The sequence below is a fragment of the Cottoperca gobio genome, chromosome 8, assembly GCF_900634415.1.
Source record: "Cottoperca gobio chromosome 8, fCotGob3.1, whole genome shotgun sequence".
Classification (NCBI taxonomy): domain Eukaryota; kingdom Metazoa; phylum Chordata; class Actinopteri; order Perciformes; family Bovichtidae; genus Cottoperca; species Cottoperca gobio.
This window is the reverse complement of record NC_041362.1, coordinates 8,323,241-8,451,174: the sequence shown is the minus strand read 5'-3', so window position 1 is coordinate 8,451,174 and position 127,934 is coordinate 8,323,241. Positions and strand designations below refer to the sequence as shown.

Below are 127,934 nucleotides of genomic sequence, written 5' to 3'. Positions count from 1 at the left end.
ACCATTTCTATCATTTTTTGTGCTGTTCACCCAAATTTAAACAATATACTCGAAGGTGGGGTGAAGAGCCTGACGTCTTAGAGAGGGATATGTGGGGATACATTGGACGATATTTCCTAAATGGTATTTATCGGGTCACATTGGTTTGAAGATACAAAAAGTGAATAAAAACTTTGAGAAAGGAGATCGTAGGTTCACTATCTCCATCGTACATATAGTACATACAAAATATAGTTTTGGGCACTGTTTATGATTTAAAATCAATAAAAGTGGCAAAATGGCAGAATCACACTTTTCAAACTTGATCAAACATTGGTTAGTCTGCTCTCATGTGCCTTGTATTGTGATTTAAAAAGCCTATTACCCCTCAACACATCATATTACACAAATACAGTGTACATTATTTGTATGTGTTTTCACCCTGTGCTCACTGGGTGGCAGCATTGCCTTGTACTAGTTCACAATATTGGTTTACTATGACGGATGACGTGTTACCATTAATAGAGGTCTAAATGAATGTGTCATGTTTCTTGTATTTATTGGTATTGCAGTTTCAGAAATACATTTTAGGGTATTCTTATTTGGGAGGATCCTGAACCTATTTATCCATCTATCTATAATCACCGCTGTTTGTTCTCGTAATGAGATGGTGAGCATGGAGGTATTGATAATTATGTCAAATAGTATTGTGCATCTTTGAAATGTATGTTATGGCAGTCAATATTAATTGGATTACTTGCAAATACTAACTGAGCTGCTTGATGTACTAGAGGAAATGCAATTGTAGACTTTCTTGAAGGGGCACTACACGATTGTACATGCCACAGTCAATTAACTGGTCATGCACTAATAATATTACACAATGTGTGAATGCAGTTGCATGATGGATGCTGTGGCTCTACATGAGCTTTGTCAAGGCTTTGGAAACCAGTTACTTCACTTCAGTATTCTTGGTTTGGGCTTAGAGGCTACAAATTAGAATTTGAAAGGTTTTCCGGTCAGGGAGAGTCTAAAGGACACTATTGAGTTGCAGCAAGGAGGTTTAGGCTCTGTCTGTTAAGCTGGACCCATATTAGGAAATAAAGTCAGGATATATCAGCATCTGCTGCATTGACTTTGACTGATCTTTTTAAAAAGTCCACTTCTTCTGTGAGAGTGCAATACCAATTTGACAGAGTACCCCTTTATTTGCCAACCATGATCATGTTGGTACCTAAATGGCATCACTAGCTTGAGAAGGTTTAAAGATGTGTTGCTATTGTAATACCAAAGTAGATTGAAAAATACCATTCTCTAGTGACGTCACAATCAATACTGTAATTAATTTGTACAGACGCATTATGACACACTGGGTCCCTATATGGATGATATTTGTTTTTGGATGACATATATAATCAATATATTTATTTTGGGACACGGCCCAGCTTTCAATTAACATTGCAATTCTGTGCATACACATAGCAGTGCTTCTGTGGTTGCTATAATTAATTAATGTCCAATAGATGGCAGTGCTGACTATAAATTGTAACTAGTTTGTTTTCTCTCATGAATTCACTCACTCATTTTCTAAGCTTCCTCGCAGAAAGCTTGGCTGGTTCAACACAAAGCAGAAGCTGTAATAATTGATGACTCAGCGTAGGAAATTGATTTCTGAGATTGTTTTCTCTACCTGGATAGGACTGAGTCAATCCATGTACTTACATTCTGAAGTCACCTGAGCAAAGTTGTTAGTTTATTGATTAACGATAGACTATTAGTGCCAAATATAAGTGGTAATATTATAACATTTCACAAATTACTAATTAAATGTCATTTATATTTTAGATAAAATAATTTTAAATGGTTGCAAAATCCATTCAAAATAGGAAAGATGACAAGGCAACAATGAGTTGTGGCACTGTAGAAGATATTAGTGCCATTACATGTGTCAGCTGATGTAATGATACAGAAGGGAAGTGTAACATGAATCTAAAGAAAATTAGGATGTGTATGTTGCAGGTGTGAGCTGAGCTGGTATTGAGATCTTTTAATCAGCTCTACATTCCCGTTTCTTCTTGCAAACACAAAACGGAAAGGATCTCAGGAACTGTTGACGAGGACGTCCTGTCACTGATATGCCACGTCTCTGATGATGCAAATAAAATTCAACAAATGAGAACGGCAGTCCAGGAACCTTATGAGCAATAACTGCACGTCATTTAAACTGTAGTGGTCCAGTGGTCATGCCAAATTGCAAATTGTGACTTAAATGTCTTTAATTTCTCTCCCTCTGTCTTTCTTGGTTGTCCTCCTGTCTGTTTCTCTTTTTTATACTATTTCTTACTCCTCCCTCTCTTAACCTGAACCTTATCCCCTGCTGGAGTTCCTGGTTCGAAGCAAGTCAGAAAGAATAATGAAACCTTTGCTGTTAGCTCTAAAAGAAAATGATTGAAGGAGGGGGGGGAAGAGTAAAAAGGGCTGGTTGCACACAAATACACAGAGACATGCATGTGCACACATACGCAGACTGTATACATGCACTCACACACAGATCAAATGGTGAGCGGAGGTCTCCCCCTAGGGCATGAACATGGATTAATGTGCCCAGCGCGATTATTTCATTTATAACTGTCCTGGACCTTTTCAGATAAGACCATTTTTCAGGTTGCCATCCACTAGCACCTTTAGACTGCATCTATTAGCCTGCCAAGCACTCAGAGCTCCATTTAAAGGGCCAGCACCCTCACTGTTTAGCTTGCATTTTAAAGCACTTTCAAAGAGGAGTCAAGGTTGTCAGGTGGCAAATTGAGCCCAACTAACTCCCAAAGGACATGCCAATGTTTTAAGTAATCAGAAAAAAGACACCCCAGAAAAGGATATGGATGTGAAGACGGTACATCTCTTCACAATGAAATGTCATCCGAAAGGTGCATTTATCAATTCAGATGAGCTCGGTACCTGACTTATTCAATAACATAACATTTTCTTTACAGTTGTAGAAATGATTGTACATCAGCTTAAACCTATGGGGTCGTGTCCTTGAAATGCATGAGGGTTCATAAAATCATAACTGTATAAAAAGCACCCCCACTGCTCATGTCCTCTATACAGTACAGTACACAGGTCCCAAAATGTCCTTTCTTTGCTCCCTTTGTGCCCCTGTGGGACCCTCCTGCTGCCCCCTCTAAAACCAGCAGAGGAAAACGGTCCATGAGACATGCAGTAAAAGTAAAATGTAAAATGGCTGCCTTGGCTGGGATTCCCCTTCCTCAGCAGCTTGGTGCTCACTGACCCCATTAATCCAGGTGTTCATTCATCTACAGGACGATCCTTCCACAGGCCGTTAACGGCTCACCCCACTGTGTTTGCCCAGCCCAGCCCCGGCCTTCTCACTCCTGCTCTACGCAGTGTAATGGGGGCTGCCAATGAGCTAAGTATGGGCAGCCATATAAATGAGCCTTGGTAAATGTCAAGCCTTTTAATACTCCGTTGTAATGCCACATTTGTTTTGTAGGCTGTCATTTGTTTTTAGAGTGAGCCAAACTTGTTAAACCAACCACCCACCCCCCCACCCCCCCATCCTCATTCTCCAAGGAGTGAAGACAAAAAAAACGGGTCATGCACACAAGAGAGAAGGTGGTATAACTTAATTGGAGGTTACATTGCTGTCGGTGCAATGCATTATTGACAAAGATACCTATACTCTGAAAGCAGCCCGTAAATAGGTAAGCAATAAAAACAGTTTCTCATTGATTAAACACTGCTTACAGTCGTGCACTGACTGGGCTCTTGTTTCGATGCAGACAGGGTGAGCTTTAAGGGACAGGAGCGCTCATGTTAATGTCATCCGTTGCTCACCGGCTCTGACAGCAGGGCTAATATGAGGCCTCAGCTTCTGCCATTCTGACAATTCCCTGTCTCTTTCATATAAAGAAAATGATCCTGTGAATTACAAAGACAGGTATGTGTGTCTGTCTGTACCACTGTGCTTGTTTGTGTGTTTGAGTCTAAGTGGATGTGAGCTTGCATTCGTAGCTAATGCTCACCATCCTTGTGTGTTTTTTTGTTTGTTGCCTGTACGTGCATGTGCATGCATACATGCTAATTTATGTGCAAACACATGTGTCTTAGCGTCTCCACATGTTGGTCTGTTCACTCAGAGGTTCATATTCAAGCTCTGCCATGCTGCAAGAGCCAGACATACTGCATTTCTGCTCCCTCACATTTTACTGCATTCCCACACGCAGAGACTGTAAAAGAGAGTGATTTACACACAAGTGAATAAATACTGTTAGCTGGTGATACAGTCTATGCACTATACCCCTCCCAAGGCTGATTCAAAAGCTGCAGTTAGTCTCAGGTTCCTTTTTAAGAGGGTCAGAGGAGCATATTTAGCATCCCAGAAAAATCTGTCAGTGGACATGTTAGTACAATATCCAGGGGGTAAGAAAAGAGAAATTATCCAAAACAAGTGCAAAACCTTTCGGGATAATCACAGACAATTACAAATGTGGATCAAAGTCAACATGACTGCTTCTCATGGCGACGTGTGAGGTCAATATTGGCGCTGACATCTAATGAAACTAAGGCAGCAGCTTTGGCCAGCAGTTGGAAATAAAGGGGACAATATTTGGGAGGAGAGAGTGATGAAGAAAGGAGAGAGAGCCCTTATCATGTAGTGTGAACTCAGCCAAGCTGTATATCCAACGTCTGTCTTCATAAGCCCTGAGCACTTTATGTGTTCATCTACACAGAGATGCCATTTGTCCTAACACACACACACACACACACACACACACACACACACACACACACACACACACACACACACACACACACACACACACATTCCCCTCAAACAGACTACGGTAGCTTGTCTGACAAATTGAGCACATTTGTTCACTAGAGAAATTTTCATTGAGCAACTGGGTCTTCCCTTCGTCTCCTGTTGTTTCTCATTCAGAGGTTTCCTCCCCTCTTTCTCCATCTGTGGGTAGATTGTTTACAGCAGGAAGTGCCTGGCATCCTCTCACTTGGCATTGGGAGACAGTGACTTGGCTGGTGGTGGTAGCCCAACATCATTCACAGTCCCAGCGCCTGCTTCAATGTAATTCATGTGCTTTTGGGAGACATCCTTACCGTAATAGAGAGCATTTTTGTTGATTATTCCGTCTGTTTTTGATTACATCCTGGCTGGCCTCTGAGAGCTAGCGGACAATTGAGCTATCATTCCTAGATGGGTTAATGGGGCCCGAGCTGGAGGTTTATATTGGGGTTCAAAACAGTAGGTTGGCTGAGATGTTCAGTTGTTAGAGCAATGATTACTGCACATAAATGTTTGTGTGGTATTTCTTTTCCATGTATGTGTGGGAGCATGCTTGCACAAAGAGGTTGACATGACACTTGAGTGAAAAGTCTCAACAATTGGATGGACTGCAATGAAATTTGGTAGGCCTACACGCTTCCACGGCCCCCACGTGAAGAATTGTAATGATTTAACGTCTTGTGCCATCATCAGGTCAAAAATGTCAATGTGTCCAATTATTTAGTCTTTAAGCAGATGGGCGAAACTGAACAGTCTCGGCTGTACTTTGTTTTTACGCTAATAAGCAAATGTTAGCATGCTAAACTAAGATGATGATCATGGCAAACATTATACCTGCATAGCGTCAGCATGTTAGCACTGTCACTGTAATCATGTTAGCATGCTGACGTTTAAGTTAGCCTCACAGAGCCTCTAGCGTAGCTTTAGCCTCGTAGTCTTGTTTTGACAAAGCTGTAAATCATCAGATGTTTAATCCATCTCATCTCATGAATGTTTGACCAAACAAGTCCCTGTTGTTTGCCCAGCGGTGATGCCGGACACACTGTCTTCTATTCTATTGGTGTCTTCGAGGTGTAAACCGAATGTGTGCCCTTTGACCCTTGAGATGGATGTTGCATGGTCTGAATAGTGCTAGCTTCTGCATAAGTACTCCAATTGCTCTCTGCTGACGTGCTAAGCCTACTGGGGCTGTTTGTGCTGGGTAAGCTTGTATTTCCTTGAGCATGCACCACCTGTCAGCAAGCAACACAACTGTGTGTGGATGTGCGTTTGTGTGTGTGTGTTTATATGTCCGTGCATGGACCTTACAAGCGTGTCACAAGCCTTGACTAGTGACACAAGCCAAACCCATATATTGTTTTTTTGACTGTATAACAATAAGAGGTCGGCACTCTTATTGAGGAGCTTTTAGACTGCGTATTTGTATTCCTAAAGCGTTTGTGCTAGTGTACGCTTATGTTAGTGCACGCAACTTTCCCAGGGGGCTACCTGATCCTATTACATTATCCAACGCACATCAAAGGGTTAAGAGCTGTCTGCCTCTATAGTCATTAAGCCCTCTCTTAGCCACAGTAAATCAACGCTTTGCCGGCAACAGCTGCTCTGAACACCTATTAAAACTTCCATAATGTGCCGGCTGTACAGAGTGGGGACTGTAAGCTGACACTGACCAACAGACCCCATATAAAGGCCATCTTCAGCCTCTAATCTGGTTCCTATGGTCAGGATAGTAGGGGGAAGTGGATCTGAGAGAGCAATGACAGAAAAGCCTTGTCATTAAGGACAACTGCCTCAGGGCTTGAAACCATGCAGGGTGCAAAACGGATATGCCCTGTACTGTAGATATATTAATATCTCAAGGCACCAGACTGTAAGATGTTATCAAGCCTTTAGCCCAGTTGGTTGAAGTCTTTAAAACTTAATATATTCAAAGCCGGAGATTTCCCCGACAAATGCTTAGGAGCAGCTGAAAAAATACTTTATCTGATGGGAGCCATACATTAGAGCTCAGTAGAGGAATGCATCATGCATATTTGAAATGTCTTAAAATAGCCATTGAAGGACAATGATCAACTGTGAAAATGGAAAGAAATTAATCTAAACATTGACAAGAATAGACAGCAGCTTCTGCAGTCGTCCACACCATTTTGGTTTGCAGCAGAGGATTTGACCACAGGCTAGTTTATTCCACTGAACTGTCGGGGAAATTGTGTGGAAATCAATAGCATGACTAGCTAGCTGGACTACTGTCAGTGTGTACAGAAGCGCACACTCAGGAGGCCCGTCTCCATGGAGACACAAACAGGGCATGATACTGCCCTCAGGTGAATTCTCTGTGTGGCTCCGCCAGCTGAATTGGTCCATTTAGGTTTCATTTTCTTTCTTGTCTACATCTTTCTCTTTCTCTTTTCCTTTCACTTTCTCCCCTACTGTTCAGCAGCAGGCCCATGGCCCGACTTTTCTATCTCTTTCTTTTACTCACTCACTTTCAGTTTGTCTCCCACCGACGGGTAGCAGGGCAAGAAATTCAGCAGAAGATATAAGGTGAAATTGGGTCTCTGTACATAACAACTGTCACAGGCCATTCAGAGGGTGGGTGCTGATTTGCCTCTGCCAAGGTTACAGGGATGTTTGTCAGTTGATCTCATAGCACAGCCCTGCATGCTGTGCTCATCCCTCTTCTCTCTCTAACTGGATTTCTTTCACCTTTTTCTTGTCCTCACCAACTTTTTCTCTCCTTTTCTTCCTCACTCAAACAAGCAGATTGTTCTTCAGCCCTCTCGCCTCTTTATTAGGCAGACCGTATATGGCTGTGTCTGTTTTCTGCTATCATAAGGTACATTCAGTGCTTTGAGTTTGTTTCGAATTTAGCACACCAACCCCAATGGATTTGTTTGAAGAAAATGAGAGATGTCTCCAAAATGTCTGATCAAAGCCTGGCTTACTTGCCCAGGGGCTTCAACTCATGTTGATAAGATGTCCAAATGCCAGTCATGGAGCTTATGACTGCCTAGTATCTAAGCAGATTGTATATTTTTAAAGCGCTAGATGTATTCGTGAGGAGAGGAGAGCAGTGCCATCGAGTAACGGACATGGATGTGTTTAAGGGCTCTGGCAACCGGCACTGGGGGCCTGGCAGCTGGGCAGAATTCTTTTATATCCTGCTATGACTGGCACTTTTATACATACACACAGGCATGCATGCATGAGTTCATGCTCTGTCTCTCCCTCTTTATGTTTCTCTCTTTAATACGCTCACCACTCATGCCATTATACATGCTGATATCCCTTTTCATCATGGGACAGGCTACTGCAGAGTGAGGCTAGATAGGAGAAAGAGGTTCTGTGTGCATGCGTGTCTTCATCACCCCGAGAGGTCTTCAGAGAATATGCGACAGAGTATCAGTTGTTTTAACCACCTGCATCCCAGGATATGGGAGAATTTCCTCTTTTTCCCCCCTATTTTCTTCTCTTTTTTTTTTTTATATCTGCCAGCTTTCACAAGAGAGCACAATAGATCAGCCCTACCTTTTAATCAAATGTACCATGAGTTCGTTCTTCAGTCTGGATGCTTGACTAGGGTCCTGGTCACTTTTCTGCACAGATATCCACTATAGCGTAAATTCTAGGGATCTACAATTTATATTGGGCACGATAAATTAATGGCCGATAATGGGAAATTTATATTTTTATGTATTTCAGAAAATGATTGATAAATTATCGGCCGTTTATACAAAACCAAATTGATTTCATTAACCTAACAAACGCAGCATCTACATACTCCGACACAAACAACAATACTGTATTGTTTTGATGTAGTTTACTAGGAAACAAATGAACATTTGAGGATTCAGAACTGTTCTTTGTTTATGTTGCATTAACAGTAGTGATTTAAATAAGATTTAGTTAGGTCAGAGCTATGGGATATTAAATAATTCATCTTTGCTCAGTACATCTTTGCCTTTCTTACCCCTCCGGTTATGAACTTCTTTTTAAAATGTGTCTAAATGTGCATACATAAACCCAACTTGAGAGAAAGAGACAAAACACACTGATGCGTGTTCACATATTAGCACTTGTATACACAAGTAACACGTAGACACAGACAGGCCCATATTCCACTGGTCCCAAACAGTAGGTAGTATTGTGATAAATGGAGTGTCTCCTGTCCCTGAAGCCACCGGGCCCTGCAGCGGTCCACTGAGAGCCTGGTGATGTTTGGTGGCCTTTCTCCCAGGTTTCCTCTCTCCTGACTCAGCACCAGCTGTGCACACCAGCAGGAAAAAGAACATGCAAAGGGTAAAAATAATTCACTGGAGATTCATGGTATAGTATGACCCTAAGGCAGTAAGTTAGACAATAGTCTTTCTTTTACCTGACAGCGAGTCAGGAAAAAGCCTTTTGGAGGAAGGCTCATCATGCTCTGTGGGATAATGGCCCTATGGATGATGTCATGTAGAAGCAGGATATATAGGCTACTTACAGAATATGTGCCAAAATGATGAAAATGCAGAATGATTTGTAATAAACTATAAAAGCCCTGTTTCAGTGTAAAGATGTTTGTGGCAGTTTATTCTAGATCATCTGGATATAATTGCTGCTTGTTTAAATCACCGCAGAACTGCATCCTGTACAGAGACACTTAATCAAAAGCTGAACTCGACAAATTTGTCTTGCGGTTTGAAGACAATCTCTGACAGTTGCCCTGGCTGACTTTATGCCCAGAAGCCACTCTGGCATTGAAAGAGACTGAGCTTTATGGCAACAATAGCCTGCGTGCCAGCGGAGCCAGGCAGTCATCATGGTAGCGCCCATGGTGGGCTGTCAGAGAGAGCTGTGTGGTAGCACTGTGTGGTTGAAGCGCCTGCTCTCCCCATAATGGAACAGCTGTTTGGAGCGTGGTGCGCCAGGGCGCTGGAGCACAGAGTAAATAGAGGAGAAGAGCAATGTAAACAGAGATGGGATGGCGGGAGCTGCTTCCCTGCTACCGTGAAAGGGGGTAAACACCCAAGAGAACTAGACAGAGGGGTTGTCGACACAGGAATGCACAAACACCACTACACAGAAGGGTGTGGAAAGAAAGGGGGGGTGTAATGTGAAAGAAGGAAACAGCAATGCTTTTCTCCAGCCTCAGGTTCCCTGGCATGAATGTTTTTATTTTGATGAGACGGATAATTACAAGAGATGAGACTCGAATCATACCTGCTACTTTAGGAACCAATCCCGGTTTCTCACATTTGAAATCTTAACACTAACCTATTGGTTAATTTCCAGCCACATGCCTTAATTTGACTGTATTTTGGTTGCAACTGATTAATTGAGCTCACAGCTGATCTCCCTCCTAAGAGGGCCAAAGGCCTTTCTTTGTTATTTATGAGATAAAGAGCGTTTCCAGCTGTCCTGCACTTAAAATGGGATAGAACGAGAAGGCGCCTGACCCCTTTTATGACAGGCTGTAACTTTTCCTGCTGTCGGGTCAGTAGAGTACTGTGGACAGTGAGAGAACAACTGCGGCTGTTGGCACAGTTTCGTTTTGGACACAGGAAGACATCCATACATGTGAGATCAAACCAGACTCATGTAGGTGTTGAGGTGACAACCAGCCCCTTTGACTGTGCAGATGGGCTCAATTGACTTCGTTCTCCTCATCTTTTGTGTTTTCTTTACAGCTAGGAAAGATGAGCTCTTTTGGATTCTCTTTTACAAACCGCATCGATCCCCTGACTACGCAGTATTCTGTGCTTGCTAAGTTATGATTAAGCTGTTTAGGTATTGTATACTCATGTGAGCATGCTGACTTCTCCTTTCTGGACATCTTCTTTCTTTTCAATTTCTATGTTTATTCCTTCATGGACACACTACAGCTATATCACAATACAGAAGGAAATATTATGGAAAAGTGTTATAGTGATGATTTATGGATAAAAGATGACGTGACACAGTTTAACCCGCAAACAAAAGGAGCAAAAAGACTGACATCGAGTCCTGCGTTTATTTTGTCAGCGCCATGTAAACAGGGAGGCAATATTACATCAGAGTTTGTGAGCAACATATGTAGCGAGGAGCAACCGTAATCCCATGTAATACTGTGAAAAGCTCTTTCAGCATAGCTGATACAGAATCTTTACAAGCCACCAATAATGAGCAATAGAGATTTGGATTAGGGGTGGCATGGCTGGATCTGGGCCACGGCAAGCAACATACAGCACAGTTAGTGAGTTGGCTGTGGGTTGGCAGATGCACCACAGGAGTATGTATTAGTCCAGTGTATCCCTATGAGGAAGTGCAGGTATTTGAAAACAGCAGGCAGATCAGCATTTAAGTCACCCCTGAAAGCCTCCCATTATGCATGCTGTAAACATGCACACAGTTTTAGCTTTTGGAAGCCTTATGCACTTAATGTTGTTTAAAGACTCAAATGTGTCCCTAAACAAAATGATAGGGGTCTTGTTTAACATCAGATCTACTAAAATACTTTCAAACTTGCCTGTAATTTTCCTTTTTTGCATTTACACATTTTTTTACCACGTTTCTCTCATCTGCAAGCCTCACTCTTCAATATTTGTATGAATCCAAATGTCGACATCAAAGATGTTTTTCACGCCGAGGCTGCACTTTTGCTTCCCTCCATAGAGGAGTTGCTTGAAAGCTTCTTTGTTACTTTTGCATACAGTATGGTTGAGGTTATTATACATCAGCTGTAACTGCTCCATAATTGATATTCTTAAAAACGAACAATCGGGGCTTTAGTGCCCTTTTAAGAAGAAGCAGTCAGCGTCTGAATGATCTGTTTGTCCTGCTCTCTTCTCCCAGCACCTTGTTAAGATCCAAGGCTTCACCTCAACCCTCTTGCCACACACACACACACACACACACACACACGCACACGCACGCACGCACGCACACACACACACACACACACACACACACACACACACACACACACACACGCACACACTCCAGGCTGTCTGTCCCCTGTTCAACCCCCTCACAGTCAGAGGCCAGACGGGGTCGAGCAGAGGGCGAGACATTTATGAGGTGTAGATATTTGTGCAGGAAAGCATTCCTCCTGTTGACACTGAGCAACACAGTCTGGATGCTGAGTGAGTTGAACCAGACAGGCACTGAAAAGTAAGGCAGGCCGACCCGTCTGTCGAGTGAAAGGTAACAGAATCCAGGATCTAGACAGTAAAATGTGGTTCAAATCAGAAAAGCTATAGACAACTATGGACATCTTAAGTACAACCTAAATTGTCCTTCTTAGATACTTGATGAATATTATCTTGGCTCTGTGTCTCTTAGCACAGAGGAGTAATGAAGCAAAACCTTCTCAAAACATATTAACCTTAAGACCCCCACACACCCATTCTTTACCCTATCTTCAGCTCCAGTGGTGAGTAGAGTACCTCCTACCCCCATGCTGATGGTGCAGGAAGGGCCATGGCTCAGACACGGGGCAGTGGCCATCGTCAACACAAAAGGTTGTGGTGGTAAACAGAGCTGTTTGCGTTCACTGGATTGCTGTTGGAGATGACTGATGTGCCCATTAGCCCCTGTCTGGGCATTAGGGGGAGGGGAGGGGAGGTGGCACTCACGCTCTATGCAGGACAAAAAGACCCCGGGGCCTCCAGAGAAAGGTCACTGACCCATATTGTGTCTCCTTCAGGCCCAGCCAGTGGTTATTTCCCTGATTCAGGTTACAGAAATTGGCTTCGTCAGAGCTGATGAGCATGTAAACAAATGTACAAATGCTGTAGGTTAGGGATGATGTTGCGTGATAGAGGCATATACCTGCTGCTCCAGGCTGTGAACGGAGAATGTTTCATATTACTACTGACATTTTGTGCACTACTGTAGACAAAGCAATCACATTACTACATTGTCTCATTGAATCAAACAAAAAATGAAAGGCGTTTCAGTCTACAAGCTTATTGTATGTGATGTAGTGTGCTTTGTCTTCCACTAGAGAGCGCCCTCCTTTACATCTATTCTTCATTTAAGAGATGTGAAAAATGCACATATATAAATCCCTTTATTTTTGATCAGAAACAAACATTTAATTTGAATAAAATCGTACATTTTTTGTTATGGTATTTATTTATACGTCTATAAAAATTCTTGATTCTATACCACAAATTCGTTTAAAAAAGAATGCAGCACAAATACAGAAAGTACACATTTACAAATCTTAAAAAACATTAACATACTCAATGCCAACAGACTTGATCAGGGGCTTGGGACAAAACTGTCATTTTAGTTAGCTTTTGGGTGCCTATCTCACGGTTTTCTACCACCCCACCGATACACCAACAAAGAACCAATTCATTTAAAAAGAAAACAGGCAAATGTACTTTATCATGAATCACGAAAATTCACATCTATCTCCGAATCAGTCAACATCATATTTACACAGCTTGGCAGCTAAACCCAGTAGGCTTTATTTGATGCTGTGACAGATCTGTCTCTATTTACTAAGGAACTCAAAGCTCACATAAACTTAGTTCAGCCAGAGACACTTACATCAAAGGATTTATCGCAACAAATAAAATAATTTGGCAGAAAAAGAGCCTTGTGCTTGATGATGCTTTACAAATGAATCCAAGTAGCCTCAAAATTCTAAGGGGAGCACATTAAAACTCCCTGAGGGGTATAAAGAACAGAGCCCAGCACATGCTGTACATATAAATGAGGTATGTGATGTACATAAAGCACAACGAAGGAAGAGCTGCTATTACCACGTCTCGTAATAAGAAACCAGAACAGGTGGAGGTTGGGGGATGGTTAACGGAGAAATCAGCCGTGTGATAAAGGTAGGAAGAAACAGTATAACCAGTAACAGCAAAGGCAGCACAAATTATCAAGAGTAAGTGCAAGTTTGTCATAAAGACACCTTATTACTCATCTTCCTGAAGATAGTTATAGTCAAATGTTCCTGATCAGCTGATGGCATGCACGATTTAAGGGCTCTGTCTGAAATAGTTACTCAATTTGTGTTAATGGGTAAACTATTCCACTTCCTGCTTTATTCTTCCTTTTATAACACCAATAAATCTACCTGTTTAGACATTTGTAGAAAAACATACCAGGTACTAGGTTAGTCAGTTGTTAAAACATTGTCTCTTTGGTATAATTTTGTGTCGATTTGTCCCATTTGGATGAAAAAATTACATTTATTCTGTCTTTCAAAGGCAATATCTTAGTCATTACAAAACTGTTTAACATAAATGTGTTGATGGGAAATGGCAGGTGCAGTGAGATGAAGAGGACACAGCCAGAATAATAGAATTAATTCACAGAAGTTTGCGGATGAGAATAATCCAGTGTTGCTTTATTTCTTTTCACTAGATGGCCTCTACAAGACCAGCTTTATTTAAGAAATGCAAATGCGACATCACACCAAGAAAAACAATGTCACATTCTTATAAAGCGCTCTTGGCATGAACAAACAGCAACATTGACAATAAATAAAATGTTGGCGAACAAAATAAAACTTTGCGAACAAAGAATACTCAGGATTGCATATCAAACGAGACAAAAAATAGACAAAATGAACTTGGCACAAATTAAATAAACGTAAGTAATTTTCAGATTGAGTGAACCTACTCTATGTCCATTGCTTTGTGAATCTGATTGTCCTTCACAGTTAGCATTGAGTATGTGCGTGTACTGTACAAAATAGACACAGATGGCTGATAAAACTAAAATAAACTAATTCCAACAAATCGTCAATACTCAACATCTTACTTTGTCAGTACCTTGACCTTCAGTCACACTCCCAGGTGGCATTTTGCTGCATATGTTTGCACTAAACAAAACTGCAGGTACATGTGCAAGAAACCATTGTCGCAATGCAAAGCCAATATATACGCACATAGTGGAGGACAAGTATTCTATAATTTACCAGTGATTTCTGATTCGAGTTCAGTACAGGTGCTTGACATATGTTCAATTTAAATAAAAGAAATAAAAGATAATAATAGACACTTTGGTATTTTATAGGTCATAATGTGCTGAACTATGCATTCATTTAACACATTTTCACTAAAAGACCCGGTCTTGTACTAAATTGATTTATGTGGACATGATTATAGTGATGCCATCACACACAAACATTGTGTCAAAATATTATACTCATATCATTGATCTTAAATCATTTTTGACCCGTGACTGCAGTCCAGTGGGATCTGCTTTGTGATGATGACCAACTGAGAGGTACATAAATAAAAAGGTGTTTTTAAAAAAGGATAACAAAAAATGCAAAGTAACAGAACACTTTTACAAAATAGCCACTTGACCTATTTTTTTTTAAACAGGATGACCCCTCTCTCTCAGAAAGTGAGTCTTGTCCTGTTATAGACTAAATCCTTCTGTCTTTGTTTGTGCTCTGTCTGTCTCAGCAGGGCATATGCAGTGCAACACTAACATCTCCAATCTTGACTTCCCAAAGCAAAGGAAAAACAACGTAATGTATTCTACACCCATATAAAAATAAATCAATCGCAAACATGGAAAGATACATCTCATATATACAATAAACTCCTATATAAAATAGCTTTTATGTACATATAGACAACAGACAACAATACAATAATTGACCTATACAATGTACACCTGAACAGTTAAGACAGGCGAGAGGTACTGAAGTGTATGGCTTGATTGGGAAAAATTCAAAAATATTTACAGACATCAACTTTACATCCTTTACATGTTTTTAACTTCCCTGGAATGAAGAGGTCTAGGTAGAAGCCCCGTGCCTCATTTTCGTTTCCATTCCCTTAGGTAAGACTACCTTTTTAAGAATTGGTCCACAGAGACTATTCATAGATACTTTTGCACAGTCAAATGCACTTTCAGCTCTCCTTTGGTGACATATGATAAGAGCTATACGCATGAGTCCTAAAAACCATTTATGAAGCCTTCTATCACATGGATCCATTAAAAAGAGATTAGGTAGATGTTTAAAACGTCACTTATTAAATTTTGTGATGCCCAGGAAGACCCAAACTTTCTTCTTTACTTCTTGAAAGGATCAACCCGTTATGGACATCCCCTTCACTTCCACAAAGGTTAGATGCCAATAGACTCCAGTGTGTAACCTCAGACAGCCCTGCTTTGGTGCTGACATTGATTCCATGGGTGCTTGAGGCATACCCAAGGAACACTTGTTGTTTTCCCAGACTGGAGGATCTTGTAGGTAAAGTCATAGACTTTTATCCTTCCTCCAAAGGAGTCCTTCAGTAGTGTCCTCATGGAGGTTCAGCACAGGATTGAAACCCCTTCAGTAGTGACCAATTGACCAGCGGTGGGGTCATACGTCCCAGCCAGGTAGTATAGGTCTGGGGAGGTACTGTTCGGCTTCTGATTGTGAGTCAGACACTCATACTCCTCCCTGCTCACTACCTGGCACTTATGAGAGATTGTCTGGACATCATTCTCATCCTCATGACACGACTGGTACAGGGCATGCTGTATGGGGAAAAGACCACGGTAAGTTGCATTGTTATATTTATGAACCAACAAAGAAAGAATGCCATTTGAAAGTTCCATATACTACAAATGACTAAAAGTCTCCATAATTGTAATAAGTGTAACCTCTATCACGGCTCACCTTGCCATCTCGATGCCTCTTGCCGAGTTTCGTTTCTTCAGGGTGGTAGAACCACTTGACTTTGACCACCATGCTGGAGGTCCAGGATTCCCAGAAGTTCTCAATTCGCCCTACGTATGGGAGGTTAGGACGTCCAGCTGAGAGGAACACAGCACAATCTCCCACTTTCACTGTGTCTCTGCCTCGCACAATGGCCTTATAAAAAAGCTTCCTTGCCTTGCCCTTTAGACCTCGCCGCTGTGGAAAATCAGACACATTGACAAATCTTGTTTGGTAAAAATTTATATTTCTCTTGACCTCTAATGATTTAGTATTCTAGGATAACTGAACTGATATTATGAAAGAAAAGAAGGGCAAATCTTTGCTACAATGATGCAGTAGAAACATGGACAAACTATTCTCACCTGTGTAGGGTTTCCTGACCACCTCCACATTTGTCGTCCTGCAAGGAAAGCAGACATCTTGGGCCTTGGAATAAATGAGGTATCATCTGGAAGCATCCTAGGTTTCTTCACAAAATCCTTTGATGGTTTAGAGGTGGAGCTGGTGCATTCTTTCCTCTTTAGGGACTTGCTGTTGGAGACCTGGTCAGGGGGGCCTCCTTTGGAATTGGAAACAGCCACAGCTTTGGCCACAAAGGAGTGCTGGTGCGGCCTTGAAGAAGTTGAGGGTTCAGAGGGTTGCAAGAGCCCCCGGTGGGAAGATAGACAACTCTGAAGCATCAGTGTAGAACTGTCCTCATCCTCTGAGCTGTAGGAAGAATCATTGTCAGAGGAACACAGGCTGGAACTAGAGAGAGACCCAGAAGAAGAGGAGCTTGAAGAACCAGAAGATGAGGAGGAGACAGACAGACGTGACAGGAAGCGGCCAGCCGTCCTTAGTCCTCCTGAGGTTGCAGCCACTGCAGCCCTCCTCCTCTCTTCATCATCTTCATCATCATCATCATCATCAAGCTCAGAGTAGGAGCTGTGACAGTCTCTGTGGGAGCTGAAGCCCAAGTCACCATATTCATCCAGACGCAGAGAATAAGAGGGCTTTCTTTGAGGTGTGGTTCCTTTCAGGAGAAGTTCTACTTTGGAGGCACCACCCTTTTTGTTGTCTTTAACCAGCAGCACTGGGTGAGAGTAAGCCTCTGTCCTGGGCATACCACTCACACTGGAAGATCCACCTCGCAACAGTAGAGCCTTGCTGTTCTTTGTCTTGGGGGAGGTCACTCCTTCATGATCTAATTTGACTAAGAACTCTTGTCCAGACTTCCTGCTCCTTGGTACCACAAGCTCATCTTGCCTGCGCCTCTGAGGATACGGCCCACTTCTTGGGCCTAGAGATAAACCTGAACTTGACCCTGTAGACTGAGTACAGAAAGAAGAGTAGCCATTTGCAATGCTGCTGAAGGAGTCCACCTCAAAGGAGCTACTGCTAAAAAGGCCTTTGGCTGGGGCGGAGGCCAGTGTCTGGGTCCTAGGCAGGGGGAACAAGTCATCCTCCGTCCCTTTTAAGGCCTTCCTGGGTGCTCCATTGAGCTGAAATAGGTTGTCGGACGACCTCTTCCTGGTGTTTCCTAACGAAGGCCAACTCAGGAAAGGTGAAGGATTTTTATTGGCATGCTCAGCCTGCTGTTGCTGCTTTTGTTTTTTCCCAGAACCCTTTGGTCTCCCTAGAATGAACAAAATGTCACATTTTAGCAATACATTGCACATTTAAATGTCTCTTGAACAGTGACCAGTTTATTCAGTACACCTGTTCAATCTAACACAGTCCAGCACAATATCGCCACAATAAGTCCTGTTGTTATAAAGCATCTGCTACTTAGTAAATGTTGACATTGTGTCAAAGATGTATAGTTTATATATACATTTATGATGTTGATGCAATATTAGAAATATCTCAATATATGTCCAAAACAACACCAACAATAACTAAATACAATCACAAGAGTTGAAATAAACTTCTCTCTGACAGTGTAAACCAATACTTAACATTGATAACTCCACAAAGATAATGTCTTTTGCAAAATGTAATTTGAATTTTAGTCAAGAACCCATGATTTTTGAACATGGATACATTTAAATAGATACTTTTTATACAAAATGACATGAAACATTTGGGATATTTCCATTCGATGTACTGTAATGGTGCAGCTACAACAACATGCCATTCAATGTAATAATTATAGTTCAAATGATTTGTTGAGACAAACAGATAAGTAATACTGTAACACATTGGGGAAATCATAACTTCACAGCTTCTAATTTAAGCTCAAACTAAGAGTTTCAGGGGACAATTCTTACCCGGTCTTCTTTTGTGAACAGTTAGAGTTTGGCTGTTGGTTAAGGTATTGATAATGTTGAATCTGTTAGGTCTGTCACTGAGAGGGGCCTGCTCCAGACTCGAACTTCTCTTGACTGTGGTTTCACGGGGTATCAGCAACGCTGGAGATAACTCCCGACCTAATAAGCAAGGGCAAGAAGATTATTTACATTTACAGGTAGACAATGCAGTGCAACATGAAAGGGAAACTTCCCAGTAACACAGAAAGGAGACCCACAGTGAATCTGGTATCCGGGAGGCAGGAAGCGGATATTTGGGAGAGAAATCTTTCCTCGGTCTCCATCATCAAACTCTACCATCACTCCTCCTTGCTTCCCTTCATCAGATGAACCACCTGCAAGAGACAACAATGCACTTTCTCAGGTAAGCAGGAACATTAACAAATGCAAAGAAAGTGTTGAACACACATACAACTAAATATATAGTTGAAGATACAGAGGATACACAGGGAAACAGATATAGTAGAAGCTGTAGTCTCACCTCTGCGAACATAGCCTGGGTATAAGCAGCGTGAGCGTTCGCTCCAGAAAGTGCACACCCTGGTTCCTTCACTGAGCACAGTCTCCGACTCTGGCCGTACATCGAGGACCTGAAGGCCAGACCAAAACATAATTAAGATTCATTACAGGCCGCACACACACACAGACATGCATGCACAACACACTCACGTACAAACAGTGTAAGAGCCATAGAGCATTGTGCATGGGCAGCCACTGTGCCACATTTCCAAGCGGCACTTATCTCATGCCAATGTGCCAGTCAGGGCTGAAAAGAACGGAAGCCATGATGCAGTAAATCCTGACTTGCTGAGTAATACTAAAGAGGGCCTGAATAGAGGGCTTGTGATTGCAGGTTGCCAGATCCTCCCTCCAACAATGCAGGCAGCCCCAGCATCCGCCACTCACTGGGGGCTCTTTCAGGTTGCTTTCATTTACTGTTGCCATGGCGAGGGACCCTTTGACTGATGAGGTGTGGATGTGGGTGGGTGTGTGTGTGTGTGTGTGTGTGTGTGCATGTGCGTGCATGGGGGAGGGAGAACGAGTACGGTGAAAATCGGGACATTGGTGTCAGAGTCAAATAAATGGCTTTGGGACTAATTTAAAGACAAGAAAGTGGAAGTGTGGCATAATTAGGACCAGCTGCTATCTGATGAGTGTTTAAATAAGTTGCCAGCAGTGCTTTGTGTGGAACTGCTGGGAGAATTGGTATGAGCGAGCTTGCGTGGATGAGAGAAAGAGGAGACAAGTGGTCAATACTAAATGGACTATTAAATATGTGATCTTCCACTGCAGAACACTGATCTTGTGGATAGTTAAGGTAATGCTTTGCCAATAGGGAGATATGAACATAAATAACATGTTGGACTGTTGGATTTATACCTAAAACAAACAAAAACCTAATACTGTACAGAAATATAAAGCAGTTTGTTTGAGTAGGTAATTGAAACCATTGCACCTGTGATGCATTAATCTCAGTTAACTTTTAACACATGTTTCCCAAGAGGTGAAAAAAAAAAATGCATGGTTTCAAATTTCCTCACAATATTTACTTAATATGTTATCCTGCTTTAATTGGAAACATTAAGGGTATGGCTTGTAATTCCTCGTGACTTTTTAAGAGAAAAAGTATGGCAGTTAACTTTTTCCAAAAATAAGCAAACAGCTCGTTTCCATACATGCTGCACTTCCACAAAACCAACAGGGAATTAAATTACATCTAGTCTATAATTTGTGCAGTTTCTTTATAGAGAATGTTTTACATCACCACTTTATCACTCATAACTTTGGATGAAATATGATCACAAAACCATTTTAATGTCCCAGCACAGTTATCATGCCCTCTTTGCATTTTATCCTATCCCCCCCCCCATTAGAACAATCTTGCCAGTTAAACTCTGCTCTACTCCTCCAGGTTCATCATCTCTGGACACTTCATTGTGTGCAAACATGACGTCATTTGCCCAGTTTGGTAATAGTGAAGACTTATGTCCACAGAGAAGATGTGGGTATGACGGCTTTGCTTTGGGTGACCCAGCTGTTATTAGTGCATAAAGACCAGCATCCTCTCAAGGAAAATAAAATGGGACAAAGGTCACCTGCTGCAGTGAACACTAAAACTCCATTTTGGATGCAAAGCACACCAGCAAGCACATGTTACGAAAATGCAAATGAACACCAGCCAAGAATGTGCTGCGGTTTCTACAATGTATAATTATGTCTCATTACATGGATGACTTGCCTAAACTGTAATTGTATTTTAACTTGAGTGAGGATTACAAATCTAAACGATCTTGTGGTTTAGGTAAAAGAAAAATCTAAACCACCCCAGGTGCAACTGAAAAAACTAAAGCGGTGAACAATTGTATTGTGAAATGTAGATATATTTTTAATAACAGCTGGATAGCCCTATACTTTTGGATCATTCCCAGTCATCATTAGCTAGCTTCTCTTCATACGCCATTGTGTTTTTATCAAACTGATCCTCTAAAACAACTCTCTTACTTGAGCAGCGCTAGGATGCAAAGTTCACGTCATCTTCCACTTAAACTCCAAAACGTGAATGGATCCAGGTGTTAGTGGGATTATCCCACCCACACACACTCACAAACGCGAACCCAAAGATCCTGCCTCCCATATGTTCATATGCATTTAATAGGTTTAAATGACCTCAATGACCCTGAGAGACTGTCAAGGGAGGTTTAAAGAGAGAAAACGAAGGGACTGGCAGAGCTACAGAGAGTCGGGAAGGCTATGGAGAATTGCGGAGGGTGAGAAGGATGTTTAGAAATGGAAGAAATGGAAGTGTTGAGTGACCCAGAAGACCAAACAAGTGATGGTTTTTCCTGTACCAAAGAGTGTTTTAGTGCAGCGGGGTGAACTTACTGCTTCCTGTAGCAGCTGCGCCAATGAATAGATTCTTGGGCGGTTTCCTCTTTCACCGTAGATAACAATGCTAAAGCTAGAGAAAAAAGCAGAGCAGAGAGAGAGAAAATTATATTTTCAGATGTTTGTATTATGCTTGCCTGGCTCCCATGTCATACGTTACTCCTATACTACTATACTATGTGTATATATATATATGTATATATGTATATATATATATATATGTATGTATATATAATATTTCTTCTCTTACCTGTAATGATATTTATAAAATCGATTGTTTGTGTGAGTTGCCGAGTGTTGGACATGTCAGCCGTAGAGATGTCTGCGTTCTCTCAATTATAATGGAACTAGATGGCACTCGGCTTGTGGTGCTCAAAGCGCCCAAAAACTTTAATTTTAAAAACTCCCCAGCAATACCTCTTTGCAACTAACACTAGAACATCTAGATTGATAAATGGTATGACAGGTAAGAGGTAAAATATGTATTTTTGATTTTGAGGTGAACTGCCCCTTTTAATTGTATCATCCTTACTGTGATTTCAACCTTAATAACCTAACCTCCTTAATAAATAAAACAATCTGAATATGGTATTTAAATCACGTTTGTTAAAAAACACCCCGCCTAATCACTTTCACTTGAACCACCGCACGTGTGCTTACATGTCTGGAAGCTCAAGTGTGTGTATCCTGGCAGCGTATAGAAGCTCATCCTCCTTGCAGATCAGCACCTTCAGTCCATCAGTCAAGAGTTCTTTGGTCAGGACACAGTTGGGAACTGCATTAGGAAGAAGCAAACATTGCATTTAATATCTCACAACATCACTGAAACTATCTGCTGCTTGAAACACTGTTGCAAGATATCCAGCGTTATCTCTTGCCTTCAGGGCCTTTGTTGCTGTATGAGCGGCTGCTTTCCTCCTCTTCTTCTGAGAAGCTGCTGCCATCCATCTGAAAGCCCTCATCGGCCGCAAAGCTCTCCAGCAGCCGACTCACTGCTCGTCCCTTTGGCTGTAAAATATAACAGAAGGGACGCACAGAAGAATAAATGGATGCAGGAATGGATAAAAAAAATAAACGTGGCGATGGAAAGTGTGATAGAAGAAAGATGAAATTGTTTAGCAATTAACCGCAGGGGATTTCACAGTGCCTGTACTATCTCCTATCAGCCATTTCTATACTCTGTCACAGCAGAAGGTGTGAGCCACCCCGCTTCCCACATCTCCTCCCCCGCCCTCTTCTCCCCTAAGATAACTCAGCAGGAGGTTGGGCTATGTGTGATGTTCTAACTACTTTTAATAGTTCTACAGTAGCGTTCCTCAGGGTGAGAAATCTAGGACAGTAAGACATCACCAGAATTGTTAATAGAATGTATGAAGACATTTTTGGGAGAATTGGATTCTATTCGGCGGTTTGCGTGTTCCTTGTGAGTGAGGATTGAGTGCTTTTTGTATTCACTGCGTCTTATACCTGCTGGTCCTTGCTCCTTCGTCCCCTGCTGCCCTCCTCAGTCTGTGACGATGGGGCCCCAACAGACCAGCAACTTCTCCTCTGTTGACATGAGGATGGACAAGATGAGTGGTGAGAGTGTGTTATATCTCCATAAGCACTCGGGTTATAGTAAAATAAAAATATGTGTGAAGTCCTGTGAGGGTATGAATTAATACGAGGGAACGTATTTATGTTAAAACATTTATATATCCAAATACTTTCTGCTAACCTTATTGATGGCTCCTCTCAACATGGTGCTCTTGCGGGTCGCCCTCTTTAGCCTCTCACTAGTGGTCGGGAAGGTGGCCAGTCCCATGCCCCTTCGGTAGCGGTTGCCTCTGGCGCCAAGGCTGCCCCACCGAGGCTCCTTAGACCTGGATCCACATGGCCTCCTAACCCCTTCGGGCCGGTGATCTTCGTGCCTGCTTTTGACTGCAGTGGCCAGGCCGATCCTACGAGGCGGCTTCTTCCTGACTTTAACCTCGCCTTCTGCTCCAGACAGACTCTGGGAGCCTGTGCAGTTCAATTAGAGAAACCGATTTAGACCGAGCTAACAAGCCAGCAGGAGAAACACAAAACAGATGCTTTCCATGAAGATGTGGGGCAGCTTTGTTGACTTATGAATCAGTTTCAAAGGACAGGCTTACCATAAAGCTCCTGTCTTTGTTTTTTGTTCCTGGCTTTCTGGTTGGCCTCTAGTTTTACAACAGATGAGGGACTCGGCCCCGTCACGGAGGAGCTAGAAGTGATGTCTCTGGGGGGTTGGAGTCTGTAGTCTTGACCTTCATCAGTATCATAACTGCCTTCCTCTTCATCATCATCTAATGGAGATAGCAAACAATACAGCTTTGAGATGCTATTATTAGGCAGGTTTTATGAACTTACATGGTTATCAAATCCATCTCTTTAAGTCATTACCAGCCAGTGTTTAACTTACTCTCCATCATTTCACTGGCACTTCATTAGCATTTAAGTAAATCGTTTAACTGTTCATAGAAATGATGTATGAAGTGTTTTGCCTCGGTGCTATTTCCGGGTGTGAACCCACATGCTACAGAGCTAATGTGCAGGAGAGTGTAGGAGTGAGTTTGTGTGTGTGTGTGTTTGTCACTGGACTTCCTCAAGCAGCTCTTTGACCGAGTCTGCTAGTCTCTAGGGCTGTCAAAGCCTCTCACAGGCAAGTATCCACAGCTGTGGCTGCACATCTAGCCCAGACCTAGCCAACGAGGCTGATCGCAGAGGTGTTAGAATGTCAATGGACACCCCTGTCCGCTACAAGACATTCATCAACACCTATTTACTTACTCGGATTGCCTTTTAACGAGATTTACAAATTAACAAAAGGTACACTGGACTTAAGAAGATACCTGTTTCAATGTGTCGAGGGTTATTTATTTATTTTTAACTTGTCAAATGTGCTTTACACACTGCAGCCCTTGCTCATTTGTTTACTGTAGCATTTTAACTTCTGTGTAGGGTGAATGCTTATAGGGTGTTTTCATCAACCAAAAATACCCTCGACACATGGCTGTTCCGTCATACTCTTTTAAAGCCAGCCAATCAGAAGTCTCAGTTCACTTCACTTGTCGGTCTTTGTGGTGGAGAGAACCCAGATGTGTGTGTGAACACAGGAAAACATGCAAACTGAAAAGGGTTAAGACCAGGAATCTCACCCAGGTCTTTCTTGACACTGCTGTTTTTTTATTTTTTTCACTGAGCCGTATTGGGTTGCTGTGGTCAGTTTCATTAACCATCACTGTATATGTCCACAACAAGCTCTCAGTAGTCACTGCCTCACCTTGATCAGAGGAGTCACTCTCTGCAGGGGAGCTCTCCCCTTCCTCCATTGCCTCCTGCCTCTGGCCACGGAGAACCCTTGCTCTGGGACGGGGGGAGCCCTGTGTCAGGGTGGTGGATCCCTTTTTACGTCCGCACCGCACTAATCCAGTCCAGCTCTCTTGGGGGCTACTGTCCACACTGGCTGCTAAGAAGGTTTGCAAAACCAATCACAAATCTAGGTTAAGAATGAGTCTTTAGGGATTCAACTGAGTGAACATAAAAACACTGCAATGTGCTTATTAAAACAAAAACAGCACAAGGCTCAATTAATACTGTACAATGCCAGCATCTACCTGTGTCACTTTGTCCCCCAGACTCTCGCCTGGACTCAGGTTTGCTCGTGCTCTGGCTTCTGTGTCCATGCTTGGGGTTAGAGTTGCAGGGCGAAACCTCCTTGTCCGTGGAGCCTGTCCCTGAGAGAATCTTTTTACCCTGGGCTTTCTGTTTGAGCTGAGTCTCATCACCGGCCAGCTTGGAGCTGAGAATGCTGTGAAGACTGCTTTTTCTGCAGCCCTGTGCTTTTATCTGCTGTAACAGAGAGAGATGAGAGAGCCAGAGAGAGCCAGTTACACTCCCGGTCAAAGCAGCGCAAAAGCATCAGAACGTCAGAGAGCTCTCGTTTGCTCACACACAGAGAAGAAAAAGGAGCAGTAGAAGCACCAATGAAAAAGATATTAATATGGAGAGCAGAGGATTTGACTCCTGAGGGTAGCACCTAATTAGAAATAGTGTGCAACAAAGAAATATATCAAATGCAAAGAAACAAAGAGTGGTCTCTTTCATTTTTAGTTGCATAGAGGACAAAAGGGAGGAGGACAAGGGGACCCTGACCTGTGTGCTGCTGAGTCGCTCAAAGCCTCGACTGGACAGCCTCTTCTTCCTTCTCTGGCTGTCTCCGCCCCCTCCAAGGTCCTCAGGCGACAGGGAAAGCCCCGCCCCCATCGACCTGCCAGTCAAAAGAAGGGAGAAGCATTCATTAGAAAAGAATGGTAGTGGTTGTAAAGAAAAAGAGGGGGTAGGACATCACAGGGGGGAAAACAGAGTTGAGTCACCTCTCTGTGGGATCTAATAAGTCTCCTTTCTCTGTCTGATGAACAGAATGACAAAAAAGGACATGGAGAGCCCAGTGTCTGAACCATACACTTGAAAAATAAATGGGATCTAACAAGGAACCTGGGATTGTTTGAGGGCACTGTGGCATAAGAAGCCTTAACGCTTTATCTAGGGAGTGTCTGTGATGCACTGCATAGCTTTGAAAGATACGCTGAATGGTTGGAAGGCATTGCATTTGTATGCGGCTCTATTGTTCTCGCCGAATATCATAGCGCTCCAGTTGCATTTTCATATCACTGTGGCACACTTTTCCCCCTACACTGAGCAGCATCACAGGCCAACCACTCCAAATGCCCTTGAATTTCCCTCTGGAAGCCTGCCCATAGACCACACACCGACGTAAGCCAGGCCATGCTCAAACAAAAGATTAACTTCCCCTCTCCTAGCGTGCGTGCAGCCGAGGAAATCAGTCACATTTACAAAGTAAGCAGGGTTTAAATGTGAAGAAGATAAATAAAGCACATTCAATATTTCCTGTTAGTTCTTTGTTTGCATTTTGTACCACAAAATTCTGTAACTACACATTGTTTGGAATCAAATGTGTGTGTGCTTATTTGTTAATGCCAACACTATACATAGTCCTCGATTGTGTGTAAATCTCATAATCAAGGGTGTCAGCGTGCATTTGTAACAGAATGGAGGCGATTGTCGGCTAGTGGTACTGTCTGCCCACTGACAGGCGGGAGAGTGACAGAGGTGGCAGTGAAGTGTGAGTTGTCTCTGTGAGGCAGATCCCGCCATGAATTGCCTTCCGCTGCTGACAAACACAATATGACAGAGTCCCTCCCCTCAGTGGGGGGCTGAGTGTACAGTGACTAATTAAACAGAATTGATTAGCGGGGTTTGCTGGATAGCATTAGTTCTCTCAAGCCTTCCCTCCAATCAAAGCAGCACCACAAAGTACCCCAGCGCTCTACAACACAGGAATAACAGGCCCGCACAAAAACAAACCTCTGCATAAATGCTCATAAGCATACAGTTGCATCCATACCTAATTTGCACAGAAGCATAGACTGCACGGGCAGGGAAGCTTGGAGTTATCGCTCAACAAAGCACACACACTCCCTGTGGTTCATGTGAAATAAGGAAAGGGAGGTGATGCTAAAAGACTAGACTGTTACCCACTGACCCACTGCCCTCCATCATAGCACCCAAGCGTCAGCATCTTGTAGTGGCATGAGTGGCATGTGCAGTACATGCTTTTACATAACCCTGCCGTGTAACACAACATGGGGCTAATCAGTCCCCTGTCTGCCTGTTCCTTGTTCAGAGGTGTCATGTCCTTCTCTGCTTCATTGTACACTCACATCCACAGAAACAATAGGGTATACACCCTGGCTGCGTTGCAGAACGGTACCTCTGCTGCGGCTTACTGTACTGTGGACTGCAGAACACACTACCACATCCATGTCCAGGCCCCCACCCTCCCTCCACTGTGCTGTGCTGCAGGGCCCCGGCCCGTTACCCTTTCATTTGGGTGTCATTGTCACCCAGAATCAGTGTCCCCACTCTGATCAGTGCTGGCCTGGCGAGGGGGCAGGGGTTCATGGGCAGAAGGAGAGTGGAGGTGACACCGCAGAGGGGCAGCTGGGAACACGGTGGACCGTTGCCCAGAAACCACAGCAAGAAAAGGAGGGAGAAGGAGGAGAGAGAGAGGGAATACTGCGAGGTGACATTTAGTGCTCTAAGCCTTTCCAAGCCCTGATGACAAGACTAATTGAAGCCTGACAAGAAACCTTTATCCCCAAGAACCTTTTGGTTTATCAGTTCTCCCACCTCAACCAAACAGCACTGGCACCCCTTTTTGGCAAAAGCTAAAGTTTGCATTTTTCAAATAAAAATCAACCAATTGTGAGATAAAAATAGGGTCCTTGTTTCTTGAATAGCATCCAATCCGTATCCTCTTTTATCTTTCTCCCTCTTTATTTTTATTCCGCTGCTCTGCTCACTGTATTTCACTAATTGTTTTTTTCCTCATACACACACACACACACACACACACACACACACAGACATTGTATGAGAGCTCTAAATGTCAGCTTATCTCTGAGTGCCTGGACTGTCTGACCATCATGTTATCCTTTGGACCCCTGGTGACCCAGTGGGGCTGTTATGGCAGTGGTATGTCACATTCCTGCTGCTGGGACAGATTACAGGAGAATTCACAGTACTCTAATTACATCCTCTGCCTGTCATCTCCCCCAGCAGCCAACCCCCCAACCCAGCCCAGCTAAGCTCAACACGCACGACAGTAATGCCACTGAGGTTTAAGATTAGCTGAGTTGAAACCTAATGTGACCTGTGAGCAATCTAGGAATGTGTAGTCCATATATCAAGCATACATAAAATGATATACTAGCAGACAAAAACACAAATGACACAATTAATGCTAGTGTTGATTAGATTAGAAAGGGTTCAAGTGGACTTCCTTGAATGGTTCAGCGTGTGTGTTCTCCCATTTCCTGTTTATGCCAATAAGAAGCAGCCAGTGATACGTAGGGGCTTATCAGGCCAGCCAGCGTAGATGGGCTGAGTGATACTCACTTGACTTTTCTTTGGCCCTCAGATGAGGATACCGGACCTAAATTGAGGGTGGGTTTCCGCTTCCTCGGCCGTCCTGGTCCTCGTCGCGCTGGGCTGCGGGGTGTTTCCTCCTTCCTGCTTGCACACGCAGATATAAACAGTCAAGCAGAGAGAGAGGTAGTCTGAGATTCTACACATATCTAAACTTAAAAAGGATGTCGCAGCAAAGAATACAGAAAGGAATCTTCTGAAAAACTTGAAATCTTTGAATGCAAAGTGTGGAGATGAACTTGAGGGAAAGTTGGATAGGGTCACACTCACTGATGATCGTGCTTTCTCTGAAGTTTGGCCAGCTCCTTTTGCTTCTCTTTGTAGCGACGCTGTAGCTCAGCTAACTTCACACGCATTGTAAGCTCAGGACCCTCCATTGTTTCCATGCTACCTTTGGCCGGGCACACCTGAGGTACACATCATTTGTGGTTATTTTTAATATTAATAACATTCTTTAAATAAAACATTAAAACCCTGTAGGAACATTTTGTTTTGAGGCATTAACGCGGTCCTCTTACTGGTTCATTGCGAGGTGTCCAGCTGCATTTCCTGCGTAAATTGAGGATCCTGCGAGCTGGGAAGTGTTGCCCTGAACCCTTACTGCTGTCGTCCTCAGAGCCCATCTCCAGTGCACGGGCTGTGGCCAGGGTAGCAAGGCTCTGGAGGTCAAACATCAGCAGTTCCTCATCTGTTACAGGAACAAACACATTGTTTGGTTCATATTGGGCCCATGCATGCTTCATTTTAAGAGGAAACAATTAAGCAACTAAGCTAAGGTAAGCTTGAGATTTGTCAAAAGACATTCATGTCAAAGTGAATTCTGTGCATGTTAGTGCACATTCCGCAACAAAACTTGTGGCTTGTTATTTCAGCAGTGATCTCGTGATATAGAAGATCAATGGTGAGGAAGAAAGAAGTTGAGGGAAATTGGGCACATGTATGAGGAAGCAGCAGCGTATCGTTTCAGAGGTCATATCAATGTGGACTCACCAGATGCTGCTATGTCAGTGGCCATCTGGGCCAAGCTCTTCCTATATACTGTAGCTCTATCTGCCTATGGCACTGACTGGACTGTCTGCCATCAATGGACTGAGCTAAACACTGAATATCAGGAGTTGCAGTCTAGTCACAGAGAAGAAACAAGATATTTTGTTTACAAAGTAACACTATCTTGCGTCTTTACATATATAAATATAGAAAATGCTGATTATTTGTACTTGTTTTAGTACTTGTTTTGGTAAAGACTATTGTTGTGACTTGACATGTGCCACTTCGTTGAGCTGTCAAAAGTATCGCATCACAAAGACAACATCACTGACTCTGGAATCAGTTGATGATACCCTTTTTATAGAACCGTCTTTCGGGAGCAGTTAAATGCATTAGGATGCTGTGGTAAACACAAAACATCCTTTTGGATGAATAAAAAAAAAAAACACATGGCGCTTTGAAAAACAAGGAAGCTTTTAAAGGCACTTTAAAACAATGGGGTCTAATTAGCCAGGCAATGCTCCAGGGTGCTGAAAACATCGACTGCTTTTGTGATTACACACTAACTTTCAGTAACGTGTTGTGTGTGGGAGAAGGAGGGAAGCCAATTGGTGTGTCTCTTTTTTTCCCTTTTTGTTAATGTGTGTATTTGCAATTGAGTGTTTTTATGTGTGTTTGAGTGTGTGTGTGCGCGCTTGTGCACTTGTGTGGATCAAACGGCGGCGGGATGGAGAGACAGAGAGACAGCTCCCTGAGGAAAGCTGGAAGGGAAAGAGAGGGAGTGAGAAAGGGAGGTGTGCACCCCTCACTAGTAGTTCAGCCCTGTCCTCCTGCTTCTTCTCCCTCTCCTGAGGCCTCTGCATCGTTAGAACAGCCTTTTAGAAAATAAAAGTGCCTTTAACACACCAAAGAAGAGAAACGGCAAGCAGGCATGCAGACAGCTTCTCTGGGGAGATGTTACAATCCACCAGAGGCTCCCGAGACCAGCAGGAAGAGAGGAGTATCTGGGAGGGAACGCAGAGCGACGGAGGCTAGGCCTGAGGGGGGAGTGGGAGTTTGTCTCAGTGGATGCAAAGGAGAAGGAGGGTAAACTACGAGAAAGATGTGCATTCTGATGATATGAGTGTGTTTCTGTGTGCATGGTGATCAGTGTGAGTAAGGGAAGACCCACTATCCCTTACCCTTGCTTTTCCCACAGGTGCGCTTTTGCTGTTGCAGTTCCAGATCTGCCAGCTCACTGAGAAGCTCCATACCCTGGTGGGGGTTAGGCTTTGATGGTGCAACTGATGGGGTGCTATAAGGGAACAAGGGAAATGGAGGTACATCTGTACAGAAGGCAGCAGCAATCAGCAGCTCCAGACTCCAGTAGCAGGGCACAAGAGGTTTGTGGGGCACAGCAACCGTTGCTTGGTGTGGGCTGAGGGCAGAAGCTGAGACAGGGGAAAGACACACAAAATCCCCTGAGACGTCATCAGGGGCCATCTTGTTCTTCTGCTCCTGCTCGCTGTCCTTTTCTCCCTCAAGGGCCGAGGACTGATGCTCAGGAGCTGCAGGGGAAGCAGGGTCAAGCTCGATGATGGTTGGCAGCTCTGGCTCCAGCTCTTCAGGCATGTTGACCTGGCACTCGTCACCCACTGCCTCTTCATCCTCTTCCTCTTCCAAGGTGATGACAGCTTCTGGCCGTTCAAGCACCTCTGTTGAAAGGGGCACTGGACACAAAGCAGCCTCACACACTGGGCTCTTAGCAGGGAGGCAAACCAGCACCTCTTCCTCATCGGGCCCCTGCTCCTCCACCTCCCTCTCTCCAGGCACATAGTTGGCTGCTGTCACTGCGGCTACTTCCACCTTCTCCCGCTGTTCCAGAACTCTCTCAACCACCCCTTCCTCCTCTGCTTGCTCCACTTCCTCGGATTGGAGTGGCTCTGGGAGGGGCCTGACCACCACTTGGCAGTCGAGCTCCTCCCCCAGACTGGAGAGAGACTGGGGAGCATGCTCAGCAGGCTCCACTTGGACTGCTTCCAGGTCGGCTGGCTCAGCCAGTCGAACATCCTGGGGGGAGGGCCCGCTCCTGTAGCCCATGGCAATTGCAGGGTAGGTGTATCCAGAAGGCAAGTCTATAGAGAGAAAGGAACATAGATAATAATATCATCAAGTGTCAATATTGGCTAAACAATTAATATAGAACCTCCCACAAAAATAACTCATGACATTATTTCATAAGTGATATTTTGGCTGAAATACAAGCAAAAGCACAATGTTATGTAAATCTAAAGTCCTTCCACATCAGGGACACTCTAAAATTAATTCCCTTGCTACCTTTGAGGTCACAAGTGATGAATACCAGGAAAAGGAAATTAACTATGCCTTGTTCTCCGAGCAGTACGAAGGAGAGAGGACCACATGCAACCTTGTGCGAGTGTGTTATTTGAAGTGAGCCAGGCTTGGTTTATCAGAGCACCTGACACAATTCCTCTGGCGTGCGATGGCCGTTAGCCAGGCATTAATGATGATGAAGAGAGTGCAGGGCCTGTGGGGGTTGAGGAGAGGCGAGGGCTGCTATTGAGGTGTTTCTCAGTCATTACCGAGGTAACGGTTGTGGAAAGCTCCAGCTCAGCCGGCAGCCATTTTCTGCAGCTTTGAGCTGTTCAGTCAATCAGGGGCTTGCCAACAGAGCCACCCACACATATTACCACAACACCAGCAGACAAAAAGGATCATTTACAACAGTGGCTATTCCAATTACCACTGGAGTTAATGTACAAGATGATACTATATCCTAGAATTACTGTCCTTTTTCTCTTGCTGTGCCAGCTATCTAAAACTAGCGGCATCTTAAACTGAATACTGAAGCCATTACACGCAGTGCATCAAAGGCAGCTGAACATTTTGAGGCACATTTGTATATTTTTGTTTGCATATAGATACATTTGCTTATGCTTACCAGGCTCCAGAGACTGTGGGTAATCCTGTGGGGGCTGTCCCTCTCCTCGCTTGTCCTGGGATTCGGCCCCCTTGGGCATCTGAGGTGGGGCAGGGCTGATGGCAGGAGAGTGAGGGGCTGCTGCGGCAGGGCTGGGAGCAGGGCAGGGTGTAGAAGGAGTGCTTTTGGGATGTGGCCTTAGTGAAGGGGACTGGCAACAAGGGGACAGGTGAGTGGCGCAGGCCCCAGGGGGAGGGGTGTTCCTCTGAGGTGGGTTGTAAGAGTAGGGCTTGGCAGGTTTAGATGTTCTGGGTTCCGACATTAGTTCCTCTAGTTCAACAGAGGGCTCATCTGGCCTCTTCTGCATCTATGGCATTAAAATAATAATTATTTTCATTTCCACATTTGCTGAAGGGCCCTACAAATCTGGAAGATCTCAAGCATGTACATTTCTATATTAGCACTGTAATAACCAATTCCTTGCAATCTAGTTATTGATATAAAAAGCTACTTGCTTTACAGATCTATATTCAGTAATTTACTCCATCTCCCAGAAGAAGTCGGCATATCCTAAGCAATTTTAGGGGAGTTAAAAATAGACTAAATAGTCATGTGCGAAAAGCTGACTCATGACTCATTCACTCACTCTGCTTGGGACTTATTTGATATGTGTGTGTGTGTAGATAGATAGATAGAAACTACAATCTTAATGTGTCTTGCATACTTTGACTTATAATTACCTGGGAAATGTGAGTGGCATGATGTTGCATGTCCATGCCGTGCGCAGCTCTGTGCTGCTGCTGGGTTTGAGACTGTGGTTGTGGTTGCTGCGACTGGTGGCTCTGGTGCTGATGTTGATGCTGATGCTGGAGCTGTTGGTGCTGTTGAAGAGCGTACAGCTCCTGTTGCCGTAGAAACTGGGATCGGGAGTACACAGCAGGATGCTGCATGTGGGAGGGCGGGCCCCGGGCGCCATACACAGGGGGCCACAGCCCTGGCTGCTCCATCACATCTAATGAGAAAAAGGAGGAGGAATGTAATGGAGGGGGCTACCTTAGAACAAAAGGACACACACACATATATACACACTTAAGCAACCTTTTCCTTTTGGATTCATACAAATCAACACAACATTGTGCTATCCATATCCTTATCCTGTCATTATCTAACTCCCACACACACATTTCAAAACAGTGAAATCATTATGGATCATTTAAAAATCATTGTATTCACATTTTATAGCAACGACATAGACAAATGTCTTCGGAAAAAAGATTTTTAAATTCACAGAACAACATCTCCCCAGGCAGCAGCAATCCCACACTCTCTCCTACTCTGAACAGAAAGCTGTCTTTTAAGAACTGCCTTGAGAATTTGCCGGAATGCTGGAGAAAAAAAAAGTCATGACCATCATGAAATGCGAACAGATGATGATGGCTGTAGTTTGATTAGAGGTCAAAATAATGGGCTGGAATTGTTCGTCTCGCTGGAGCATTCAGTGTGGACTTTCCACCAAAAGGTCCGACATGCCCAGCCAAATCGCAGAAAAGGGTCTGCGAAAGGGCCCAGCAGGAAGCTTAGTTCCCATGTCTGTGGATGGACAATATTTCTCATTGTGGCTTTAAGGACGAGTACAACTTGTGGTGGGCGCTGTGCTCTGTAAGAGGTCCCACTTGGGAAGTAGTGGGGTAACATTGTAGAAACCTCATAAACCAAATGACTCTCCCCTCCACCCCCTTTCTCCTAGACACACCAAAAATCTAGCACAGAAGGAAACATAGCGTCGAAGATTGTGAGCTAATTAAATGTCACAGCCTGCTCGCTGAATATGTATCTACAATGAGTTTTGGGAAGTGATCTTTTCCTCACTTTCACACTTCTTCTTTTTGTGGTGCGGTACTCAGGGTATGCATGTGTGTGGGGGTGCACATACAGTGTAGCTTTGGATGAGTACTCTAACCCGTTGAGAGCCCTATTCCTGCTGGGTCGAGCAGGTGGTGTGCAGGAAATGTTTGAATTGTGGTGTGTGTGTGTGTGTGAGTGTCTGTGAATGAGCCCATTAAAAAGAGTTCATCAGCAGTCTTCACAGGAAGTGAGCCTGTGAAGACTGCTGATAAACTACCAAGTAGTTATTTTAATGTTCATGTTCATGTGTGAGGCTGTACATGCATTCACGTTCAAAGTTCTTTAAAATACACTTTGCTTTACAGAGGAGAAAGTAAGGTTATGCATACCCAGGTGATGCGTCGCAGGATGGGCAGAAGGCTCAGTGGGCAGGACCACCAGCTGGGCAGAGGGGTCCTGAGGCAGAGGCAGGACTGGCTGCAGAGGGCCTGACATGGCTGCAGAGAAGCCTGGGGGTAGATTCTGGTGCAAGGCTGTATGACCTATACCTGCTTTATAGAAAGGATGTTAGCTTAGATTTATATACCCATCACATACTATGTAAACCACTGTTACAATTATATTACAATGACCAACCACAATCACCAAATTATGAAATCAATTCTAAACCCGACTGGGAACCAATGAAAGCATGCTTGAATTGAAATGTGTTCTCTTTAGCATAGTGTAAAATCCTAGCTGCTGAATTATGCACACATTTGAAATGAAACAGAGTTCTCTAGGCACTAAAGGAAAGTCAATATTTTCTGCTGAGCAAGATTATATGAAAGTCCTTATTGACCTGTAGTTCGATGAAGCATATAAACACCTTTGTTTTTACCTATTCTATAAATGGTAAACACAGGACTGTACTGCCTTCTTTACATGATCTGTAACACTGTAAAAAGTCACACCGTTGGTACAGTCTTAATTTCCAAAATTATTAATAATAATTTACCATAAGAGTGTCCTGTCATCCAAAGGGATGGGCTTCCAGTTCTTGGCATCCAATGATGGTGAGCAGAATGTGCAGCAGGATCTCCTAATTGGCCAGACTGGAGGGAAGTCCCGCCTGGGACCATGAGATGAGAAGTGAGGTCTCCGTGACAGCTGTTGGATGGGTGTACTCTTGCAAACTCCACCCTTTCCTTATTATCCCTGGAATCAGGATGAGACAAAAATAAGAGAATGCAAATGAAGACCGCTGAAGGTTTCTAAAAATAACATATTTGAAATGGGTATTGAGCAATGGCTTTAAAGTCGTTTACCTGATATAAGCATCTCTCTCTCTGTCCAAGCAAGTCAAACCTATCTGTTCCCCACTCATCCTCTTCCTCTCCTCTTCGGTGGTGGAATCTGAGGGATACATGGAGCGGGGCGGTCCTGCGAGACAAACATTAGATCAACCATTTGCTCTCACCTGGTGAGGATATGTTCCTCAAGTCTCAATTTCTCAAAACACTAATAATACTCACAAAGGGACATTTACCATTTTAATTATACTCTGAATAACATACCATACAAGACACTTTATGTAATCACCAAAAATGAAGGTTTGTCTCATCACTGTCTCAACAATGCTCAGTGCCACCTATATTTTTCAAAGCTGTTTAACCCTTCAACCTTGTTTTTTCTGTTTTCTGTTTTGTTTTTTTACATGTCATCAACAGGTCACGGATAAGTACAAAACGGGTCTCTGTTTCCTACACCTCTGTTTATGAGGCAGCGACCTTGACTGCTTACCTTTCACTGAGGGATGTACCCTGCCCTGTCGGCTGTTTGGATGACTGTCTGCTGAACGACAAGATGGCTCCCTTTGTCTGGCCACAGCAACTGCAATTCCCACTGGCGGTTGCCGCACCTCACTTTCCCCATGACCTCCGTCCCCCATATCCCGGCCCCGCCCACTGTAATCAGGGCGCTCGCTGTCATTGCCTGGGCCCTTTCTCGAAGGTAGAGTCTGTTTGTTGCCCTGCATGGCACAGCTCCCCCCAGCAGGACCTGATTTGAGGCTTCCCAGTCCCCCAAAGGGGCTCTTCTGGGAGAGCAGCAGTGGCTGTTGCTGGTTGCTATACTTAAGTAAGCTTTTCATAGCACTGCTCTCCCCCTGAGTTGAGCCCTGGGGCTCAGGTTGCTGCTGTGGCTGCTGCTGTTGCTGACTGAGGGGAGGTGCGGTGGGAGGCTGGGGAGGTGGCATTCCCGGCTGCTGTTGTTGCTGCTGCTGCTGGGAGTGTTGCCCACCAGTGCTCCCTAACTCCATGTAAGACTTCCTCTGCTCCTCCTCGGGTTGTGAAATGTGGTGGGGAGGCCTCATGGCCCAGGGTGGCACTGGGGGCTGCTGCTGCTGGTGCTGCCCACTGCTGTTGCTGTAGCCATAAGGAGACATGTCCATCTTTCTTTTCAGGTCCTGACTAGTCCCCTGGTTCAACTCAACAGAAGGAGAAGGAGCATCTGGGCCAGGTCGGCCATGCTGCTGGTGGCGTATCCTGGCTACCTTCTGGCCATCTCTCTGTAAGGAGCAGCTACCTCCAGGACCTGGGCCATGGGCAGTTCCAGCCCCACTGTGTTGACCCATGCTTTTACTTCCAAGTGGGGAGGAGTTAGGTTGGGGTCCTGGATGGGAACAGTCTCTGTAAGGAGAGGTGTTGACAGAATGAGGGACAGAGTGTCCAGCCTTTGGCCCCTGGGGCAGCGAGGGTCTGAACACATCCATGTCCACAACACTGTTGATACACTCGGCGCTGCGTGATCGTACAACCTGGTGCTGCTGTTGGGGATGTGGAGGCTGTTGTAGTTGGGGAGGTGGAGGCTGTTGCAGTTGGGGAGGTGGAGGCTGTTGTAGTTGGGGAGGTGGAGGAAGCTGTGAGGGCTGAAGGTGTTGGTGGTGAGACTGCATCCAATCTGGCGCCTTCTCTGTCTTTCTGTACGGGTGCTGCTGTTGCTGCTGTTGTTGCTGTTGCTGCTGCTGCTGCTGTTGTTGCTGTTGTTTTCTGTGCCAACTACTATGGTGCGTACTGCCTCCATTCTTTTCTATTACCTTATCCTTGGTATTGCCACCTCCACCTCCCACACCATGGCAGTCTGGGTTACCAAGTTGGAATGGCCCACTAGATTTGTCCGCCAGGCCTGCCACAGATGGCACAAATGTAGGCCCTGTAACTTTAGGTTCTCGCCCCACATTGGCTGGCCCCCTGTCATGTGAGGCAGGGTTGGCTAGAGGAGCCGGAGGGGGCGGGCAGAAGAAGTCCGGATGGTGGTGTGTGTGGTGGGAATGATGTGGGTGATGTGGGTGGCTGGGGTGAAGCTGAAGGCAGTGGAAGCCCCCTGGGTGAGGATGTGTGTGGGGGTGAGCATGAGGATGTGGATGGGGGTGTGCCCCTCCAGAACCCATGTGTAAGGGTGGGGGTACAGAGTAGGAAAGAGAGTGGTGGAGTGGGGCCTGACCCCTTTCCAGACAGTCTGAAGGTTGTTCACTGATCCTCATCTCCCCACTTACCCCCTCCTTGGTGCAGCGACTATTGCCGCTGGACACCATATGTCTGCCCTGGCTGCTCCCACCACCCCCCATAGCCCCAATGGCTGTGCCCTCTCCCCCACAGCTGGACATGGAGGCCTTAGCCCCTGCTCCAGTTCCTGCTTCTCCGTTTTGCATCTTGCCATTGTGCAAGCAGGCACTGAGGGGCTTGCCCATACTCTGAGGGTGTTCCTTGCTGTACTCCATCGTGAGGGATGCTTTGTGTCTCTCCAGGGCCCGACTGTTGACCTCCTCCAGGGGTAGTGGGTGCTGTGGATAGTGTGGGTGCTGCTGATGGGAGAGGGAATGGTGGTGGTGTGTGGGCTGGGGTGGCTGGTGGCTGTGGTGCTGCTGCTGTTGCTGCTGTCTCTCCTTTGCCTCCTGTTTGCTACTGGACCTCTCCTTGTCCTTTACAGGTACCACTCCTCGCTCCACAGACCCCTCTTTGAGGCCCTTATGTAGAACCGTCCCTACCCCTGGATCTCTGTCTCTGCTGCAGGACCCCTGAGAGTGTCCTGAACCTGCCCTGGACATCGGTGGCAGACTGTGATTGGCTGAGATGAGAGGTGGCTGGGACGGGAGACCTCGAAGATAAAAATTCTCTAAGAGGAAGGAAAGCCGGCGAGTAAAGACAAATGCATTAGTCAAGAAAGGAAAAGGCAAGGACATAATTAGATTATTCAGCTCTTGTGATAGTGTCCCTAGGCATCCTTATATCAATATCCCACATCAAATTACACCATACTATGTTGTATAAATTGGATTTAAATGTCTTATTTCTGTCTGATTACATTTTAATCATCTCTTGCCTCACCTTTTTGCGTGTCATAGAAACGGTGCTGCCCATAGAGAACTCCACTGTTGGCATGGTGATCCAAGTGGCTCATGGGAAGGAACGTGTGGGCCAGACTCCCTGAGAATCGAGGATACCCTGGAGCTGCTGAGATGGATAGCAAAGAGAGAGAGGGGGGGGGAATTGATAAGACAGGACAATAACCTCCAAGATGCAGTTATCCAGACTAACCCAGCATAATCCTTCAGGTCCAATGCAGCTGGTGGTGTTCATACGCAAATAAGTACTGGCTCTGCCTGTCATGTTTGCCTTTCCTGCCTGAGTTTAGAATGCAAACAATACAAGACAAGATTGGGGATTGCTGTAATGTATTAAATTTGTCTTTGAAATATATGGCTCTTTCTTTATCTCTCTCACAGAGCTGGCAGTGGCACTTCTATCCATCTGAATGGCGTGATAAGGACGGATTTGAAGCTTGTGTCTACAATGAAGAGAGAGCTGACCTTTACTGACCTACATCAGGGGTAAAAGGTCATTTGGATGTTGAGCCTGTAAGCCAGTACACCTGGGCCTATTGCAACGAGTCCATCTGGAGGACATTTACACCACAACCAAACACGTAATTAAAACATCTAAACAAATCAACGTGAATTTAATTAGCCCATTTCTACTACCGTATAATTAATTATTTCCCATGATCGCAAGAAATAGATTAAATAAAATCAAAGTACTGTAACTTTTTTTTGCTGACATCAGTGCTGTGAATACTCTCTACTGAGCACATTATGTAATAGTGATAACTCCAAATCCACTTGTGCCCTCCCCATCTACTCCATGCTTTGCACAGCCTACATAAATATTAATAAGGAAAGAAAAAAACTAACCTATTTGCACGATCACCATGAGAGAAGGAGAAAAATACAGACACAAAAGATGAGACTAGAGACATGGAGTGTTATTTTGTCTAAGTGCTTCTTTTCAGACAGCACATCTTCTGTCCACCAGCACCACATTCAACTATCTCAGTGAACTCTGAGTCATCTAGAGAAGTTCAGGTGTTTCACGTCTCCTTTTCTCCTAATTCTGCACCTGCCTCACCCTCCAGCCTCACTTTCAAACACAACTCACAGACGGAGTAAAGGAAGGAGGAGGGGGATAAAGAGAGGAATACATGGCTCTACAAGCTAAATGAAAGACAGACGTATTTGTGTTGGCAAGCGTACGACCTGATCCCGGATACACAGATGCAGTTCATTTGGCCGTGTGTGTGTGTGTGTGTGTGTGTGTGTGTGTGTGTGTGTGTGTGTGTGTGTGTGTGTGTGTGTGTGTGTAGCGCCGTGGTTTTAACAGGAGCTCCGAGTGTTGAATGTCTCACTTTCTGCCGGTGGAACAATGGGACCGGTGCTGTGAGCCGGCTCTTGCTAGGGAGGAGTGTTGTGGTGGGCTTAATGACCTCATCTCAGAGCGGCCTCCGCATGCTCCCATCTTAATTAATGAAATGCACAGAGATGGTAAACAGTCCTGCAATAACACAGGAGGTACTGCTTTCTGCGGAGGGCAATGGGGTAATAATTACATACCCTCACTTTTTCTTTCTTTCTTTCACTTATTTTTCTATCTCTCCCCCTTTGTCTGTCTCTTTCTTTACTGTCATGATTAATAAGCACACACATGTATGCCAATTCATCTACAGTGGGAGGAGGGGGGATCCTTTGTTTAAGCAAGACGTTTTTCTCTGATTTTGGGAGAGAGAAAAGCAGAGAGCTGTTTGGCAGTCTTTATCCAAGCTGGGAGAGGGGCTTTTTTTTCTGCGGCAGCATGTTGTTTGTGAGCGTGACGATTGACGGCGTAATCCCTTTTCACAGCGTGGTCTGGCTGTGCCCGATAATGCCAGCCTGCTCAGTTTCAGCATGCCCTCCATTGGGGCGGCAAGAGGGGGACTGCTGGGCACGGCAGAGCCCATTCAGCCATTAATCTGGCCAGGACAAGGGAAGCTGCTGCTGCCGCTGCTGCTGCTGCGGCAGGCGACGTGAGCAGGGTCTTAGTGCAGTCTGCTGACTGCACAGCAGCCTCGCTCTCTTTCCCTCTACACACTCACACACCCTAACAAGTCAGCATCAGCAAGTGAATGACAGAGGGGAGTTCACAGCGCTTGCCCTCCTTTCCACGGGCGGAGCAGGGGCGAGCGGCAGAACAATCAGAGCTGCATCCCAGGGAGGGATTTCCAGAAGTTCTGAAGGAATTTCTCACAGCACGGTGGGTTGAGAGAAGCAGGCCGACAGGAAGGACAAAGAAGGGGGCTGAATATAGAACAGCACCTAGAGGCAGTAAAGAATTAAGCCTGCTGAATTAGAAGCAGACGACAGTGTTTCGTTTCTCTCTCCATTCCTACCCACTCCTCAAATACCTATTCTGAAAACACTAGGCCATACAATTGCTAATGAGGGTTTCTTCACTTTTGCTAAAAAGGCTAAATAACATAAATACCAAATTGTATATTGTTTCCGGGGGAAATGGCTGTAACATTGCAGAGATAGAAGGACAGAGAGAGAGCATGGCAGAGGAAGACCAAGAGGAGAGGAAGAGCAGGCTGAGCTGCCTGTCAGGTCTGCTAATTGAGAAAAAGTGACAGAACCATCAAGACACAGAAAGGGAGGAGGAGGGGTTTGGCGGAGGAGGGGCAGTGCTGTGGTGGATCTCTTCAGGTTTGACTAATTGAAAGGAAGGGATGCAGGCTGGCACAAGAGAGAGAGAGAGAGAGAGAGAGAGAGAGAGAGAGAGAGAGAGAGAGAGAGAGAGAGAGAGAGAGAGAGAGAGAAGAGAGAGAGAGAATGAAAGCAGCAGGAGTATGGAAAAGGAGTGGTGGGGGTTCAGCTTAAATCCCACAAAAGGAAAAGCTAGCAACTGCTCGCAGAAGGAAAGATGGACAACTGAAGATAGGCTTGGAAAGGCGTATCAAACAGAAGTGGATTAGACAGGTGTGTGCAGGCAATTGTGTGTGTGTGCATGTATGTGTGTCTATATGTGTTGACAGAGATATGAGACTGCAATTGTTTTTGGCATAACGTAATAAGTCATTTGGACCGCAGCCAGCTGGCCTCAGGCCTGTGAGGAGCCTGAAGGTTTGTTTTGTTTTTTTAGTCCATTTTTTCTTTAATTTTTCCCCTCAGTTGATTCAGGGGGGGGTTATTCATTGTTTATATAACGGTTCCAAACATGAAACTAAATCTTTCAAAAGATTAGAGGGCCTAATCCATTCTACCAGGTGTTATGAAAAACATTTTACATTACATTTATTAAAACGCTCACAACGCTGTTGTTTCCCCCCCCCCCCTCCCGTCTTCTTCCACCCACAATCATACTGTATACTGCCACCGCTCGCTCTATCTCTGTGTCAATGAGTCCACTTCTCTACTCAGCAAATGAACAACAGACAATCCCATGTGTGGTACACACAATGGCTGTTACTGTATTTGGCAATCGATCTGAAGAGAGAATCTGAAACAAAAAAAACTATTTCAATCCGTGCTACTCTGACATCATGAAAGCCACTAATGGTTTAGTTCTTGTCACATTATATAAATACTCCAGCATTTGTAAGACAGTATACTGTACACTTTTCTTTTCCCAACACAATAAATCTTTAAACAAAAGTCAACACAGGACCTCTCTGTCCCACATTCACTGACTTCTTCTGCCAAAACTATCCAGATCCAGAGGACCAACGCTGTTATGTGGGGGTGTTATTTATAGGTTTGCTTAACGTGTCACTCGGCTAATGGTTTGTCGCTCATGCTCCCCATAGAAATGTGGTCTGTGTGCATGACTTAGCTGGCCCCTGCTCAGACCATGTCCACACCAATGTCACACTAATGCGGATTAAGTTGAAAACACATATTTTTCTCTGATGCCTTCCAACCCCAGAAACTGGCTTTCAAAGCCCTTTCAGAATTTGACAAATTTGAACATGATGTTTTGTTGAAGTGTGGACCTTTGAAAAACTAATGTATGATTGTCAGCTTGTTTTTCACAGTAATGGTTTATTATTATTATCTGTCTCCATACATTATTATCATTATTATTGTTATTATCTCCACCAAGGAGCTTATGTTTTGAGGCTTGTTTTTCTGTTAGTCAGCAGAATATTTTACAAACTTGTCAACACATTTCTAATTTAGTGGAAAGTTAGGCCAAGAATCCTGTGATTAGTTTTTTGTGTAAATCCAGATTCAATTTCACATCTAGGAAAAACAATTCATTTTTGAAAATGTTTTGCTATTTTCTCATGCACTTCTGCACTTACTGGACAAAACATATAAGCCGCATGTATCTATTCATTGTCTTTCACTATGTGAATTTATTTGCAGATCTAGATCCAAATGAACAGTTCTACACTTTTTCCACAATATTAATAAAAAAACATTCAGACAGGATTGTTCCCTGTGGTGCTTTATAATTATTTTTACATTTTATTTGACTTCTGTGTATCTCCACTATAATTCCATTTCAAAAGCCTGTGACGATTATTATACAGAAAAGAAACATTTGTTTTAAGAGACTTCACTAATAATAAATAAAATAAAATGTGTGATTCAGCTCCATACTAGTCCACGAGGAAAGTAAGCTATTTATTCACACAAAGTGACTGGTTAGCGAGTGACTAATGAGATCATTGTTATCTATTGCTCGATACATGGTAGATTTTAGCGCTTTAATCTGTGGCAAACGTGTCTGAAGAATAGTAGAGACAAAGACATTCTGCACCATGACAGGTGAGACACGAGACAGGAGGATCATACAGTAATCTTTGAATACAAATTTGAGCTGCTAGGCTTGGATTTGCATGCAAACAGCCACTTTAAAAACACACCTCACACAAAAAAAAGGACAAAATCCAGAGAATATCTTTAAGGTTTCCAGTGACACACACACACACACACACACACACACACACACACACACACACACACACACACACACACACACGCACGAGTCAGTGCCTGCTCTGCTGCTGGTGGGGTTCTGCTGACACCCGGAGAGAGGAGGCGAGAGTCTGGGTAATTGTGCCGCTCATTTTGATGACTTGCTTTTTATGCAAAACAGGAAAAAGACAATATGCAATTATCTTGAGGAGGGAACAGCTGAATGTGGTTGATGAACAGTCTGGATTCAATCATGCTCTTAGTGCGTTATATGCAATTAAACTGCAATAGAGATAATGGCCTCCATTGCCAACTGAGTAATAATCCCAGTCATAATCACCTCCATTACTTTTATTAGGCTTGGCATTATCATCATCACTCTTATTAATATTATTCTACTTTTCCACAAGAAGAAAATCTTTGACAATGAAACCCTGAAACTATAAAGGTAAAAGGAACACTAATGCTTACAAAATGAGATTTGAGGGAAATTGTCTCTGACTGAGCTGAAAGCTAGAGTTCATATCTCATTCAAATGTATTCATCCTGTCGCCATGTTTATTTGAAGAAGTCTAGAGTTTCACCTATTCTCACCAGTGTAGCAGCTGTCTACTGACTCAACCCCTAGTGGCCAGGACATGAGAGGGAGGTGGGGAGGAAGTGGCTGGGAGGCATGCTTTGGCTTAACACACACACACACAAAAAAACCCACAGCATCTCAGCTGCAATGTGCCCAATCAGCCCCACATCACGTAACTGGAGCGCCGCTGATCAGTGACCACAAATAACAAATACTCCCCACTGGCGTTCCCCCATGGACTAACAGCTGGGCTATTCTTAGAAAATAAATAAATACAAGAGAGCTGAAATAGCAAGAGTCCGACAACTTCAGAGACTGCGGTTCACATGATGGAATTGGGCCGCCATCACATCTTGTAATTAGCAAATGATTATGAACGTTAATGTTAATCTGAAAGTGACAGAAGTGAAGTCACAGGAAAGCAGACCTTGTATTAACATATCAGTGGGTGGCACTGGATAGGTCTCACATTTATCTGTCATCATTAGCGTTTCAATTTCCAAAATACCGCGGCAGATTAATCTCTCTACTTTATCCTTTGCTGACTTCATGGCTGTATCTAAGCAGAAATGTGAGGTGTTGAACTGCGTGTGTGTGTGTGTGTGTGTGTGTGTGTGGGGACACAGTTTTGTAATGCTAAGCATCGGGTGGGAACTACCCTATTAAGCTGTGATGGAGACACCAGCTGAAAGCGCTGCAATCGCTGCAACTTTTTACTGGCCTGCGTACAGCGCGTGCTGCTTCAGAGAGTCTTGAGTGACATTCTTGCTGACGTAAATTGAAAACCGCAAGATTCCTTGGCTGAACTTTTGACCCTGTGTCCCAATCCAGAAACCATGGCACTGCACTCCATCCCAAACATGCTGGGCCCAGGCCTATTTTGGTGCACAAATAAAAGGGTGGGAGCCTCGCTCTAGCTAGATGATTACAAGCTGTGCTTTGGTGGAAACCTAACACTCCCTAAAAATACACAATATCAGAGTAACAATACACCCTGCAACGCTCTGTCCCCAATACTGCCAAGACATGAATATCACCTCATGCAGACGATGTGGTCAGATGAGGGGCATGTGTTTGTGTGCATGTGTGATTTGAGGTACCTTCATGCGAATGGGGAAACCAGATTTGCGAGGCGCCGGAGTGGGGTCCGCCCCGGAAGGAGGGTGAGGAGGGCGAGGAGGGCGGCCGGGAAGGGTGAGACGGGTGGGAAGGGGGGGAACCCAGACTACTGGCCAGAAAGGTCCCCATGAAGGAGGCGGAGGAATTGCCCATCAATCCACTGCCTGCATACCCACAAGGACAAATGTAAGGAGAGAAAACATGGTTAGAATCAGAGAAGTGAATGTACACTGTGACCATTGATGTGACCGAAAAAAAAATATGAAATGTAGACGTAAAAGGATGGAGCCCACTGGCCATCTAGGTGGAATCACAAAGCCAGGCAGATTTGGTCACTGCCTTGGAGAGAGGGTGAATGAGTGAGTGTGTGTGTGTGTGTGTGTGTGTGTGTGTGTGTGTGTGTGTGTGTGTGTGTGTGTGTGTGTGTGTGTGTGTGTGTGTGTGTAAGAGAGAAAGAGTGTGAGACTGTCCTCCCCCTCACTGACAGCCCAGGCCTCTCCCCTCGTCTTCTCTCCTCTCACACCGCCTCTCCCCATGGGCAGACAGAGGTCTCATCTCACAGCTGAGTACACACTTTCTCAGGCTCTCTCCCTCTCGCTCTCACACACTTTTGCTCCTGCTCCCCAGTGTCCCTTTCTCAATTTCTCTCCCTCCCTCCATTATCTTATGCTCTCCATCTCTCACTTTCATGCCCCAATCTCTCTTATTGCTCTGCTCCATTTCACCTCCTCTCTGTCTCCCCTTCTTCTTGTCTCTCTTCATGACAATCCTGTACTTTCTTCTTTGTTTCGATTTTGGCATTTTACTGCTTTTTCTTGCGCTCTCTGCTTTACCACAGTGGCCCTTTTCCTCTCTTCCCTTTCCCTCCCCTGTCCCATCACGATGAGCAGAAATACACTATGCACATTCCTCTTCCCGGCCCTCATTTTCTCTTCTATCCCTCCCTCTGTCCTGCTTTGTTTCTGACACATAGCATTTCTTTGCTTTGTTCTTTACCATAATGATGGCACCAGCAGAGCAATCTGTCCCTGGCTGGCTGAACTGTGTGTTTAACAAGACTATGATGAGTAATTGACCATTCGTAGCAACGCCTGTGTGACTGGGGTCTGATTGTCTATTATGCATTGCTGGGCAATCTGGAGAAAACACACTGATTAACCACTGCTTAAATTACATTCCCATTACGCGCCCGCCAGTGCACTTGAGAGAGGGGCCTAGGTGCCCGACTCTTTGCACATTCATTTCCCCCAAGTCACACTGCCGTGAAGTCTCATGCATATGTATGGTGTCTGGATGAGAGCACACATGCACAAACTCACACTGATGTATCATACATTGTGCACGCGGGGCTAGCTATGAAAACATTGGGGAGAGCAACATGGTGAAAATTCATTATCAGCCCCTTATGACGAGATGATCTAACAAGGAACACTGTGTGATTTGATTTTCTTTAAGCATGAATCAGTTCAAACATGAATCGATCCTTTTTCTGGGAGTGTGAGAACAATTGCATGGAAGTCTTAATCAGCCAAGCGGTTAGTGAGCGCATCCTCTGAGCAGACAGCAGGAATAAACCCATCAGTCTAAAGCTTGCTGCTGCACCGATAGCTTACGGCTCATGGGCCAGAGCACAGGAGCATGCAGATACACACACACACACACACACACACACACACACACACACACACACACAGACAGAGAAATAGGCATGGGCTTGTCTTATTGCACACACAGACACACTTCTGTCACACTGTGCACCACAGACCCAGACAGATGGAAATCCCCCACAATCCCTAACCCTTACTCTCGAAAACTACCTTAAAACCTTGTGTGTGTGTGTGTGTGTGTGTGTGTGTGTGTGTGTGCTGTTGATCACAAACTCACGAAAAAACAGTCTAAACAATCTCCTTAGTGTTTAACACTGCAACACAAAATCCTCCAAACTTTCAGTATTGGTAATTATTAATGCTGTTTTTTTTGTTAGATGGATGGATATTTATTAGTCCTTTTGGAAATTCATCATGTGCCAAACAGCCATCGCCAGATAATTAAACAGGCTACTATAATACCCTCGACCACAACAACAGCAGCACCAACAACAGAACACCTCAACATTATTAACCCTAACCCTAACCCTAACCCACTACACATCATTAAACTGCTAAATGTATCATACATTCATCATTTGTGTTATGGATTGTCTTGTACAACAGGAACACCTGCTAAAACATTTTTTTAACTATGAGTTGACCTTTTGAGCCAAAGTCAGCAAAATCAATTTGCTGATGCAATGTTAGGGACACAATACAGAACACATGCAAACGAACAATAGGAGACCGGTACCATTATCAATATTTGCAGGATAAAACGGAAACAATGAGAAATAGCTTTAGGAGGCAGTCACCTAAGAATGGGTGCCATAGCAACATCGTACATGTCGGTGGGAGGTAGCCTGATGACAGTATCCATGCTTTCCTCCTTTTTAGACCCCCACCCCCTTCTCCGCTGCCACCTCCTATCACCCCTGACCCTGCGGAGCGCTCCTGGCAGAGCTCTGCGGAGTGCAGGGTGGGGTTCGGGTGCAGTGGATTATTGCCAGCGTGCTCGCTAGGCACACATCCAGCCCTCATCATCCAGACACCCAGGGCTCCTGTATGGCGCCGCCCTCAACATTGCACACTTCTCTGCCCTCTCTTTCTGCCCGTCGCCCCCAGGACCCTCAGCTTTCCCCAGTGCCCATGGCTCACATAAATCAGCTAATCCTCCTGCATTATTAACAGCCTCGCCCCAGAGAGAGAGAAAGGGTGAGATCGACAATGAGAGTGACAAGAGAGAGGCCATGATGCCCCTCTACACACCAAGAGAGGAGAGATCCTCTGCCAGAAAGACAAGGAGTGGAGATGGACAATACATAAAAAGGGAATGTCTTGATGTCAGGCAAGGGAATCTTTGAAGTTGGTATGTTAGGGGAGATGGGGATTGAAGGAAACCTTAGGAGGGTCTCGGATCAACTCATTCACAAACAGATCAGACCACTCATTGATCCAGTTTGGCTACACCGTCTGCACTGGGAGAAGGGCATTAGTCCAATCTGAACTGTAGTAGTACAGAATAGTAATGCAGTAGCCTTCACCTCTGTCACATTGACACTTGCTGACTCCACATGCAGTCACTCAGTAAATGACCCCTCCCTCTGTGTTTTGTCTGTTATTTGCCTCCTGCTGAGAAATAAACTGTGCATGATGCGCAAAAATGTCTTCCCTTTGCAGTTTGTTTAAGCATTCTCATACCACTGTGGAATCTAAGGACATGAGCAACACTCACACTGTTTTAATATGATACCCTCACTAAACCCATTGAAAGCCTAATGAATCAGAGGTGTCGGTGAGAAAGAACACAGGTTATTAAAGTGGGCTGGTCTGCCTTGGTGTCGGGGCAGTTTCAGTTTGGGTGCCAACCAAAGCAGTGCAGAACAAGTGGAGCAAAGGTCTGAGGCATGACAGCACCGGTGGTGGACTCACCATAACTGTTTGTTTAGCAGCTTATTAAATGGTGACATGGATGCCACCGCTACGCCAGCTCCTTGTAAAAGTTATGTTTGCTCTGCCTGCATTTTTTTTTTTTAAACCCTGTTTATTTATTTCTCCGGTTCTTAAGTGGTGCCAGCAGTGCACTTGTATGGGCTCTTAAGGAAATCGGGTCATGTGCATCCTAATCGGCGCCGATCCCTGACAGCGATGAAGATTAATCCTATTAGAGAATTAAAGGAGAGGGGAACATTGGGATGGGGGAACCCCACCTCCCTCTCTGACATCAAAACATCCCAGCCTGACACCCTCACTAGCGCAGTTGTGTTCAAATGTACAAACACACAAATATCCAAGAACCTCTGGAGGTGGAGGTGTTAAGTGCTACTCCACCCACATTTCTGCTTGGTAGTGTAGGGTGAAGGAGTCCAGTTTGTGCACAACAACCAAAAACACACATGCGTGCACACACGGTAATGTGGGCCCAGGCAGAGGCCCCCGTGCTCGGCGCGGAGCGAGCAGCAGGCGGGGAGGCGGAGCAGGGAGAATGAAGGCCCAGTTGTCATGGGAACGAAAGAGAAACAGCGCTTGAGGCAAGGAGGCTGAATGCTAGCCATTACAACAGCAGTGGGCAGATGCAGTTGGTCACTGTGCTACTCAGCAACAACAGCTCTTCCAACCTACCTTGAAACCCCACCCGAGCTCCTGTGCAGCGCTCACACACACACACACACACACACACACACACACACACACACACACACACACACACACACACACACACACACACACACACACACACAAACACTTCTCCAGAATTTAATCTGGCTTCAATTGTTAGGCTGCGGGGAGGGAGGTGTCATAATATTTGCCCCTACTCATAAATGTAGTTTGTGGGTGATTGGTTGTGTGGTTTCTTAACAAGGAATTATACAATAATAGGATAGAATGGGATTCAAGCAGTGATGGGAAAAAAAAAGCTGAGAAGACAACAAGCACCCACCCACAACACGTTCTTTTGAATGCTGGGAATCAGATCAAAATTTCCTCTTGGAGAAATACAAACTTATTCACACACAGTGGACATGCAAGATCTATGACTATGCCTATTGTCTGAGATAAGATCAAGTACAATTATTTCACTGTGCATCATATTTCTCTGTCTGCTCTTGAAAAATGAGCCAGGTTAGTCTGCAGCTCTCCGTCTTATCTGCAGATGGCAGCCTGAAGGGACGGATGGACGTGTCGTCTAGACAAGGACACCAGACAGACAACGAGAGATGAGAGTGATGGGGTGACAAGAGAAGAAGAGAGTCAGAGAGAAAATTGCAGATGTGACGGCATCAACCTGTTCTCCACAGCTCAGTGATCAGCCAGTACAAGAGAGGGGAGGCTAGAAGAAGAAGAAGAAAAGCAGACACACGCACACACACGCACACACACACACACACACACACACACACACACACACACACACACACACACACACACACACACACACACACACACACACACACACACACACACACACACACACACACACACACACACACACACACATGGCAGCCAGGCTCTGTAGCTATTCACAACACACCCTGAATGACCACAGCTCATATACTCTCCCTCTGTCGTGTCCTAAGTCAAAACACACACCCCCTTCTTTCTTGTCCTAAACAAATTAAATCAATATCGGCAAGAGTTAGGTGGTCAAAGAGAAAAACAAGAAACCTTTTCTTTTCCAAGAGTTCCTTAAAGAAGAATAGCTGTTGCTGAAACTGCTTTAGCTCTGACACAGAAAGACAAGTCACCAGAACATGTATTGGTAACATATTAGAATGGGATTTCTGATTTCCGACGAGTTTGTTATGTGGCCTGGTTTGGCTCTTTAACACTTGAGCAATCCTAAAATAGGAACCCGAAAGCAGGGAGCGGAGACAGAAGTGATGAAGAAATAGACATTTCAAAGTTAACTTACCAAGTGAAAACATATTGAGCAGGATGTGCCTTTCTCATCAGACTTTCCTACCGATGTAGTTCAATGTTCTGTCCAGGAATTCAGACGCCCAAGAAGAAGCCAGTCAGTCTTTCCACACACATATTCACAACTACGTTTTCTGACCCTCTCTGGCAACACGGGAAACCGGATTGGATTGGGCGACTGTACACACCGGCAGCCCCAGACAGACTGCACACGCTACCCTGGAGGGCCGCTGACTAACCCAGCGCCTACTTCCTCACAATAAAACACTGAAGGAATTTCAAATGGCTACTAAAGAGGGGGGATTTCCTTCAAACAGTCAAAGTCATCTTGAAAACATTAGCGCAACTGGTAGCCAAATTCCTCCTCACTTCAGAAACAACTGTAGTAGGAGCTTTTCTTGTGTGTAGTTGCTTGCCCCCCCCTGCTTTACAAACTCCCTCCCTGACTTTATCTTTTTGGGTTGGTGGGTGGTTGAATGGTGGGACTAAGGGAGCGGGCCCCCTCTACTCTCTAGTAGGAGGCTGGTCTGATCAGAAACATACTGAAGTGAGAGAGAGAGAGAGCAGGCGGTCCAGTCCTGGAGCCGGGCCCAGTGCAGGGGTGGGGGAAAGTGCCAGCAGCGCACGCCTCCGACACTCTCCACACTGCGTGCCTGTGGAGTGAGTTTAGTGGATGTGGTCAGTGCGTGGGTTGAAGAAGTGGAAAAGGAGCGAGAAGCAGTTGGAAGAATGGATGGAGGAAGAAAGTGAGAACGTACGAAAGGGCAACATCCAGAGGAGGGGTAAGGGGCGAGAGTTTAGACTAGAAGTGTAGATAAGGGTGTGAGGAACTGTGAGAAAGTTTGAGAGTGAAAGAGCAGCAGAGAGTGTGTGGGAGTGTGTGTCGCTGAGCATATGCAAGCCTCCGTGTGTGTGATTGTGTGTGCGTATGGTGGTCGTCTCGCTGAAAGTTGACAGCCTGTGTTTGCAGAGTGGCTTCGTGGTCAGCCACTTGCTCGAGATTGAAGTGATGGCGGGTTAAAATGGTTTCTGGACTTTGTTTTTTTTGTACTATGCAAATAAAATAGGCTCGGGCAAGGTCAGCCAAGGCACCCCGTGCACTTCACCCAGCTGTTTATACAAATATACAAGTTGACATGATAGGGAAAAGAGATTCTAATCCTAAACAAATTAGTCAAACTGGCTCATCCTGACTTGGCAGGGAGCCTGAACACAACAATGGATCCACACAGGCCACGATGCTGCAGAGAAAATAGATAGGAGAAAAAGTCTCCGAGGGATATTTTGTTCGAGTAGGGGTGGAGCGATGTCAAAGAACATGCACACATCCCACCAATATATGTTTATCTCCATCTATTCTCTTTCTCACCCTCCTTCACTATTTGTACAGCACACCAGCTAGTATCACATGTGTGCCACTACCTGGCCAGTCTCCTCAAGTGGTATTCCACCTCAATTTTACTGAAATTAATCATTCATGTAATCATTGTCAAAAAGGGGGCTCCACCTCTAATCCCATCACTCCTGTGCCAACAGAGGTGTGGAGGGAGGCAGGGGGCACAGATGGGAAGAGATAGCAATGTCTGGAAGAGTTCCTGTTGAAGAGGTGTTTTATGGACACAGTAAATAAAGGCAATAAATAAAAGGCAAAGGGCAATGAAGGGTACAGGGCAAGAAGGGGTATAGGTTAAGAGGTTAAGGGGTAAAGCCCAGTGCAGGACATGTGGCTCAGGGTTGATGCCACTGATAGTCGGAAACTGGACAAAGAGTAACTGGGACATGAATGTTCGGACAAAAGGTAAGGCTAGGGTAAAAGTATTGTCTGTTAGGTTTGGGCTTGTCATTTGGACATGTGGTTAACTGTGCTGTCTGTGATCCGTGTGAAAGTGCAGTAGTGCGCTGAGTCACTGGCCTCATCTGTGCAGAACAAGCAGACATTCCAGGCCGGGACAGGAGGTGGGAGGACAGATTCGAAACAGCAGGACCAGGCCAGGACAAATGAGCTCAAGGCCCATTACCTTCCTTTTACACCTACCCACACATGCACACTCACATTCCCTACTCCCACAACACAGATGTAATAGCACACACAAGAAACTATGTCACAACACAAAAACACCAAACTCTGCTTTCACTATCATTCTATTTTTTTCTGAGAACTTAAATGTTCATGATGTAACAGGAAGTGCATATTACACCAAGATTGTTTTCTCTCCAAGCACCACCTTGTTATTTCAATTAGCATTTTACTTTATTGAATCCCCCTCCACGCTACCTATGAAGTAATTGTTTTTTTTTGTGTCTTGGTTTTGATGAGATGCAAGTGTTTCTTATGGAATGGCTAATAAAGGTCTGACATTTTGCTGAGCTCCTGCAGGGCCAGAAGCATTTTGCTCTTTGTATACAGGGAGCTACACACTCCTCAAGGAGAACCATTTGTTATCTGTCCAAACTTTGGTGAGTGTGCTTGTTAACTGACCCATTGTTACATGAGGGCGTTTCAGGGCCGTTTGCTGCGTTCCGGCTCTTTATTCCTGAGGCATGAAATTGTGATTACCATAGTGGGGCTCATCCATCTCATTCTCTCATCCACACATGCACGCTAAACATTCGCATTTGTATTTTGCTTTCTCTCTTTCTCTTCCCCTCTGTAGTTGTCTCTGTCTTACTCTCTCATGATACACACACACACACACACACACACACACACACACACACACACACACACACACACACACACACACACAGTAACACACCCAAACACAACAAAAAGAGCCGCCCACAGCTGCGTTAGGCCATCTCTCTAACAATCCAATCTGTTTTCTTTCCCATGATGTTTCCCATTGGCACAGGGAGGAGAAAATCAGATTTACTCCCCCACAGGGCCCATGCAGTTGCACTGATATGGAAAATGATTTCAGTGCTGCTTGAGCCCATGAACATTATTTTGGTCTCCCCTGTTAATGACACATTTCTTCCCAGCATTGTAGATCTCACAGAGGAAGAGATGAGTGTAAGGAGGGGGCTGAAGAAGGGAGGAGGAGGAAGAGAGGAAGGGGGGAGGAATCCTCCAGAGCCTCACATACAACAGGGGAGTCCTTCACCCCTCAAACTGCATCCTGACATCCAAGACTTCTCACACCCTCTTTCTCACTCTCACACACACACACACACACACACACACACACACACACACACACACACACACACACACACACACACACACACACACACACACACACACACACACACACACACACACACACACACACACACACACACACACAGCTAATCAACCATGCAGGAACTCAAATGGTCACAGCCTTCAAATAAAGCCTAAAAAATCAGAGCACAAAGATATCCCTGCTGGAATACGAGTAGAGTCAAAGAGGGATTTCTCACTTCTCTCTCTATCTAGCTGTCAGCCTGATTCCAAACACACTGCATTTGGCTCCAGGGCTCAAAGCAACCCCACTACAATTGTGTCATACAGCCCACATATCTTTTATTGGTGGTAGGAGCAAATATGGCAACACCCCCTCCTCCTCTTGAACACAGGGATCAAATTTGTACTTTTAGTGGTAAGTTACAAACACTCTCTGCCTGAGGCATATTGTCAACTAGAGGAGCACGCTGTAGCTTCCAGTCCTATACACAAGTCTTTTAATATGATGGCGTAAAAAGAGACTCCAACAGGCCAATAGCGAGGCACTAAACCTCCCATTTGGCATCCATTAAAACCCATCTGCAGGACCAAATACGGGGGGGGGGGGGGGGAGCAAATAGGACCTAAGTTAGATATGACTCTACTTTTGTACATTCTCTCACAAGTCTTTCATCTCCAGATCCAAAAAGGGGATTTTCATGGTTCTCCTGTTCCACTGGAAACATCACGTGGAATGCTCTGGATCTGGTTTGTTTTACAGCTGATGAGTGATCTGTCTAAATCCATTGGTTTTATGTTCTGGCCAAGGGGAAGGATGGGTGACTAACGGCGGCTTGCGTGCCATGTTTCAGCCAACACAGCCAAAGCTCAGCCAGCCAGGTCACGGACACAGACGTGTCTGGTAGTGGGAACACTGCAGATTAAAACAAGTGCTCAGCACTATTCTCTCTAATTAGTCCCCTGTTAACTTTTGAACTTAATTGGTTAATTGAGATGTGGTTAGACTGGGCAGGTTTCCCCTCCCTCAGGGTGACCATACGGCTCCAGTGTTTCAGCCCGGCACTGCCTGGCACAGGAGGTGGCTGCCTCTCCTCACACTCTCTTTTTCTTTTCTAGCATCCCACCGCTCCAGTGACGAGGAGTAATGATGCCGCACAGGAGGCAGTAAAACAGTGTTTTGCGAGTGTGTTTTACCAGAGATTGTACCCATGCACTGCACATGTGCTTGTGCCACATCAAAGCAGCTCTTTGACTACCCAGTCCTGGGTGGTCTAAACCTTTCTTCTCTCAACCAGCAGTGCTAGATAGATAGGCTTCGGAAAAGTGGAGTGTGGATGTGGGTGGATCTTACCTCACCACAGGCGAGTGTGTTCTGTCGAACTCAGAAGTCAGTTTGCTTTGGAGGAGACATGAACAGTGTGAGGATGGAGAATAAGAGTGTGGTGCAGTACATACACAGATAAACACACACACAACCCCATAGGCGTCACATTGCTCGAGTCTCCCCATCTCCTCTGGCTGATGTATAATGATACCCACAACACCACATAAATCTGCAAGCACCTCGACTCATTGGGGTAGATTTTGCCTGCTGTCTTCCCTTTTTCACTTTCATCCCTCTTCTCCCTTTGCTCCTTCGAGCCCCATCACTCTTTTCCCTTCTCGGTTTTCCTTTTCCGTCCTCACACCCTCTCCATCATCCCTCCATCACTCTCCCTCCTTCCCCCTGCTGCTCTGCTCCATATTTCTGTCCTCCCTCATCACCTCGCTCTCTTCCCTCAGTTGCCGTCATCCGCATGCTTCAAAATGGAAACACTTTCTCTTCATTTTTTGGGGTTTTCAAAAACCACTTCCCCTCCCACTTTCTCGTCCCACTTGCGCTCTGTTTCTCTGTTCTTGTTTGTCCATCAGTTTTCCTGAAGCGAGGGTAATGAACGTCTTGTTTTATGGGGAGTCACAGGTTCAGCCCTCCCTCCGTCAGAACTGCCCATAAATCAGCATTCCCAGCATTCAACTGGCAACCGGGGCTCGTCGGTATGTCCTGTTCTCTTTTGTCCTCCCATCCTCTCTCCCTCTTCAATCTGTGGCCCGGCGCCTCCTTTAGGTCATGGAGAGCAGTGCTGGACATGAGGGGCCTGGTTGAAGTGACTGCTTTGCTGCTGTCCTCTGAGTTCTCTTGGATTGGCCTGTAATATGATAAAGTCCTGGAGTGATGTGTGTGAGAGAAACAGAAGGCAGCTCCCTGCTCTGGCTTCTCTCTGTCTGATGTAGCCTGTCAGAGGCGTGGAGACAGAACAGTGCAGATAACAGGGCCGAGAGCCGCTGCACCAGCAAGCCAGCCCAAGGTCTTTCTTCAGCCCTGAATATAATTTGCTGCTGGTTCACAAGGGGAACAAAGGAGAAATGTTTAATTCTTGTAGCGTTGGCCAAGACAAATGCGAGCATTTTGGTTCTGATAACCTACATACAAGGGGAGGGAAGGCACCTGGGTAGTCAAGGCCAAAGGATATACAGCATTGTAAGGAACACACTGTATAATAAGTGTGTGTCTCCTTGACTTCTGTTGTTGCAAAGCTTCTTAGCCGGAAGGACATAACTCCAGTTGACCCATACAGATAACCGCCTTCAGTCTCACTGTAGAAGCCTACACTTTCAAGTGTCTACGAGGTCAGCCAAATCGGTAAATTCTTTTACGAAATGCATTTGACAAAATGGGCTTTAAAGATGAGTTGTGTCTCCCGACTGCTGACACTGGTCATCCATGGAATGCCGCTGCCGGGGCCTGCTCAACATCTGCAGCAACACACTTGAGCAGAGATGAGTAGAATTAGGAGCATTTCCTGCAATCTGTACAGAGGAGAGAAGGTCATCCTCACCCGAACATGAGCAGATGAAGTGTAACATAGAGCAGGGCCGCCATAAAAAGCCTATCCTCTCCCTTCTCCATCTGGTTAGCTTGATGTAGGCTTTAACAGCTAGGAGTGGGAAAGGCACAATCCAAGGTCAAACCAGGGAGACGGAGAGGAGGGATATCATCTTGATCAACTGCTCATGGCTTGTCTGTCTGGTTGGTTGGCTGCACAGCTACCATTGCAGTCGTCCATCTCCTTTGCGGTGATCACATCTAGTCCGCTGGACAGGTGGGCGGACCAAACGGTCACGTGTCATCCCCCTCACTCTGTATTTGTCTGCTGGTTACATTCAGAAATGGCACAGAGGAGGAGGGGGGCCTTTTGGGGTTACAGGAGGCTTGCAGCATCTGATCGAAGTTAACAGATGTGCTGCAGCTGCTCGTTTTGTTTGCCATAGCACATCCTCATTGAAAAGGCACACACAAAAATACCACACGTTAGTAGGATGGAAATTAAAATCATATATTTTCCAACTGCTCAATAGCACTACTGGCAATGTTTTGGGTCTCAAATAAAAACCTTACATCCCAGAGTAATCATTAAACCGATTTTGAACATTGTGCACATGTTGGCTTTTCTTATTTTTCTTTAATATACACTTAGCTTGTCTGGCCATAAAACATGCCAGCAAATACACGTTGGGCCAGAAAGCCTAAAGCTTCGTGGCAGTCCTGACCGGTGAAATTATTTGGGGAATTTGTGGAAGGAAGACAGCGAGTCATGGTCGTGGCGGTGCAGGGAGGAAGCACGAGCGAGAGGAAGCGCGGAGAGGTAGCACAGCTGGGTGTCCTCATATCCATGGGAGAGCAACAGCTTTCAGCAGGTTATCACAACGCCAGTGTGAGCCAAGCTCAGTCTAGACCTGGCAGGGGCCATAATGGAGAGGAAGGGGGAGGCGGAGGGGGACGGGGAGAGACAGGGAAGGACGATAAAGAAGAGTTATTAGGGTGATGTGAGGCAATGAGGAGAAAAGGGCCTACTGAAATGTTTTGACACAGAAAAATAGCAAATGTGACACAGGTACTTAAACAAGGGTTTGAAAAGCAAACCACTGTCATCTTTCTTTCTATACCACTCTCGCCTTTCTTTCTCTCTGCTCAGTTTGACAAAAACTCACACAAGTGATACCTGCAGCCGCAACTTCCGTAAACTGCTCGTTCACTTAAACCAGACTGTCAGGCTGGCCTTCATTCTTTGCCAGGTTGAGCATCGTCAGGTCCTTTACCCAGATCCTGAAGACCCCATTATTTTTCATGACCACACATGAACACCAGGCAGTCTGGTACCATGAATTAGATTACACTACCACTGTACAGCTCTGCTTTATCAGTTATGCATTGTTTTGTGCCATATCGATGCGGTCATCAGCAGCAGCTTCGACTTGTAGTGCCATGCGATACGTTCCCTCGTGTCCAGTGTGTGTGTGTGCGTGCGTGCATGTGTGTGTGTGTGTGTGTGTGTGTTAGAGAGTGTGGTTTCTATCTCCTTACTGTATTTGTTCTGGCAAAGTGTTCTATTGTGGGGCTGGGCTTTGCACTTCTCAGATAAGAGAGCAGTTATGTCAACACTGGGTGCTGTGAAGGAGCCGCCTGGTCGTGTTGACATTCTACAACACTGCCTATTTACTCTGACCACAAAGTTCAGCCGTCATTTAGCCTCTAATGCACTAATGACCAGAGTCTTCCTGGGGTGGAGCCCCCTCCTGGCTCTGCCCGGTAATGGCTCTCTCAGCTTGTCAGGTGAGAAGAAAGATGAGGGGGTTGGGGATAACTAATGGCTTTGAAAAACCCTGCAGTTTAAAGCAGACTGCCAGGAGATTCTGGAAAAAAAAGGTTGACAAATGCTTCTCACAATACACAAAAGCCCTTGTAGACGCAGGCAGCATGAGTCTGCATATTGAGCCGAGCTGAGCAGCCCTATCAGTAAAGAGCCAGTGGAGCAATCCATGCATAATTATAAAAGGGGGGAGGGGGTTAATTGACTTCTTTGAGAAAGATCCTGATTTCTATCAGCCAGTACCATAATCATGTGAGCCAGGGCTCTCATTAAGCCCCTTCCCTCATTTATCTCTCTTCCCCTCTAACCCTTTACCCTCTCCTCCCCCGCTTTGAAAAAGGGTGAAACCCCCAACTGATCCTGCTGTGTCCTCAGCGGGCCAGGAAAGGGTGAGGCAGATTTATAGCTAGCACCTGAGTGAGTAAGGTGCACACCGGCACAAACACATGATGAGTGCACATTCACTCACACACACTGAGGCTCCAGACTGCAGTTGACCTGACTGTGACCCCAGTCCGGTAATGTAATGGCTAGCAGGTATAAGCAGCAAACCTGTGTGTCCCCATGGCCAGAAACGTTCTTCACACACACACACACACACACACACACACACACACACACACACACCCACACACACACACGATTCAGCCTCCATGTTTTTATTTCCTAGAATAACGCTCAAACCACAGTGCAGTGGGAACAGTACCATAACAAGTGCTTTGAATTATTTACAGCCAGAAAGTATACACTGCCTAATGACATGCATCTTACCACAAACAAAATACATCACGCTGCCATGTCAACACCTATGAATATGTACTAAAACATATCCACTAAGACTTTTATTCAACTTGGTTTTAACCAGATATGGAAAGAAAGCAGCTCCCTCCTGGCTGCTTTCCTTTTCTCCTCTCCTTCCTCTCCGTTGTTTGGAAGCAGTGGAAGATTTGGGGAAAAGCTGAAACTCCACTGAGAGAGAGTGAAAGAGAGAAAAAAAAGGATGACGTGGAGAAAAGAGATGAAAAGTGACAAATGGGAGATTTCCTTCACAAGCTCATAAATCAATAGACGCGGGTAGGGGCAGTATATGGCCTCCCTCAAAAAGCTTAACTTTTTTTTCCCTTTCACAGCCAGCGCTAACCACCCCTCTCCTTTTACATGCACGCAAACACACACCTACACAAACATATGTGCATAATCACATACTCAAGAACGCACACTGTCTCCCAGATGGTGTGTGCTGGAATGGCATCCCCACTGCTCTCCACCAATCTGGTTGTGGCGCAGTGGCCCGCCTGACTGGCACAGAAACACGTCTCATAAAATCACTTATAGTTAGGAGTGGTGCGGGCTTCAAAGCGGCGGCGCGCCTTGTTAAAAGGGTCCGAGTACGCGTGCTGAAATAAATCCAACTCATTCTGTCACATAAAAACACGGAGGTTGGAGGGCTGGGGGTGGTACAGCTGCTGCTACAGGTAAGCGGGACAGACGAGGGAAGACAAGGGAAATGAGTTCATCAGAGCATTTGCTATATGCACACAGTAGCGTGCCACACACTGTGAGAGGATGTGGAAGAGCAGAGCGCAGAGGCACCCCACTGGGTTTGGAGGTATCTGCCGAGTTGCTGGGGAGCAAAAAGGTGCGAGCAAAGGGAGCTACTGTCAGAAGCCCTTGTTCAGCTCCAGTGTCTGTGAGAGTGCATGTGGACCGTTGCTGAGTTGATTAAACAGCACTGCCGTTAAGACTGGACATATGTGCGCCGCTGTGGAGGGAGGGAAGGCGGCGACTATGCCCCGGTTGGAGATCGGAGAGGGCTCAGTCAGTGCTAAGAAACTTGAGCCCCGTGCAGGACGGTCCCAGAGACTGCCGAATTGATGGAGATCCAAAAGGACTTAGGATCTGCTTTCATTCTGAATGTTCACCATCTGCTTGGCTGGAAAGAGAAGCCACGGAGCGGGAGAAAACTCTGTCAACTGACAGATGAGACAGTAAGCGTAAAAGTGTGTGAGTGTGTGTGTGTGTGTGTGTGTGTGTGTGTGTGTGTAGTTGTGCAGACAGTGTGTCAGTGTTGATCCTCAAAGCAGCTCCACTTTCTGAAAGGAGATCTGTCAAATGGGGATACACACATTTACACACACACATTTACACACACACATTTACACACACACAAAAACTCCCCGCCTTCCCGCCCAAAAAAGAAAAAGAAAACACGTTAATACATTGCGGTTAATAAAAAATGTTTCTTCAAATAACAGACATCTGCAGCACCATCACATGTTCCAGTAAGCCCAATGCTCCTCTCCCTCCCACACGGCTGCATAGTTTACTCGAAACTCACCATGCCAGTAGTATTGATCCATCCAGTTTCCATGAGTACAGACGACTCTGGTCCGGTAATGCCTTGTTACCAAGGATGACCACTTCTCTCCTCATACTTAACTGGTCTGTCACACCGAGAATGTACAGACCTTCCACATCACCAAAAATAAACTGAACACATATCCTGGTTTTTTTCCTAACAACCGCACACAAATCCACATGTGCACAACCAACCTCATTATAATCCCTTAGCAGCTATGGTCTATGCTGACCTCCAAAAGCCCACCTGCATGAAAATGCGTCATGTAGGTCTCTCGTGAAATCCTTTGAGCAGTCCTTCAGCCTAGCTGTGACCCATGAATGCACACAACAAAATTCCTGTTACTGTGCGGAAAATTCTCTCTCTGACCTCCTGACCACACACAGAATCCACAATGATGTCTGTATTCCTTCTGTCTAGTTAAAAGAGAGATAACACGGCCCAAAGGGCCTGATGAAGATACAGCAGACACACTCCCATAACCGTCTTCCAATATGCTGGGAAGGTGATGTGATTTACAGCACACGTCTCCAAAAACAGTAAACCGCAGCTTCCTCCAAACGGAAGTTTGCACACCTGAGAACAAGCTGTTCCACAAGCAGAAAATGAGTCATTAAAATTATGAGTTGAAAAATGAACACAGCTTCTTTAAATTCTTACCTGATTACTTATGCAACAGATTTACAGTATAATGCTGTATAAATCCATCTGCGTGTGTTATTATTCTGATACTGTCACAGATATATCGGCTAATCAACGTTGTGATTAAAACAGGTGGATTTACAACACCCCCCACCCCCCCCAACAGCCCCGTGCAGAAGTGGAGAAGAGAGAGATGGATGGAATATAAAATGCCCAGAGCTGAGGTAGAATTAGGCACCTGCATCAGCCCCCCGTCCACCCCCACATGCTGCCCTCTCAGCTGCCTGCCACTCTGTTTCCTCTCTCGCTCCTTTTATACAATCTCTCCACCACACAGCTCCTTTGATTGCTCTTTCCCGTGGGCATACGCGCGCACACACACACACACACACACACACACACACACACACACACACAAATACAACAAATGCGCACACAAAAGCTCAAGCGCACAAAAACACACTTCTTCTGTACTGTTCAGAGACAGTTGCGCCAGCTGAGTTTTGATTTGGAGAGAAAAGTTGCCTCCGCTACAAATAACGACAGGCACTCAAAAAACAAGCAGAGCAGTTATCACACGGAAAACAAACACACAAACCCACACACACACACGTATGCAAGCAAAATGCAGAACACAAAAACATGCAAACAGCACAGGAAATCACTCTTAAAAGCAAGTTTAATCACATATACACACAGACAGCCACTCACACATAGCAAACACACACGCGCATCCACACACCCTCCCATTATGCTGTATAACCAAAAGGCATTCAGCCATTTCAGCAGCGTTCTGAGCGCCAGCCAAGTGAGAGGTCTGTCAGTGCATTAGCCAGCATGTAATCATAGCCCAACCTCACTGCAATTAGAAGTGGTTCTAATTCTTCACTGGAAACACTGCCTTCTCCCACCGCTAAAAGTTTACGTTACTCAAACAGCTGACAGACCCAGCCCTGCCTCCCCGCCTCGGCTTGCTAAACACACACACACATACACCTACACACAAACACACACAGACACACACAGCTGTAGCTTGTCTGTCAGTATGAGGGATCAAAATGGATCCTGGGAATAGTCCCCAGCCATGTCCCACTTGTGCCACATCAATCCCTCGAGTCTTTAGGCTGTGCCACAGTTCACCTTTGCGGCGGAGCTCTGTGAGTAAAGGCCTCCTCTTTGCCTCCCCTCTCCGCTGCCTTCAAAGAAAAAAAGAATCTCCAATTTTACCAAACTTGACAGAGAGAAATGACAGTGAAATCATGAAACAATTGCAAAAATAAAAACCCGAGAGCTCCTAAAGGCTCTCTGTAGATGAGGCGGGCGTGTGAGGGGAGGGTGGCCGGATAGCACTGGGGAAACGTTAGCTAATGAAGACTGAGGAAGAGGGAGCACTCCCTATACTGATGGTATTGCTATTAGCCTGTGTGCCGGTGCACTTGGGTGTCACTTCAAAGCATTCCCCACTATTAATCAGAGACTATGCAGCCCTCCAGCAAGGGCCCCGCTGGCAGTGCCGCTAACTACCCCCCCTCAACATCAACACAATGGAGCCATCATTACGGCCGTTACGCTACGCCTCGGCCAGACAGCACACCTTTATCTCGGCATATACGTTACATACTCACAGCCAATTAATTTACCTGCCATGTCTCAGAATAAAAGGGGGTGGCAGTGGTTGGTGGCAGTGGGGTGTATGCAAGCACATATTTCCATTATGTAGTGGTTTATGTATTTGGGTGGGGGATGGGGAGCACCTGGCTCAGGTTTCATCCAGCGGGCTGTGCATTTGGCCTCGGGTGCTCTTAATGAAAGCACCTGCAAGAGGTTGCAACCTGTCTGGCCCAGACCCTACAGGCCCAACCCTGCCCTGATCTGGCTCTCACCTGGCAACCCCGGGCAGGCCTTCCCCCCCTCCAGGCCCCCCTGGCTGACAACAGCCCCTCAGCTGGATATCAGCCACCAAGCTTGAGGATTAACTACCGCACTGGCCCCGTCTCTTTAATACTAGATACATTTTATACAACGCTAATCCTCAACATCAACTCTTTCTTCCTTTTGTTTGGACTGTCCTGATGGACAGCACTTTCCACCGGGTTGAAGCGAGAGCCTGCAGGGCAGGGGTGAAGAAATTATTCTCTTTTTTCCTTTTCCTACTGTGAACTGAATGCATCAGTGAGGCTAATGGGGAAAATACATTGCCTTGTTTGCTGTCGCTCGTTTCTCGTAAATTTGCACATTCATGTTACATGAGGATGAGAGAATACGATACAAGACACTCTCCCCCTCCCCCTCTGCCTCCTGTTGTACTGTACTCGGAGCCTGCAGACTGTAGCAGCGCTGAGGGGATGAGATAACCGTTCACCATTGTGAGAAAAGGCTGTCAAAGCTTTGTTTTTTTCCCCTCGCTCTCTCTCTCTCTCTCTCTCTCTCTCTCTCTCTCTCTTCTCTCTCTCTCTCTCTCTCTCTCTCTCTCTCTCTCTCTCTCTCTCTCTCTCTCTCTCTCTCTCTCTCTCTCGTAAGAATATAAAAAAGCTGGAGCAGTGGTTGCAGAAATAGTCCTGTTTCTATAATTAGATGTAAACAGACGAACCAGACTCTCAAGCTTGCTCTGTCCCACTGGCCCCACGGCCTCCTGGGAAGCAAGATGTGTGAGTGTGTATGACGTGCCAGTATTTGTGTGAGTGTGTGTGCGCTTTTGTGTGCGTCTGCTTGCAATGCACCAGCAAGTGTATGACAGCATGTGACAGCAAGCCTCTAGTCTTGCTGTCGCTCTCCTCCTCTTTCTCTCTGCCTGTCTGTCTCTTTTCTCGTCCACACACACACACACACAAACTCTCTCCGTCCCCTCCCCCACATTCACTAGAGGGTAGGTCAGTGGCCGTGCATGGCAAGCTGGGAAAGCATGCAGCACCGGCAGACAAACACACATCTGTTGCTGAGGAGCCAGTCATTTGCCCCAGATCCTCAGGACACATACTGTATGATAGAGAGGAGGCAGTGTAGCCTAGTGGTCACACTGGGCAGAGGGGACATGAAAAAACTATAATGGAGGTGGAGGGAAGAGACAGACACTCTTTTAAAAAAAAAAACATGGGGGACAATGAATGTTCAAGAGATGGGGGGGGGGGGCAGCAGGGAGGAGCAGACAGGGTATGGACATGGATCATCAAAGAGAGAACATGTATACATGAATGAATTTCTGGTGTAAAACAAGTGATTTGACAAATAAAACAAAATGGGAGGGAGAACAGGATTTTTGTTCCAATCAATGTCAGAAGGAGCGCAGGAAATCCATGCAAGAGAGAGAGAAGAGCACCAAAAAATGAGAAAGAGAGAGAGCAACAAGTTCCCTTTGGATTGAGGACTAGGCAGCTGGTTGGATTGTCCCAAGAGACTTATTAAAATGGAATTCCTGATGCTAATCTTTGTTTTCTTGCAAAAGGGCTGACACATCCTTGAGAGGCATACTGCATGTATATTTAATGGCAAATCTCTGCATATATTTAGCAGCACACCTCATTGTTTGGTACCGCGTGTCACCATCGCCCGCTGTTCACACTGACAGTCGCCGAATCGTGGCCCATTATTTGATTTTATCTGCACTCAGTCTTGCCCCTCCATCCCATACCATCTTCATTTATGGATCATAGTCTGCTGTTGGAAAGAGGGAAGCCTAATATAGAGAAAATATGACATAAACAGGAACAAAAAGGAAGCGCTGTACAGGAACAACTGCCGAGTTGTATAAATGTTTCCCTTTTAAAACAAATCCCATACATTAACAACTTGTTACTGCTACAACAGAAACGTCAGCCGTTACTTTTTGTAGAATTTCAGGCTTAACTGTGGAGAAATTATGATTTTCAAAACTCCTGTTATGTGCGGAGAAAAAGCGCAATATTAGAAAAATGGGATCACTACAAAAGCTGCATCACAAGCATGAAATCCTGCCATGAACACAAGCGGCAGATTCAGAAGGGACAGACTCAGACGTTAGAGGGTTAACAATGCACCTGTCTGGGCCTCACAGCCAACCACAGGAAGCCTTGGCTCTAGTGGGGGGTGTCTGGAGAACACAGAATAGCACACACACACACACACACACACACACACACACACACACACACAGAGGAAAGAAACCACCCACCCACCCAAACATAACCACACACACACACGCTCATACAGTATTGTCACTGACCACAAACACGCTCACAACAATAGGGCAACGGCCCTTTTTTGTTCTTTTCACTGAACGATTACAATAATAAAATTGAAATTAAAAAACAAGTAATCTGGATTTTCCGCTTGAGCTGTTAATAATGTCTAACAGCTGTCACATGCAATACGGCCATGCGATGAGGTGGGCCTGGGGCTGTCTGATGAGAGGCAGCCTGATACTGGGAAAGGGAGGGAGAATGAGGAGGGGGAAACAGACAGAAAGAGAAAAACAGAGATAGAGAGATCCAAATCACAAACAAAACAGCAGTGGTTGACTTTGGGCGACTGTATCAGTCTATTCAATCTTGCAACAACACATTTTCAGTCCAGTTTTTTTTTGTCTTTTTTTTTTTCACAAGTATTTTGTGTGTGTGTGTGCGTTCGCCATGGGAAGGAAACAAAAGACTTTCATAGCCACGTTGGATTCTTAATGTAACTTCTCACTTCCTTGTGTAAAAATAGATGGAAAGGTTTTGAAATCCAATGCCCTGAAATCTGATACAGGAAGGTATTACCCTGCCCGTCACTCTCACCCGTGGGTCTCCTTTGTGTTTGTCCTATGTACACGCCCCATGCTCGAGGCGAGGGCTCTGTGGCACCATGCCACACGGTGTAGTATGGGTGGCGGTCTGTTTGAAGAGCCCGTCTCTGAGGCAGCATGGCCACTTACTAGCTAAATTCCTCTTGCAAAGCCAGACCCCTGCCTTTTCTTTTTTTTTGCCCCCTTATCAACTAAACCTAAGCCTATATCAGTTCTGCTGATGAGCAAAAGAAAAGAAACTGATCAAATTATTTATCTGACATCAAGTCTGTCACTTAAGTTAATGAATTCCAGATGTTGTTATTTTTTGACCTGCTATAATGGTCTAATAGTGACAAGAATGGCATAGTTTGATATGGATACCTGAGTTCATTCGAAACATGGTGAGTGCAAAGGTATTTGAAAATATTCCTTTCAAAGCAATTGACTGCCCTTGCTGTTCATTTGGGCTTCCAGTGGGAGTGTCAGGGGGAGGTGACAGATGGCAGTGGCACTGGGCTAGGTGCTATTTCAGCCAGGTGTACGACGCCAACCAACACCTGCACCATTCAGGGGGACTCCTGTGACATCGTGTCTGAACCGTGTCATCTCACAACAATCCACAAACGAGCCTGACAACAGGCCAAGGTTCTCACTATGTTTTGCAGAGCCGGAGCGAAAGAGAGACGGAGCGCGCGAGGCCCGAGTCAAACGGAACTTGGCCCATGTTCTGTCACTGTACTTCCACCACAGGGGCTCCCGTATACAAATAACCTTTTAATGTAATGTTTAACATTGGGGATTCAGGATTCTCTTACATTATATGTACAGTAAAATAGTCTGAATATTCAAGCTATTTTTGATACGTTTTGTATATTGCCATGTATTGTATTGTTTTTTGCGCATTATCTTTGTCTCTTTTGCTAAACTGCTGTACTGCTCTATCTATCCATACATCTATATTATTTTCTTAATAGTTAGATTTAGAGAGAAAGGAAAGCCATTGACCTTCAGTGATGCTGGTTGTTGTGCTGCTAAATAATTACATTGAGCATGCAACACACTCCAGCCACCACTCTTGTCTGGTGTCAACAAGGATAGGGGGGGGGGGGGGGGTAAGTAAAGCCAAAGGGAAGCAGGGTACAATCTGTGAGTGCTCACAACACAAGAGATACAAGGCCAAGAAGAAGAAGCCTCCCTTCCCACAAACAACCCACTCACTACTGAGGTTTATTCTTTTAAAAACCCGGGTTGTAACCAGTCCTTTGCTAACTCCACCAAACACCTGTGTTTGCCTTTGAAGCATATTCTCAACAACCACAGACCCATGGGATATTCCAGCAATGAGACGTTCAATAAAAGTCTCAGTAAAGTTATTTATTCCCCTTTAGAAAAAAAAAATGGGAGAAGGCAGACAGCATAGCTAACCTTTGAAGGGGGAAGCTTCTCGGATATCCAGCTAGGACATAAAAACCAAGGGAATGACAGGGACATCCTACCAGAAAACAATAAAGTGGGTGGAAGGGACTGTTTTTTATCTTTAACAGCAGCCGTAAAACGCACACAAAGCTGGGGTCTGCAACAATGGCCCCGGGCAGGGGAGGGTGGCTAAAACAGAGGTGGCAGGAAGACCACCGCTTCCCAGACACAAGGGTCTTCCTGCTGGAAAGAAAGGAGACTGAGAAACAGAGGGGAGGAGAGAGAGGACAGTTCACGGAAAGGGAGACAGGGGAGATGTAAAGGAAGGGGAGGTCGGGCGAGGGAGATGACACAAATATGACCTTTCATTACATGGGGTGTTTAGAGCAGAGCTCAGCCATGGACAGCCCCTGAACCCCTGCTGCTTTCACACAGCCACACCTCAGCCAGAGCACACTGATCAGAACAATATGGCTGAAAGATGAGCCCCCTGCCATAAATGCCAGCAGTAAAGACAGCTTCACTGTGTTTCCTGCTTTGACAGTACCCAACATCTGAATCCAGGCCTCACAGCCAAGTGAAGACTGTCTCCAACTCTGCGCCGGAGCCAGCAGGAGATAAAATTACTGTTTTAAAGTCCTTGTAAATGGACTGGCTGACTTAAACCGCATTAGATGAGTTTACAGGTCTCTGTCCAACTGTATTAGCAAGCACACAAAGAGAAGTTGCTTCAATGTCACATTCCCAGAACACAGTGCAAACTATAAATTGACCACCTGACATGCATTACAAATGACTGGCTTGTAGTAGGTGAAGACGGACACAGGCAAATGCACACTGACAGAATCTCTACCGGTTCTAAGTTAACATGCTTCAGTGAGCAAGAAGGTAGGAGCGTGTGTCTGTTGTTGCCTGATTGCAACAAAACTCACCAGTGTGCGCAGAAAAAAGAAAGGAGATTTCCTCCCAAAATATGTTGAAATTCTGTAACCCGGCAAGGAACAATGCCAAGGGAGGGTGTTGCAACCGCCATCATTCTTTTCAGCAGCGAGGGTGAGGGAGTGCTCACAATAAATACCTCTGCAAAGTCAGAGGAGCCCTTTCAAGGAGCCACATCAGAAACCTGACTCTGAATGCATTTTTACATCAACCCTGAAATATTCATGCTCTTTGTAAAGTATTCATGTGAACCAGTGTGCAAGTTAGTCCCCAGGGGGAAAGTGCAGAGAAAACTGAAGGGATCCAACACACTCAGCAAACAACATGCTCAGTTGTGCTAATGTTGCTAGCATACGGGACACTTGAAGGGACACTAATGACCTGCCCTGTCAAGATAAACAACAATCTGGGAGCAGCTTGGTCAGACAACCTATGAGCATTTGACTGCTCTTACATAGTGTGACTGGCCTTACTTTAACATTAACTGTTGAAAATAAATAAAATTGCAAAAATAAATACTCTATGTATTTAATTATCTGGACATAATAAATGAAAAAATAAATAGGGTTTTTTTCTGGTGTCAAATGGATTATAAATATGCATTGTGTGCCATTTTGATGAATTAACATCTTAAAAATATATGCCATGAATAATTGTGAATTATGCTTCATGTCTCATCCACCTATTTGCATTATGACATGCTTGACATTTTCAAATATTATTAAGATAATAAATCAGAGATCACACATCAGCAGGGCCAACTAACAAAATAATTCTAACGGTGCCTAGGGGGGATTTAGATATAATGTGAACTCAAATTATTCTCCATGTTAATTTAATAAAATACCTGAAATGTAAAGAATTAAGTCATTTTCCTGATCTTGGGGATATTAGATAGACTTTTCTCCAGTCACGCCCATGTGTGACTGACGAGGCTGGGGAGAACAATAACCCACCTGTGCTGCTCATTGAACAGTGATGACATTTCGAGGGTAGGTCTTCGTGTTGGTGCGGCACAATAATACAAAAGAAACACCAAATCTGGTTGGGGGAGCACCTGTACCCTGTAGCCAGCATTACCCTTCATGCTCTCAACAAATATCCATAAGAAGAAAAAAAATATACGGACGCAGGCAAGTGTGTGTGTGTGTGTGTGTGTGTGTGTGTGTGTGTGTGTGTGTGTGTGTGTGTGTCTGTACTGCCAAAAGCAAACGTGAATGGTGCGAGATGAATGGTGAACATTGCCCATGAATTCTCCTGAATAACTAAATAAACCTCATGTTTAGCATGATTTTGCAAATTAATTCGGAATCTTTCCAAAAACACAATGAGTTTGAAAAATATCTTTGATTAGCCGACCACAATGCTACCTATACAGAAGAACCATTTGATGAGATATTAAAAAACATAAATAAACAAATAAAATACAATGCAGAATACCAAAAACATTGGCAGAGGTTACTTTGATGCTGTATTTAAGCGCCTACAACCACCACCTACACTGAGCCCACTTATAATTTTAGCTGATATACGTTACATAAAATATATTTAAAAGGGCATAATATTCCCTGCTTTCCAGTGACCCTAGATTCCTCAGCGGCTGCATCATAAACATGTGTTTTTTTAGAAGCCACATCAACATATTTTCAAAGCAGATTGTTTCAGAATGTGTAACTGTTTGATGCAATCAATATGCCACTGTTGTGACTTTGTTTGTTTTACATGGGTGGAGAAAATAAAAGCAACAACAGTATATTCTGATCCAGTCCATTAAAATACTGTGCGATACATTTATATTTATAGTTTTTTTTTCTTTTCTTTAAAACACAAAATAAGGAAGACGGTTGCATATTTAATAACATCCAATATCACAAAAGCTGGCAGATAAATTGCCTCAAAAATGAAAAATTCAAGGTTTTGTATTTTGGAGGGTTATTGTACAAATGTCCACACCCAAAATACTGTATATCAGCTGTTATAGATTATTCTGTTCAGCAGTCTTTAAGCTGAGTTATAAATTCAAATGGTTCTTTCCGGCGACAAATGGGTGTACTCATGTAAAGGTGGACATTTGGGTATACAAGATACCCATGTCCAAACTCAAACCCAAACCCAACTTGTTAAACCTGATGCATGCACTGTGAACACATTTGCACCCTGACACTTTGAAGCCCAATATGGAAGGAGGATTTTAGTATTGCTCTTCTTCCTCCAACCAGCATACACTGTAAACCCATGCAGACCTGTTCACCCAGCTTCTTCCTTTGCTATAAAGGCTCTAGGTATGGCCCAGGTTGGTTTTTTTTTTGGTTGAGCAGTGGCACTGATGTGACACTTGTCAATTTAACATGAAGTGACAAAATCTAATTTCAGACTCAGCCCCAGAGCCAGTGAGAAACCAGTGCCCAGTGTGGTGTGTCCAACTTCTTAGGTACAAACTAAGACATATCTTAAATGCCATTTTTAAATACAATGGCATTTACATAACTTATCAAATGGCTATTTGTTTAACTAAGATGTCTTTATTACCTTTGAGATATTTGAGCTATAAATGTTGATTCAGCTTAATCAAAATTCCTGATCGTAGGGCTAGTGTAAATCAGATTTCGCCTGATTTATTAGCTGATATTTGAATAGGGAAACTCTGTCAACAGCCACACCTGAACAATCGTTTATTTTAAACGGAAAGCTATTCTTCCCTTTTGTGCCAAAATAATCTGCTTTGTACTACACCACAAATGCAGGCATAGCCTATCACTCACGCTGATAAATGCACAGGCTTTATAGCGCAACATTATGAGAAGAGCATTTGAAACAACAGCCAGCTTTGAGATAGATAAATGTTCATGGGAACAAACATTTCAGTAGCATTATTATATGACAAAAACCTTTGACTAACCTGAGTGGGGAGCCATTGGTATGTGCGAGGGGTAATATTTCCCCGGCGTGAAGTGACCGCCATGCTGTACAGAGCCGTGGCCCGAGGGAGCGATCCGAGAGGCGGCTCGGTGCACCAGGGCGCCCCGCTCTGATAGGAGGTGCGCCGGAGCAGCGAAATCCCGTCCTTCCATTCCGAAGAATGTTGAGTAATCCGAAATCCGGATAGGGCAGGTCAGGAAAATCAAATGCAACCCATATAATAATCCTTTCCTTCAGATCTATGTGTTGCATTCAGTCGATCGCAGGCTTCCCCAGCCAAAAACGTAGCCCCCGATCATCTTTTCTGTCAAAGAAATCCAAAGCAATTTTCATTATCAAGAAAAATGGAAAGCACCGGTTGAGAATTACAATATGCAAAAAATACTGACAGTGCAGTAAAAATGTAAGAGACAACAAATCATTAGTAGTCTACCGCTCCATTGCATTTGCTGTATAGCTTAATATCTTTCTGTCGTGTCAAGGCGTCTATTGAATATATTCCTAGATGAAATCAACCTTTTTCTACCTAAAACAGATGATGCAAAATAAGTCACCGCAGATAGAGACGGCAAGCGAGGCGTCCACAAGCCCACTGAGCTGGGCTCTCATTCAGCCCTATTGATCAGCCTGTGATATAGGCCTAATATGCATCATATGGGAAGAGCACTTTATATTCCAGGGACACAGGCACAACGAACATATTTCAAACGAGGTTTCTATATATTGTATTCAATAATGATTATATTATATTTTACCCAAACAATTAACTCAACTACCACGTCAGCAGCTGCCAGCTGTCACTCTCTCCCAAAACCATGGTAAGCATAAACACATAGGCACCTTTTTTTATTATATATAATCGTGAAAGCAGAAACAATATAAAAAAGACCTTATATTGTTAAAGGAGGAAAAGTGTTGTCCCATTTAGGTGTTTTAAAATGTTAGAAGCCGACTGAGCCTACATCTCAAGGTGAACAACGCTGCCTGCCTTATCCTGCTCGTCCTATTGTCTCGGATTGATACAGGCGTTTTTCTGGCTCCATAACTTCCACTCAGCTCTCATTACACCTCACACCATTTTCACATTTTACACTACAGTGGTTGTATATATAAACTGGCATAACTAAACCGAATATGTAATATTTTGCAAAATACAAAATAACCTAATTATCATAAAACTGGCAAATGAAAAAAAATGCATAATGCATCCACCATTTGCACAAGAACAAACCTGTTCTTTCACGTTATAAAGTTTCGAAACAAATGATAAAGCAAAATACCTGATATTTAAAATAAGTATATAATTAATATACCGCTCTTTAAAAGAGATGCATAAACTCCTGAAAGACATGGACTCTCTCGGTGTGTGTGTGTGTGTGTGTGTGTGTGTGTGCACACCCATGTGTGTGCATGTGAATAACTGCACTCTCACTGTCTTCATCTGCCTTGACCTATTTCAGGTCAGGTAATCAAATGGAGTTGTAAATACATTATAGGCAACATTCTCTGCCATGCCACAAAACATATCATTATATAGTCGAGTAGAAAACCCCACTCGCATAAATTAAAATAAAATGTAATTTCACAGTTAAAATATATGTTTGTCGTTACAGAAATCATCTTAACGTGTCAGACCATTTTTTTGGGCCTCAGTGATGGCTCTGAGTAATTAAAAACAAAGCAGGCAAACAGAAGGCATCTTATTTTATAGGTCCAAATTAGTAAATAAATGAATAAATGCTACATAGCAGAATGTTCTCAATACAGTAGGCTATGTGTGTTTTTACAATTTTTTTTAAATCTCAATTTGGGGTTGCAGGGGGGTCCACAGCTAAATATAAGCGTTATTATTATTACTAAGAAAATCAAATCGAAATTTTACAATGTGTAACAATTGAACATTTTAATTATATATGCCATTTCACTATGCACTATTATCTCCCTATGCAGCCAGTTACAGCCGAGCCTACAATTCAGTGCCACATCAACAACAATAAAATCCTTCCATACGGAGCTCCCTTTGACAAAACATCATCCACTGAGGCTTCCTGGGCTAATGTGTGTTCATGTATTTGGGTCCTTTAACGTGTAAACTTTTAAGAAGCCTTGCTGTTGCATACATGAAAGCTGAGTCTTCAGTTTGAGGACTGTGTAGAGATCCAAGGTGAATGGCCGCCCGTCAGCAGGACTGCCTTTGTCTCCACACTGAGACAGTGCTTTGCAGTCAGCCATTACCTTCCCCCTCGCCATGCTGTTGCATTCAGCCCACTCTGTATGTCCACTAACAACCTCAGAATATAATTATTCAACATTTACCAGGCTATGAAGAGACCGTTGCTTTGTAAATGTTGGAAATATAGCCTACATTCACAGAAATTTAATTTCAGTAGCGTGAACACACAAGGTTGTTTTCTTTATTCCAGCCATCAATAAGCGAATTCCCCTCACCAAATATACGCTATAATTTTTTTAACCGTTCAAGTGATCGACGCCCGTAATGTAATTCATTAAGCCGCTGTCAATTGCATTTACAGAATCCAATCGAAAGCACAAACGCAGATAATAAATCAAATTACGCTGTATAGGTCGGATAGCGCTGAGAGACAGGCGGTTCTCCGTGACTTGAGCTTGCCGGCAAGGAGTCCACCTCCACCGGGTCGGGTAGAAACACGTCTTCCGTCCCCTCAATGCAAATTACGCGCTAGGAGTTTATTGCAATCTGACTAAAACCATGACCTACATCCCACCGACAGGTTAACAAAAAAATACAAATTTTTGAACAATTTATTTAACGTTCTTAAATCCGCAAAAAATACATAGCATGGCATGTTTCTAATAGGATAATTAAAAACAAAACAACATGCACATAAGTCCGATCAATAATTACATATTTGATCTAATTACAAAAAAGCTTCCAACGCCAACATATAATAACATTGTTATAAATAATAATAGTATATTAAATATTAATACAACTAATAATTATTAAATTAGAAACAATTAAAAGGTAATTTATTTGTGTCAGCTCAATATATTAAATTATCGATTAATTCCACATAGGATACACCTCATACATCCTGTTGTGTTATTTTGTAAATTATAGCACTGCACTTACTATAAGAACAGCATGTCATATAAAGCATTTTGGACTAAAATACAGCCTCTGTCATCTCATAACGAGGAAACAGGCCTTAAAATATTTTATTCATTTAAAAAAAATCAAGTATATAAAACGACTACTTACTGGTATGTTAAATCCTTGCATAACAATAAATTACAAAATCACAAAACACATGGAGGGAAGGAGCAAGGCCAAGTGCGACGCCCATTTAAAATCAAAATCTGAAATAAACCATGTGGATACAGTGAAATCCTACAATATTTCCATCTGAGGCTGTGCAGTAGCCTGCTGGTTCAGTCTATGGAAGCAGTGGAACTAGGGCTTCCGGCCTGGCTGGATCGCGGCTCGGATCTCCGAGCAGCGGTTTCTCTCCCGGTGCAACTGCGTACCTCGCGTCTCGGGGCAGGGTAAACACGCCCTCCTATTGGTGGGATACCTGCATGTTAATTAGCTCGTGCCGCCCGCCCGGAGATACGGAAGGTTCTGATTGGCCAGCAGGACAGGCCAATGGTGTGGTGACTGGCAATGCTAAACAGAGAGAAAAGCGCCAGATTTAAAGCACGGGATGGACTAAATCACTTACAACTCAGAGCAGCCTGAGAACAGCTTAAAATGCATAGTAGATAATAAAAGGTCTACAGCCAGTGACAATGTAAAACTTATTTGAGTTTGCAATTCAATTCATGCATGCATTCAAGAAAACCCAGACTTACGTTAGTTAGATAATGCTCAAAATGTATTTTATTAAAACAAGTTTACATGACCCTGCCTTTAAGACATTTACCAAGATCTGTAAACCTGAACACATCTAAAAATGCTCAGTAGATTAAGAAAGATCATAACAATATAAATAATGTCAAACCACACAAAAATGAAATTAGTTTTTTTTATAGGTGCAGTTCCAAGTAAGTGTGCTTTCAAGAAGACCCATATATAACTTAAATGAGTTTGATATCTAAATCAAAAAGATTTATATCACCTTAAAGAAAAGTGTGTAAAAAATGTTCACATCACTTCCTTTACTCCTATGTGGAGATTGAAGCCTGTCATAAAAACCCTTAAATATAATATCTGCAAAGTGCTGAAAAATAATGATACAAGAGAACATTTTAAAATAAATGTATTCAGTAATGTTTAAAAACTATACCGGTTTTGGAGTTTTCCAAATATAAATAGCATGCAGCTGATGAAATGATATTTTGCAACATAAAATTGAAGTAGCTAATCTTTGTTACAGATTGATATGTGTTTTTCAACCCTCACTGGAAACTACCTTTTAAAAAAACATTTTTTGCTAACAATTCAATGCATTTATGAACATCAAACTGACAGTCTATATTTTTTCCTTCTTTAGAGCCATTAGAGGCTTTTTGACAAGTGCTTTCAAAGCCAATTTCTTGAAACTCTACACTGAATCATGCAGACAAGACAGTAATTCCAATATTTCCCTCATGTTATTACTATGGACTTTAGTTATTACATTATGCTAAATGTTTACAAATGAATCCCTCCCTGTATGTAAGCCTCTGATTGGCTGGCGCTACGCCAGAGCATTGTCAGTCACAGAGTGTAAACAAGACTCTGATTGGCTGTTGGCCAGTCCGCATTGGGCTGTCTGGAAAAAAAAGGCAATAACTGGCCCTGCGGTTTCAAGGCGTCCCGGGTTAGATGATGAAAGGGGATAAGAAGAGGCGGTTTCAAGGCGCTCCAAAGGCGGACCCCCATTGGCCCTGAAGCCATATGAGTCAAGCGTGAATCAAAGGGAATACTGCAGAGAGAGGGAAATTATATGTTGGATATTTAAAATAATCGAGGTTAGTTTTCGGATAAATACGGACCAGCGATGCCAAATCATTATGAAAAGTTGTGAAAACAAGTGAAACGAGCCTCAAAACAATTCAGGTTATAGGCTGCACGTGAGGGAGAGAGGAGAGAGAGAAAAGGAGCTCCGGTTGTGGATCGCCTTGCCGAAGTCCGCTTTAATGGAGAAAATCTGCATGGAGTCTTTCACCATTTTAAAGTGTGGCTGCATGAGGTTTGTCGTCGTGGGTTTAGTGCAGTAAAACAATAAAATAAAACACCTTCAAAAAACAGTTATTAGTTTGGAATAAATTTGACTTTTGGTTAATCGGATAGCATGCTGTGAGTAGTAGTTGTGGCTTTAGTCGGTCAATTCAGAATAGCGTGTAAAATGCTTTAATGTAGACGGGACATCGCGTATATGAAGACGATGTAGAAACGATTATAAATGTCGTGCAGCCAAAATATTTGACATTGCATTTCATTCTGTCACTGTTTTTCTGGAAGGCTCCCTAATGATGGGTGAATAAATAGCTGCCACTTTCTGCTATACAATACATTTTGCTTTGCAAAAATAATAAATAAAATGTTCCTAATTTACGTTTCAATTTAGTTATTTCTTTACACAACTGTGTATTAAACTAGTAGGCCTTACATGTGTTTGTTTTTTACTCTGCAAAATAAATCAGTATGATCACAGGAAAGTAAAATATACAAGGGGGCTATTAATACCCTTGACAACAAAAAAAGATGTCACATTTTCATGTGTTAATGACCCCTGCTCAACATAAGATTTTACTTTGGTTTTCATTTTCATTTGTTTACTTGAGATAACCTGACATAAATACAAAATATTCTTTATGTATTCCTTTTTATTAATTAATTTATTTTTGGGAATATGAACCCTCAAACTGTCTCTATATTGTTTAATTATGGCCTGATATCCTACATTCATCTAACTTAGACCTACGTCTATAAAAAAATTAATGCAACATTTTCCTGAAATTTGCACACATTAACGTCAAGCTGAATTTAATGGATTTTTTTTGGCGTCCACTCAGTGTGACCATAATCATTTGCCACAGCTGACACTGTTTTCACTGTGCACTGCCCTGCTGTGTGAGATTGTACAAAAGGTCGGGTGCTTTGCTTGAATACTAACTTGTATTTTAGCAGAAGGTGTTGGAATTTCATCTCAGTGGTCTCCTCTCGAGTGAATGCATGCAATGTGAAATAGTCAAAGAAGTGGTTAGCTGCACACGCACGCACGCACTCACACACGCACACAAACACAACAGGCATAGTGATAATTAATGCGGAGTGAGTGATTTCTTAAGAAAAAGACCAGTTTTACGACGAGGATTGTCCTTGATCAGTGAAGCGTTGATGATTGACAGTGTGTGCCTCCCACCCACGTCTACAGACCGAGAAAGGACCCTTGGACATTAAGGATAGACAAACTGATTGTCTATGCTTTTATTTCCACTCATAAAATACTTTATAAGCATGACGGATCATCTGGAACATCTGACATAAGATTAATTCTCCCAAAATATTTATAAAAGGCGAGTTTGCAACAAAATGCTTTAAATTACATTGAGATTAGTGTTGGATGGGCCTCTTAAAATAGATTGTCTTCATTATTTAGTTACTTAAATGCTGAAAATCTCGCTGAAAGAACTATTTAAAAATGAATCGAATCACCCCACATGAGTGAATGCATGACTTGGGATCGGTTTTTATGCGTTTAGTTTGGTCAAGTTAAATCATGAAACTGAACTAATTTGAAGTGAGTTGACAACAGATAGCCTTTGACCTCTGTGTGTGTGTGTGTGTGTGTGTGTGTGTGTGTGTGTGTGTGTGTGAGTGTGTGTGTGTGAGACAGTCGACAGAGGCTTGTAGGGTGTGTTTAGGCCTATTTGATCAGTGATGTGTTAACAATAAGGATCAAAATATATTTTTTTAGAACATTTTGCAACAGCTTGCATTTAAAGAGTAGTATTGAAAATATAAATCAGGCAATATTAAATATTTTTTTAATGTTGTGGGTCAATTGCCATAATCGAGGTGTGTGGATCTCTGTGTGTGTGTGCGTGTGTGTGTTTGTGTGGCGGGGGTTCCACGTAAGAACTGCTTGAATTGTAGTGGCATATGGCGTAACCTGAAGCCTACTGCAGGCTGGCTCTGTACATGGATCTTCGCATTAAGGAAAGAACCTACACTAATACAAATTTATTTTGTCGTATTTTTAATTCTCGCCAAGATAACCCCGGGTTTAAGGTCATCTCAAATGCGTTTCAGTTTTAGCAACAGGCCAAAATCTGTTTTAAACCAAATCTCGTTCATTCACGTCATACTTCCTCTAACTGAAAACAAAAGATCATTGGAAGCATGGGTGCCCATAGTATAATGGAGTTCCAAAAAAATAAAGTAATAAGAAGAAGAAGGTATCCAATGTTGTATAGGCCAAATGCCAAAATTTAAAAACTAATCAAGAAAAAAGAAAAGAAGAAAAGACCCTTTTCGCTCAGGGATTTTTGCACTGAAGCATGCATTGTATTTGTTTATATAAATGGAAGATCTCGTCATTTGCACTCGTCTGTAACCCTGTGACATCCTCTGACACCGTTCCCTTTAACTTAACCAACCCAGGGAACCTGCGATCATATTTTAACCCCCTCATTGCCTCAGGTGGGATTACTGTTTCCCCTGCAGCCCTGCAGGCCCACAATGGAAAAATTCATCACCAGTTGGAGGCTACTAGTGCAATCCCACGCTAATAGCATTGGACAAAAATCTTTCAAAAGTAATCTCATGAATGTGCTATAAAACATCACACTTACATTTCTAAATGTTCCAATTCAACTGATTTGTATTTGTCTGTATAAGGATGCGTGCGTCAGCATTTGTGTGATGTGGCATATAGATACCACTGTACTGATAATATAATATAAATATAAGATGAATTAATAAACTTTAATTGACCCTCCATTCAAAAAGCCAAATTGATGATTGCCTCACGCTGTCTCACACATTAAGTCATTATGTTCCTTGACCAAGTCTCGTGGATATCTAATACAGTTAGTTAGTCAGTGTTGAGGGTTTAACAACACACAAGAGCAACATTGTGCTTCCATTATTAAACTCATCAGCCATGTTGTTATCCAACATCTGCAGTGAAGGGTGCTGGCGGACTCTGGGGGGGGGGGAGATGCATGATGCTCCCATGGTCATGTGACCAAGATGTCACAAAAAAGCTCTTGCTTGAGAGAAGAAAAGGGGGTTTGTGGTGTGATTGATTTCTCCCCCAGCTGCAGGTTGGTGGAGCATTGCATACGCATCACATGGCTGAACTGGGCAGCGATCATGTAGATCAGTTCAGGGTCCCAGACACAGGCCTGGTATCTCCCAGTGCCAGGTTTTCTTCTTCTTTTCATTCACAGATCCCTCTGCATTCATTTTACACAGTTAACGCTCTAACCTCTTCCTTTGACGACACCCTAAATGCTTGTTAGGGCTGATTTATTAAGATATTATGATTTCTCTTGCCAGTTTCATAAAGGAATAACACAACAGGAATTCTGTTGGCAGTAGAATGGTGCAAATGAATGCTATGTATTCGTACTGCTTTTACTTTAGTGATATGAGAGAGATTGTGTTATGCAGCAGAGCTTTCCTCAAATTGACTGGTTACAGACTGCTAAAATCCTCTGCATACAGATGAGACAATGGAGATTATCATGAAGTTTCACAATAACGAAGCATGGAGACTGAAACATGTGGGAATCACAGTTCAGTTCATTCCCTTAACTGTAAATCATGCCTATTTTGGCTACAAAGTCATATTACTGGATAATTATGGCAAATAATAATAAATGTCCACATAGCTATTGGGAAGTTACGGCATAAACTGTAAATCAGCTATAAAAACTTGGTTTACAATTGTAACAAACAATGCTAACATTTGAACTTTGCCTCTAAACTTTTGTAACGTGACCAACCTAACAAATCTAACAATCACTAATGGGAACGTCAGAGTAGGAAAACTTAACAACAACACATGTTTGAGGCCAGAACATGAACCCAGAGTATAACCAGGGAAACATCCTCCAATCATCCACCTCTATGTTAACTGAATCAAGGAGGTGCTGAGACCGGGGGCCACCAGTTACTGATGAATGATCAATAGGGGTTCAGTGATTCAGGCCTTGCAGCACAGCAGGCTACAGCCCTGTATGTGTGGCTTCGGCTTGGTTAAAAGTCTTTGTTGATGGTTATCTACAGTAACAACAACAATAATAACAAGCGTGCACTGAAGTCAGAGCATGTTAAAATGGCTTCTGATGACAAGCAACTTTTGAACAATCAGTAAAACTAAGAATTCTTACACAGTAGAACAATACATGTGTACAGCTGTATGCTTCCATGCAATATTGTTTCTGCTAAGCATCTCTCTCTCTCTCTCTCTCTCTCTCTCTCTCTCTCTCTCTCTCTCTCTCTCTCTCTCTCTCCCTGTATCTATTTTCTTGCTGCCATAAATCCAGCTCAGCCATTATACCAACGAATCAGTTTATATGACATGTATATGCTTTTTACATGAAGCGTCCAATTAAAAATGTCCTCTGCAAGGCCTAAACCAGTTTTCCTGCTTGCTATTGTGCTCCCCTATAGCAGATGGCCCCTCTGTCATATTAATTTCACATCCCAATGGTCGATTGTAGTTCCGACATAAAAGTGATGAGCTGTATTTCAGTGTCCCGGCTGATACGACTCCCAAAGATATGAGGGCCTTTTTATGGATCTTCAAATATGCAGTTATCGCTCTCGCTGCCCACCTGACAAGCCTGCAACGTGTGCCAAAGATAAAAGTTTAACAATGCCGGATAATTGCAACAATGTCAAAGTGGAAAAAAGAAGAAACAGCAGCGAACACAGTCAATGAGCAACATGTGCTCTGAAACCCTCAGTGTAAACCTTCAGGTAGAAAAGGTAGGATTATGCACAAGTAATTTGTCCCCTATTGACTAACATAAACAACCTTCAACTGAGAGAAAAAGTTAAAAAATATAAGAACAAAGAGAGATCCATCTTTATAGATGGTGCACACTGCACACCATGTCACTTCAGTGTCTCTCTGCAGGTCAGACATAGCAGTAGGTTGTCACATTTGATTAAACCTCTAGATATGCATTGAGAGTTGTTTACCAACAAACAGTCTAGATAGAAGTGTTGTCTTATTATTAATATGTGCTTTCAGTGCATGCTAATATCTTTTATTATGTCCTTTCCTTTTCAATACGATTTTTTTTCCAGAAATGTAATATCTTTGTTGTTGTTCAAAATGAAGGTAAGCATGTTTCTGCACATACAGTGCATGTGTGCCAGCGTGCCACTTGCCCCTCTGACACAGATATAAGATATAAGTTAATATTATTGTTTGGCTGAATATGACCAGGAAAACATGTTTGTCTGTTCTCAGGAGGAAATGACACATGGCCTAGGCCAGAGGATAGAATAATGTGTGGCGGAAGTGAATGGCTGCACATGCTCATTAGTATCATTAATCACCGGGGACAGAGATGCCTAATGATAGAGAGAGGAGGGACTTCACAGAGAGAGGAGGGGAACGTACATGACATAGATGAAGGATTCCTCAAGAATATTAACATTTGGAAAATATATGTCGCTTTCAGATTCATTTAAATTGATCTATTTTGGGAACCCCTGGGTCTGGCAACATCGCAGGGATTGCTCGAAACAAAAGGAACAGTGTAATTAATACCAGGCTTAATTGTCACTCTAAATTGTCATATAATTCTAATTTAATGTGGCATTCTCACTCAGAGTGTGAGGGAAAATTGGGCTGAGCCAGTTCCCTTGTGGGGAGAAAAGGATCTCTGTTGGGATCAAATGGGTGTGTGACATTTTCTCACAGACGTTTGATTGTGAATTGAAGGATTCCTCTTATGGGGCTGCTTGGCCGCTGGTTGCTCACCGTAGCATGCAGCTAATGGGAGAAGCTGAGCCTTGAACCGGATCTCAGGGTGGAGAGAGTCGGGTGGAGCTCCGCCGACTCCTCTGCAGCCTGTTCGGTGGGAGCAAGGGGCCCTGAGCTTGGCCGTCCCTCTGCAGCAGCAGAGGCTCCTGGGATAGTCGTGCATGGCGAGGGCAGGCTGTTTGATCAGCACATATTTTTAATTGGCTCCAGGCACCCTGGAGTGTAAGCATTGCCACGGAGTAGACTCCGATTGCACCTTTCCTAATTAAAATCATTACAAATTCCAGGCGCATCATAAAGGATTAAATGAGACTTGTGTGTGTGTATGTGCCTATGTGAGTGTGTGTGTGTTTTATCCATTGGCGGGCCTGTGCACGGGTGCCTTGTCTCCTTGATAGCTAACATGTATAGCTTAATTGTTTTTCTTCTCAGTAATAGTAAATGAGGGAGGGCTGGCAGTAATCCTGGTCCACTAATCAAATTACATGAAAGAGAATCTCTGAATATGGAGGAATAAGTTGCTATATGTGTCTTTGAGATAACTGAAATGAAATAGAAGCACCAAAAACTTCTACATTGTCGAGTGTTTAACCTGCAGTTGTAGGTCTTTTATTGAATATTCACATCTGTCCTGCTGTGTATAGCAGTCCTAACGAGAGCAGTTTGTCTTATTTGAAATAATTGATGTCAGACAAACTGTGCAACTCCGTGGAGAATTATTTTTGAAAGGCTTGGAAAACAAATGGTCTTAAGAAAACTTGCATTTAACTTCAGCGCATGTTTTATTCATCATTTCTTTGATAGAAACAAAACTCTTTCCGTGTCTTAAATCAGTTTAATAGATGATGAAGATGTTGTACTAAAGCGATCTTGCTGCTATACTGTGCTTTAGGAGGCTCGGGAAGGAGTGGCTTCAGTCTCCTAAACAAAGGAGGCTTAAATCCCTTAAATATCTACCAGTGGCACTTTGCCCTGAGGGAGCATTGAAACAAGGGAGTGTTTCTTTGGTCTGATATTGGAAGCTAGAGTTCATGAAGGCAAAATGTAAGCGATGACTATGGAAGGATTTTAAAAGCTGGCTCTGTTCAAAAACATGCGCCTAAAGCCTTAAGACACACCCTGACGCAAACAATAAAATCACATGACATTGGCTATGACAGAGAAAATTACTAGAATTTATAGAGGTAATAACCATGTTTGACCAAAGTTTACGATACATTTCTCAGTCATGAGCCAATATGAGAAACTCTACAGCATTCAGGGACTATACATATGTGTTGGACAGAAGCCTCAGAGCGTAAGTTGTAACCGATAGTTATGGTGATCGATATTGATTACGTCTCTCGTGGAACACAGTGGGACTTCTGTTCATATCAACAACCAATAAAACTACAGCAACTCATATAATAGTTAATGGAAAGCATTGTTCAGCAGTGAATGGACATGTTATGGGTAGGCAGACACAACAATGGACAGTATACAGAGATCCCAAGGTTCACTGTAACTCTTGTGGTTGCGGATGTGAGGACTAAAGTAGTTGCAGATTGAATTGTGTAAACACAGAGAGAACTACAATGTTTTTGATTGTCAAAAGTGAAGAAAATAAGTGGGACACAGATGGATGGAATATAAAAATTACAAGTGTATTTAAATGTTCCCTTTATTTGGTCAAAGTTTCTTCAGTTTCTTTTAGTTCCTCCGCATTTCTTAAATCTAACACAATTACAGATTACAGAAAAGAAGTAGGTTATTCAAAGCCAATGTGAGGACTCAGCCTACTCGAGAAAATGAAAAAATAAAACCCACATATTTTGGAGGGCTATATTTGTGGAACATAATCACTGGGTTCCTATTGACTCAAGAAGGACAGACAACAGAGAGACGTGACAGAGGAAAGAAAGTGAAAAATGGATCGGAAAGATGAGTGAGGGTGGGGTGTCTCTTCAACCATCGCCGCTTCCTGTCCGGAAAAGTCCATTCATCATTTTCACGTCTTCGTGTCATGGCTTACTTTGGCAATAGCCAGAAGTGTGGCAATGATGACACAGAGGATTGATGAGGTGCAGGCGGGGGTGGCTGGCAGGGGTCTGGGGTGGAGATGGTCAAACCAGATGTGTTGTGAGGTGGGGCTGGAATGGACAACGAGGGGGGACCTGATGAAGGTCACGATGTTACCCACTGCCCCCATTAACCATATTTGCAGACATGCATGAATGTAGGCCACGTACAAAGCCTGGACTATTCGGGAGCATATATAAATTAATCCTGGAATAACTTTCCACATGCCATTACCCACCAACATAAAGGAACACTTTACTCATGATGTGGACACCCCAGAATAAACGACAATACAACTGTATCACAAAGACAACATAGTGTCAAATGTCAAAACCAAAAATAGGAATAGTGCTGGGAAATGCCCTTATGCATGTTCTTGCAGTTACATGAGAAGTTTGATACCTATCTCATGTTCGTAGCCTATGGAAAATATGAAGCTAATGCCAGCAGCTGGTTAGCTTAGCATAGCATAAAGAATGGAAACGGGGGAACATCTAACCCGGCTCTGTCCAAAGATTAAATAATTGGGCTACCAGCACCTTTAAATCTAATTTCTAACACATTATCTTGTTTGTTTAATCCTTAATCCTTAATTACAGAAGACAAATTACAAATTGTGCAGTTTCTGATGACTCGTATTTACTTAACAGACATGACAATGGTCAATGAACAATTGATCTTCTCATCTAATTCACAGCAAGAAAGCTGATAAGCACCCAACATGTCAAACCATTCCTTTCATGAAAAGGGACTGTAACAGTCAACTAACTGAAAAAGCATTTAAAACATGCCTGTGTATGATATTAGTTTGCATGCTAATTATTAGCAACATTGTCACCACTGTCAAATGTTCATTTTCGTCGATGCAGTGTGTCAGTGTGGATTTTTTTACACAATTTTATTGACACACCTGCAGTTTGGGTCCATGTTATTTGGCCTCTTTGGAGCTCTGATTGTTGTCAGTTGCCTCTCGTTGCTTTGAAAACTCAAAAGTGCTTATTGTCAAATCTCATTCACTGACAAATGCTACTAATTAGCCTTCAAACTAATATTTCACACCTTTGTAGCGGCATGTGAAACGCTAATTATAGAATTCATTTACTTAATTACTTTATTAGTTGTTGCAGTAGTTTGCCAACCCCCTGTGAAGTTTTTGTGCGACTAACATGTGGTATGTATTAATATTCTATCTAACATTAAATCAGAAAAGATCTGGCCCAGATGTCACGCTGCACCTTGAAGTCTTGTATTAACTCCAAATTTTAAAGCTTAACTTGTCTCCTCTCTGTTGCACAGAAGATGAATGCTGGCAGGTCCACATTAGCAGACACAGTGATACATGAGTGGGTTTTGCCGGACTCCCCCTTGTGGTAAAATATTACACAACTGGAAAACGACCGCAGTCTGCCAGACAGATAGGAATAAAAGGAAATGTGAAGAGGTAACTGAACTCAAACTGAATTAAATTAGAGCCAAGAGTATTATCAAAATGTGTTCTCTCTTCCTCCTCTCCCTCTCACTTCGCTCTGTAGTGTATCCCCTGCTGGCATCAGGCGTACTCCGAAGAGCGTGGTTCTCCCAACTCAGTAGCTGATCAGAACCAGGTGGGTAGGCCTCCATGTGCTTTCCATTTGTGCAGGATGTAAATGGATTCAATTAGATCCAAATGCACAACCTGTCAGCCAGGGGGAAGTGGCAGACTTTCAAAGGCCATTAGATTATGGACAGGATTTGGAATAAAAACTTCACTGGCCCGGGATTGTGCCATTAAATTGGTTGATGTGAAACTATTGAAGTGATTTGAGTTTGCATGCTGACTGTGCACTATTCATGTGGCTGCAAATTCTGTCACACACACACACACACACACACACACACACACACACAACACACACACACACACACACACACACACACACACACACACACCCTCCCAAATTAACATTAGCACCCCCCCACCCCTCTCTCTCCCTTCTTCCTTCACGCACATACATATGCAAACACACAAACGGTATACATGAAAGCTACAGTATATCCTCCTCAGACATATTGCCAGTGGTCTCGCAAACGTTCCTGTATTACAAACAGTAGCTCCTAAAGTCAAATGGCTCCATCAGTCATGGCTGTTAAGAAGCCCAACCATAAAAATTAAAGACTTCCAGCAAACTGACCAACTGTAACACGTCTCCTTTGTTTTGGTTGGCTGAAATAATATGATGTCTACTGTTAACATTCGCTTTCACTCACCAGTTTCTGTAAACATGTAAAATGTGGCAGGAGTTAAGCCTGTTTAAGGAAAAACGCTGCAAAGGAGTCATTGATGTATCCTCTAAGCGATAATGCATTTTCACACAGTTAAGGACACTTTGCAGAAATGTTTATTACCATGCCAAGCAGATGTGTTAACTACAAACCAGTTTCGCTCATCATGATTTGGAGCGGGGGAGGGGCAGTTGAGTTGATAACAAAGGACTAGATAAATGCAAAATTCAGGAGAGAGGGTTCAGTTGACCTGTGAGTTTAATGCAGTGAGCCTTTACTTTACAGGCCTGATATAGAAGTGAATCAATGGGACATTTCTAAGCCATTATTATCAATCACCATTGCTTAAGACATCCTAATGAGCTCATTAGATCAGATGAACAGCAGATTGATTGCAAAATGGGGCAAGTAAAAAGTAAGATGTAGAGAAGTAGAAGGTGATGGAAGAGAAAGGAAATAGGTCTCATGGATCTCCAGAAAGAAGGACGGGAGAGTGAAATTAAATGAGTAAGAGACAAGCCATGCGTCTCGGGCTCAAAATACAAAATATGTGCATCTTTTTTAATCTATTTTGCCACCTGCCCAGACGCTATAAAGATACATCTGTTCTACTGAGATGCAGAGGTGGTTTCGGAAGGCAAGATGTCCTCAAAAAGTGGTCAACAAAATGACCACAAACCCTCGCAGTTATATGAATGATGAGTTTGCGTGTGTGTGTCTCCCACACACACAGATGCTGATCTTGGCTGTCTGTGGTCCACAGAACAAAGCAGTTCAGGACGTTTCACCAGCTCCCTTGATAATATGTGGACATGAGAAGAACGTGGACATGAGAAGAACGGAGATAGAAAAGTAGAGAACGAATGAAGAAGTAAAAGAACAAAAGAGGCAAAGTCAGTGAAGTCGCAGAAGCAGGGGCAGGAAAAAGGAGGGGAAACGGTGTGTATAAGAGTGTAAACGATGTGATTTGGACAGACATTTTTTCCCCTTGGGCGAGCCTAATAAGCTATTCTTTCTGAATCGGGGGAACGTAAGAGAACCCCACTGCTATTGGATTTCGGCTGCTGTGGAACTACAGTGGATCGGAAAAGTGAAAAATATTTAAGAGAAGGTCAGTATTAAAGCAGCAGCAACCATCTCTGTTTCCACCTCGGCTGGAACAGATGTGCTCACAACTCCAGCTGTCGCCAGATGTGGATAGGACCATCTGCATGAGCTGTTACTATGTGTGTGTGTTTAAATAAAAAAAGAGCTGGATCTGAAAGCTGTAGCTTACATAAGTCAAATTGAGTATTGTCGCTATTTCTGATGATTTGATTCTTACACCTAACTCTCCAATTACCCCCCCGTTAGGATTATTGTAGATCCTGATAGCCTCAAGGTGAACTGTTGGGGGTTTTATGGGAGGAAAAACAGCTAAACGTTTAATTACTGGAACATAGTTTGGAGTGTGTACATAGACTTTTGGCATCTTGCCACACTTCTTTATTAAAAAAGCAGATCATAAAATGTTTCTACACAAATACACTTTGATCTTATGAGTGGTCAATTATATCCTGAAGACTGACACACACACACACACACACACACACACACACACACACACACACACACACACACACACACACACATACACACACACGATTAGGTTGGATATATCTAAGAACTAAAAAGCATTATGATGACTGAAAAGCCAAACAGAAGACAAAAAGAATAAAATAAGAAGGAAGCCTTTTTTTGTATGATCCTAGAATATAAAACCTGATGAGACATATAGAGCTATAAAGTGTTATGAGACCCCAGGAGATGGCAGATTAAAATGTGCAAGGGTGAGTTCCACCAATAAAGGTGGAGACAGCGGCTGCTCCACCGCTGTGCTCTGCTCTGCAGGCAAAGAGAACGGTCTGAATGGATTTCAGCAACCTTCATAAAGCCAGGACTAAAGCCGCTTCACAAAAGGGATAGAAACCAAGCCAATCAATTAATGCCCCCCAACAATGACAAGCATAGACAGGGAGAAATGCTTTCAGACCTGGTGTACGTTTGAAACTTGCTGGGTTTCAACATCCTGTGGCATTGAACATGAGAGTCAAGGTCTACTCTCTGCATGTTCGCGGCTGCTTTTCTTTGTGTGTGTGTGCATGCGTGTGTGTGTTCTAATGTGTTTGTGTGTGTTGAAAAGCTAACTATTGAATGAGTAGGCTACATTCAACGGAGCACCGAGCTCTTTAAATGCCAATGAAAATAAAGAGAGGGAAATTGTAGGTACTCTGAAGCAACAGGGAAAAAACCAACAGAGCGAGACAGAGAAAGCAAAACCTTACAGCGCCAAGAGAGACTTCATACGGTTTAGCAGCCCTCCACTCAAATATATGGTGGCCATAAATCCTCCACTTATATCCTTTGGGCTCCACTTTTTATGGGTAGTGGCAATGACAGTGAGTGACTTCTTTAAAAACAAAAAAAATGTTAATCAACACAGCAAATTTCAACAAGGCTGCTTGGGTAAACTCCAAGGTTTACTCTTTCAAAAACTCACATTATGCTCTGTTGCACTACACAAGACATTCAAAAGGATGTCAAATATTATGTTTCCACTGAAGTTTGGAGGGAGTAAATCATTCAATAGAATGCGGAAAGCCCAATACATTATACTGTAGTGTTAAGAACACTTTTTTGCCACTGTTTCCAGACTCCGATTCGGCCCTAAAAATGACATTTGCATTGACAATGTAGATAAAACATGACCAAAAATATGATCAGATGTAAAACTGTAAAACAGTTATCAAAAGTAACAGAAATCTTTGTGATAAATGGTCCCTTTCAGAGTGCTAAAATATTAATGCACAAAGCTGTAGGGAGTATTTTAATGTAGATGTTCAAACTTGGATAGTCTCAACTCCAACAATGCATCCTGTAATCATATCATTTCTTTCCAGGCAAAGTAACTTTATGGTTGTTGGATAAAAGTGGTTAACTCAAAGTAAAAGTTTGCCTTCCAGCATTTCTAAAGCTCACTAAATATTATGTTTTCTTTAACCCGGAACAAACATCAAGTTATGTTTTATCCCCTGCTGTTTTATGCATTGTTGAATTAACTATTTATTCTGGCTCTGAGCAGTTGCCAGGCAAATAGCTAACTCACTGTACCTAGAAAATAAATGGTCTGGCACATAACCCCCTCATATCATGGCATTTATTTTCTTTTTTACACTTTTTATGTATTTTTGTTCAGGCAGGCTGATTTTTTTTCCCTGTTAGAAAAAGCCAGTTTCAGTCTTTATGCTAAGCTAACCGGCTGCTGTAGCCTTACATTTAACAGGCACACAGGAAAGTGGTATCAATCTTCTCATCTAACGCTCCACCAGAAAGTAAATAAATGTATTAAAGTAAAAGGTCATAATTGAAGCCAGAGATACTTTTAGTCTTTTAGTCCCTTTTAATGGTCCACGCTCCAAAAACTACATTGCCCATAATGCAACTCAACAATGATAATATCAGGGTTATCGTTTTAAACTTCGGAAAGCTCCAGAGCCATATAACAGTTTATAAAACTTTTTTTATTGGCCAAGTAGTACTTCTCGTGACCACTAAGTGTGTATGTGTAAAATCAGTGAAGTGCCCCTTTAAAGGTGCAATATGTTCTTTTGAAACTAGTGGAATAAAGACCACAAAGAACAATATATATATATATGTATATATATATACATATATATATATATATATATATATATGTATATATATATGTGTATTCAGTGACAGTAAAATTAAACATAAGCAAATGTGTTTGAGTAAATGCACTTATTGCAACTCCACTTATCACTTACAAATCCAACATAGTATCAGCCTTTTTGTCTCAGACTTTGTCTTTCGATCTTTCTTCTTTTTTCTGTCCGCTGTTAAAGTTCCACCATCAAGGCTCTATAGAAGAAAAGTCTTTGTGTATATTGTTCATGGGAACTTATTTCCCCTCTGGTTTGATGATTACTCATGTTTTTACACCCCCCACTTTGTAACTGGTCCAGCATAGACAAGTGAGCAGCATCATTCACTGTGGCATCGAGGTGTTTCAACAATCATGAGCATGCCCAAACAATACTCTGTCCAAGGATTACTCACTGTTTTCTTTGGAGAGTCAGTGTGTTTTTCTATTTTGTCCATATATCCATGACTTCATATACACGAGCTCTGTGATGTCAGCCTTTTCTCTCCATGTTTCTAGGTTGTTCACAGTCGATCTTGATGGCTCATCAAGTTGCCATGGCCTTCCAGCTTTTACAGCATTCCTTTCTTTATGTCCCGAGCGTTTTCTTTTTTCATCAATGCACACTGTAAAATCAACCCCATGAGCAGAGCTTTGAGGTGCACTCAAGGCCAGGTAGTTTGTGTTGATATTGGAGGAGTCCTACCTTCCCTCAGAGAGTGATGCCACTTTGGGCTTGGCCTTCCATTTGGAGGAACAGTAGGAGGTTGCAGTCTTTGAAAGTCTGCCTTGGGTTTTGTATGTGTGAAAACAAAGGGACTTGAGCAACAGCAGAGAAAGCTGTGTGGGAGAGAAAAAGAGAAGGAGAAAGCAAAAGAAAGTATGGTCACCACGGCCTTGGTTTCATGTTTACCAGAGGGGTGCTTATCAATGGCGAGAGGAGTAGGAGGAAGGGATTGTAACTGAGTGACTACTAGCCCAACAAACATGATATATGTCTTTAATAACCTCTGGCTGCTTTTTTAGTGTCCTCCAGGATTTGTTGTTATTAAGATCTAGGTCTTATTATGATGACCACCTCTTACATCGACTCCCACATCAAGCTGGGCGTCAGTCCAGACAGTCAAAATAAACACAAAGTCAAAAGCCCCCCTGTACTTGTGCTGATGTGGCACTTGTCGATGGTGCCAGCATGTCTAAGTCCTGACCATTGGATATGTGGCTTCACAATAGTCAGCAGTGAGGAGAAAACAAAACATCCTGCTCGGTGATCACCTGTTGAATCATCAGGAATCTGCACCTCAAAGCCCTGTGGCCACTAATCTAAAATCACGACGTTACAGGGCAGATTGCAAAAGCATGTTTAGGTAAATGGGGTTTGATGGTTTTAATAAGTGTTTCCATTACGAAAAGGAAGGAGGAGCTCGTTGGGAATCCACGTAGGACCACGGGAGCCATAAGGACTCATCACTGCTGAAAAACAAAATGAGAACATTTTATTGTGCTTCCATTTCTTTTGAAAATAACAATCACAAACACTCAGTCCTTTAGTGTTTCTAAGTAGCTTTAAGCTTCATCCCAAGCATAGAGTTGAAGAGGGCCCATGTTTTATTAATTTGCAGATGAGCTCAGCTATTGATGGCGTTGGCCGCCCGTGGGTTCAATTAGGATAATACAGGGAGAGGGGCAGATTATGGGCGGCTATTTAAGTGAGGGTATATCTCTTCCTGACAGTTATAGTCCAAATGCAACAAATTGCACCTTGGTGGCTGTGAGCGGCGCCATATCAGTCCTCTGGTGATGAAACATGCCTGTGTGGCAGGTCAGCCGTGTGCAGACGACACCAGGCTGTGTGAGCCATGTAGCCTGTCCTTTCTGAGCTAACAACACAGGCCTGAGTGCAGCCTATTCCCCTTCCGTTAATAGGGGCCATTTAGAAAACAGCGGTCTATATGGTGGTGCGCTGAGTGCATGCTCTACCCAACCAACCCTAAACAGTCCCACTTAGCACGACTCTCTCTAAACTATTGCACTTCTTCTCTCCGGCACTCTCTGGGTTGAAAGCCTGCGAGTGTTGACAGCTGAACAGGGCAAAACTGAACCATGTAAACATCACGTTTTACAAATATAAGACAGGGTGTGTGAATATTCTCACAAGCAACCATAAAAGGAGGAACAGTTGTGGCCTGCATGTGGGACAAGAAACTGCCTTTCTTTCTGTGTACTGGGGTGAACATTTATTCTCATTGATCGAGGCCTTGACTGTAACTTCGCTGTGCAATGAAAACAGTCTACTGTACATTGTCTCTGGAGCGCATTGTGTGAAATTGAATAGGGAGGCCATAAAGTGGAACCGGAGACACTGACCCAAGCATGCCGAGCCTGTTGGTCATCTTACTTTTCTGTTCAGTCCGCTCAAAAGCATTAAAACGGCAGACGGCTCTATAGAGAGTGGCTGGACTGTTTGCTTTCTTTTTCTTGGGGAAATGACGACTGTTTCTCAGCTGCATGTTTAGGCTACAGTCAGTGAGATAGCCCAGTCCTCCTCTCCACACCCCAACAGCTACAGTTTGGGAAGCAGTGAGCACTCACAGGAGCAGTGTAGGCTGGCTCGTTGAGGGTAAGGAGGAAGATCCTCCTCTGTTTTTGTTCTTACTCAAGAGCAGGTCATTGCAGTCTGAGTGCTGCGCCTTTATAGACATACATTCTGTATTTTAACAACCTCTTTCCTCAACTTGAGTCAACTCGCTTGCTCTGCCACAAGGTTAAGTAGCAAACATAGAAAGAAATGCTGTACTCTCACAGAACATCTATCACGAATCTAGAATTTATAACAATAACACCGTATGAAATCCAGTACTTTTTTAATCCATCAACATGGCTGTAAAGGTAATGCTAAAGGTCCATTGAAGGATGAAAAAAGGATTTGCATAAATGCAGTAAACATCCCAATATCACCTGAATATCTATCCATCTTAATTCCTGACCTGTGAAGTACTTCATCATCCCGACCCACTAACCCTTCCCTCTCCTTCTTCGCCTGCCACTGCTTTCCCTTTTCCCCGCTCCAGCCAAGCCGGGGCAATAGGGCACCGCTAATGTGCTTGGTGGGTCATTAATTCTTCGGATGGCCATGGGGGCAGCAGAGCAGGCGAGCTTTGTTGTTTGATGTTGGGCGAAATAGTTGTGGGGAGGCAAAGCAGATGTTTGTGTTGGCTGGCGAAGGAAAGCTGTACACTTGATGCCAACCCAATCACCATCTCATGCTAGGCAACAGCTGCCCAAACACATTTCAGGCAAAGTCTGGCAAAGAGAGGCAAGGGTGACCAGGTCAGCTTTAGCTCACTTTTACATTCTTCTCTCAAGTTCCTTTACCCCTGACATAATTCATATTTAGAATATACCCAAAGCCACTCACTCGAAGGACTTTGCTGTGAGCGGTTTGTTTTTTTGTTTTCCAAAACAATCTTGGGCAAGTGAGATTATTCAAGTCTTGAAGCTGAAGGTGAACCAGACACTGATAAATCTAAAACATATAGTAATTTGTCTGCTTGTCTGTAGCTGATGTTCACTGTGCTTTTGCCTTTGAGGAGAGATGGGAATCTTAGCAGAGAGGACACAAAGAGAACCAACCAAAGACTAACCCAGATTTTTTCGCTGGCCACGGTAAAAATATAACAATGTATGCGCATACATAGACCCCAGAACAAGGACAGTTCATTTAACTCTCTCCTGCCTCTCCACGCAACTGATATGAGCCATTCATCACCGCCCACCTTCATATCTGTGTGCTGCTCGGAAAGGACAGTGTGTATGCGTGTGTGTGTGTGTGTGTGTGTTTGTGCATGTGTGCGTGAAAACAGATTAAAGATAAATATCTTCTACGTAGCCGACACGTTTTGACCCCGTTGTAAAATCCCCCAGTTTTTTATAAGATTCAGAGTGCGAGGAATACAGTTTGTGTCCAGCAGCTAATACTCAGAGTGTGCTGCCCTCTACTGCTCTTTCCATGAACATCTGGACTCAGAACATCTGCTGTTCAGAAAATACACTACGTAGAGTATTTATGCTCAACAATATTGTGCTTGTATCAATGACTTTTTACTCTTTGTCCTGTATGAATCTTATATTTCTTTATCTGCTCGTCACCCTGAATGTCTAATTGTGGCAGCACATCCATATGTATCTATCTTTTTCTAGCAAAGTGTTGATCTTTTTACACCTCCAGAAATGTTGCCATTTTAAAAGCACATGTGCACATTTTGAATATATTTACTTTCTCATCCAGTATTTTCTTTGTTGTAAACATTGACTTTCATTAGTTTGAAATTTACACGTTGGGTTAAATGATTTATTTAATATGCAATAACATTTTTCTTCAACTGAAATTTGGATCAACACCGGGGAAAAATATTTATCCGAGACGCTGCTAATTGCATCCTCGCCACCTTAATTACACATCACTTCGCCTGGCTCTAACGTGATGTTTGCTTCAAGATACAAAAGGCAGCCCAACACAGGCATACCTCAGATGATACTGAAATGAAAGGTCCACTTACGACTCACTAATTGTCTCTCTATATGTTGCTGTATTGCATGTTTCAAGATAATGAGAAGGCATGCACCTGAGAGAAGAAAGGAGCAACACGCAGGAAGATTGCTAATCCTGCATGATCATTGGCTCATTCGTCATCCCTAATTTAGTAGCGAGGTGGAATCAAAAGGAGGCGAGTAATGAGGACCCACAGTGGCCTGCAAGGTAACCGTGGTTACGTGTGGTGCATTAATGTATGTAATCTGTTACTGTGTCTGTGACAAGACAAGGACATGTAGTGTGCTAATTAAAGAAACCTTTCACTGCTCCTCGCTTAGACACAGGTCATATCTCATTAATGATGGTCTCAATGCATGTGGAGTCATTCATTACTGGCTCTTTGGAGGAAAAGGGAGGACGTGGGGATGGAGGGAATTCCTGTTTGCATATACAGTACATCACATGCAACACTAATAGGCATTTTCTCAATAAGAAACAGTATGAATAAACCCAGATCCTCCCAGAATCACCATGCAACAGATTTATTCAATCATTTTGAAAAAGGGCTAAATGCAGCTTAATCAAAAAAAGAGAAAATAACGCCTTTGTTCAAAAACATTAATTTTTATTTTGGAAATGAAGGGGTATTTACAAGGGAGAAAAAAAAAAAATCAATGGCAGGCTAATGTCATGTACATTACTAAATACAAAAAATATATAATTGAAAAAAAATAAACCATATCTTCAAAATGCTTTCATTTCTGACACGCCAGTCTGAAAGAAATTAAAACAGCTAAGCCTACTCCTGGGATGAGGCTTCGGCAATGAAACCAATCCCGCTTTAAGATAAAGGAGAGACGCACAGCCTCACGGTCAGTGCTTGTACCTGGATGTTCAGTGCACAGGGACACACATACAGCAACCATTGAATGTTAGTGCACAGGCAGAAAGGCTTGTCTGCAATTAAAAACAGCATTTCAGTGGCTCCAGTAATATTGCAAACAAAGCCTAGGGAATGTCTTTTTGTTCCTAAAAGGCTGTGCTGTGATCCCCTTCGGACAGAAACGACTACAATTTTCCTACATGCTCAAATGCCACATCACACAGCCCTCTATTACAATCAAAATAAGATTGAAAACGCTAAAAAAAAAAAAAGGAGTATGGAAAGTTGTGGAGTTCATGGGTGTAACTATTTCTCTTTTCTTTTTGTAGCCATGAGAAAAACAAAGCTGGTAATGTTGTGATCACTACATTTTTCCATGATCACAAGAAAACAAAAGTAACTTTAACGGCTTAATCTATGTAACCTAATCTCATAAAAATGTGATTCGCTCATGATCTCGATTTAGTAAGCTTTGTTCCCATGATCAACTTGCATTCGGACATTCAAATTATTAGAAAAGACATGCCAGATGTTGTAATTAAATATAAATATCTGATGTCAAATATGAGCAGTGGAATTTGATTATAGATGATTTCCCATGCCGAAATCTACAGCGTTACTATTTAATGATCGGGAAACTTTGTAGCGATCACAAGAAAAACAAGGGATTCTTATGTTGAGATCAGGACATAAGTACAAGGGCACTCGGAGAGCGCAGAACTCCGCCAATCCCATTTCCATAAGTGAAAAATTATGCGTGTATCGGGCCTGTTATACAAATCTGGTCTAAAATGTAATGGGTTCTTCCTTGGCCCACATTTCAACCAAGTTTCATGAAAAATCGGTAGCTTTTCTGTAAACCTGCTGACATAGTAACAGACCGAACTGAAAACGTAACCTCGGAGGGTAGTCAGTCTATGAAATGATCAGGGGGAACTAAATCATAAGAAATGTGAGAAAGCAACACCTGTTTTAATAATGGTTTATAAAATTTGAATCTGCATTAGGAACAATAAACATTCTGTACTAATTGGTAAATATGGGATAAATTCGCCAAGTAAGTGCAGTAGTTGATGGAAAATTAACAGTGTTGCAATGTAATGAAATCCTTTAAAAACAAATTGCAAACCACGCTAAAACCAAAATCACTCAACCCATGGCATGACTCTCCACTAAATCTAACTGATACCTAAATACTCTACAAACTAAGAAAATAAGGACATAAACTCCTTGGTCAAGTTAACATCCATGGTTCTACAGGTCCCTGTCTGAATATGAAAGCAAATGAGCAGTCCAAGACAAGTGCAAATCCTCCCTGAGACTGGTCCATGTACATACACAGACATCAGATTCAGCATTATACAACCCAAGTACCCAACTAGGAGACTAAACGAGTCACACTGACCGGCCTAAAATCATGTTTGGTGGCATTTCTGCAGCTCCAGTAGCACTGTTTTCATACAACATTTAAGACAAAACACAGAGATTCGTCATCATCAATCAGTCACAATAAGGCTCCAAGAGCAGCATGTAAACCAGACTGGTCCGAAATTAAGTGGATCACACAAAATGTTTAAGTTGATCACACAGTTATTATTGCTAAAATGATTATCACTTGATTTATTTGAATGATGAACCCCCTCCAGATACCTGACCAGGAGCAGGTCTCCACCCACAGATATGTAGAGCTGCAACATATTACAGTAACTGGAGATGGGTTGGAAGAGCTGAGTGAAGTGAATCAGCATTTGGTGATCTGGCATGCCTCAGGGACTCAGTCCTCTGTGGGCCGACAGAAAAGAGACATTGGGTCGTCATGTGTCTCGGAGCGGACTTCGGCTCTGCAGGCTCTGGAAGTGGGCATGCTTCAGGATGCGGTTGATCTGCAGGTAGGACACTAGGCTTGTAGGGCCAGCGGCCAGTTCTGATGAGTCACCTGAGCTGAGGGGGCTGCTGGGGCCCACAACACACTGACTGCTACAGCTCCCAGCCGCATGTTCTGGACTGCTGATGCTGCTGCTGCTCTCACTGTTGGATGACTGAAATGCAGATGGCAACATTAGCAGTGTACCAACTAGATATGAATGTCAATATCCTTTGCAACTGAAATGCTTTGGGGGTATTGAATGCCAAAAATAAAAAAGGCCTCATTAGCCATGACACTTCTAAATAGGACATAGGCCAACTAAAGGTGCGTTCAAGCCTTCTCTGGTGCAGTCGCCCATCTTGTTCAGTTTGTTTATGCTGGCGTGGCATTTGCCTCCATGTGGTATACGTCCTAACCACTCCACTGTCGGGTCGCCTAGTAGATAGTCATTTTAAAACAATTTAAAAATCTCAACTACTATTACATCTATGGGTTGAGAGTGGGAACTGGTATGAAAGCCATTTTCTAAGCGTGCTTCATAAAAAAGGTAAGATTATTTGGTAACAATGACAGAATTAAAAGGTATTGTATTCAAGTCAGCATGTGAGTGCGGGGATTTTTACCTGATACATGAAATCTTTACCCGATCAGACAGTGAAACGTAGTTAAAACAGATGGGGGTAATATTAAGGTTCAAGATAACATTTTTTAATACTATTCTCCCCATTGGTCACTATTTATGACACCTGAGATCCAGTTGCAGTCTTGACTAATAGTTCTCATAACTACCCATTTCTTTGAGAGCTCATTATGACCAAAACCTCCTTTTAAAAAAAAGTGACAATTACTTGTTTTCTTCTTTTTTTGAATGAACTGAACTACAAGTGTAGGCATCTACAAAAAACTGCTGCTACTCAACATTTAGTGAAGAACAACTGTTTGCCCAGCTTCCTCAGTATTACTATTGTATTTCCCTTGACAGTTGTTTGTACCTCGGAGTCCCACGCATCCCGGCCTGGCTCAGGAGAGAGAGGGTGAGCTCTGCTCTGCCTTTTGGCTTGAGGCACCAGGTGGCCACTCTCCTCATCACCACCGCTGCGCTGACGTTTCCTGTTTAGGTGTCAATTACACAAACACAAGCATTTAAAAACACTCATATGGCATCATACGTATATGTTCGCTGTAACCCATACACGACCAACTGCTGCTCACGTGTGTAAACCCCGATCATTCGTTACATCATCTGATAATCAACATTCGTTTAAATGGCTGCTGCAGGTGGTTATTATAGGCCACAGCAACGTAACTCCAACATTAGTTTCGAGCAATATCTCACAGTTAGCGTCACATAATGTATTGTAGGCCTCACTTACCTGTTTTCAGTCAACATATGATGACACTAAATCAATCTCGATGAGTTTACTTTGTATTTGTTCTGATCAGACTGGAGGACCCAACCGGTTGACGTTATCGACTTGTTAGCTTGTTTCCTTTCAGTCGATGGCCTATCACCTGAGTTAGCAAACTAACCTTGCCTATCTTATTATGTTGAATATTGATGTGATACTATAATACATTTTGGCAGCACTAAAAAAACAACTTGATATAATTAACTACACGGAATCATAAGTAATTGGCTAATAATTAGCATAAAGACCGGGTGTTACCGAACTAGCATTAAGCTAGCTAGGTTAGTTAAAAAGCCAGTCACAAACGCTAGGTTACAAGCTAACGTCACCGCTAGCAAACCTTCTTAGCCGATGCTCTTAATTAGCTGACCACGGCACATATTGCAGAACAAATAGCCACGTTTCTTTGATAACAATCTAACGACCTCAGTGCCAGAACTCGGATAAAATTACAGCTTTTAGTTCAACCTAGCTAGCTATAACAGTCACAGCTAAAACCACAGCCAACCGCGGCAGTTGTGTTTACATGGCAGTGCGGCTGCGCGAAGACTAGTAGTGGTGCTTTTGAGTGCTGTCGGAAAGAATTTACGACGTTGTGCTAGAAGGAGAATCAGAGTAGAGTTTTATGTGTCATCAGATATGTAAAGTGCAGCAAATATCATCGTTATAATGACTATGATGGAACATTAAGTGATGAATACCATTACTCTGTTGTAGGTTACACGTATGCAATACGGATAAAATAATTTCGGAAAGAATGTAGGGGTTTACGAGTAGCACATGAATGCAGCATATAATAACACAGGCGCACATTTAGCAGTGCAGTACAATAACGCTGCTATTTTACTTGATTGATTCATTGAAGTTAGTTAATTACCATGAGTATATTAGTTCGTTTCTGCTATAAAAATGAATGTGTCTTAATCAGACACAGTAATTGAATAATATTGGCCTATGGGTCTGACACAATGTTAAATTCCCCAAAAGATGTCGCTGTTTACAATTCAACGGTTCAACACATTGCAGCTGAATGTAATTATTGCTTTAACGGTTGAAATGACCGCACTGTATTTTCAATAAAAAACAGATCTACAATTCAACAGAAGGAATGATTGCAGCCCATCTCCCAGTTAAACCAGTGTTCCTATGTTATAATAGTTTATAGGAGTATGGAACAATTTCCAGCCTGAGGACATTAGAAACATGAAATTGTTGTAGGCTATAGGCTGTATCAGTTAACAAATGCACTGATGGAGATAAATCATCCAATCTGACTCAATTGTTGACATCTTCACAACCCGGAAGTTACACCCTGCAGAAGGTTCAGCCAGCCAATAGAGTAAAACAAAAAAACGCCTCCGCCAATGACTCAAGCGAAGGACGGAGGTGAGATTAATAGGGATCCTCAGCAGCAGCGGTCCTGTTATTATAAAGGGAAATAATCGCAATGGGCAGCACCGACTCAAAACTGAACTTCAGGAAAGCAGTGATCCAGTTGACAACCAAAACACAGGTATATGCGCTTCCATACATCTGAATAAGGGATTATATAGAGAGATAGTGTGCCGCTGAGCGCGTCGGAGAGCATCACCGAGAAGATGCGATAACACGTAGCATATTATGTAGACGCATGCAAACTCACATTCATTTATATTGCATAATCAAAATGTTTATAAGGTCGATGTAAAAAAACTGAATGCACTGTACTCCAAATATGTCGTATTTGTCATGGAATAAATTATGGTTGATTCACTCTTCGATGCAGATTACAAGATTTATTCAGGCTGTTTATTTGTGATAATACAATTTAACGATGGCGTTGCTAAATCAAAACTGATGACGTAGTCTGGCAATGGCCACGTTTGCAGATGCGGCAGGTGGACTGTGCTTAGACCATTGTGCCAGATAATGTTTCCTCACTGCTGCTGGAATAGAGGTTGTGTTTACATTGCCATTACGTAGGCCTTGGACGGGCTATATAATCAAGACCAAACAATGATGCATTATGATGAAAATGGCCACATTATTGTTAGTGCACTGCAAGATCAATCAGGCAATTGTTTTTTTCAAATATCCCTGACATAAAATGCTCCATTTGGCTCATATATATATGGGAATTGAAAAGTAAACATATTTTCTACAGCCAGTGGAAGCCACAGATGATGCCTTTTGGGACCAGTTCTGGGCAGACACCACCACCACGGTCCAGGATGTTTTTGCACTGGTGCCAGCTGCAGAGATAAGAGCTGTTCGAGAGGAGTCCCCCTCCAATTTAGCAACCCTCTGCTATAAGGTACACACTGTGTGAACTGCTAATGCATCTGTGTAATACAAACTTGTTTATGAGATGAGATTGCACAGGGATACTCCTTGCTTTGAGTCTACATCATGGAATAATGTTGTTTGTTAGAGCCCAGCACAGTCTGTCAGCAAGGCACTGCCTCATGCTCTCAGATGTGGGAATTAGTGAGTCAACTCTCCCTTCCTTTCCCTTCGCTTCCCGTCTCTTGGTAGCAGCTTCCGTTTGAAGCCGCCTATCAGAAACAAAACAGACATACTTACTGCCTAATTAAATAAAGAGGAGGAGACGAGAACCCTTGAAGCTGAGCTGATTCAAAGGGGTTTGTTACCTATTTTAAAGACAGACTGCAACATGTTGCTGATTAAATTTAGATAATGAATCATTTTCAAAAGTAAACATTTTTTAAGGGCCCATAACAACAACATATGTCCCCATATCATGTAGTTATCCAGTGTACCTCCCAGTGTAAATGATAACAAGTATACGCATACTTGAATTAACAATGTATTAGGGTCCAGTTGACCGTATGAGATTTTTACAAGTGTATACTCACTGTAAAGGTTCTCATCCTCATCAAAGCATTTGTATTTACAAATATTTTTATGTTGAAACATTTTTACCAACATTTTCTATGGAACAACAAGTCTAAGAAACTATGGTGTTTGTTATGGTACTGTGCATGTTGGCTGGGTAACTATTAACCCACTAAGAACCAACAGTAAAACAATAGGAACCAATGGGGTTTTAGCAAATTGGATTAATACAATTGAATAAAAAAGCTATATCAGGCTTTTTCTGTGTGAAGTGCAGTGTGCATGGCTCACTAGATGTGTCCATACCTCCCTCTCTGTTTCGTGTGACCTTAGGCTGTGGAGAAGCTGGTGCAGGGTGCAGAGTCTGGTTGCCCCACAGAGAGGGAGAAGCAGGTGATCCTGAACTGCACTCGCATCCTGAGCCGCATCCTTCCCTACATCTTTGAGGATCAGGACTGGAGAGGATTCTTCTGGTCAACAGTGCCCGGTGCTGGGCGGGCTGGGGTGAGTGGACACAGGAAAGGAGGTGAAAGCCTCACGACAGGTCTTTTAATCACTCTAAACACTTTTTTTTATTTGTTATGTTTTTGATCATTTTTGCATTTATTCGACATCAGATAGGACACAAGGGTGAGAGACAGGGGCATGACATGCAACAAAGGTCCCCAGGCAGATTCACACCAGGCACGCTGTGGTTATGTGGCATGTGCTGTAACCCTTCGTCTACCACGGCACTCCATCTTAAAACCTTTTATCAGACAGTGTCGCTGTCGTTTCCACAATCTTACTTTGAAAACAAGATGTTGTTGTTTACTAAAAATATGATCGATCAGTTACAAAGAATACAATGTTCTCATCGGGATTATAAGATGCTTCATCACTCCAGTTTTACAATACATTGTAATATAAGCATTATAGGTTATCAGCCCGTTCTTTTTATGAGTACATATCCTTTACTTCAGCTAAATGTGTTTCCTCATTCCAGTTGTAAGGAGGTATATATGACCTTTTCCTTGTAAAGCAGGAAGTAGCAGCTGTGCTGAGCCATTTCGTCCAAGCCATGAACACTTTTTCCAATGTTTACCATTTACTTTCAATGAATGCTAGAGAATAATCTTCATCATCTGGATCTAGACTCATACATATGTCCATCCTTTCCAGACAGATGAGCTGGAGGATGACGATGGAGCTCGACCTCTGGCCGAGTCGCTGCTCCTGGCGATCGCTGACCTCCTCTTCTGCCCTGACTTCACGGTTCACAGCCATAGGAGAGGCCCCGTGAGTGTCCAATATTCTCACCTCATCACCATCAGGCAAACTTAATTATCACACATTATGACAATAGCTGGAACATGGTTAACATGTTCCATTGTGATCACTAAAGATATTTATTTGAGCACTGTTTCCTCCTCTTCTGGCCTAATGTTGCTCAACCAACCAGTCAGTCTAGTTTCTGTAAAGACTAACATAGAAAGATCGTGATTGTCATTCTCACCAGGAAGAATTCCTTATTATTGAGCAAGAAAGGAATGTTGCACGTCAGACTGCAACTTTGTTTACAGTGAATGCTCTTTAGGGGTTTAAACTTCCCTGTAGTATACTGGGCTCATTATTTCACCAGTTCTACTTTTGCCCATCTAAACCTCAAATCATAGGAAAATGCGCTCAGTTACAGCTTCTAAGTTCAGAATAGTGAGACCTTTAAAAAAAAAAAAAAAGAAGAATGACAGCACTGTCTGTTTACTGATCGTGCCAAAGCAGGAAGAGGTGATTAAGTAAGGATAGAAGTTACATTGTGCCGGCTGTGGTGAAGCAGGAGTGCACATATCATTTCTTACCAACTGTTGACAGCAATCTTTCAATAACCTGGATGTTTTAGTTCTCTAACCTTAACCTTAACAATAGTTCATAATTAAACACCCTCATATGTCCTTTGGGTTTGAGGGCAAGTATAGACAACAATTTGCAATTGTGATTGAACAAATAATCTGAGAAATGTGAATCTGCACTATGATTAAAATAATAATAATCTGAATGTTTTTTGTAACTCCACCCAGGACTCAGTAGAGAACATGCAGTCTATAGACAGCTGTGAATACATCTGGGAGGCAGGGGTGGGCTTTGCACAATCCCCCCCTCTCAACTACATCCATGATCTGAATAGGTGAGTCAGCCGGTTTGGCAGCATCTGTAGCACTAACAGGCTTTACTTGCTCATTTTTACGTGGGTGACCTTTATGCTTTTTTCACGGATCCTCTTCAGGACAGAGTTGCTGAGATTGTTACTGACCTGCTTCTCTGAGTCCATGTACCTGCCTTCTTCTACGGACAACAATGTCCTCAACCCTTGGGTGACATTCTTCTGCTCCACAGAAAACAGGTAATGGGCCGATGTAGACACAACCACAAATGTATGGACAAACACATGCGATGATGTGCATCCATCCAACTGTCAAGTGAGTTTTTTTTACCAGACTTTCTAAATGCCACAAGAAGTAAAACCTTAAGTGAGTTTACATTAATGTGAATAAATAGACTACATGTAAGCAGAATTGAGCCATGGCAGAGAATGCAAGAGTTAATGTTTGAAATGTTAAACAATGTGGTCTAAGATCCACTTTTTCAGAGCTTTCAACCACACGCCATGGTCAAGTTGAGCTCCTTGAGTTAATATCTTCATTTTTTTGTCAAAGTATTATTTCCAAAGTTAAGAATTTTCCAGCTCAGGTGTCTTTGTGCTTCCACACTATTTTATATAAATGTAGATATTTTGCGCACATGCATGTGGACTTCATTACATACAAATGACAGTATATTATAGTTTTCATTAAAAAAAAACGTTTTGCATGGGTAAATTCTTGCACATTCTCTAACATGTTCTTCATGTCTGTTTCCCGAGACATGCTCTGCCTCTGTTCACCTCTCTGCTGAATGTGGTGTGTGCCTATGATCCGGTGGGCTATGGCATCCCATACAACCACCTGCTGTTCTCCGACTACCGGGAGCAGCTGGTGGAGCAGGCTGTACAGATCCTCATTGTGACGCTGGAGCATGACGGAGGGGTTGCCCACCGGCCGCCCTCCCCTTCCAGCATGGAGGAACAAGAGGTACGACACCAAGACCAACTCAAAGAAATCAATCCGATGACTGTAAGACCTCTATTAAAATAATACTAAATACATCTATTGTATCTTTGTTCAGACTGCAGGCCCTGAAAATCTGTTTGTGAATTATTTGTCCAGGATCCACAGAGAGGAGGTATGACGATTATCATTTCTATAAAATACATAAAGATATTCCCTGTAAAGATGTCCAAAGCACGCCTTATGTCTCTCCATTGGCAGGACTTTGACTTTGTACTGAAGGGCCTAGCTCGTCTGCTGACCAACCCTCTGACTCAGACTTACCTGCCTAACTCTACCAAGAAGATCCAGTTCCATCAAGAGCTGTTGGTGCTTTTCTGGAAGCTTTGTGACTTCAACAAGGTTGGAACAAAGAACTAAAATGAAAAGTTTCTTCGATTTAAGAGCCTGTGCTTTTATTCAACAAAATCCCCTTTGTGCTCCCATGACAGAAGTTCCTGTTTTTTGTCCTGAAGAGTAGTGATGTGCTGGATATTCTGGTTCCTATACTCTTCTACCTGAATGATGCCAGGGCTGACCAGTGTGAGTCTCGTCCCAGTGTTTTCAGTTTTTCCTTGCACCCGACAAACCTCCGCTACATACACGTTTATTAACTTCTGATATGTTTTATGGCTGCAGCCCGTGTTGGACTCATGCACATTGGTGTGTTCATTTTGCTGTTGCTGAGTGGGGAGAGAAACTTTGGAGTGCGCTTGAATAAGCCCTACTCCGTCCATGTGCCTATGGACATCCCAGTGTTCACGGGGACTCATGCTGACCTGCTTATAGTGGTGAGTGTACTACATTAAATCACCTGACATGTTCTTTATTGCTGCCAAATTAAGTTACAGTTAATGCTCACAGCTGTCACTGTGTTTCTTTTTGTAGGTTTTTCACAAGATTATCACCACAGGCCACCAGCGTCTCCAACCTCTGTTTGACTGCCTACTCACCATTGTTGTAAATGGTGAATTGCTTTGGCGCCATCTGTCTGGCAACGCACACATTTTATTTGCAACACCAATTACTTAAACGTTTTATCATCACATAAGAAATAGATGCCACTTTTTCTTCCAAATTGTTATAGTTTTGCTTTTTTAATTACACAATCATATTCTTAACATTTCTCATTGTGCAGTGTCTCCCTATTTGAAGAGCCTGTCCATGGTGGCAGCCAATAAACTGCTCCACCTGCTGGAGGCCTTCTCCACTAGCTGGTTCTTGTTCTCTGTAGCCCAGAACCATCACCTTGTGTTCTTCCTTCTCGAGGCTTTCAACAATATTATCCAGTACCAGTTTGACGGTAAGAGGAAGCTAACATGTTACAGAATATTGGACTTGTATGGATTTGAAAAGCTTTTTTGGTCTTGTTGTCAAGATCAAGGTATTAGAAGAAACCTTGTTACACATTTGCTCATAAAGTAAATCTGTCCCTCCTTCTCTCACCTCCAGGAAACTGCAACCTGGTGTACGCCATAATCCGCAAACGCAACGTGTTCCACCAGTTGGCCAACCTGCCCACTGATCCTGCTTCCATCCAGAAGGGCTTGCAGAGGAGGAAGAAGTCTCCGGATGTCATTTCCCGCACTAGCTCTCAGGAGACTGTAGTCCATGGAGGGCTCTCACCCTGCTGTGGCAGCAGAGCCTGGTACACTGAAGACCAGTCTGGTCGCTATACCAGGTAATGCGTACTATGTTAAACTGGATCATTGGTCAACTTTACTTTCATAGTTTAAGGAAACTGACTACTATGTCTTGACTGTGGGGTGGGTGTATGTACTGTGCGCAAGCTAACATGTTAGCATACGGTAAATTAAGCACCTGAAGAGAACTATGATTATCCAAGAGGACTAGCAAATGTATTGTTAGATTTGGAGAAAGAATATAGGTAGTTACTCAAACAGATACTAATTGGACTATTTTCAGCTGTGGATTTGTTGCACTAGCAGCAAGAAAGCTTAGAATTGACTCAGAATATAATACAGTGCCCATGTCCATCATAAAGAATAAACATGTCACAGAGTGCAACGGTGTGGCACACTGTTTGTGGAGCTCTATGGCATAGATAGAGAAACACGCTACAGTGTATCATGTTTTGCACACACAGACAATACTTTTCATTCGTATAAATAATTTATAAAATCACCAGACTTATCCTGTAAATAGTGATCGGTTTCCTGTGTTTCATGGTTTCCTGCAGCCATTGATAAACTGACTGAGAAGTCCCAGGTGTCGGAGGATGGCACCATGGTGTCAGTTCCAAAGCCAGGATCCGCACAACCACCCCCCTCAGACCAAAGTGCAGTCGTCGGGACCAGTGACACCGAGTCCAACTCCGGCCGAGACAATGAAGTAAGTTTGTGTTTTTGTGTGCATATCTTTGTTTAAAAGCATATGCATGTTAATACATTTATTTAATCACATTATCAGGATGTTTTCTACACTGAAGCAGAAATGGAGAGGAGACGTTTGTCAAGTGCGTCTTCGACATCGTTTTGGGCTGCCACGCCAGAATGGGTCAGTAACTTCCTCTGCCCTCAGCCTCTTAAGATCTTTGGCAGAATGTGTAACTAATCTGGATTTACCTTATTTAATTTTTTTGTCCCAGGTGCTCTCCTGGAAATGTAAACTACCCCTGCAGACTATCATGCGACTTCTACAAGTACTAGTTCCCCAGGTGGAGAAGATCTGCATCGACAAGTATGTAAACATTTCCTCTTTGGTCGTCATGTAAAAAAAATCGATATCTTTTGAAATCTTAAACCTTTTTTTAATAAGTGTACTCGCATGTTTGACTGTAGGGGTCTGACAGATGAATCAGAGATCCTGAAGTTTCTCCAGCATGGCACATTAGTGGGCCTGCTGCCAGTTCCTCACCCCATCCTCATCAGAAAGTATCAAGCCAACGCAGGCACTGCTATGTGGTTTCGCACCTACATGTGGGGTGTTGTCTACTTGCGGTGAGTCAACCACAAGAGCTGAGCATTATGAAACGGTTGCTATCCGCACTGACTAACGCTAAACACCTTATTCTGTTTTTCTAGCAATGTGGACCCTCCTATCTGGTATGACACTGATGTCCGCCTTTTTGAGATTCAGAGGATGTAGTTCAGAAGACTAAAAATGGGACTGTTCCAACTCCAGGGTTCCTCCTCCCTTCGTTATCTGATGGTTTCCTGGTAAACCTCAGTGTTTAACTTGCCTCCCTAATTCTCATCACAATGCATTCACCACAAGCGTTTGGTAGGAGAGTCATTCAGACAAGGTAGAGATACCTTTTTAGATTAAGATATTGATAATTGATATCAATATTCTCCATGAACAACCGTGTTTGTACATTTCTTAAGACCTCAAGACCATAGAATGTCTAGAGAATTTCCTGAAGGCCATGGCTCTTTTCTTGGCAGCATAGAAGTGAAAGAGGAAATAATGTTAAACTTTGCAGTCAGACCTTGTTATATAAAGATATGCTTTCCAACAAAGGCTTGTAACATATCCTGGACGGCAATATTGGTGTTTCACGTTATTTGTTGTAATTGCCATGCTTTAAAGTGCACTCCTTACAAGTTGTCTTAATATGTTGTAGTTTATGTGAAAAATGTAACTACAGGATTTCAGAGACAATTATACAGATTGTATGTTTTTATGTATATGACCAGGTTCATGTTTGGATCTGGTTGGCTATGCTTACTATGCTTGATGTTGAAAATTGTATTTTACGTAAATTATCCTGAAAATATATATTGATATGCATCTGTGAATTCTGTGTTTGTTGCATTACTGAACTCTGTGCTTTAATGGTGAATGCTCTTTGGTTTAAATGCTCTTTGTGAAGAGAGAGGCTCCTCATCAAAACAGTAAATCAAGTTGTCAATCAATACTTATTAACCATCCATATTAATTGCACAGCTATTGTCTTTACTTTGTCCATATTTGAAGTGAAGGCTGCCCCTTTTACAACATGATCACTAGATGGCACTATGTCCCTCTCCAGCAAGCAATCAGTTACATGTTTGACTTCATGGAGCACATTTATGTCACAATTAAAAGCCAGCTGACACTTTTTCCAGAAATCTCTCTACACTAATACATAATTTGGAGTTCTATACAAATACTGCTGTTTCTTAGCATCATGCAGCTTTGCTTATGATCAGTTATGTTATCATTACTTTTTGTATTGGTTGACCACCAATATGGGATGTCCAAAAGGGGTTGCAATACACATTACACAAGGGCCATGAGATTAACAGCATCATGATGCAATAAAAACTAAATCATTTTTTTTGACATTTTATTGTGAAATATTAGATACCCTTGAGGTCTCTAAAAACGATTCAAAGTTAGAAATAATCACTATATATATATATATATATATATATATATATATATATATATATATATATATATATATATATATATATATATATATATATATATATATATATATATATATATATATATCTCGAGTGATTATTTCTAACTTTGAATCGTTTTTAGAGACCTCAAGGGTATCTAATATTTCACAATAAAATGTCAAAAAAAATGATTTGGTCTCTTAGAACAGATTTAGTTTTTATTGCATCATGATGCTGTTAATCTCATGGCCCTTGTGTAATGTGTATTGCAACCCCTTTTGGACATCCCATATTGGTGGTCAACCAATACAAAAAGTAATGATAACATAACTGATCATAAGCATATTTTTTTTTTTTTGAAGTCAGGAAGTGACTGGATTTTCCTGAACAATGCTCATCAAAGGCCTCCATCGGGAGCCCTTACACGCGATGCAGGAAGCGGCTCTGCACACAAACGCCCACGTCTTCCAGGAACGTCCATCTCTGGATGTTCCTGGAAGACGTGGGCGTTTGTGTTTGTTACTTCGATGATAAAGTAGTTCTGCAGGCCGAGCTGGAGCACAGTCAGCATGGCCCAGGACAGGTTGAGGGCGTTCAGGTACCCTCTGGCTCCTGTCGCCACCACCGCCACGATGGTGAAATAGCTAATGATGAACTGTCCCATGGAGGCTCCCACCAGCAGCACCACATCCAGGCTACGAGTGGGGTTTTTCTCCGATACATGCTCCCTGTGGTCCAACCTGTAGACGATACAGCAAATCACAGTGGAGACCGACATCATGCTCACTATCACTATATTCATGATGAAATTAATCAGCAGGGCCTTGTTTATTTTTTTCCCATCCTCAGTTAGTATGTCCATCTCGTACACTATGAATGTTACAAGTCCAGCCACCACCAGGAGTATTCCTGTCAAAGGTCCCAAGCACACATCCTTTGGATGGAACTTGACCATGTGGGGACTGCGATCCTCCACAAGCCGACCAATGTTTTTGCACATGACGTAGGCCATAGCTGAAGCAAAGAGGCTGTATTCTATGTGGAAGGGGTACAGGTAGTAGAAGGCCTCTTTGAAGGTGTTGCACACCGAGTGACTGCAGTTACACTTATCAACATAGCTGGCTGTAATGGGAAGTTGAGTTATTTTTCTCTTAATGATCCATGAATAAATCAGATTAGAATAGAACAAAAAAGGAAAATCTAAATACCTCTGTACATCTTGTATGAGACATTGACATTTAGATCAGGAATGTCAGTCTGGTGAATGGATTCCTCAGTTACAGCTGCCATCCACACCACCAGGTTAGTTGAAAGTGTAAGAGTAAGCCCACACCTGGAAGAGTGAAAACATGAGTAGCAAAAAAAATAAAAAAGGTAGATTTTCTAGTGAGTAAAGGAAATCATTTACCGTGTACAATTGGTGTGTAGCTGCACACAGTCCTTTACGTGAATCCACAGGAAGTACGTCTAAAAACAGACAGGTTTTGTTAAGTTTTCCCAACTCATCCACAGACAGCAGGTTCTTGCAATGCGTTAGTGTAGCCTTTTTAAAATGCAACAACCTGAACAAACAGAAATACAGCTTGCACGACAGGAAAAACAACTTTAACAGTAGAGTCACAGTGAAGGTAGCCCACATAGGTGACAATCTTGAAGATGTCCATGAGGAGACTGAGAAGTCCAAACAGCAGAAGTCGCTGAAATATAAACATTAAAAAGTGATTAGGCCTTGGATTGAGATTCCATAATCTAAAACTGAAACCCAGAAAGAACTGACCTCGGAGCCACGCAGGCCCCGCATGGCTATCTTTGAACAAGACAGCTTGATCCTTTCGAGAGGTGAAGACTGTGTAGAACAGCATCCACATCATCGTGAGGAGGAGGAGAATGATGAAGAAGATTTGCCTGTGCACAGCAGTAATGGCCACGGTGTTGAAGGCACTGCCGCTGACCAAAGCACAGCCCAGGATCAGGATGTTGATGCAAATGATGCCAGACAGGAGCCATCCACCACCATGGTGGGCCCTCTCCATCACCGCCTCCACATGGTGAACACTCGCTCCAACAGCCTCCACACTGGGAGTATGGGAAGGACTGGTCAAATGTTGGATGTTGTCCATCTGTGCTGCCGTCTCAATGTTGGATGGATGGGCCTCCAAGACATAATTTGGCGTTTTTCTACAAAAAGTAATGAAGGGTCTCAGAAAAACAATAAACCCATTCTGTTAAGGTTACCAGCTGAAAAGGGGCCTTAAAAACTCAGTTGTGTACCATTTAAACACACTTTTCATTTTTAAGATAGTATTTCTCATGATAATGTATGGCAGATATGTTGTATTTGATTCAAATCAAATCAAATCAAATTTATTTGTATAGCCCAATATCACAAATTATACATTTGTCTCAGTGTGCTTTACAGACTGTACAGGTTACGACATCCTCTGTCCTTAGACCCTCACATCGCACAAGGAAAAACTTCCTAAAAGAAACCCCAAACATAAAGGGGAAAAAATGGAAGAAACCTCAGGGAGAGCAACTGAGGAGGGATCCCTCTCCCAGGACGGACAGACGTGCAATAGATGTCGTGTGTACAGGATAAACCACATAGATTGCATTCAAATTGTATAGATATTCCACAACAAGTGGCCAGGGACTGTGTCTTGCAAGTTAACATAGTACTAGACGTAATAGTGTATTCGTATAGTAGTCTACATCAGCTTGGCCCCAGACTCATTGACAGATTTCAGGGATAGGCTACTGAATCTAGAATGCCTGCACAGCTGATCAAAGATGCGCCTGAGTGAAAATACATCACCAAAAAAATGTACCTAGAGAAAAGTTTGTTGCAGGTCTGGAACATCTGTTGAGCTACAGTTTCCATGTATATTCTTCACGAAGTGGAGACTTTAGGCTACGGCACAAAAAAAGGCAGGACACTTAGACCTGGTTATATCGTATCAAAGATGCAATGCATACGGAGATTAAAGGAACCACGCCTCGAGATGTAAAACAATAAATAAGTGGACCACCGTTCCTCTCCCTGCAGGTGAGATTGCACAAACAAAAATGACGCACCACGAGGCGCTGTAGCCTAAATGAAGAAAAACAAGTGTGATTACTTTCAGATGATTAGTTATGGTCTCGCCCCGCACCCACAGTCCGACAATTAATTATCAACGGCAAAGGCACGAGAACGGCAACGGCAATAGCACGAGACTGTGGCGCAAGTGAGACACTGCCTCAGGGGACATGTATGTGCAATGCGGGTGTATGTGTGTTTTTATTTTTCATGCATAATGCTGGTACCTGTACCAAAAAGCAGGAATAATGTTTTATATGATGATTGAAACCCTGCTCGTGCTGACTCAGACATTGACAATCCAAAACATAGTTTACAAATACAACAAAGCCGTTTGCTTCCCTTTATGATACTGTAACGAAAGCAATAGTAAGAGCAACACATTCATAACTATTTTCATTAAACACCAACATTATTAATACACATACACGATGAAGTGGCTCTCGCTAATTTATAAGCCAACTCAATGACATTATTAATGCGTGAGACAGACAATCTTTAATTTAAACTTAAATTTAAAGTTTCAATATTTCATATTTTATTCAGTTTTATATCTATAACTTAATTGGATTTCATATTACTTTTAATGTCAAGAGCTAAATTATTAACACACTTGCTTCCTTTGAATGCCTCGGCATGTCTCTGTACAAAACTTAATAATAGTTTGAGATTTTGACCATTAGTATAGTAAAGATATATTGAACAGTACTTCAGCAAAGTTCACTCCAAAGTGAACTGAGGGGCTGAAGTGTCTGAGCAGACTGTCCTGAATAATTCCTTTTAGTCCCTTCAAACTGGTGAATGCCCGATCAGGAGAAAAGACAGAAAAATGCCCATATCTGGATAACAACCGCTCAAAACATTTTTTTTTATTGTTCACAAGTGTAAGATAAATGAAGATATTCTGATGTTACATAAGCTAAACCAGGGAAAAAAACATAAAGCAGGCCTGTTGTTGCAGAAAATGTAAATATTTTACAGATCAGCTGCTTGAGCAGGTTGATGTAGTTCAGAGCTCATCAACTTTACTGGTAATGTGTGTGCACTCATGTGTTAGTCACAAGTTTGGTAACAAAGGTCACCTAATGTTCTCTCAGTCTGTCACAAACTTCAGGATGCTGAAAACGCCGGACATGCTCCTTCTCTTCTTCTGTCTTGTCGGGGCAGCGGATGCCCTGCACAAACAGTGGATTCCTGACACCAACTATGAGAATAAGACCAACTGGGACAAAAAAGATGTTCCATGTGGCAATGACATAGTTTGGTTTCCTGCCCAGAGAAAAGTGTCTGTGTTCGTGGAGAACCATGCATGCTGTGCAGGAGATGAGGCTGCCAGTTAGGTGGAGAGTTCATCCTGAATTCAGGGGCTGGGTTTCATGTTGTGACCGGTAAAGATCCGGGCTGTGGAGCGGGTGTTACGACAAAGTTCAAAGATTCAGAGTCTCTTCAGTGGTTTAACCCAGCACTGTGGCAGGCAGCTGCAACTCTGGAGGACCTGCAGCTTGGAAACTTCTTATTCTCAGTCCACGAGGAGAGTGTCCCTTGTCAGCATGACGATGTGGTTTTTAAAGCTCGCTCCTCATTCAGGGTGGACACCAGCTCCAGCCAGTCTAGCGTTCCTGTCAAATCTGTGTCTGTGCTGGGAAAGAAGTTTGAAAGCAGTTCTGAGTTCTCCTGGTATCTCATCTCACGTTCAGGCCTGCTGCAGTTTCACGGATCCTCTGCCGTCACTCTTAGAAACCAAGAGTGTGGGGATCTTTCTGGCTGTGACTGTGGGAATTCTGGAAACCGTCAGCGGATCTGTAACACTGTAACATGTGCCTCTCTGAGCTGTAAGAACCCTCTCCTTCCTGTAGGACACTGCTGTGAAGTTTGTGGGGCCATTGTCACCATCCGGTATGCCACCGGTTTCAACCTGCAAACTTACAGGCAACGAATACGTCACATATTTCTCATCCTCCCACAATACAAATCCATTCAGCTGGGCATGTCCAAAGTCTTCAAGTCACAGCGGTTGATGGGGATCGGCCCTTTTGGTACCTCACCTGAGATCCAGGTGGTTATCCTGGACGGAGAGGAGGGAACACAGTCAGAAGATCTGGCCCGGGACATAGTGAAGGATGCCCAATCTCATGGCTCCAACCTGGGAATCACCGATGCTGAATTTCAAGCCTCCTCTGGGAGCAGCAGCGATCAGACTGGAGGAAATACTGGGATGGTGGTTGGAGTTGTGTTTGGAGTTTTGATTGTGATTACACTTATAATCATTGTGGTTTTCCTGATTCGTAAGGGGGTTGTTCAAATGCCATCATCGCTGCCTTCGTTGCCGTCTCTGAGCAGCTTTAAGAGAAGCAGGGATGTTGAAGACCTTGGTGGGCCTCTTGACCACGGCTTTGATAATCCCATTTTTAACAATCCAAGCATACTGTCTAATGTTCCTGGACTGTATGCGACTGAAACAAATAATTCAATCTCCATGACTCAGACAGGTGTACACTTTAGTAATCCAGTTTATGATGAGAATGAAACTGATTTAAGTGCCTGAAGTTGACTACAGTGAACCTTAAAGATATTAATGATTTCCAAAGTGCTTTTGATTAACTTGATGATTTTACAGACCCTTCATGAACAATAAATCTTCTTATAGCTTTATAATGATTCAGCAAATTAATCTGTAAGACAAATAAAATAATTGTTGGCAGGCATTTGTGTCCTTTATTTCCCTCATCCATATCACATTCAAGAGCAATAAAGCTGCAGTAACATTCCTAACTGCTGCACAGGTTTCTTACGTTCATGTTGCATAGTTACCACTAGATGGTAGTAAATTTATCCTTCAATGACATGTATGTGAAAAAATCCTCCATTTGTATCATAAATGTATACACCTTTTTATGTAACCTTAATAAACATTTATAAGGCACTATGTTTTCTTTTACAAGCTTACAGTGAAGGCAGATGAACATTTGTTGCCTCATTTAGCATAAACCAGAGAAATGACATTGTCTTTCTTTGACAGCCAGGCTGTAACATATAAGGGCTCAATGAAATCAGCTGTGTACTTGTGGAGCAGCCTCATAGGACTGGTTACATCATAGAAAGACACAGAGCCTCTGTGAAAGTCGACATATAAGCCAATTGTTGTGATATCAGTAACATCCAAGGGCGTCTCCACACCAGCGTGCCAGGAAAAGAACCCTCGGCTGTTCCTTCCCATGCACCAGGAAAAGTCGTTCCCCGTGATGCAGCTGGTGCTTTGCTCTCCCTTACGATCGATGCTCTTGTACGTGACCCCGACATGTGCACCCTCCCCACTCAGCTCTGCTTCAATGTAATGCCTCCCCAGGTAAAGGCTGTCTGAAGTCATTGCTTGTCGCCAATATTTGAAGCGTCCGATGTGGTCTGGGTAGCTGTGCTGCCAGGGGCTGGTGTTGGTCAGCTTTCTGTCGTGCTCCGTTACACGTAGGAAATGATGGGTTGTGTCTGCGTCAAAGGTCAAACTCCTCGTGTCTACAATACGGGGGATATATAGTTTGTGAATATTTCATAAGCCAACTGAAATAGTGCAATTCGACAAACACAAAACACAGACATAATATATTGAAAAGTGTATTTACATTTCAAAAAGTCCTCTCGCGTCTCAGGATCAGGCAGGGATGAAGGTTGAGATTCTGGCATCTGGGATTTAGTACCTAGTTTATCATTGTGCAGAGAGATCGTTTGGTATTTTAAGACGTGAGGATTTCAGCAATGTACTAAATGTTCTGATAAAAAAAAAGGTTGGAGCTGAGCAAAGAAAGATGAAAAACACGCCTAAATGTCTATAACTATGCCAGTGGCTCGGTGAGGCAGTGCACTGGGATGCCTAATTAGAGAAAAGTTCACTCAGTAGAGATGCAAACCTCTGCCAGGTGTGTCTCCTTCTCCCCTCCCAAATGAAGAGTTAAATCTCACTCAATTATCCCTCCAAGCTCCCTTACTGTCAAGATGGTTTTGAAGATAACAAGAACAAGAATGTATTCATCTTGTATCGTGCCTAACTTCAGTGGATCATAACATATCGATTATGGAATTATTCTGCAGATGCTCATGTTCAAAATGAGACCAACGTAAGAATAAGAGAAGAGCCCAGTAATGAAATGTTCATATTCATATTGTAGTTGCTTTTGTGAGTTGATATAAATGTGACTGATTGTGTTGATCCAGCATATGATATTGTCTCGTATTAATCGCAGGGCCCTGAATTGAATTGAAATTGTATCGACTTTGTGATATAGGCAAATATGGTATCATGTCCAAAGAATGAATACAATATGGTATCGTGATGAAACTTGGGATTTACACTCCTAATAACAAGATACAATAAATAAAAGGCAATCTGAGGCTGTTTCTCCATGAGAAGCCAGAAGATTTAAGGTAAAGTTTAAAATACGATCTACACTCACCACTTTTACATGTCAGTTTTTCCTTGTATGACGAGAGGATCAGGTCACACAGCTCCTGCGTAGCACCAGTCACAACTTGGACATAAGAGGTTAGATGGTTCATGCGGTTGATGTGAGGACTAGGCAGACTTACACTTGCCACTCCTTTCTTCCACTCTGAGTACTCCTGGAACAAGCGAAACAAAAGTAACATGTATCATGATTTATCCCTGATCCAGATCTGACGAGATGAAATGTCTGCTCTGTGTATACTGTCAACACACCAGCGTTCAAAATAAACTCTTTGTCTCAGAGAACATCCTGTGCTAATCCCAGATCATATGAGTCAGGAGACTTATTCATTATTATCTCAAATATCTTTGATATCTTTGCACCTGTAGAAAGTCGATGTCGGACTTGCTCCTGGACAGTTTGTTCATTTGAGCTAAAGTTTTCCTCATTGCTGTTCTCCTCTGCTCCAGATGTGTCTGGATGCCCTCTGCCTGTCTCAGGGCCTGTGTCTGCTCTCCCTCCAGCACCTCCACCGCCCCTTTCCTGGCCTCCTCTACGGTTGTCTGCAGCCTGGCGAACTGCTGTTCAACAAGAACACAAACCTCCTGCACTGAAGACTGAAGAGCCAGAGAATTAAAACCAGATCATTGTGCATTATATTACAAACATCTACAGTGTTATGGTGTAATATTTGCCTATGTAACATACCTTGATTAAGTCATTGTTGCTCTGTAGCTTTCCAATTGCTTTCTCCGCTGCTGAGGCACTCTGACTGATCTCTTCTTGTTTCTTCTGCAGCTCAGTCTACAGTACAAAGCAATCAGCACAAACATAACTGCAACAGATGCTGCAAAGATGAAAGGCCAATACTTATATATCCTAAATTAACATTTTGTCCTTTTGAGATGTTAAAAGGGGAATTAATTTAAATAATTATAGCAAACACAAACACAAATAGCAAATATAGAAGATCATTTCACAATATTAAATGTTGCTCTATGTTGACTAAATTGTACTGTGTGTTGTGTTGTCAAGACCTCAATCTGTGTCCGTGCCTCCGCCACAGATGCAGTCGTGTGCCCTTCGTGTTCCTGGCTCTCACAGTCCAGACACAAACAGCAGCCGTCCGTCAGACAGAAGCGTTCGAGAGGAAGTTGATGAGCCTCACAAGTCCGACAGTCGATGTCGTAGAGGGGATCTACCAGACGGTGGTTTTGAAATTTGGCATTCTCCAGATGGGGTCTGAGATGGGCCTCGCAGTAGGAAACCAGACACGTCAGGCATGATTTTAGGGCCTTGCTGGGGCTGTCCATGCAGGAGTCACACAACACATCTTGTGGGAGCAGCATGTCAGACATCTCGGCGGTACGATCCCTCGGTTCCTCCTTTACGTCTGTGTTGTGTTGACTGTCCTTCAAGTTGTCCTCATTATGACTGCTGAGCGTGGCCATGTTTGAGAATGTTCCTTTCGTCACCTTGAACTTGATTTGGCTTAGCTTTAGGCGGTCACAACGCTACACTACACACTTTTGGCTGCTTTTTTTCTGCTTTTTCTGAAATCCAAAGACCGTCAGAGTGCATAAGGAAACAATTTAAAACCACGCCTGAGGTATTCCATACTCAGCAAGCTGAAGCATTCACATTCTTCACCCCTCCCTTGTTTAACTCTTCTCCTTGTTCTGTATCCAACCTCACTAAATTTAGGACACAGCAGATTACACAGATGCAGGAAATGACGATTGTAATATGACAAAGCAAGGCAGGGAAATTAACATCCTCTCTTTCATTCCTGTCCGAGTTAATGACCTGGCTTATTTACTGATTTTACATTCAGGGGCAAAGTTGGGTTTAAAGGTTTAATTCAACAACAATGGTTATAAGAAAAACAGTTGTGTCTGGTTTATGCTGCCAATAACACAAATGGATTAATAAAAACATCAGTAAAGTCTATGTATAGTATACTTTAGTGCTGCTAAAGGACCCATGTGGGAGAGTCTGACAGTGTTTCCTTCTGGTAACAATGTTATGTAAGAGGCATGGAGCTTCCAGCAACACCATTTATCTGCTGTACAACTTCCTGCTTTCGTGTCATGGAGTACAGACGCTTGTCTTTTGTGTGTGAGCAGCATGTGAGGATTATGGCTGAAGATGCCAAAACAAGTATTTTCCATTCCGTGCGTGAATCTCTCGAACACACACAGACAGACAGACAGACAACACACACACACACACACACACACACACACACACACACACACACACACACACAAACACACACACACACATTTGCTATTTACTGTTGGTAATTTCTGAGGAAACTGCTTAACCCCCTTTTATTAAAAAAAAAAAAGAAAAAAGAGTAAAGGCATATTTACATTTATATATAAAAGGTTTTACAATATGTTACAAACTATGATTGAACTTTAACATCATTAATGGTAGCTATTGCCCTGCATTATAAAAGCGCATCTTACAGTTTATGGTGCATATATTAAATCTTAGCTACTGTGCCGATGAAATTTAGTAAGAAGAGTACAAAAGTACAAAATGTATGGATCTAATTTACAGATTAAAACATTAGTATTTTCGATTTAAAATCCACCTAAATGTTAAAACATTGAGATAGTAAATATCAACGTATGCAATGTACACTTTAAAAAACTACTCAGGATACAAACAGTTGGAAGACTTTCATATTGTCAAGACTGACATGAGTTCACAAAGGTTTATACATCTGTATAGACTGAACATTCACAATATTGAACTGCAACATGTTATACTGTGTATTATAAAATGTTTTATTCTTTATATCTAAAGATACTGTGTTTTTACATTCTAGAGTAATTCAGAACTGTAATCTCAATGAACAATTGGCCTGCATTGCTAATGAGCCACACTTGGACTGACATGGCTTTGCATATGTAAACACGTACATAGATGAAATATGAGTGAGGAAACAGTTGAGTCGCTGTGGGTGAAAATGTTGCTCAGAATGTTGTAATTGAAATAAAGTTACAATAAAGTTAATGTCAAACGTATTTATGAAAAAAGACACTTTTAAGCAAATGCACAGGCACGAGCAATGCAGGCACATGAGGTGGTAGGATTTACCCCACAGGGGAAAACACATTCAGGGGACACCGGCCCCACAATCAGTTCTCTGTTAACAATGCCACATGGCATGCAATAGACACAGGACTACACTCTGATAATTGTCTTTCAGTTTGTTCAGCCATGCAGTGCAGGGGACTCCACACAACCACAATACAGATACATTTGCAGGGATCCTCCTGAGGCTAACAAGACACTGTTAAAGAGAATCCTGTAAAGAATTTGTCTCAAACTCATCTCTTCTTGCTTGACACATTCATCTTGACAATGTCCTTTATGCTTTGTTACGACTGAGGTACCAGGAGAGGTAAATCATTACATCCTCCCTCGCCATACATGAGATTCACAATGCTCCACTGACCTTTAAGCCTGGATGAGCACACAGTAGGAGGAGCCACAACTTGTATTATCTGCAGGACAGAATGAAGACAAGAGAAGATGCTGTGTTTGTTACTGAAGATCATCCATGCTGGAGTACAAAGACAACATAACAAACTATATGCCAAAATACTTCCTCATACTATATTGACGGAAGGACTACATAAGTGAAAATTCCGTCACTCACAGTTGCGTGTCCTCGATGAAGTCTGGATCCTCTATGGTCTCCAGCCGTCTCTTACAGGCGTCTAAGATCTTTTTCCTTGGTCCTAAAGGGATGTGGATGCTCTTCAGGTCGTGGTCAGAACACAGCAACAGTGCTTCAAGGTCAATCTTCTCCCTCTTGAATATGGAGAGAAAGTCACTCATGCTCTGTGTGGCAAGGAATACCTCCAGAGGGCTCGTGTTAGCCTCATCATCATCGTCCAACCCTAATTCAACTTCTTCCCAAGGCAGCTCCTCCACGTTCCTCTGCTGAAGACTGCGTGCACTGCCGATGCTGTCTTCATCGGCATTCGGGTATTGCTGCAGCCGACTGCGTAAACGCACGTTATTGCCTGACCGGTCCGTACTGTTCTCTTCGCGACCACCAAGGTCAAACATCCCCCCACTCACATAGTTCCTCCTAAAGACCATGGTGCCCAGCCCGGGCCTGTTGAACAGGGAATCATGTCCTGAGTCAGTGCTGATCTCAGAGTAGTCCACATCGGGCCCGTGAAGGTCCGGCTCGCTCATGGCACGGGAAATGGCATCGTAATTGTCTCTGGTGAACATGTCGCGAACGTTACGGCGTCCGCGGTCTTTCGGGTTGATGTAAGTCCCCTGTTTGACAAACATGACATCGTTGCCCAGCTGAAGTCCAGAGAGAGAGCGCACACTCTTCCTCCCATCCTCGTAGATTTTAAAGGTCCCATCTCCTTGTTTCCTCTTCTCCAGCTTCCTCTGAATCTTTGTCTTCCCTCGGTTTGTGGCGTGGAGAGTAGCCTAACAGGACATGCATAAATGCAGCAATTAGGCGAAATCACAAATAAAAAAATAGGATTTTCCAAACATTACTGGTAACCAATTTCAAATCTTTGAGATAGACAGACATTTGTTTTGTTACTTTTCCAATAGCCACCTGTTTCAGCTCATGTCAATGGTCGGTCAGTAGATCCACCACTGAAATATCTCAACAACTACTGGATGGATTGTCATGATATTTGGTACTGACATTCATGGTCCCCAGAAGATGAATCCTACTGACTTTGGTGATCTGACACTTTCCCTCTGGCGCCACCAAGAGGTTGACATTCTTGTTTTTTTTAATGACATCTTGACAACTATTGTATGGATTGCAATGAAATTTTGAACAGACATCCTGGTCCCCAGATGATGAATTGAATTAACTTGGGTATACCCTTTACTTTTCCTCTAACACAATCATCAGTAATTTCACAATATTCAACACTAGTAATAATCACTTGTAGTGCTAATTAGCGGATGTTAGCATGAACATGTGAAAAACTATAGGTAAATTATTAGTATTGTCACTGTGACCATATTAGCATTTAGCTTATTCTTGTTATGTTATGCTGTTAAGAGGAGGCATTTGAAAACTTGGTCTAGTTGGCAACCTGAACTATGCAACCATGCATTAATGCAAATAAAACAAACATGGCCCTTTAAGAATAGACAAATAAAAACTCCTGACCTGAGAATATGGCACGCTGACTGTGGCAGCATTTAAGTTGTGCAGCTTGTGGCTGAGAGAGCTGCTTGTGTAACTGGAAAAGCTCATGACGTCTGATGCAGATGCTTCAGAAGTCTCCTTATGAAACCTTCGCTCCATGCGTTTGTGGTGTTTCTTCTGCATCTTCACGCACTCTTTGATTCTCCGCTCAGCATCGCGAAACGCCCTGTTCTTCATCTTGCCGACTAGCTTCGTGTTGAGGCCTGTCTGCTTGGTGGCGATGGTATCCAGGTAGCGAACGCAATCCATGTGATTCTTTGTGGCGGCCATGTCCAACGGCGTATGGTAATCGTTGTCCAGGCACCATATGTTGGCACCGAAAGACACCAGGAAGAAAAGGCAGTTGAGGTGACCATTGGCAGCTGCCAGGTGGAGCGGTGTGTTCCCCCATATGTCACACTTGTCAGGGTTTCCTCTGTGGGCCATAAGAAAGATGTTAGATACAGCATTTTCACTTTGTATCAGATTTACTACATAAATATTTTCAGTTCTTGTTCAGAGTGTTAGTAAGGTTATGGATACCTGCTGTGTCTTTGGCCTTTTGTTAAGATGACTCACTCATGAGTAAGCATGTGATATTTTGATTATGTTTTCAGCACTGACCTGCCATCCGTAGGTTGTTAATGGAGCCTTATTTAATAATGTATAGTTTAAACACCACATTGCCCTTTCAGATACCCAACCATAGATCATCTGTCGGCAACTAATTATTTTTTTAAAGGCTTTGACCAATTGGCAAATAGAATGGTTTGATTAAAACGAAAAGGAAACTACTATCATGAAGGGGCCATAACTCAAACTATAAGCAACATTTACCCTTGGCTGACAGCCCACGACCTTAGGGTTACCTCTATGTGTGCTGCACTGTTGCTGCCTTGTCTGTAATATGACCACAGGCTTGCTAGCAACACTTCTACACTGCCTGTATCCAGTTTCAGGGGAGGCCGAAGAGGTTTGCGCCTGACTCAAAAAGCATTGCTGTGCATGGCTGGTGTTATCACCCTGAAATCCTCAATTCAAAACATATAGTATTACAGCTGTTTCGATGGTGTAGAGGACAGGTGTGTGCAGAGCTTTCTTACTTTTCTTTCCTCTGGTATATAAATCTACAGTATGAAAACTCATTTGCTTGTGAATTATTCAAATTTTAAATGTGTTTGTATTCCATTAAGTAGCTTACTAATAATAATATTCAAAGGAAAACAGGATTTATTCATTATCTATATATATATTTATATATATATATATATATATATATATATATAGAGTGTGTTTGTAGCCACCACAACTAAATATTAGTAAAACAATTTTACCTTCAAATCTGCATTTATATTTTTCAGTTCATCTGGTTGTTGTCACAACTCCTGAAATGACATTACTGAAATGTATTATGTCTTGTCCCTGTCTCCCAATGTAGCCACGTACAGACTGCTGAATATTTGATACGATGGACGTGAAGCTACCATCGAAGAGCAAATGTATTATTGATGGATTGTGTTGTAAGGTTTTCACAGGGAATGTGTGTCAGATCTGCTGGACCCAACCTGGGCAGCGATTAGCCCACTCTGATTTCAGCCCCCTTGCTCTTTTTATTGTCGGGACAGGATTGGGTTTAAACGGTCAGAAAGCAGCTGTAGGATCAGAGGTTGCTCGAGTTCAAACGTATGGAAATGGTTGTCATCAGACTGCATGAAGGACAGCAACATTGATCAAACAAAGGAATTACACTGCTACTTTGCTGAAATACATAAAGGAACATAACATGCTATAAACTGGTGTCAAAAGATAAACAGCAATTAGCTGTGTTAAATTTTTATTTTTAGATGAAATATTTATCACCCTCAGATTATCCAATATGCTCGTTGTAGGCAGAACATATCTAACACGACAGCTTAATCTGTTATAATTTATGTCTGTCCCAGTAAAATGCTGACCGCAGCGGTGTTAGGTCTGCCCACTTATCCCTCCCCTGTTCTTTATTACATTATGGGCTGTTTGCGTCTTCACTTCCTATGACAGCTTGATGTTACTTCAGGCCGCCCAGTGCAATATACTTGCCAAATATAGCACTGCATGGCATTTTTCCCATGAAATTGTCTAGCAGTGTTAAACTTCTCTACATTATTTCCCCGGGTCTCACGAGTTTGGTGCCTCTGTGAAACTTTATGGCAGCTATTAATGTTTAATTTTAGTACCTTGTGTCAATCAGGGGTTTATATGTTTTCTGCTATCAATACAAACATAATATGGCCTTGGCAGCTGAATGCCTCCAGAGCCTTGTTTACACATATTCCGTGGGAAACAGGTAATTTAGTGTTATCACAACTGGAAGCCTTCCACACTTTGTTCCCTGTGCGTAAAAATAAGCGTCCTCAATTATATTTTGCATTAACAAATTGACCACTGATGAATAATGTTCAGGAGTGTGTTTTACAGTAAATCTCTCACAAACTTTACTCAATTAAGCAGCTTCATAATGGGCCCATTCTTCTGGCTGACAAGTCAACCAGGTCAGCTAGAAAAGATGAGGAATGGGCTGTTCATGAATACATGTCACATTAGTTCACTTTGCTGAAGTAAGGCCAGCATTTATACCATGAAGCAGTCTCCTAACATGATGTTATCTGCTATTAATTTGATTTAAAAAATATATTATTTTGCCTGTGATGATATGAAATTGGTAGTTGTATAATGATAACTCTCAGCAATAAACTATCAATACAAAGAACTGAAATGCTTTTACATAACAGTTCATGATTTAAGAACGAGGTATAATGTATGTCTTTAAAGACTTTTTATGGACCGACATAGATGTAGCTGTTATACAGAAGAAACTGTCACTGAATACAGGACTGCAGAACATGATGAACCGTCGTAATATCTCTATGACTCATGTAAGTGCTTTCATGAGAGGTGCCGCAGTCATTAGTTGACCTTGAACAGTGTCATTATTATAAATGCCATGAATGCGTTCAATTTAAAACAGTCAAATCTCCTATGTGGCTTTGAAAATGACAAACTATCTCCTGCTGTGACATATTGGTAAAAAGATAAAAGATTCAGATGACGATCGTAAAGATATGAAAATATGTGGGTTCTTTTCATTAATCAATTTTAAAGCTTTAACTATTAATTTATCTCACACAGCTTCATATCCCATTTTAAAATGTAGAATATATGATGCAACTAAAACCCTGTCTCTAAGTGGATATTGGCCCGCTATAAATCTTGTGCAGAAATATATTTTATCTTGAAATATAGTCTTGCCCAACACCATTTTTCAGACATGGCCAAATAGTACAAATGAATAGTTACCAAACAGGTTGTTTGGTGAAAGTGCTCATCTTATGTTAATATGTTAATCTTAGGTTAATGTGTTGAGTAGCAGTAGGTCAGTGCCTGCACTATGTATGTATGTATGTAAAACTCAAATCATTGCTTCATCCTGTAAAAGGTGAACTACAGAAACCCTAAACAGCCAAGGTTTTCCCATAATACCTTATTAAGTTAAGTTAATTTTCTCAAGATCAAAAGTTACTTGTCATTATCTTCAAAATAACAAATGTTGTTTTTCCAAGATAATAATAATAATTTATGAAACTATTTTCTCGTAATCACAAATGAATTATGTCATTATCTTGGGCAAGTTTCTCGACTTCTCTTTAGTAGCTGAACTTTGTATGGTTCAACTGCAAAAAAAAAGTGCTATAACATAGTTATAGTATTGAAATAATATTTCCAATAAATAAGATCATTTTTCATTGGTTGCCTTATTCTGCCCAATCTGACAATGACATTTGTTTGTAATAAGAAAGGAACATTTTGAAATACTCCACTTTTGCTCTAAAATAGTTTAAACATCCAAAATAATATAATGCCTGAAAATTGACACAGTAGTGCTCACATGCTCTAATAAGTCATAGGCTATAGCTACCAATGCTTTCTACCCACCCCCTCCCCGCGATCAGCCGCAGAGCCTCCAGGTTGCCGTGATAAGCAGCCCATAACGTCGGCGTCATGCCATCTTCATCCGGCGCGTTGAGATCCTTCCGAGTTGCCTCCTTCAGCAGGTCCAGGTAGCCGTCCCGGGCCGCCTTGTGGTACCTGTCATTCATGGTGCAGAATTAATCCACCATGCTCGACTCTATTGCGGTTCATCAACACCACCATGATCGTCGTCGTCGTCATGCGCCGACTGTGTAGGAGCAGACCAGCTGAAGCGCCGATTTGTCCCGCAGTTCCCCCAGAGCCAGTCGCTCCTGATCAGTGGAGGAGCGCGTCGGTCGGTGGTATCCAGGGACGCCACGGTGCACACACAATGTATGGGTAACAGTGCTCCCGGTGGCCGAGGTCAAAACAGACAAATACATCTAAATAACCCTCCCAAAAAAGTCCCTTAATATTATAGAGAAATTAGTGTTGTGATGGGGGTATTTCTTTAATAATGTTCCCAACGAACTCAAGCCTGGTGTCTCTCAGTAAACCCCTCAAAACGACAATATCCTTTGGCAGTTTATTAGGTACCCTAGCTAATATTTATGCAGTTTAATGCAACAGTCCCGCAATAAATCCTACCTTCTTGAAGGTTATAATATGCAGTTTCAGTTCAAAGTGTTTTAGCAAGAGAGGAGTTGATTCAACTGCTCACTTTGGAAGATAGTTTGTGCTTTTGTATAGCACCTCTTCAGTCAATGGACATGTTAATGGCAACAACAACAAGAAGAAAAAATCCATATTTTGGTAAAATGTTTACATTTGTATGTTTATGTTTATTTTCTCCATTCTTTCAAACTCATTCATCACATAGGAATACACTTCCTGCAGTTGTAGAGTTATATATAGCTGTGCAGGAAATGTGAGAATACAAGTAATGTTTGCATCCTTCGGAGATGTCTTATTGTGATTGACACACACGGAAGAGTCAGATTCACCCTTGTGTCCGTGTTCTTTTAAACAAGCTATTGTTCCCACTTTAAACGTCCTATTACTGGTAGGATTTATGACGAAACATGAATGCAGACAAAGAAGGATGTCATGAGTGTTGTAATGAAAAAGCACCTCTACTTTCAGCCCCACCCTGATGAAAAGAGAAAGGAAGGAATCTGAGGAAGAAAAGATCTGAAATAAGCATAGTTGCACCAGAGACACCAGACATCTGAAGTTCTCAGATATACTACCCCAAATTGAAACTTCCATAACAATAGGCACAGATAGTTGTTAGGCTATTCATGTACGACACCTCTAGCGTTTTGCAGAGACAAGATACTGAGACGCATTTCTTCATTAGGCTATGCATAGCACTTAGTAACTGAAAGAATTCCCTTTAAGCAGGGAATCAAAAAGAGAGTAACGCGTGCTACAGCCTATTTAAAGAATTTAGATTATGTTTGGATTGTGAGCTGTAGCTGCATGTGGTCAGCTGCAGCACAAAGGGGATCACATTGAACAAGACAACACAACTCATAAAGCCCCTAGTCTAAAGTATTTATAAATGCAAACAAATAATGAAAATG

At 43.0% G+C, this 127,934-nt stretch overlaps 6 protein-coding genes across 17 annotated transcripts; 2 read left to right on the top strand and 4 right to left on the bottom strand.

Moving 5' to 3' along the window:
• Positions 1-12,817: 12,817 nt before the first annotated feature.
• On the bottom strand, positions 12,818-75,155 carry bahcc1a (BAH domain and coiled-coil containing 1a). Of its 11 annotated transcripts, none has more exons than XM_029437225.1 (30): positions 75,116-75,155; positions 71,719-72,042; positions 45,343-45,525; positions 38,762-38,887; positions 36,177-38,549; positions 35,702-35,816; positions 35,392-35,591; positions 34,784-34,945; positions 33,290-33,561; positions 32,571-32,916; positions 30,811-31,743; positions 30,598-30,666; positions 29,161-29,330; positions 28,913-29,049; positions 28,613-28,729; positions 25,787-25,901; positions 25,249-25,483; positions 24,915-25,100; positions 23,764-23,937; positions 23,346-23,629; positions 23,096-23,176; positions 22,507-22,636; positions 22,289-22,403; positions 21,626-21,701; positions 19,224-19,332; positions 18,961-19,077; positions 18,704-18,862; positions 16,817-18,069; positions 16,413-16,649; positions 12,818-16,270 (listed from the first exon to the last, which is right to left on the bottom strand). In XM_029437225.1, exons 2-30 carry the CDS (start codon positions 71,888-71,890, stop codon positions 16,061-16,063), a joined length of 8,856 nt encoding a protein of 2,951 aa, XP_029293085.1. In that variant the 5' UTR covers positions 71,891-72,042; positions 75,116-75,155; the 3' UTR covers positions 12,818-16,060. The 11 variants fall into 11 exon arrangements, with proteins under 11 accessions (XP_029293085.1, XP_029293084.1, XP_029293089.1 ...); XM_029437224.1 differs by having other exon boundaries at positions 74,983-75,150; XM_029437229.1 differs by having other exon boundaries at positions 24,915-25,097; positions 74,983-75,150.
• A 25,380-nt stretch (positions 75,156-100,535) lies between these two features.
• hid1a (HID1 domain containing a) lies at positions 100,536-109,091 on the top strand. Its single transcript, XM_029438647.1, is given in 20 exon segments — positions 100,536-100,886; positions 101,517-101,666; positions 102,542-102,712; positions 103,370-103,486; positions 104,266-104,372; positions 104,472-104,588; positions 105,108-105,315; positions 105,410-105,466; positions 105,553-105,693; positions 105,783-105,873; positions 105,970-106,121; positions 106,219-106,297; positions 106,469-106,633; positions 106,783-106,937; positions 106,939-107,011; positions 107,531-107,682; positions 107,761-107,847; positions 107,939-108,030; positions 108,132-108,290; positions 108,375-109,091. Coding segments are annotated over 20 exon segments (2,403 nt in total). The 5' UTR covers positions 100,536-100,820; the 3' UTR covers positions 108,439-109,091.
• A 991-nt stretch (positions 109,092-110,082) lies between these two features.
• Positions 110,083-112,674, bottom strand: LOC115011772 (proton channel OTOP2-like). Its single transcript, XM_029436998.1, has 6 exons — positions 112,514-112,674; positions 111,462-111,863; positions 111,248-111,383; positions 111,094-111,152; positions 110,894-111,018; positions 110,083-110,807 (listed from the first exon to the last, which is right to left on the bottom strand). The coding sequence occupies exons 1-6, from the start codon at positions 112,564-112,566 to the stop codon at positions 110,083-110,085; spliced, it is 1,500 nt and encodes a 499-aa protein (XP_029292858.1). The 5' UTR covers positions 112,567-112,674.
• Positions 112,675-113,879: 1,205 nt separating this feature from the next.
• amn (amnion associated transmembrane protein) lies at positions 113,880-115,378 on the top strand. The gene is given in 3 exon segments (XM_029436997.1): positions 113,880-114,065; positions 114,067-114,102; positions 114,104-115,378. Coding segments are annotated over 3 exon segments (1,428 nt in total). The 3' UTR covers positions 115,310-115,378.
• LOC115012879 (tripartite motif-containing protein 16-like) lies at positions 115,233-118,898 on the bottom strand. Its single transcript, XM_029438749.1, has 6 exons — positions 118,238-118,898; positions 117,909-118,004; positions 117,584-117,817; positions 117,210-117,375; positions 116,382-116,456; positions 115,233-116,274 (listed from the first exon to the last, which is right to left on the bottom strand). The coding sequence occupies exons 1-6, from the start codon at positions 118,649-118,651 to the stop codon at positions 115,739-115,741; spliced, it is 1,521 nt and encodes a 506-aa protein (XP_029294609.1). The 5' UTR covers positions 118,652-118,898; the 3' UTR covers positions 115,233-115,738.
• A 594-nt stretch (positions 118,899-119,492) lies between these two features.
• Positions 119,493-126,669, bottom strand: ush1ga (Usher syndrome 1Ga (autosomal recessive)). Of its 2 annotated transcripts, XM_029437919.1 has the most exons (4): positions 126,373-126,669; positions 122,383-122,836; positions 120,877-121,673; positions 119,493-120,721 (listed from the first exon to the last, which is right to left on the bottom strand). In XM_029437919.1, the coding sequence occupies exons 1-4, from the start codon at positions 126,534-126,536 to the stop codon at positions 120,718-120,720; spliced, it is 1,419 nt and encodes a 472-aa protein (XP_029293779.1). In that variant the 5' UTR covers positions 126,537-126,669; the 3' UTR covers positions 119,493-120,717. The 2 variants fall into 2 exon arrangements, with proteins under 2 accessions (XP_029293779.1, XP_029293778.1); XM_029437918.1 differs by lacking the exon at positions 119,493-120,721 and having other exon boundaries at positions 120,873-121,673.
• Between the last annotated feature and the right edge of the window lie 1,265 nt (positions 126,670-127,934).

Excerpts from the sequence above, each read along its gene's own strand:
- bahcc1a (XM_029437225.1), bottom strand. The coding sequence starts at position 71,890 with ATGGAAGGACGGGATTTCGCTGCTCCGGCGCACCTCCTATCAGAGCGG. Across the intron at positions 33,562-34,783 it reads TCCTGCGACGCATCACCTGG|ATGTGATGGAGCAGCCAGGG; the intron begins GTATGCATAACC and ends TTTTCTCATTAG. Across the intron at positions 21,702-22,288 it reads ACACTTGAGCTTCCAGACAT|CTTTAGCATTGTTATCTACG; the intron begins GTAAGCACACGT and ends TTTTTTCTCTAG.
- LOC115011772 (XM_029436998.1), bottom strand. The coding sequence starts at position 112,566 with ATGGAAACTGTAGCTCAACAGATGTTCCAGACCTGCAACAAACTTTTC. Across the intron at positions 111,384-111,461 it reads GGGCCTGCGTGGCTCCGAGG|GCGACTTCTGCTGTTTGGAC; the intron begins TCAGTTCTTTCT and ends GTTTATATTTCA. Across the intron at positions 111,153-111,247 it reads CTGTATTTCTGTTTGTTCAG|ACGTACTTCCTGTGGATTCA; the intron begins GTTGTTGCATTT and ends GTCTGTTTTTAG.
- LOC115012879 (XM_029438749.1), bottom strand. The coding sequence starts at position 118,651 with ATGGCCACGCTCAGCAGTCATAATGAGGACAACTTGAAGGACAGTCAA. Across the intron at positions 117,818-117,908 it reads GCAACAATGACTTAATCAAG|TCTTCAGTGCAGGAGGTTTG; the intron begins GTATGTTACATA and ends CTGGCTCTTCAG. Across the intron at positions 116,275-116,381 it reads GCGAGAGGACTTTTTGAAAT|ACACGAGGAGTTTGACCTTT; the intron begins GTAAATACACTT and ends CCCGTATTGTAG.
- ush1ga (XM_029437919.1), bottom strand. The coding sequence starts at position 126,536 with ATGAATGACAGGTACCACAAGGCGGCCCGGGACGGCTACCTGGACCTG. Across the intron at positions 122,837-126,372 it reads CGGCTGATCGCGGGGAGGGG|AGGAAACCCTGACAAGTGTG; the intron begins GTGGGTAGAAAG and ends TATGGCCCACAG. Across the intron at positions 121,674-122,382 it reads TCAGCGTGCCATATTCTCAG|GCTACTCTCCACGCCACAAA; the intron begins GTCAGGAGTTTT and ends ATGTCCTGTTAG.